At 42.7% G+C, this 121896-nt stretch overlaps 3 protein-coding genes across 3 annotated transcripts; 2 read left to right on the forward strand and 1 right to left on the reverse strand.

Moving 5' to 3' along the window:
• The first annotated feature begins 13140 nt into the window (after positions 1–13140).
• Positions 13141–29491, forward strand: RAB14 (RAB14, member RAS oncogene family). Its single transcript, XM_064170977.1, has 8 exons — positions 13141–13373; positions 21135–21193; positions 22501–22554; positions 23970–24147; positions 25243–25309; positions 26179–26266; positions 26589–26619; positions 27419–29491. The coding sequence occupies exons 2-8, from the start codon at positions 21142–21144 to the stop codon at positions 27594–27596; spliced, it is 648 nt and encodes a 215-aa protein (XP_064027047.1). The 5' UTR covers positions 13141–13373; positions 21135–21141; the 3' UTR covers positions 27597–29491.
• Positions 29492–30405: 914 nt separating this feature from the next.
• Positions 30406–69340, reverse strand: CNTRL (centriolin). The gene is given in 45 exon segments (XM_064170845.1): positions 30406–31491; positions 31749–31940; positions 32475–32537; positions 32642–32908; positions 33908–34048; positions 34304–34509; positions 34824–35049; positions 36323–36511; positions 37175–37248; positions 37503–37660; positions 38044–38261; positions 39226–39341; positions 40002–40161; positions 40918–41082; positions 41567–41693; positions 41791–41931; positions 42063–42193; positions 42564–42756; positions 42915–43123; positions 43424–43734; positions 43963–44146; positions 44623–44762; positions 45542–45686; positions 47040–47156; positions 48001–48180; positions 48460–48639; positions 49565–49745; positions 50194–50339; positions 51104–51238; positions 51321–51497; positions 52906–53126; positions 54244–54397; positions 57978–58172; positions 59328–59437; positions 59849–60074; positions 60891–61010; positions 61837–61862; positions 61865–61892; positions 62680–62873; positions 62973–63159; positions 64009–64150; positions 66168–66298; positions 66772–66905; positions 67314–67569; positions 69118–69340. Coding segments are annotated over 44 exon segments (7059 nt in total). The 5' UTR covers positions 67537–67569; positions 69118–69340; the 3' UTR covers positions 30406–31395.
• Positions 67623–103362, forward strand: C5 (complement C5). The gene is made up of 44 exons (XM_064170944.1): positions 67623–67670; positions 68949–69030; positions 69305–69564; positions 72065–72180; positions 75154–75346; positions 76025–76187; positions 76735–76805; positions 77409–77500; positions 79545–79627; positions 80634–80724; positions 81008–81113; positions 82258–82384; positions 82712–82827; positions 83027–83227; positions 83774–83977; positions 84763–84972; positions 85145–85294; positions 85951–86080; positions 86395–86460; positions 87011–87211; positions 87832–87922; positions 88351–88427; positions 89090–89229; positions 89887–90102; positions 90662–90722; positions 91666–91755; positions 92012–92224; positions 92368–92443; positions 93222–93381; positions 94258–94353; positions 94617–94788; positions 95834–96039; positions 96211–96363; positions 96711–96773; positions 97532–97613; positions 98197–98248; positions 98922–99024; positions 99737–99811; positions 99908–100013; positions 100181–100267; positions 101034–101123; positions 101648–101731; positions 102485–102623; positions 102900–103362. The coding sequence occupies exons 1-44, from the start codon at positions 67623–67625 to the stop codon at positions 103027–103029; spliced, it is 5472 nt and encodes a 1823-aa protein (XP_064027014.1). The 3' UTR covers positions 103030–103362.
• Positions 103363–121896: the final 18534 nt, after the last annotated feature.

A 121896-nucleotide genomic window follows, 5' to 3' on the forward strand; every position in this document is an offset into this window, starting at 1 on the left:
TTAGTTGTCTTAGTGTTTGAAGTGACTAATTAAAGGTTAAGAGGCTGTGAAGACAAGGACACGAACTAACACTGTAAGAAGCAGAACTAATGACATGACAGAGGCACACAAAGAGATAAGCTGCACAAAACCAAGTAACTTCATGTAAAACCTCAGTGACCTCAGAAAGCCACTGCTCAAGACATCTTCTGAGTCCTGAATTTAAAGGATTCAAAAGAGATTACAAGTGGACATAGAAAATAACAGTATATACCATTTTCTTTTCAGTTTAAATTAAAAAAAATGGTTTGGAGAATCAGACAACTACTAATTAACAGGAAAAAATGCACAACTTGTTACTGGCAAATTTGCCCATATCACAATTTTTTTGCCTTTTCACAGAATAGAGTTGTTAGCAGTCAGGCAGAGACACATTCAGAACTCAATTACTCACACGGCAGTTCCTAAGTATTGTGAAAGCAAATAAAACCCAAGAGCAGCCTGCTTTTCCTAGACAGTAGTTACTGTGCCCAAGCCTTTTTATATCTGTGTTTAACTATGTTCTGCTTTACTGCAACCAATCTGCATCTTGATTACTTCAGGTACTATTTACAAAAAAGAAAAGAAGAAAAGTTTCTGTTGGTGTCAAGATTCCAAAACAAAACTGGGAAACAACTGGTTTGTGAAGCTGCATATTTCTGTCCAACATCCTTGTTCACACACATGCTTCTCAATAGCAGGAGGCTATTGAGGGTGAAATTAAACCAGAAAGCCTGCACTTGTAAAGCAAGTTGGAAGTAGATGTAAATGCTGAGGACTGACACACGTCACAGTGCTATTTTAAGAATGGTTTGGTTCCCACTAGGACTCTGGCAAAACACCCCAACCTACAACAGAAAAGTTATTTTTATCTAAACTTAGGGTTGAGGGAAGCATTGGCTCAGTACAGACCTTTGAAAACAGCTCACTGCTGCGCTTTGTCCTAGAGGAAGGCTCTTACCTCTGCTCTTCCACAGAAGCACTTAGTGACACTGCTGACCACACTACCCACTCAGTAAGTGGCTGGAGCACTCACAAAAGTATATAGAGCATCTACAAAAGCAGCCTTGTAATGGAACATGTCAGGCAGCCAGTCTTCTAGCCAGAGCTGGCAGCAGTCCCCCTGGGTAACCTCAGAACCATGAAACTCGACTGTGGAACGTTATCTCACATCTCTGCTTTGGTGATGAAAGGAGTGAATTCACAAAACGTGTTGGATTTGTGCCTGCAAAATCAAAGTTGAAGCTAGCAGTAGTATTTTTGCTTTGTCACCCTTTGGACATTTAGAAGCTGCCAAAGTTTGATAGCTGGTTCCATTTCCCCACTGCTTTCCCCATAGCACTGGAATTTCACACAGATGGAGAAAGCCCAAACTCTGCTGAAAGCAAAAGACACTTTCCTGGGGACACTGTAGGTACTCAGTTCTCAGTAAAGAGTGTTATCTAAACACTCGGATAACCACTGTAAAATCCCTCCCTGTATTTAAACACTTAAGTTCAGCATTCACCTGTATCACCAATGAGGTGTAGGTATGATTCCCGCCCTATCTTCATGCTGAATTCATGGAGTTGGCCCTCTCACCACTCCAGCAAGCCAGTGCTACAATGGGGCCTGTCAATCGCACAGATGAACTACCACTGAGACCCAGGGTTGGTGTAAGTGCATTCTCATTATCTGCTCTGGAGGGAACGCTGGAGTTCAGCGCAGAGCCTGAAATCACACCAGCCACAGCGTGGGGCAGACAGGGGGGGTGGCTGTAACACCAGCCATAGCCACCCTGCGGAGCAGGTGTTAACCTGGGCTGACTTCTGCTTCTGCTAATGGCACAGATTAAACGTCAGTCTCTCACCACTCTGTAGCAGGGACTACAGAATAAACTACCTCATGGACAAGATGGGAGAAATCAGTTGCAATAGCCAGGGCTGGGCGCTCCTTCCTTTGCCCACACAGACGTTAGGCAGTACTCTGTAAAACAGTTGGAGAAACCTAAAGGATGAGAGATGTTTAAAGAACCCACATCCCCGTTTGACTCCCGAGTCTAAGCTGAGCCATGCCTTACCCCAGCAGGTTTTTTTTGGCCGATAAACTTGCATCATGCAGAAAGTTGGTAGTGGAAAACGGAAATTGTAATGAACAGCAAGAAAAATAAAGAGACTTGAGGGGAAATAATGCCAGTATCTTTGTTAGCCAGGTCGGATATTTTACATCCAAAAGCAAATAAGATTCAAAGCAGTTTTATTCAAAGAGGATCTACTTACTAATGAGGCCTCCTTGAAACAAGTCATCCCCATAACTTTTTTTTTAAACACTCTTCCTAGGAAACATTTTAAATACGTTTTAAGTGTCCACATTTTTTGAGTTTCTAGTCAAATAAAGATTTCAAACATCCATCCCCGGGCAAAGAATAAAACAAAACAAACAAACTCTCCCCAGAGTTTCCATCACGGAAAGGACCTGCGCTGCTCCTGTCAGCGCTCACAGGCACCCGAAGCTGGGCGGGGAGCGGCGGCAGCCCAACCCGAGCTCCTCACCGGCGACTCCTCAGCCCAACCCCGCTCCTCTGTGGTATTTCGGCCCTGCCTCCACCGACACACCGGGCGGATTAACGCACCGAGCCAAACTCTCTGAAGCACGGTCATTGTTTCCCTGAGGCACCGCAAAGTCTGTGCTGGTAGAAATCACCGAGACCGATCACGGAGCCTGGGCACAGCAAGAAACGCACCGAGCCGGGACTCAGGCGCTCGCCTCCCTCTTGCGAGAGGTCGACAGCCTCCATCCACCGCCCCTCCCGGCGACGACCCCGCAGCTTTCCCCTCAGCCCCGGCGTGCAGCAGCCCGAGAGGCCGCAGGGAGGAGACTCCCCCTCAAGCGCCCCGCTATGGCGGACAAAGCAGCCCGCACCGCCGCTGCCCCTCAGCGGACTTCCTAGGGCGCGGCCCCTAACGCCCAGCCCGACCCTACCTGGTGCTGGCGCTCGCCGGTTAGAGTCAGCTATGGAGAGCTGGCCCGGGAGGGGCAGGGCAGGGAGGGGCTGGGCCGGGCAAGCCCGGGGGCTGGCTGGGGCGTATCCCTCATCCATGCCTCACAGTCCGCCGCTAGGGGGCGCGGCTACCGGTAACGGCCTCTGGGGTCTGTACCGAGCTCAGGCGTTCGGCCCCCCGCTTTGGTGCACGCCTGTTACCGCAGTCCCTTCACAGCCTCGCCTCCTCCGCGCCCTGTTGAAGTTTGCCCAGTACCGCAGAGCCCCCGACAACTGCGGCCCCGCCGCCAGAGCCGAGCCTCAGGCTGAGGTGTCTGGAGGGCCAGGTCATTGCTTTGCTTTCTTTCACGCAGACTGCACGCAGCTCCCTTGGAGCATCACGGCAAGGCAGGGGTGACAAGGCGTGTCACCCCAAGGCCCAGATCCTGGGCGGTCACAGGCAAACCTGGAGAAGCTTAGGTGCTCCTGCACCCCAATCATCCGCCTGTGGGCTGCCGGCCCCGTGCCCGTCCTCTGCTCCCCAAGGAACAAGGCACCCTTTGAGCCTGCTGAACAAAGCAACCCTTCATCTCAGCACTGTAGGAGGCCCGGCGGCTGCACTGCCCTACAGCAAGGCCCGCGGTGCTGGAAGACCTGATTCTCGACCCAAAGCTGGGTAGCAAAGCAGGAGATGAAGGCAGAGTGCATGCTGTAAGGCATAGCTTGCCACTGCAGGAGGCTCCTGAGGAGCCAGCCATGTCTGCAGTATCTGGGTTGTGAGCACACAAGAGGTCAGTCCCTCTTTTCAGTGCCGCTGTGGGACAAGAAGCTTGCTCTGAATCCAGTTCACTCCTCTCCAGTGCTAGATGACCACAGCCTCTCCCCAAGTCATCCTTCTCCATGTTTCTTTCATATATTTGAGTGCATTACAGTATCACAGTATCACCAAGGTTGGAAGAGACCTCATAGATCATCAAGTCTAACCCTTTACCACAGAGCTCAAGGCTAGACCATGGCACCAAGTGCCACATCCAATCCTGCCTTGAACAGCTCCAGGGACGGCGACTCCACCACCTCCCCAGGCAGCCCATTCCAGTGTCCAATGACTCTCTCAGTGGAGAACTTTCTCCTCACCTCAAGCCTAAATTTCCCCTGGCGTAGCTTGAGGCTGTGTCCTCTTGTTCTGGTGCTGGCCATTAACATATGCTGAGCTTTATTCTCTTCTCTGGATAGTGCTAGCTGTTTCCTGGCTTCATCCCTGTCTCATGAATTGCATCCAAAACAGATGGATTGGGTTTTTTTTTCTGTTTAGCCAGGTTTAAAACTCGTGGTGTGGAAAATTCTGCACTAACTTGCAAATATTTCCCTATTTCTTGATATATTACCTTCAGCTGTTTTAATTTAGTTTGCTTCTGCCACATCTTCCCACCTCTTAAATCCCAGATATTGTTTAAATGATGTAATTTGTTATATGTGTTCACATGGTTGGTTTTATATAGTTTCCTGCAAATATTGCTATGTCCATACAAAAGCATATGTACAAGAAACTCATAGTACAGTCTTCTTACAGATTATAGTCATTAATCAAGCATTATTCTACAATGCAGGGTAGAATGTTATAATAAATCAGTTATGTGGGCTTTAGTTCATGTGCATGGCCTGTGACCTGCTGTGTGCAGTGGTGGCAGGGAGGACCCCAATGCTGGAGCTAGCATTGACAATTGCCCTGAAAGCCAGTGACAGCTTCCTTCCTGTCACCTATTTACAGAAGCCCACTCCAGCTAGTTGTCTAGGATTCAGTGTATGTGTATGCACAGAGATGTCTTTTTGGCACTGAGACTCTTAAAGACAATTCTTGATGCTTGCAGTAAATTACTAGGAGATTTTCTATCTTTCTTCTGAGCTCTTGATATCTCCTTCGTGAGAGTGCCCCTGGACATAGCATGTATGTGAATCTGGTGAACAAACTGTGATGACAGGTAGCAGAAGTTATAATTACTGAGTAGATAAATTCCTTAGGAGCTTAAATGGGTTAATGTAATGTTCAGTTTCCAAAGTCTGTTAGCAGCAGATGCTTTACAACAGTACACACTAAGACAAGGACTGTGTGACTCAGGTTCTCCTGTGGTTATGCTTGAAAATCTAGAAAGGAACACAATCTTTAAAAATCAGTTTGTGCTTTGTGTAACATTGTATGCACTAACACACCTGAGAGCTGGCAATGTGATTTTCAACATTACTCAGAAACAACTGGGATATCTAACTTTGTGCATTTTTAATGCAGTTTTTGCTAGATACTACAAGTGAGCAGTGGCAAATCTGAGACAAGGAGGCAGGCCACAGGCAGCTGCTGTTTTTCATTCTCTTTCTACATCATGTAATCGGAGAACTGCCTTGTGTTCTTGAGAGGAGCACTGTACCGAGACAGTGGCACCCTGGTGTGGGTTTTTACAAAACCAGTTTCTATGCCATCAACAATGCCTGCAGTCGCTGCTGGAATGGCATGGAAATGTAACAATGACATGCTTAATGATAAAAAGGGTGATATTGCTCCTTTGTCACTGCTGTAACTGAAGAAGATCTCTGTTATCCTTTTGCTTTATGAGGATACTATTATCCACAATGTTTTAGGAGGGCTAGAAACTATCTTGCCATTTTGATTCTATGATCTGGGAGAACTGTGCTTACCCGGGGCAATAGTAACCCTTTCATTAAATCGGGAGCAGATGCTACAAAGTGGTTACACAGTCACATGAATTCTGTTTTCATATCTTCAACTATCTGCTTGATGTTCTGCAGCATGTTCATATCAAGCAAAGGTGCTATTTAGAGCTACAAAGGGACAGACTCCTCATTAGAGCTAACAACTGTGGGATGTTCTGCTCTTTCAAAACTTGTTTTCATTTCAAATGTAAATGTTTACTTGTGCTCTTAGTTAAAAGAGACATACTGCATAATGTGAATTGCACTGATAACATGATTGTTACCTAGGTAAACCAAAACTTCTTTAAGTGCCAGTAAAATATGATTATGTAAAGATATTTAACCTAGAAATGCAGCTACAGATGTGTTGCTGACCATATTAAAAAGTGAACTTGGCATGCTGAAAGTTGAGAGTTGCTTTTCAGGCAGAAATCTCTCTCACTGCAGCGAAAGTGGGATGTGCAGTTACATCTGTATCTGAAGTGGAATCAAGACAGTATACTGATGTCTGGGAGAGCCTCAGGATTCACTGAGAAGGGTGGAAACTTTGATGCAAGCTGCTGTGCTGTACCAGCCTTATGTTCTGCACTTGTAAAGTACTGTTGCAGAATTGTCCCTCAGCAAGAAAACCCCTTAAAACTGTGCACAAATACCCAAAGGTACTTGTTGTTAGCTTTAGTCATTGCATTGCTCATGAGAAGCTTTGCCTGTATCTAATCTTGATTTGTGCAAGACGATTGACTCACACATCCTTTCACCACTTTGAAGATGTGGTCTATGGGTATGTCATCATGCAACTTGCATTTCTTAGAACAGCTGATGCTGGTGTTTTGCACAGTTCTACTGCTGTACTCTTTTTTTCTGCTGCTAAGATACAAGCTACTTGCAAAGCAGCACATAAAAGCTTGAACACATCGTTGAGGGTTAAGCTAAAGGAGATATGAAGCAGACATCAGAGTTGAAATGTGGTCTCAAAATAAGTCAAATAAAGCCAGTGCAGCTCAGCTCTGTCTTTAGTCTAGATAAGAGGAGTCCTGCTGAACTCTGACCTCACCATCTGAAGTCACTGCTGTGTGTACTTGAAAACTAGTGCCACAAGGCTAGCAGGCAAAGGAATGTGCTCCCATTTTGTACTTCCAATCCTGGCCTTCGATGAAATCTAACATGAACAGAGAGAATCCAACTGATCTACATCTACTTACACCAGAACTACACAGATTTAATAGCAATAAATTTAATCTGAAGCTTGGAGATTCTGTAAATGCCAATGAGAACTTGATTTTGAGGCTCCCTATTTTACAAGAAATTAAGGAACTAACAACAATAGAGAAGGAACTGAAAGAAAAAAAAAACCACAACTCACCACAGGAACATTTCTACAGACACCACAGAACTGAAGTGGTAAGTTATGAAAGAAGAACCTATCAACTTAAAATTAAAATACAAATAAAGATCAATTAAGCATTTCAGACCAATCCACTGTTACAGACTACACTCACAGAAGTGTATTTTAACACAGTTCCTGAAAAAAAATCCCCCGTTTCTTCTTTCTGTATTTGCATACATGAACTTGAACAAAGCCAGAATAAGAAGCTGTTCTTCAAGAGAAGAAGAAAACCAGACAAACCAAGCCTGAACAATCATGCCTTAGTTACCTTTTTACTGACTGTTGGCAATTGGACAGTTTAAATTCTGTCAGTCTGGTCATTGTTGCTGCTGGGTTCCTTATGTTTTCCTAACTATTGCAAATTACTGCTTCTATACTGATTGTTTCTGCATTTTTGTTGCTGTCACCTCTTAATATTTGCAGATGCTGAGTGTGAAAATTCCTGGGTTGCAACAGAAGGACAAATGCTCACTAGTTAAATGGAGCCTTGCTGTTACATCCCATGTGCACTCCAAGTCATGAAGGACCTGAGTACATTAACCACCTCATAGAGGCATTAAGGGATCTTTGTCATGAAGTTTCCTAGGTTTCTTGTGTGAATCTTACAGGTGTTTGTGCCATTGTTCTTAATATTTGTTGCTGTTTTCCTTGTGAAAATCTGTTTTTATAAGGAAGCTAAAAACTGGCTGAGATACAATGATTGGTTTGGGACCACAGTCCCACCACAGTGGGCATGCAGCCATGGTTTGAACAAGGAGTTAGGAGAAAGGAAGCCTGGCTGCTGTTCCTGTCTTTTTGGCATATTTGTGTCCTAGCACAAGGCCCTCAAGCACACTGTTCTTTAGCTTTTGTACTTGTGGCATGGGGATTAGGATGCTTTCCTTCATAGGAATGTTGTGAGGATTAGGTTTTGTTTTGTAAGCACTTATACAGAGTTGGGAGTAGTATAATAGCAAAACCTGTTACTGGCAACATTACTAATTAGAGTGTAATTGGTAGTTTCAATACATTTTTTTTTCTCAAAGGTAGAAAATTTTGAAAATATAAGAGGCAATATTGTGTTTTCAGAGACAGCCTGAAAGAATGCTAGGAAATGAACCTACTGTAGCATTAAAATAATGTAGTGTTGACAGTTCTTACCAGTAGGGGTACAAAATGCAAGAGACTCTGGAAAAAAAGAAATTGGCTGTTTCCACTATTTGAAAGCAAGTCATTGCAGGTGGCCCACAGAGTGCTTCTTCTAGGAACAGCTACAAAGCAGATAGCACAGACCCTTTCTGCTCTTGTCTACATTTTGCCTGTATCTGGGGCTAAACTACAGCAGTTGCTCTATCATGCAGTGACCCCTATCCAGCTGAGAAGGGAGAATGGGAAAAGGAATGGAAACCAAGAGTTAAAACAAAAAAAAAGTATTCAGTGAAGCAACCAAAATAATCCCAATATAAAGTTATATTTAGCCCAGCAAAGGTACAACAGTCACACTGAACAGGAAGATGGGCATCAGGAACAGAAGGAAAAGGAACAAAATCAGGACAAGCCCAAGCCAGAACAGAAACCCAACCAAATTTCCCCTTTTTTACTGAGGGTGATGTTCATGGTCTGGGTCACACCTGTAACCAATTCAGGTCAGCTGCTCTGGCTGACTCCAAACTGCCAATGGCCTGCAGCCCACGGCTGGCCTGGGATTCTGTCCCAGTGAAACCAAACTTAGAATATGCTTTGTTCTTTTTTCATTATCCTTTGGTCCTTGGGCTAAGCAGTGTTAAAAATGAGTGAGTCCTAAAGAAAGGTGACTCTTTTCCTCCAGCGTCAGAAACCTGTGTGCTAAGCAGGCTGTGCAATATGTCTCTGGTCTGTGTTTCCTGAGGTCAGGACTCTAGGGAGCTGTATATTGCCCCTGGTGACTTTGGGGGTAGCAGGATTATGCTGAGGTCACTGAGAGCCAACCTTGGTGAGGACTGAATTGACTGAGTCAGGACCTAACCTTCACAGTGTGGAGGTATCTCTACCCCAGAGGAGTGATTAAAGTGAGGCTTCTTACTGCTGTCCTCAGTAAAAACAAAGTGTTTTGGATAAAACATGGCAGTATCTTTCCGCCCCATTCAATCCCACATTCTTTACAAATGCTGCCATGTAATTTAATCATTATTGAATACCTATTTTACAAGGTTGCATTCTAAAACAAGGAAGTAGATATTATGGATCATCCTCTGTAATTTATCTAAGAACAGAATCCTTAAACCTTCTAGCAACTGTATTAACTTTGAGTCTTTACTTCTGCTGGGGTCTGTGGTAAAAAAACATAAATCCAAGAGCAATGCTTGTGTGACCAGAACATTTGGATGTCTTTTTCTTGACAGAGACTTCAGAAAGAGACATGTAGAAAAAGCATTTCAAGAGCAGGCTGTATTGACCCAGCAGAAATCCACAAAGCAGGGTGGGACGACAGGCAGTGTTCCATCTCCAGCAATTTGGTATTGTTACCAATTTAGTGGGTTTTAATTACTGTTGTTAGGTTCTGTCCAGATGTTCAGAATGAATAGGCTGAAGTCAGCCTTTTCTCAATAACTGGTGTTGAAAAACTGCTGCAAGCTTTCAAGCACTGACTGGAATAAAAGACTCAAAGAAGAAATCTAGATACAAGTACTCAGTCTTCTGTCTTGTTCACATCTTTTGTGTACTTTAAACTTTATGGGACTATTTGATAAAAGCATACAAAATGATTCAAGCCTACAACCTTTAAAGCAATTCTGTGTTGTCTTTCACCTCATCTGACAAATGAAGGCAGTTTTATATAAAATATGTTTGGGAGTTTCAGATTAAAAAGACTGATCTTATTCATAGTTAGGCAATGGCTTATAATTTTCTTTGTTGCAGACAAAAAATAACAGTAATCATATTCCTAACCTGCTTTTTATTTCTATTCAGAATTAAAATGTGTTTTTCACAACCCAGACTTCAGATTAAAGTGATTTTGAGAATTGTTGAGTAATCCCAAAGATGACTCTGTGGTCACCGGAGGGGAGAAGTGCTGGCCTGTTAGTGTCACTGAAGAGGTGCCCCATGTTCTGCTTCTGCTTTAGAGAATGGTGAAGGGTTCACTAAACCCTGCAGGAAAGCCAGCCAGAGTGTGTGTACTGCAGTGTGTGTGCCTGTAAAGGGACATAACTGCTTGGAAAGTTCCTTGGAAAGGAAGATCAGACTCAAATTGTCTCCTTACACCCTCAGCAGGCTGGGCAGGCTGTTGTGCTTTCCACAGCATCACAGATCATCAATCATAGAATGCTTTAGATTGGAAGGGACCTTTAAAGGCCATCTAGTCCAACTTCCCTGTAGTCACCAGGAACATCTTCAACTAGAGCAGGTTGCTTAGCGCCCCAAACAACCTGACCTGGCATGGTTCCAGGGATGAGGCATCTACCATATCTCTGGGCAGCCTATGTAAAGGTCTCACCACCCTTACTGTACAAAATCTCTTCCTTGTAGCTAGTTTAAATCTCATTCTTTTTAGCTTAAAACCATCACCTCTTGTCCTGCTAAAAGGATTGTCTCTATTTTTCTGATGGGCCCCCTCTAAGTATTGACACAGTGCAGACAACAGTGATGATTGCTGTCACAAATTTCATCTTGTAAAAACAGGAAAGCTGACACCATTTGACTAATCCTTCCAAGCTGAACCAGAAATAGAAAAGTAGTCAATATCTCTTTGAATGACATTTTAACAATTTTAAAGCCTGATAAGCAAATACTGAAATGTTTGTGTTAATAAAAAAATATCTGGGGAATACAAAGGACTTAAAGGAACTGTATTAAAAAAAAAAATCATAAACCAAACTGTAACTGGGTCAAAATAGTCAGATCATTTTCCATTTAATGACTCCCTCTTGTGGAAATCATTCTTAGTGACTTGTTTTGACCTATTTTCCTACTAAAAGTCACTCCATATAAGGTATTGCTAAACCTTGGAAATGATTCTGCTGCACAGTGCTGTGTAAAAGTTAAGGTCCTGACAGTGACTGACAGTAGTTGCACAATTGCAGTAAATTACTATGAGATTTTCTATCATTCTCCTGAGCTCTTGATTTTTAGTATTCAGAGATTGATTTATTTATTACGTAGATGAAAAAAGCCTACCCTAATTGTCTTCTGTGTTTTCCACCCTCTGTAAGAGGCACGTGGAGTGTGGCATTCATGGTAAGGCTTGAGTAATGATTAGGGGGTGAGTGAGTCACTGCAGAAAGCAGAGGATTCCCTCTACATTGCTACACTAAGAAGACAGAATTAGTAATGCCATAGTAATGGAGATGGAAAACGCCTATTCTGGAAAGGTATTTTCATAAGGATGTTAATCCCAGGGGTATGCTGCCTTAGGGAAAGCACAATTTGAACCTCAGGCACTGATATACAATGGAATCTGATGCTTTCTATAATGTGTTGGACTGAAATAAAATCCTTATTGTCCTCCAGTAGTCTGCTAGGAACAGAAATCACAGTATTTAGAATCAATGTCTAATACATATTTGAGCAGGAAAAAAACATTAGCTTCTTTCAAACACATTTAAGCCCTCATCGTCTCTCAATTCTAAAATAAGTGGAAACCCTCGACTTGCTTTAATTGAAGCTTTTGTGTCACTAGAGCTGACAAAGCATCCTGCTCCCTCTCAAAAGCATAAATCATCCTCTGAAAGCACGCTGGGTAGCTGCCCTCTAGCAGATCTTGTGGTAATTTCTCCTCAGATAGGATGTAACTACCTTTAACTGAGCTGTAGGCCCTAAAGCTTTCTAGAACTACAATCCCAAAGGGGGTTCAATTAAACACAATATAAAACTGGACATCTGAATATTAACCTGGAACACAGGAGTCTTGATTTTGGGCATTTAGACTCATTAACTCTTTCTATGACTTCTGTGTTCATGTAAGGCAAGTTTGTGTGTTGAGCTGAGAATTTAGGTAAGCTCATTGAATTAAGACTCCTTCATAATGTTACTTTTATTACATTTGCTTTCATCTCCTGAGCCGCTGATTATTTTTAGTCCCATGAGCTGTGAGACTTGTGCATCATTTGGCACTTTTAGGTGTTTTGTACTGCCTGCCACAGGTGTTTAAAAAGCCTATTAAACAAAAACCCACAAAGGTAAAATTACCAAACCAGTTAGAGCATTCATGGGATGTTGTAAAAGATACCAGCTGTAGTAGTATTATTAATTCTACTGTAAAGGGAAACTGAGCTCTCTGCAGCTTCTTACAACTTCTGCGTATCACAGAATCAAGGAATCACAGAATGGTTTGGGTCAGAAGGGACCGCAAAGGTCATCTAGTTCCCATATTGGCTTATGCTGGAGCAGAAATGTCCTGTGTGCCTGTACCTTACCATGTCATTCCTGTCTGTGTCTTCTCCAGGACAAACCACCTGGCGTCAGTGATGGGAAGGATTTCGTCGTTCTACAGGTACTGGTTTTACTGGGATTCGGAGGCAGAACAGGAAACATGGACGCAACCCTTCTCCGCAGCGCATGCAGTAAATTGGGAGTCTTTTCTTTTTATACAGTATTAATGTTCATGGCTCTAGAGATTATGTAAAGCCGAAATTGGAAGAGGATTGTGACAGCTGGGAGGGAGCTGCAGCGGTGACCCCCAGGACGGGAACACCGTGGGCCGAGGAGCACAATTTTCTGGCGGGCTGAAGCTCCCGGGGGCTACTTTGCTTTCCTTCCCCCGAGAAGCTGGGAAAGCCGGAGCTCTGCGCAGCGCTCACACCCTCACCCGCTCCGCGCTCCGCCTCACGGCCAGCCGCAGCACCTCCGCCGCCACTCGGTGCCGCCCTAAGGCCGAGCGGAGTCGCCGCCTGAGGGGGCACGCGCACTGCCCCGCCCGCCGCTGCTCTGCCCCTCCCCTCGGCGCGCGCCCAGGCAGCCGGGGGCGAGCGCGGCCGGCTCGTGCCCTGCCCCGCCCCGCCCAACCGGGCCCCTCCCCGCCGCGCGCTGGCAGGAGGCGTGTCGGCTGCGGCGCGCGGCCCCCGCGATTGGCTCCGACGCGGCCTCTCGCGCCCACCTTTGTGCAGCGCCGGCGCCCGTCGAGAGTGGGAGGGGAAACCCCGTGCGAGGAGTGCCGCCATCTTGGATAAGGGGGGGTGATGGGGGCGCAGTGGAGTCAGCGGAGCCGAGCCTGAGGGAGCCCCGGAGAGAGGCGGAGACCCGGCCCGGCCGTTGCCCAGCCTGAAGCAGAGCGCTGATAGTGCCCACACTGGGAGACCGGGCTGCCACCGACAGAGCCACGCTGCACAGCCGCCCGCTCCCCGAGCTCAGGTACGGAGGAGCCGGGGAGGGGCACTCCTCCGCCCGATCGGGCCTAGAGCACTAGGCCCCGTGGGGTTGCCCGGCTATGGGCGAGACCCACTGAGACGGGCATGTTGCCTTCTCGCTGGGGGAGGGGGCAGCCGTGCAGGCTCCTTACTGCCACCCGGCTTGGTAGACAACACTTCCTTCTGCTGCTGCCTGCAGCCGAGGCCTAGTTGGGGTCGCGCTGGCCGGCAGTGTGCTGCTGCCTATCTCCGAGAGTAACGTAGACAGGTCCCCAGCCTCGGCAGGGCTAGCCGCCCTCGCTTTCGGCAGCGAGTAGACCGGGGAGTGGACCGCTCGTCTCTCTGGGGCCGAGGGGGGTGAGGCTGACTGGGCAGGAGCTAGGCCGCTGCTGCACTGTTTGTCGCCACCGCCTCTCATTCCTCCTCTGCACTGCACACTCCCTGTGCAACACGCCACCACCGAGCGCTCCTGCCCATGCGGTGTATGGATGTATGCCCCCACACACACAGAGTGTTTACAGCGTGTATATATAATGCTGTGTATGTGACTGATATACAGTGTTATCTGCTCTTCTAATGCTAATGTTGGCCTGTACTGTCACTAACTTTGAGAGAAAAAAACTTTAAGGAGGGTTGAGGGGAGTGCCATTTCCTATTCGAGAAAACAACGAAAGTTTTCTAGTCTTGTTCTCCGTTTTCTTTTGTCAGTGATTGCTGGGGCTGAACAAGAGGAGTTCTTTTCTTTCACCTAGTTGTGTATTGCCTGTTGACAACACTTCTAAGGTTTCTGTATCGTCTGTGGTTAACTTCGTCTTGATTTAAAACTGTATCAAAATATACTTGCAGTAAAGCTCGTACGAGAAGTCTGCCTGCATTGGGATCTCTGGTAATTGGGGTAACCTCTGTTGCTCTGGAGGTTACTTGATATGAGTTTTGCTTTCTAGGCCCCTGAAACAGAGTGGATTTATGTTATATGGCATGTTTTCACAGAGGTAACAGTACCTCTTTGTGAGCAGGATTTACTCTGGTTGTCTAGATCCTGAATAATTTCAGCCCCTAAGTCAGAAGTTGTAATTTTTCTAGTAGCCAGATGTTTTCTTATGGAATGCTTTGGGTTTGGCATTGATTCCTACCGTAGTTTGGATTGAGGTTCTCCTGCACTTGAGCATTACTCAAGAACGGGAAGAAAATCCCAATGCTGGAGGATTTATGAAGCTATGTGATATTTAGTTATTATGGATTAAAAATGAATTTGCTAGCTTCTTGTAGGGATTTAAAAATGGCATAGATCTGAGTGGAATGAAGAAGCTCCCATTTTCCTTTTCAGTCTTATGAATAATCATAGAAGTTGTTGTGAAGGACAGAACTTTGACAACAAACCTGTTATACAGGAGGTACTAGGTTTTAAAATGTAAATAGATCATTTAAAATTACTTTGTTACTCCTCTGCAGCTAATGGAACCTGCTTATGATTGGTTCTCATTTCACAGTATCCTTCTGAAACGAAGGAGACAGGCCTTAACTTTGTTCTAAAATGCGTTTGTAACTTGTGTTGCTCCAGACAGTTACATGTTCTGGTTTGTTAGACTGACAAGAAAACTTGTCTGGTTTCTGTATATACTGCCTCTAAACTTATCAGAGTTCTATGGAGCTTGGTTTTCCTGCTACAAATACAGATTTATGCTACAGATTACATTGTTATAGAAAGAGGAGAATAGGATAAATGAGGATCTACAAACAGATGAAGAACTGTGGCTGAGAGAATGGATGTAGGAGAAAATGCTCTTACTGGTAAGGACAGGTATGGGATGTTTAATTTAGCTATGGTGCTGGGGTGTGGTTAGCTAAGAAATGAGGTGTGCATGTATCAACGCAGGAAGTTTAGGGAACAAAATGAAGGAACTTAATGGAGCAGGATGGGAAACTGTTCAAAGGATAACCAACACAACATGTGTGTGACTGGATAACTGCTGAGAAAAATTAAGCAGCTGGAGGTACTATGATGCCTTGACTTAAAGCTGTCGTATGGGAAGAGAAGTGAAGGCCTGTGAAGTCTTTAGAAATTCATACTAGGCCTCAGACTGAGTTAGGGTATTTTACATGACTAAAGAACATAGCAAATGCATTTCTGCAGGAACAGCTTGAAGTGGGGCTCTGCAGAGCTGAAGGTTGTTAGTCTGAGCTCACTAGCATGCAGACCTTCTGTGCTTCTGGAGAAAGAGTAACTGATCAGGGAAATAATAAGGAAATGCAAAATGATCTTCAGCAGCAGATTATAAGAAGCCTGCTGGGTTGCTGTCTGATCAAAGATCAGCCAAATTTACTGGCTTGTGCTAATCGGATGCTTTAATGAAATCCACATGGGGAAGGCTAGAGAGGATGACTCTGGAAGAGCTGAAGAATGAGTAAGGAACTGGCCAGCAACAAGTAATGCTGTTAGATGTGAAAATATTGGGCTGCTGGCAGGCTGCTAATGAGACTCCTCTGGGATCAGTCTCAGAAGAGTCCTTTATAAAGACAAGCCTGAAAAATAAACAAACTAATAGATCAGGGAACCAGTGGAGCAATCATCTTAAAGAGGGCCAAGCTCTCAACAGGTTTAGTAAGACATAAATGTCTTTGGTGTGTCAAAGTTGTAGAAATTTAATTGTAATTGACCTTGCATTTTGCTTGGATAGCAGACTTATGGGCGTATTAATTGATTACAAAACCATTGCTTCCTTCCAGTATAATGTGATTTTTTTACAGAAGACCACAACTGGAGTAGTTGCAAACTGTTTCTAGCAGACTTCTAAAGTAAGGTACCAGTTAAACTGGGTTTTGTATGCTTGACAGAAGTCTTCATTGGGATAGAGTACAATTATGAGTGGAAACAATTCTACCTCTTCACAGTTCTTCCTCCTTTGCTTGTCTCTTCTCAGTGTTCACTGTTGAACAACATCTCAGGTAATATGCAGGGAAATGAAGGAAGATAGTGCCCTGGGAAAGAGGGTAGATACCTGGTCATTTTGTGTAGATATTTAGAAGCTGTTACAGAGAATAGTTATTGGTTGCTTACAGTTCCTCATGTGTGTAGCTGTTGTCCTCCAAATGAAAAAACAGCTCTTTAAGAGTTGTTTCAGTTTGTAAAAGGAATGATGTGGTAGCAGTATCTCACTTCAACTGTGAGATCCGTTCCTGTTGCATATCCTTGAGGAATGACTGAAATAACACTTGGATGGCTAGGTGAAATACAAAATGCCTCTTGCTTCAGACTAATCAGTGGTCCTCTGGCTGCAAAGTGGTATCATTTTAAGGGAAGCCTGTAATAATTAGACAGTCCTAAGTTGGAAGCCGATAGCTGTTTTCAGAGGTGCCATCTCTGTGTACGCTGGCCAGCTGATGGTATTAACCACATGCAGTATCTAATACAAGCTCTGGTCTCTTCCGATAACATCCCTGCTTCTGGCTGAGCATACAGCTCTGAAATTTCTCCCATGTAAATGATATCTAGTGAAGAGTTAAAATTGACCCTGTCCTTGAGCTGAGCTAGAATGAGCTGCATGGCTCTCAGGAAAGTCAGTATGAATTTGATATTTACATTTATGTTATTCTGATAAAGAACATTATAGCAATGTGCTTCAAACAACCTTATCTCAGTTTGTACAGATGTGTGCTGACACTTGAAATATGGCTTCAGTGAGATGTCAAAATACCTGAGGAGGAAATGTGGAGAGACTAGAATCTCAGTAAGATAATCTTTAACTTTGTCTAAATAAATAGCAAAAGCATCTAAGGGAGGACTTGATACATGGAAAATGGATTGTGATGATGCTGTTCACTGTTACATTTCTAGTTCTAACTGTAATACAGAAACATACAAGGCTTTGAAACTAGCAGAAATCTGTATAGTGAAGTGTGATCCTCTGGCTAGTTGCCATTCTGAAGAAATGCTCTGAACTCCAGGGAAGTGTTGCCTCTGAACAGTGATCTGAAACTTGCTCTAAGCTGGCAGATGAACCTGGAAGAAAAGTGGCAGGTAGACCAAACATCCAGACTAAACTGTTTTTACTTTCTGTTAACAGTACATTCATGGTTGGTTAACTTCGATGTCATACTGTATAACAGCAGCAGTGGATGAGGTTAAGTTGTGCACACTCCAGTGCACCTTTTCCAGTCCTGTAGTTCTTAGTCCGCAGCTCTCCCAGAGAGGAAAACTGTAGCCCCCTATATTGGGATTGTTAGGAGTCACCTGTCTGAAGCAGACTGTGGAGACAGAACTCCAGTTTCTACAGATGGCTGATGCTGCCAACACACATTAACTCCTTGCGTTAACATGTGGCTAATATTTTTGTGCTTACACTATTCTTGTCTAGACTTCCTTCTTTCATCTGCAGTAAATGCTGAGGTTGTGAGTTCTCTAAGGCTCAGTTCTCACAGTGGCTTCCTATGTTAGTTGGTTGCATTTATGTTTCCCCATCAGCACAGAATCCTCCTGGAATATCAGTTTTATTCCAGAATCTGAGTACAGATTGAATTCCTGCTAATCCTTATTGGAATTTGAGTGTTTAAAAGTTTGGTTGGTTGGTTTTGAAAGAAGTTACCAATTCTCCAGAAAAGATTCCTGACCTTTGGTAGTAATTCAGAGTATTTCAGAATCCTTCCTGTAATGTAACCCTTGGAATAAGTGCAATACCCAAGCATTGCTTTATTTTCCAGTTTAACTCCAGAAACTCTGCTTAAACTTAATATCTGTGTTTCTGCAAGCTTTCAGTAAGATGTCTGTCAGACACAGTCACTTCTCCAGCAGCCTTCAGACTTGAGAGAAGGTCTAGACTGATCGTACCAGTGAATTTCTCTGCTGCTATTGCTATTAATAATCTGTTTCTTTAAGCTGTGGAGAGCGCGTGCTGGGTCTGGCTGTGCACAGCGGGGTGTGGGGTATCTCTCACCTCTTTTAGGGGCCTAATGTCACTGTAAGATTGATGGTGAAGTCTAAGCAGAGACACATGGGTCAGTCTTCTCTTCCTGCCTTTTTAAACTTGGTTGCCAAGCACAGAATTTGTTTGATTTGCTTTTTGTTGTTTGGTTCGTCGTTTGTTTTTAACTCTTGCTTTGAAGTGGGAACTGATTATGATGCATATGTAGCAAAGCTGAGACAGTTTCCTATTTTGTATTGAAATAGCCTAGTCAGACTTAAAGACTGTGATGAACATTGACATGTCTTATCAAGCAAAATCAGCCTGTCAGATAGAGATGTGTATTTAGCAGTAGAGATTCTAGTTAAAGAGACTCGCTTCACATTCAGTTTGTGATACAGCCTGCACTGAGTTCCCATTCTTCAAAAAAAAAATCTTCCTCACCTCCCAGTGATGCTGCTTAGGCACTTGGGTAGCCAGAGTGTTACCCTCACTTGTTAAGCAGCATTGCAAAGGCATGCATTCAGAAACGTGAAATGAGTGCTTGGCCAACTGGTATTATGAAGGAAGAGAGGGTCACAGCTCTCTGCAGGACAAGTTTCACAGGCACCACACCAATGGTTCCCTGCCTTGTGTGTGTTGCCGAATGATTCCTGAAACAGTGTCTCCATGCTGCTCCGTGCATTTTTCGCACTAGCTGCATGGGTTCTCTCAGTGGCTCAGCCTGCCTTTATCATGGCTGTGTTTCCTACAGAAAACAATCTGGTTCATGCTATCCTCATGAAGTACTTGCATATATAAATTCATCTTTCAAAGCTTACCTTTTTTTTTTCCTGTACTTCCACTTCCATACCTCATAATCCTTCAGTTTAACATTGTCTGCTAGCAAACCGAGCTGAGCTGTGACCACAGTCCGCCTGGCTTCAATTAAAGAGCAAGCAGCAAGATAAGTCTCCTGTAAGAACAAGTGCATTGGATCGGAAGATGCTCAGTTTGAGTCTTGCTATTGGGATGTGCTGCAAAATAGGAAGAACATAATGTGTGAAGATGTATTTGGAACATTTGGAGTATTAGATGTTTCCACAGTGACACTTTAATTTTGAACCCTGTATGGAGCAGGTGTTGAAAATAATCAGTGCACATATTCAAGCTCATACTAAAACTCTGGAATCTTCCACCTCCAGGAAATAAGGCAGTGAAGCTGCTGGCTGGCTTGTAAAGGGCAGTGCATTTTCAGTCATGGATGTGAATTCTTGCCCTGTACAACAAGAAGCGTCTGTCAACTGAGCAGTTACTGACAGAGACTGGAGAGGACAGAGGTGGTGTGGCATGGCTGTGTGAGATTTCCCTCGACTACAACAGAAAACAGTTTACTTGATTGACCTGACTGCTCTTGGCACTTGCCATGAAATTCTCCTGCCAACACAAGCAGAAATTACTATTCAAAATGGTCTTTTGTTTACTGTCTTGGATTAAAGTTGATTTAATTGAGTAGTCTATGTGTGTGTGTATATATAAGACTTAGTGTAGATGCTTTGTGTGCTGCTTGAGATAGAAGGGCTTGAGAGTTTCCATATCCTGAGCCAAGCACGAAGGCAAGGCAAGGTGCAGCTCAGTGACTGGCACACAGTAAACCCTTCTTAACTGCCTGTTGGAGTTGTTCCCCTTCCAAGGTCTAGATAAGAGCGTTTCCTTTAAACCTCTGCTGTGTACTGTGAATGAGATTTGTTGTCAGTCACTTTCTTATGACTGCAGTTCACTACTCTGGATTAATTGTGGTTGAGGAAACAGTACTTAGTTGTTGAAAAAGTTACAGGCCTGTAAGCTCTCCTGTATTTTTATCTTTACTGTAGTGGCTCTGTCATGTGGATGACACATGACTGATTGGAAAAATCTTTCTAGACTAAAGCAGTGTTCTTTCTACAGAGTACCATGTTTTTCTCATGGCTGGCTGCCATGCAGGAGCAAGGAAGGAAATGGTGAATTCCTAGTAGAAATTCTCCACTTGCATAACTGATCACACTGTATCTTTAACAGAAAACCTGGGAAAAAGCAGATGCTTTGCATCATTTCTATTAACTGGCAGTCTGGCCTGTATAGGCCTGTAATCCTGGTTACCTGTGTATTGGTTGGTAAGTCAGCTATTGCTGCTTGCAGGTTTACACAACTGAAGCCACTTCTAGTTCTTCCTCCTTAGAAAGCATAGGAAGACTTTGGAATAGTGGAAGTAGTCACCCCAATTTAATTTTGACTGTCACTTAGAGAAACTGCTAAGTCTTGCTGTAATGCCACTGTGCTGACAAAGCCACAGAGATGTTAACTAACTTCCTGAACATCTGATTTGTGGCATGGAGCAGTCCAGGCTCCAGTTAAGGCTACCACAGCATTCTTTTAAGTAATTCTTAGCAGTTTGATGCAAGCTGTGCTGTTTCCTTTGTTCCTGTTGCAAATCTCAAAGTGTGAGGTAATAGTTTGGAATTGCTGGTTTTGTTAAACCTCTGTGGACTTTTCTTTTGGAGCTTGATTTTGTATTTTGGCTACTCGGTGAGCCCTCTGCACAGGGCAAGAAGCTGCTGGAGCTTTTCAACAACTTGAAATCTTTTTGGATGAAAGTGAATGAGTATTGGTACTACATTGAGCATGTTTCTGCTCAGATGCCACACTAGCAGGGCTCAGGGCAAGCGGTGTGGGAGTTTTGCTGAGTGTCTCTGGCACTAATTTGGTGAATGGGGAAGTGCAGAATCCTGAACTGTGAATGAGTTGGAGGGGCAGGAAGGGAATTCTGTTTGCTTATATGAACTAAATTGGATAAATTGGGTTGATTCTGAGCAAGCAGCAGTTCTGATGTGTTCTATTTTTTGTTTTAGTGCCACAATGGCAACTGCACCTTACAACTATTCCTACATCTTTAAGTACATCATTATTGGTAAGTACTGCTAGGCACCTCCCTTTATGTCACCGTGTGTGTGCATGACAGCCTGCCTACAGAGCCTTGGACCGGGCTGGTATTGACTTTTGCTGCATGCTTCTTGTGGTAGTGATGCTTCCAGTAGTTACTTCTCCATCCTCAGTCCCTCACAGATCACCACACTTGCTCCAAAGTGTTTACAGCTGACAGTATAAAGGTGAATGTGTTTGTACGTTACATAATTGGAGCTGTGTGATTGGTGGCCAGTGAACTGGGAGTGGGGACAAGAGCAAGGGTCTTTATTGCTGAGTTACTGTTAATAATAACTATTCTTCTTAATATACATACTTCAGTATTCTTGAACAGCTGTGCTGCTAGGACCAAAGTACTTAGCCTTCTGCACAGCACTAGGAAAAGGCAATCTGAGCACATGTGCATGGGGTCCCTTTCTACTGAAAGTTTCTAGTTTAAAAAATGCTTAATCTGTTGGAAATTGAGGAGAACTTTAATGGAGGTCAACACAAATGGGATGTTGTGTTGCTTTACGTTTGCTGTAGCACTTTTCATTGCTGGTCTCAAAGGTTTTATGAATCTGTTGGAGATAGAAGTGCTAATTGGATTCTGTTGCTTTAGACAGGCTTACAGCCCTTGCCAGGCAACATTTCTGTGTTTAAATGTTGATTTTAGCTGCAGCTTCTTTTGGCTGTTTAGAGTCAGAGATTGATAGCATTTATTATTATCCTGGTCTTGCTGTGAATCGTTTAATTCTTAATGATTTTGTGCAGGTGTAAGTGATCTGCAGTCTTACTGCAATGGTTTGTAAGTCAGGCTGCTGTGAGGTCCTCAGCCTGTGGATAAGTTAGTTCTTAAAGGTCTTGCTATTTCTCACTGCTGCATTGTGTAAGTGAATCAGTGGAAGTGAAGCAACTCCTTCGTATGTTCTGGATGCTTGTCAGTGTTTTTGTGTCCTTACCAGTAATTGCAAGTAAGACAGGAGCATGGCAAACACTCACCATGTGTTTTACATTTCAGTTTCTTACAGGTCTACTTCTGATAACCTTGTGAAACACAGTTGTAAAGTCAGTACTACAGATTAAGTTCTCCTTTGAGTGTTCTGCTCCACCCTTGATTGCAGCCCTGTACCTGTTACCAAAACTGTAGTGTAGTAGTTGATAAATATAAGGACTGTAGGTGCAGAACACTGCCCAAGAGATCTGAGAAAGGAATGGCTGCCTGTGTCTGTGCTGTCGATTATGTGAAGTGAAGAAAATATGCTTGTTGTGACAGTGGTGTGGTGTCAGCTTTAACTATTCTTTCTGTAACAGGGGACATGGGTGTAGGAAAGTCCTGTTTGCTTCATCAATTTACAGAAAAGAAGTGTAAGTATTTCGGTTCACAATACTTATTCTAACTGGTGTGCTTCATCCCTCTTTCCTGCCTTTTTGCTTCTCTCATGCATGAGCTTTGTGTGGTGTCTGTCTTAATCTGTGTTGGGTTGGGATTGTACTTGGTCAGATTTTTTATTCCTCTTGATGTAGTTTGTGGCATAAGTACAACTTCACTCAATCCTTCCTGTGAGAAGTGGGAAGACTGTCTGTCTTTACAGCTGTTCAGGGCATTTTGATGTAGACCAGAACGAAATATCTTGTCTGAAATTCATGTTTTCAATTTTGATGTATCTTGGACATGAGCAGTTGGAGTTTTCAGTGCTGTCAGGGACTTTAAAAAGATAGAAGGGATTAATTTCTCTTTGTTTATAGACTTAATTAGCACTATCATTCTCTAGCTGCTGTGACTCATGACACTTGGTCTGCCCACTGTAATGGTGTTAAGGCTTACTGCACTCTCTCAACTGTGGCTTTTTTTCATATATAGCTACCATGACTAATTAAGAATTACCTTCAGTTGTTCTTAATGATCTGTGTGGCATTGGAGTTTGTAGCAGCTCTTGACTCTATTGCTCCCCACTGGATGGCTAAGCCTGTAGGTATTTATTTATTAGCACCAAGTTAGCCTTCATTATGTGCTACCAGCGATCTGGCAGTAAGAGGACAGGAGCTACAGTATAAAATATTTCTATTTTCTAGTAGAACTAGGGTTTTAACTGTGGTTTTTAACTTACAATCCTGTATCAGCCAGTTGTTTAATGCTGATTTACACACAGTCCTGTCTTGATGAGGATGTGTCTTGTTCTTATTCTATCAGCATTAAGCCAAAGCAGCACAGTGATCAAACTAACCTGCCTAAGATCGCAGCCACAAGACTGTCACTATAGGTAGCTTGAATAGCTACTTGTGCTTTCTGTATTTTCTTGGTCTTAAAGATGAGTTTAGTAAGATGAGCTTATAACTAGAAATATGCTTTTTGAGGGGGTTGATTTGCTGTGTTGATAGCTACTTCTGAAATTGGTCTTGTCCTGTGAACAGTCACACTGTTATCTATGTTGTTTCTGAGAGGGTACTTGTTTCTGAAGCTCCATTGTAGACTTCTATCTGTATCTTGGAATTTCCCTTTTCCTACTGCACTGGAAGACTTGGTAGCTTCTGATCTATATGGCCAAATAGCATCAGTGTACGTGCCTCACAGAGCAAGGAGTTTTATAACTGTTCTTAACAGCAGTTCAGGAAAGACCTCATTTCTAGTGAAGTGATGCATCTTGGGTGCTGTAGCTGCAGAAATGCTTTCTTAAGAGTCTGAATATCTAGGAAAGATAACTGAAAACTTTTAGCAGTGTTTTAGCAGGGAGACTTTGTACTCGAAAGATCTGACCTGTGCTTTCATTTTTCATGAACAGTTATGGCAGACTGTCCCCACACAATTGGTGTTGAATTTGGCACAAGAATAATTGAAGTTAGTGGCCAAAAAATTAAACTACAGATTTGGGATACAGCAGGACAAGAGAGATTCAGGGCTGTCACAAGAAGCTATTACAGAGGAGCAGCAGGAGCTCTCATGGTCTATGACATTACCAGGTAAGGTGCTGCTTGTATCTTCACTTTGCAGGTGCTTGACAAGCTCTTTGGGTACCACAGCCTTCTGTGTGTTGTCATCTCTGTCCTTTTGAGTTGGAGGACTCTGGATGGGTTTGTGTCCTTTTGAGTGAAGATTCTTTTTAGATAAATACTTTTAAGTATTTAAAGAGCTGAAAATGCAACACAGGAAATTATATGAGCTGATTCTCTTGGAAAATGTCACTGCTGACAGGCCTGAGGCTCTTGCTGTCTCAGGCTTTGACTGCCTGTGGTGAAGCCACTTAAAGAACTTGTTCTTAGAATCTGCTCTTCAGCACACAAATTTATCTCGTCCTGGGAGACAATGGATATTGGTGCTTACCTGGCAGGAATATTCTTGGAGCAGGAACAGGACAGAATAGTACCTCTGTTGCAGTGGGGTATGTCAGTATGTTAATACTATAGATGAGAGAGAACACTGGGGAAGTCTGGCCTCTGGACCTCTTTACAGGCTAGTCCTCTAAGAAAACAAGGCTTTGTAGAAGCTGTCCTGTCTTCCCTTCAGAGGTGAAAATTGGAGATGCTGCTGAAAACTGATCAGATAATGCCACACAAAATACTTCTGCTCCCATGTGTCTTGCTTCTTCCTTTGGGGTTATTCTTGATACTCTTCAAGGATCTTTTGGTGTTGGGGTTTTATCATAGTTTGGTTGTGTTTTTTTTCCCCTGCATATATGGGTGTGTTTCCTCTTTGCTTGAATCTTGAGTAAAACATCTTACACACTGTTAACTGAAGTGCTGCTCTGCTCTACAGTGTTGTGTAAGTGTACTTGACAGGAAATCCTTCATTTTGTTCTCTACAAAACAGATAAATATTCTTGTGAAGACAGTAAAACCAGCACCTCCTGATGTACAAAGTGTTTGTCTGTCCATCTAGGGTTGTAAAGGTGGCTTATTTGGATCAAGATCTCAACAAGCTGCTGCTGCTTTGTCAGGAGGTTGGGGAAGCGCAGGGGTGACAGGTGCTGGTGTGTTTAAGGGATGCTGACTGTGCTGGTGGCACTTGGGTACTTTAAAAACTGCTGCAGCTAAAACTGCTCACTTGGTTCTTTGCAGAAGAAGTACATATAACCACTTAAGCAGCTGGCTGACAGATGCAAGGAACCTCACCAATCCAAATACTGTAAGTTGGACTTTATTTAGCTTGAGAGCCAGATTGCTTATCTCTAAGAGGTGGAAGGCTCTAGCCAAAGTATCTGCAGTGGTAGCAGTTTTCTCTTAATGAAGATACCTGTCTTTTCTCCACTGCTTAGCTCAGAGTGATAACTCAATGTCCCTATTTTGCAGTGTGGCAGTGACTCTCTTCCCTTACTGCAGCTGGAGCAGGGGTGTGGGCTCCTGTGCAGGAGAGCAGTGGCTTTCTCTGAAACTCTGGTCACACACTCACCCTTCAGGGGCTGATTTGCAGCAGTTGGAGACAAAATTGTGGCTGAGCCTGGACAAACCTTATTATCTTTTGATACTGCTTCTTGTATTGTGGTAGTAATGAGGTGAATGCTGTCTCAGATGAGATTGGAATATAAATACGATCTTCAGCCAGATCTGACCAGATCTCCAGAGGGCTGGGGGATAAAGTTCTTCTGTGTCTCTTGACCATACCATAAAACTGTCCTTCAATTTCTTTCTCAGTGCCCCTAAAATCCTTTAATACCAAATTACGGGACAGCTCTGTTGTGATGAAAGAGAACTCTTAAATATTCTGCCTGGGTTAAGAGATGATTAAAGAAGTGGTTCAGAGTGCACTTCTTATGATTAAAGAGCAGGACCACTGCTTTTTAGCACCTCATCTCATGAGAACAGCCTAAAGCCCTTGAAGGAGCAGCTGGGGATGCAGTCCCTGACTGAGAGGGGTACTGCTAGAGCTGAGTGCTCTGAAGAGCCATGGCTTTTACAGTTAATTTTTTCTGCATGCCTTCTTTTGGGAGTTTTGTCTTATAATGAGGAAAATCTAATAAACTTTTTTCCAGACTGACTTTCTCTCTCCTGAACTAGGTGATAATCCTTATAGGAAATAAAGCAGATCTGGAAGCACAGAGGGATGTTACATATGAAGAAGCCAAACAATTTGCTGAAGAAAATGGTGTGTTAATGTTTCTCTTGAGCTGTTTGTTACCTTTCCTACAAGCTAGTGGTGTTAAAGTGTGCCCTTGGCATTGGTAGCTGCAAGCTAACACTTCAGTACATGTAATTATATTACTCTGACTTCTGTTCTGCTTCAGTGTGGCTTAACCCTATCTGTGTTTAGGTCTAGAACTTAGCCTGTGTTGATGTCTTAATTTTGTTAGTACTAACCAGTATTTTTTGACTGTGTCTTGCATGTAGTCTGAAGGTTGTAATGTAACTAACTGGAGGCCGTTAGAAGTATATTTTGCACTGACTCTTAAACCTCTATTTCTGAACAGGTTTATTGTTCCTTGAAGCAAGTGCAAAAACGTAAGTTACTTTTATCTAGAGTAACTATTAGGATATGCTTGAGAGGTATGTTGGTTATGACTAAGGAGAGTGTTGGGGTGTAGTAGGGTTTTACAAGTGCCAAATTCCTCACATATTTACAGTATCTGTAGCAGTTTCTAGCATGTCAGTGACAGCTTTGACTTAAAGGTAGCTTGGAAATTAGACCTCTTGCTACATTTCAGAGGAAGACTTGATGAATTCAAATGAGCTGTTTTGGTTTTTGAAGAAATTGAACATAGAATGTGGGTAAGAGTGGTTCTGAATTCCTTTGGACATTTGGGGTTGTGAGCAAGTTCTGCAGTCAACAGCCAGTTCCTTTGGTCACTGAGGGGAACCAATGTGCTGTATTTGTGGTTGGCTGGGGAGCTTGGTAGAACACAAGGGTTCAGACCTCCAGTGACACCAGTAGATGTGGTTCCAACTGGCACCTGATGTAATGGAAGCTTTTAGCAGAAAGGTTTTGGTTAACAGTGGCTCTGTCAAAACTTCTCTGCATGTAGCTCAACACCTCAGCTGATTCCTGCTGCTTGGTGTTTTGGCACCTATTTCTTGCTCCTGGCTAGTGCTGCTAGATTTAATGGCTGGGGAGTGAATTGCCCTGTCGAAGGTTGTCCCAGGGTCAGCCTGTCAGACTCGGTCAGTACTGGTAAGCTTGTCCTGCATATAAAGACAGGGTAGTGACTGCTGCTGCTTGGTGACCTGTCACACCCAGTGAGGGTGTACTGCCTGCACTGCTTTGAGGTGTAGCCCCAGTTAACTCCTGCTGCTCTCTTCATAGTGGAGAGAACGTTGAGGATGCCTTCCTGGAGGCTGCCAAGAAAATCTACCAGAACATCCAAGATGGAAGCCTGGATCTGAATGCTGCAGAGTCTGGTGTACAGCACAAACCGTCAGCTCCGCAGGGGGGGCGGCTAACCAGTGAACCCCAGCCCCAGAGAGAAGGCTGTGGCTGCTAGTGACCTCTGTTCCATGGCTTCATTTCTGACCTTTCACCTCTGTCTGAGGGGAGTGGTGCTTTTGACCCCTTCCCTGTCTTCTGTACATCTTACTGGGTTTAATTAAAACTCTCAGACAAGTTTAACACAGTACTAAACTGCTAAACAACTTTAGATGTAATCAGGTTATCAAAGGCAAGTAGAGTAATAAAACCTCTCCTGCATGGTAAATCTAGAAGTTTATTTTTTTCCTCCTTGATTGTCCTTGTGATAGTGTCACCCATGCATAATTTAAACTGAGCACTGATGCTGGACTCCTGATTTTACACTTTTGCAGGGCTTTGTCTTGTACGGTTTAATTTTATGGTTCTTTGGCCTTTCTTCCCCCACCTCCTAACTGTTTAGAGCTGTCCATAGTAAAGGCTAAGTTTTTGCTGTGAAATGAATTCTGATGGTAGCAAGGGGCTCTGTAACAATGTGCTTTTGTTGGAAGAACTCCCTGTGGTGTGTGTCTCGGGGGGTCGGGGTGGGCTGGCGCGGGAGCGTTGGACTCGCACAGGGAAGCGATCCGTTCATTCTTGTGCTCATGGCTTTCCATCCTTTTTTTGGCCACTTCTATCCTTTCCATTTGTTAACAGAACGTAAATATGTATAAAATTTGAAGGAACTGAGCTAACAGTTAAATACATCCTGTGTATATGATTTTAATGAAGAAATGATTACTGGCATTAGGACAGTATATAAGAAAATACCAGTTTGTACAGTCTGACCTATCCGTGACCACGCTGCCCCCCCCTTGTAGTACAGCAATCGGTGTGGCTGCAGATCACTAACATAGGCTTAAACTGCTCGATGTCAACAGTGGACATTGTGCTGGGGGAGCTCTAATCCCAACACAGAAATTAACACTAGTGGAGTCTGTCCTTCATCTCTGCACTGTGGTGTTTCCACGCCGTTCTCTTCACCCTTCCTGTGCAATCAGCAGTGTGCTCTAACCTGCTTCTCTTCGGTGGGCCTCTCGCGTTACTGGGCTTCAGCACCTGCCTTGCACTGTGTCCAAAGGCTGGTTCTCTTGCACATCTTCTGCTTTTGTACCTTTAACTTTCTGAATGGTCAGAGGCTGAACTGGACAGTCCAACAAGGCCTGTGCTCTCTAGGGATTTTTAACTGCTCTTGTATTTTTTTATAGCAGTTCCCTGTGAGGGTTTGAGGCTTGAGCTTTTTCATCAAGCTTTTGAGTGTGTCCCACAGGGGCTGACACAGCCTGCAGTGCTTGTAGGAAGGGGAGGTTCTGAGCGGTGACTGCACACGTAGGGGTTGCTGGGGTGTAAGGCTCTGTAAGCAGGGCTGATGTATCATATGGAGCTTCACTTGGAAGATGGCAGGGGATGAGTGCTTAACCACCATGAAATGTCTGACTGCAGTGCTTGAAATACAAAGTGGTCTCAAAATCCCTCTCTAGACACTAAAACTACAATGTTCAGACATGTAAGTAAGCAGTGGTACCAGAGTATTGTACAGTCAATGTTAAATACAAGCCAAAAACTGGAATGTGCAGACAATAGGATTTGGGTAACTTGTGCACTGTCCCTCTGTTTTGTCTGGTTAGTCCTTTTTTAAACTAATATTCTTAAGTAGATGGGTATGTCCAAGATCTACAGCTAATGAATGCATCCAGCTTAAACCCAGGTTGCACCACAAAGGGGTTTGCCCAGGGACCACAACCTGCTGCTGATGTGAAGTCAATGTTCTAATGACTACAGCTTGTTGAGGTGCAATACCTGTACTCCAGAGTAAGTTACAGTAGGTCTTCTGTTTCTGTCACAGAAAGGATTTGTTTGGACTGCTGTACTCATTTGATGTAACAATGCTATTAATCTAAATATTTGTAAATAAAGTACCTGTATCTAGATAAACTCTGCTGCTCTGAGTCATTTGCTCAGGCCCTCTGCTTACCGTGGGACTTCTGCTGGAGCCTTGTGCCATGGAGCTCTTTATCAGGGACTTGCTGCTGGATTCCACTCACCACAGCAGCTGACCTGTGGAAGCTGCCAGGCAGGTGCTGCTGCTGCCTGCAGTCAGGACTCTGGGAAAGGAGTATGAGCACTGTTGGAGGTTGTGCAAGGATTCCTTGTAATGGTGGCATTGGTGGTTTAACTTTTACATAGATCTTAAGTGTTTTTAAAGCTACACTGGCTGCTCACAAGGGATCTTCCAGGCTCTTCTAGAGCCCTAGACTTGGGCTGTAGGTGAAACAAGCCAGGGCTGGGCAGGGTGGTTTGTTCCTGGTGAAATGTGGTGTGGTTGTTGACAGCTGCTGCACAGCAAAGGTTTGTATTGATAATGTGGCTGAGAGAGGCTTTGAAATGGTTCTCAATCTTGCCTTGCTCAAGGGAAGACATGCCACATTTACTGCTGGAAGAGATGTTCCTTAGGACAGGCCTGTTCTCCATGGTTGTGTGTTGCTCTTCCAGGTAAGGAGGCCATAGGTCCTGTTCTCATGCCTTGTTCTTCTGCCTCAAAGCTCTACAAAGTGTTTTTTTTCCACTACTTTGAAGCAAGCTGCTTGTGACTTTGTGCAGAAACATTAACCATGGCCCCATGCTTCAGGAAAGGGATGCAGCCATGCCCTCAGTGAGAGACAGGCAGCAGGGAGCTTGCAGCCAGTACATTGTTTTTGTGTAGTACTGGCTAAGCAGTGATAGCAGACAGGTTTTACTTCCCCCCCCCGCCTAGGATCCAGAGGAGTCAGTTTACTGCTGCTACTTAGAGCCAGAAGCAACTTGACAGCACAGGATAACATCCTTGACAGCAACTTTACCACAGCAACAAAACCAACCAACGTTTATTTTTGAGTATTTCCTGAAAGTAAGTGTATTGCAAACACTCATGCACTTGACAACAGGTAACTGGAGGGACAGCTGTCCCTGTGAACAAGTTTCCTTGGAGGTGGAAACTAACAAAATCCTGCACTTAAATAGGTTTCTGACACATTGAAATTCACATTTTAAAATACTTTTAAACCCCAACTTGTATAAATCAAGCTCAGTTTCTCAGTCGTACCAAACTTCACAGTACAGAGCAGGCCCTGCAGCCACCACTGTGCTTCAGTGGCAAGCACCTTGGTTGAAAGGGCTGCAGAGGAGTGAGGTAGACATCTCAAAGGTGGTGACTGATGGCACAGGAAAGAAGCCATGCAAAGAGGGAAGGTCTTGGGGAATGGCCTCTTCAGCTGCTGTGCAGCACAGGCACCACTTCCAGCTGTGAGGAGACTGTGCCTGTCCCAACAGCCCAACTCCAAGAGCAGCTGTATCTCTTCTTGAAGCTTTGCTTGTCCATAGCAACTCCTGCAGTCATTTTTAATTGAAATCATTACAGAAGAGGTAAAGTACTAGGCTGGTATGGCAACTGAAATCTAGAGGCTGGGCTATACCTGTACTAGAATCAGAAGCATAACAAAGATGCTTAGGGAGATCCTGCTCTGGCAGGGGGGTTGGACTTCGATCTTTTGAGGTCCCTTTTACCCCTACCATTCTGTGACTCTGAAGGATGGCAGCAGCTTAGCACTTGAACAACACAGCACTAACTTCAGTGCCGTGTGAGACTCCACAGCAGCTCTCACCAGCAATCAAACATCGTAAGAGCAAAAAACAGCATCAAGTGCCAGGACACCAACCACGGGAATGTGCTCACTGGGAACTGACAGCACATCTGAGAACCCACACCTGCCCTGGGCTGCCACCACCTACAAACCTCAGCCTTCAGGATGCTCCTGCCTCAAAGTGCCAGCTGGACTGATGTCACATTCCCCCTCTGGGCTTCACTGAGAAATTCCTTCGGAGCAGGGACGCGTCGGTGACACCACTGGGATGCCAGCCTGCCTGCTGGGAACGTGGGTGAGGCTGGGCAGAGCGGCCTAGGGAAAGCAGGAACAGTGAGTCTGGGTGACAAAGTTGTGTCTTCAAGCAGCAGAGACTCTTGACAAACAAAAATGCATTTTAAAGAAAGGACCAAATAACCCTTTGAGGAGCACTTACCCCTTTCAAACAGGTGAGGCAGGGCCAGGGTAACTCAGTGACACTAAGTGGCAGCCCCTGCCCTGCCTCCACCACGGTGAGCTGCAAGTGATTGAAACCACCAACTCCACAACTCCCGGACAGTGCAGAGTATTACCTGAGGGTGTGCTAGATTCAGAGCCTCGTGGAGAGACCCGAGGCTGGAGCCCAGCGGATCTGAAGAAGTGCTGCTGATGAGGTGATGGAGTGCATCCACCTGTCGCTGCAGGCTGTGCAGGGTGCCCTCTGTTTGCTGCTTCCCTCGGATTAACACCTCCACCTGCTTGGACATGCACTGCCGGAGCCGAGCCTGGAGAGATCATTGTTTAATGACGCTCAGCCAGGGCAATGTAAGGCTGTTTAGAAAGTGTGATGAACTTGAAATGGGAGATGTGAAGTCTCAAACCACAAGCATATGGCAATGGAATTCTTATTTTAAAGTACTTCTCCTCCCAAGTTAGAAACAAGCTCCACTGCTATAGCCTTGGCCATGAACTGCTTGAAGAGACAGCAGGAGCCCTGTTCTGAGTCTGGCCAGCACCTCTGCTTTGAGTGATCACTGGTGCTCCTGAGCTGCCATCCTCGGGCTGCTAATACACCACAGAATGATGTAAACAAGGGAATCTTGGAATGCTCAAAAATCCACTTAGCTGTTAATTAATTCACTCATCTTGAGAGCATGCAGGTGCTGGGCTTTCTCTTACTGCTCCTACCCTGGTGCTAGGCATTAAGCACAGAGGGGACAGGCCAGAATTGGAGGAGGATTGTCCCACCCCAGGTTGCTTGGGTGATGTCTAAAGGGCCTCAGGGGGCATAGGGGTGTGACTGGGACAAGATGTGCCACCTTCAGTCGGTCTTCGTGATGCTGCAGTTTTTCTCTGAGAGCTTCTCCACGCCACTGCTCATCCTTCGGGAACAGAAGCACATTCAGTGTTGAGTGTTAGAGCTGCAGGCCCCAGCACCGCGCGCTCGGCCAGAGCATGAGCAGCAGCTGCTTTTTAAGGTTCTTACCATTAACAAGACTTTAGAAAACCTCAGCTTTTCTTCCAAGGAGAGGAGTCTTCTGTCAGCAAACAGACCAGTTGCCTCCAAGTCAGCTTCACACTGCAGACTGCCCTGTACTTCAGAAGATGCTTCCAGGTCGTCTAATGGTTCTGGAGAAGATGGGCTTGAAGAGTTAAACTCCATCCTGATTTCATCTTCAACCTCCAGTTTAAGCAATGCTGCTGCATTCTCCATTTCCCTTTGTCTACTTCCCAGGTCTTGCTGAGCTTTCATCTGCACCAGAGAACAGTCAAAAGTTACCAATGTACCAGGCAGGGTTTCCTGCACAACTGCCCAGGGCTTGCTTCTGAAGTGTTTGCATTTTGAGTACTGCAATCAGAAATCACAGCAGCTCTGAACAGAGCAGCTGTAGCACTGCCTTTACCTTTGCCTCTGTAGCCACTCAGGTGGTAAGAAGTTACTGAAGGGACCTTGCAGTTTTTGAGTTGCTAACAACATTCTTCTCTGAAATGCCCTGTTTTTAAAGGACTTAGAAACAGTTTATGAAGGGTTTATTACAGGACTTGAAGGTGGACCAGGTGGAGTCACCCCTTACAGTGACTATCAAAAGGAGAAAATGCTAGCCCAGGCTGGCACTAACACGTTGGTGAGTGCCCACTCGATGCTGGCAACACTTAGTGATCTGCATGAACTGTGACTCTGGTTACGCCAAGTTCCCATTACCAGACTTAGTAAACAGAGCCCTAAGTTCATGACTGAGTCAGTGCCTGGATCGAGCTGCTCTCAGATGTTGTGCTGCACTGGCTATGTATCTTGGGAGCACCAAAATCCAGTTACTCTTAACCAGCAGCCACCACCCTCAGCCCACCTCCACAGGGCAGTCTCCTCATCAGGCATCATTTCACTAGGCAAGAGGGACTGATCTATTTGCACTGGATTCAACAGTGTCTGGACTCCCCACCACAGGATGGGAAGGTAACAGTGTCCTTCAAGAGCTGAAGGATGAAATACTGCTGTAGAACCTGGCACCCTGCACTGAGAACTCCACATGTGACTGCCTGGCTAGAGCTGGTTTGTTCATTTTTAACTGGGATTACAGAGCTGCCTGATCCTGCTGATTGCTGGCAGAGCTCAACTTCTCCCAGGCTTGGCAGAACCACACAGTCTTTTTCAGTAGGTCTGTTTCTAACTGATACAGTAAGAAGAGATTCCAAATCAATACAACATCAATGCTTCCCCTCAGCCTGCCTGTGCTTAGCTACTGGGTGATACCTGGGTTTGGAGGTCCATGTAGTCTTGCTGGGCCTGGCCAAGGTCCTTCGTAAGGCACTCAGCTCGTTCCTGGTGTGTGCGCGCTGCACGCTCAGCAGCTGCTATTTCACTCTGCAAACAGGCATTTTCCTGCTTTTGCTCCTAGGAAATACAGAGAGATTCCCTTTCACTGTGAGCATCCACTGCAGGAAAGCCCACATAAGTTTCTTCAAGTCAAAAGGCACTGCAGAGGAGTAACTAGGGGTGTTCTGCTGCACCATCTAGAAATACCAGAGTTGGGTCGCCTCAAGTTCTGCCTAGCCATGAAGTTACACAGTATTTTGTTCCTCCTTTTGCCATTTTGCTGTTTAAAAATAACCCAAATCCCCAAACACTCTCCCCTCAGCCAGGACTTACCTGCAGTTTTCTCTCAAGCTGCATCTTTTGCATTTTCATTGCTTCTTTAAGACTCAGGATTTGTTTCTCTGCTCTCTTCCTCTCTGCTGCTATCTGCCCTTGGAGATGGTTTAGGTCAGACTTGGAGATTTCCAGTTCTTTTTGAAGAGTCTGTACTTCTCTGTTTTTCTGTTGTAATTGTAGTTCTTTTTCTGAGAGCTGATGTTCTGCAATTAACATTTTTAAAACACCCTTGATTAACAGAGACATTTCAGTATTTCATACTTCATACACAGTAAGCATTTTTCAGACACATGAATCTGCCAAGCAGTGGTTTGTAAAACCACTGACAAAAGGTGAGAGCAGACAACATCACTGGGCTTTAGAATCTCAGTTCTTGGAGAAAAACAGTTTAAGGTTGGCTAGGAGTCAATCCACATCCTCCTGCCTTCAAAACCAAGTGAGATGAGTACAACTGTTTGTGGTTTCTTTAGATTAGGACCCACAGATGGCAACAACTGATTTGTGCAATGAATCTTACTGCTTTTCCTGATGACTTCTTCAAGTGCTGCACAGTGGGACGACTCCTTTTCCAGCTTCCTGAGGTTTTCTTCTGCCAGCTTTACTTTTGTTAGCACCTGTTCCAGTTTTGTTTGTTGGTCTGTTAGTTCCTTTTCCAACAGCATTCTCTGGTCTTTCACTTCTGCAGTATATTCTTCCAGTTTTTTTCCTTCGTGCTCCAAATGTTGCTTGAGGCGATGAAGAATCTGCCAAAACCCCAGAACAAAACCAAAACAAAACCACCACTTCAAGCCTGAACTAGAAACAACTCCCTGAGAACAAACAGCAGCACCAAAAGACATTGCAGAAGTTGTGTAGCCTGGAGAAAAGGAGGCTGAGAGGAAACCCTAATCTCTACAATTCCCTGAAAGAAGGTTAGACCAAAGTGGGGGTTGGTTTCTTCTCCCCAGTAATGAGCCATGGGAAGATGAGAGGAAGTGGCCTCAAGTTGCAGCAAGGAAGGTTGAGGTTGGCCATTAGAATAAACTTCTTCACTGAAAAGGTTCTCAAGCAATGAAACAGGCTCCCCAGGGAGGTGGCTGAAGTCTCCATTCCTGGAGGTGTTTGAAAGATGCAGAGGTGTGGTGCTGAGAGACATGTTTTAGCACCAGCCTTGACAGAGTTAGAGAATGGTTGGACTCGTTATTGAAGGTCTTTTCCAAGCAAAATGATTCCACAGACTGCAAAGCACTGCAGTCTAATATTCCCTGCTGACAACAAATGTTTACCAGTTTTCCTTGCCTCTCATTTTCAGTATAGCTCCCTCAGTGCTCCTTTTGGTTAACACTTTGTTGAAAAACTCCTCAGCCACCAGATGTTAATTTCACTACAGGAATATATGATTAAGCCCTATTTGTCAAACAGCTGATGGGCTTGGCACAGAAATACAGCAGGACACAAGCTAGCTGCCAACAGTGATCCACTCAAAATCAAAAGGAAACTTCAGGATAAAGCCCTGGATGTTTTTATGCTTAGTTTTGGAATTAGAGAGTTAAATTTTGATTCATTTCAGAGTAAATCCACCCTATCATTTCAGGTACTCTGCAGAGGTTGCTCCTTCTCCCAAGAGGCAGCATGGGAACAGAAGCTCTCTGAACTAAGTCCAGCTCCTGTATCTTGGCAGCTGACAGAACAGAATTCTAGAGAATAATCTGCTCACCCACACCAACTACAGCAGCAGCTGGGGCAGGACTCCACACAGTGCCAGCCTCTGCACCAGCCCTTCCTGCACTTAGGGCTCAGTGCTGATTCTTTGCTATCAGTTCAGAGATGACCCTGTCCTTCGTTCTGACCCCCCCCTGCCTTTTTGCTAAGATAACTCAGTGCTGGAGCTTTTTGTTTACTGCTCTTCCTCTGAAAACAAGGCTTTGTGTTTTTTAAAGCACTGCTGTATTATCTGTAAACTTGTTCCCAAACCCTTTTGGCCTGAATTATTTCTGGAGGTCAGGAGAAAGCAAGGGAAGTCAGCAAGGCTCTTACCGCCTCTTGCCTGGCTCGTTCTGCTTCTTTCTCTTCGATCTCCCCCTGGAGCTGCTGCAAGTGGTTCTCCCTCTTCTTCTGCCTCTCTTGGCAATCCTTACGTTTCCTTAAATACTCCCGGATCTCTTCTTTCAGGGTGGCCTGCTCTCTCAGCAGCTCAGCCTGCTGCCGTGTATTAGCTTTCAAATCCTGCAATATAAAATATAGAATCAGCAGCTGGTGAGAGTCAGAACAGGCCTGGGAAAGAACCTCACTGAGCACCCTTAAGCACACTGAAGATTATCTCCCATTAAACCAGCCAGGGAGTTAACACACTAAGAACCACCAGATAAAAAGCCAGAAAACCCCAACAGCCCTGAGTGATTTTGCCTCTGCCTGGGTTGCCTTCAAGAAAGAAATTCAGAGAATCACAGAATCAACTCATGCAAGTAAATACACAGAAAAAACCCAATCACCTAAAAGCCACCAAACTGAACAACCCAAAAAACAAAACAAAACCTACAAAAAGCCACCCACTCCATCTTGGCATTAACAACCCAACTGGAAGTCATCACAGCAGCCACTTAAACAGAAGGCCCAGAACAGGAATCTCATTTGCTTACTGAGTACCAGCTGGTGTCCAAACCACTCCAGACTCAACAAGAAAATAAACCAGCGACTATATATCAGATCTGCAAGGGTCTGGTTCTGAGCTAGTGCCTAGGTAAAACCAGGTGATGGAAAGTGGACTAGTGTGCTAAATGACAACCCTTGTTCCTGTGCTACAAACTACCCACTCTGTGGATATATTTACACTTGTAGATGAGAATACAACATGTATTTGTGACACAGACACCATTCACCAAAACTAACCTGTTCTGCTAGGTGAAGCTGCTGCCTGGAGTCATTTAACTCTCCTTTCAGTGTGTCCAGTTCTTCCTTTTTCACTAGAAAAAGATTTGGTGACAAAGATTTTCACTCAGCAATCTGAAATAGCCACACAAATGTTCCCTCTTTTCATCAATGAAGAACAAACAGCAGAAAACCAGTTTCTAAAATTGCCATCTTTTGGACACGTTGAATACTTTCTGCCTGCAGATATTTCATGCTATTGAGATGTTTACTGTCATACAGTACAGTTACATTGTGTCTTTTAACACAATTGCTCTTAAAACATATTACAGTTTAAGCCCATCTTTACCTTGAAGGTCCTTCTGTACAACAACAATGTCTCCATGCAGTGATTTTTTCTGTTTTCTCAGTAGATCTACCTCCTGCTGTAGGCTTTTGACATCCAGTTCCACTTTTTCTACAGTGGACAACATAGTCCTGCTGCTCTCTTCAGTAGCAGTTAAATCTCTGTAAATGTGAAAATGGTCTTGGTTTATTAAGTACTTGGTGAGGACTCAGCTGCATTTCAGTACAAGTTCAGTCAGCTCAAGGGGCCACTACCCAGCAGTCCCAAGAGCAGGACAGTTGTCCTGTTCCATGACTTAACATTTTGCTTTGCATACCATTTCTCACTGTACTGCCACAACAGAACAAATGCTGCTGCATTTATCAGCTTCACTGCTGACTATTTTCTGTAAGTCTCCTTAAAATAAAACCTCTGCAGGATACAGGAAGCAGCACATTCTGTGTAATTGGGCACCTCCAAGTCACAGCTACATTTTAGTCATTGATTAAGACATTCAAGGCACTTCCCAGCACTTCTGATCTTCGCAGAAAGGATACTCCCCCACCTTCTGGTTTGTGACAACTTCTTTTCCAAACTCTGACAGTCTTCCTCAAGCTTTTCCTTCTCTTTATTCAAGGACTCAATGTTGTTTTGCAGAGTGCGCATCTGAGAAGCCAGATGTTCGTTTTCCTGACGGTCCTTCTCCAGTCGTTGTTCCTGCCAATCTACTTCCCCTTGCTGACACTGAAATAATCTCTGAATATCCTCCAGTTTTAACTTCTCCTACAAAAGAAGCCATTGCAAACAACAATTTACATGGTCAAGCAGCAGAACAAGTTAGGAACATCTTCAGCTGCAGCAGTCTGAGAACCTTTCACTCCCAGAGATCATGTGCAGGACAGAGCAGCCCTGCAATTGCTGCATGATGAGAGGCAGAACTGCTCACAGTGGATCTAGATGAGTATGAGCAGAAGGACTGGAAGAAGGGCTGCATCATAGTTTAACCACCATTTCCTACTCCTAATATGTAAGAGCAGAATGTCCTTTCACTGCAGGGATTTGCTGAGAATGACACTAAGGGCTGAGAGGTGCTCAGGTGATGTAGGAAGGTGACCACTTTAAGCATACTACTAGAAAGGTACCAAGTGTACCAACTGGCCTCTCTTCTCCCTGTCCTTCACAGGAAGGGTACAAAGAAAAGAGGTAAAGACTTTTCAGAGTAAGCTGCAGGTACTATCTGTTTCTGTTTGCTCATGAATGCTCTCAGAAAGCAGGTGTTAGGTCTTCTGGAAGTGCACAGCTGAGCAATGGAGGCTCCTCCTGGACTGTGACCCAGTGAGACTGCCAGAGGGATACTGCTGATGTCTGCCACCAGCAGGCAGAAAGTTCAATGCCTGTCTGCATTGGTCAGAACAGACTAGCTGTGCTAAAACGGTAGAGACTGCCCAGCTGAGTTATCAAACTGTCTGCCACACTCTTTGAGGACACAGAATCCAGATAAAAACACTCTGGAAGCTGACACAGAGGAAACAGCATTCAGTGTTCTACAGCTATTGTTCTCCCTCATATGCACCAAACCCCCACTATTTCAAAGGGCCTAAGCAGACTTAAGACTTCTCCATGATAAGAAGGCATCAGACTAGAAAGGGATTGATTTCAAGTGCAGGGACTCTGTTAGCCAGGTCTGTGATCACAGAATAAGCAGATCTCTTCTGCCAGTCATAGTAGCTACAGAAGAAGCACTTACTTCTAGAACTGCACGCTGAGTCTTTTCCAGCTCATTGACCTTCTGGTCATGTTGTAGTTTCAAACTTTCAAGTTCATTATTTTCAAGCTCCAGCATTTCCAGAACATGTTTTAGTTCTAGTAAGGTGAAAGCAATAAAAGGTTGTTAGAAACACATCAGACATAGTCCCTTTGCAAAGAAAGGCACTAAGGAAAAAGTGAGAGCTGCTATACTGATAGCATCCCTGGGAAAAACCTCCACCTTCTCAGCTGCTGCTCTGCCAGCAAATTCCATGGCCCTAGGTCTGCTTCTTCCACTCCCCATGGAATAAGTCAGGACAGAGTCTCTGGCTGATGGGCAATGAAAGAAAATATTGCAGAAGGTACAAAGGCTGCAAACTGCTGCTGCTTGTACCTCCCACAATCTGCCATGACACAGCTCCTTGGAGGGAGCTTCCACTTCCACGTACATACTGATGTTGAGTTCTTCTGTGAATGCATCATAATTAGCTCATGTCTCCTGACCACCCAGCGCTCCAATATGAGCTGATAAGTCCCGACAACAGCTTTGTTCACGTTTCTCTCTGGCATGTAAAGCACCCATCCCAAACACAAAGCAGCACCAAGTGCTGCCTCAACTTCAGCTCTGCATCACCCACCAGGACACAGGGGACGCCTCTGCAGCTGTTCACAGGACTGTACAAAAGTGAGCAGCAGACTGCAGCAATGCACAGCTAAGAGCTCAGAGCACTTCTTTCCAAACTGCCCAGAATCTTGACTACAAAGTCAGGGCCATACCCATCTTATGCTTGGCAATTTGCCCAAGTATTCCTTGAAGATGTTCTTCCTCTTTTCCAATATCCTTTTTGATGAACAAGAGCTGTGCTCTTTTCTCCTTCACCTGGACATCCAGTTCTTTCCTTTCAACATTAAGCTCTTCCAGAAGTAGCTTTATTTCCTGTGGAAACATATCAGTGTTTTAAGGAATGCCATTATTTGTCAGGTTAAAGTTTTCCTTTAAATAGATGTATGTATTTATAAAAAATATATAAATACATGAAGTCTGTCAGGAGCTAGTGTTCAGTTTGATTCCACTGTTTGCAGTTATACTTAATGGTGCAAAGAGAAAATACCTAATATTTAGGTTAACCTTTTGCTCATTTACAGTTCAGAACAGTAATTCTGCAAAGATTTTGAGCTCCAAATCTGACCATAACACTGCCGTTCAAGTGACTAACAAGCCTTAAAACAGAGAAGCAGATAAAATTCACTCCCCAAAATATAATTAACCTTGACCCTTTGTTTTTGTTTCAGAAAGGAAGTACAGGATCCCTTCTACGGAAACAGGGATGGAGACAGGCGACTTATGCCAGCTTTGTTGTGCTTTATACACACTCAGACTGGTTTGCCTCAGCTGCTGCTTGCCTCAGCAACTCTAAGTCATGCAGAGACTTTGCTTTAACATGATTTAGTTCTCAAGGGACCTGGGACTAGGGAGTTCTACGTATTTGTGCATCTGGACCAAGCTCTAAGTCACCCACAACCATAGCTTGCTGCTTCTATTTTTCCAGTGAGCTTTGGCAGGTTATAGAAAGCAAAACTGATTTTGTGAAGACTTTATGGGACACTTCCCCCTCCCTCCCATAACTCTATTCTTATGCTGTTCCTCAGAGAACAATCTGAATGAGTTGAAAAACTCATTTGGAAACATTACTCTTATTTGGCGCAGTTTTTCATTTGCTTCAGTCTCTCCATCTTGAAGGGCTTCTTTAAGGTCACCTTTCTTCTGAGAAATGCAGTCCTGAAGGACATGGAGCTCTTCTTTTCTTTGGTTTAACTGCTGGTCCAGAAACAGGAGCTCTTGCTGCTGAGCAGTAATCTGCAATGGAGAAGAAGTTGAAGGGAAGCAGCACCTGAAGGCTTCTCTTCCTGCAGCTACACAGGTGCACAAGAACAAACGCAGTCAGCGCCATCCCTGCCAGAGGCTGATCTGAATCACCCTATGGAAGGATCCCACCAGAGCAATGAGCTTCATTTCTTTCTCCAGAATAAAGGCAACACTAAAGACTGAGTTCTGGCCTGGGCAGTGCAGTCCTGTACCTCAGGGACTCGCTTCTTTTTCTGAAATGCAGCAAGGGCTGTCACAGGGAACTCTGCAGTAACATTTAGTGTGCACAGACACCAGCAAGATGGGGATCATATGAGGAGACAAAACAGGGACAACTCAAATGGGCAATGTTACAATAAATGCAAGAATTAAATTCTTTAGATAGGGCAGTTCAAAAACTTAAGGTTCTTCTCAGCTTTCAGTTACCCCAAACCCAACAAAATTGGTAGTGCAGAAGAAACAAGATAAGCCTTACCTGATCTTTCAACCTTTCCAGTTCAGTTTTCTTGCCCTGAAGAAGGCTTTCTGCTTCTTTGAGGATTTGCAGGTGATGTTCCTCATTACTTTCTGCAACCTGAACATCTCCTTGAAGCTTATGAAGACTGACAGGAAGGACAAAAACACAGAAACAAGGCAGTAGCCTACTGGAGGAAAACATCTTTATTTTATCTAAGATAGTTTATGGTAAATTAAGCTCACCTTTCCCTCAGCATTTCTATCTTCTGGTTTAACAACTGGAACTCAGAGTCTTTTGCAGCCACCATTTTGCTCATTTCCTTCAAAACACCTTCTTGTTCCTTCTTATGCTGTTGTAAATCCCTGGTATCAGCCTGTAATAACCTAAAGAAGCATTCACGGCTTTTGAGATTAACATTTTAACTGCTGTCCCTCTCCAAAAGCAGGATTGAGAGATGTGGAAGAATCTTGTTCTTCTCCTCATGCCCCTCTGATACAAAGCCACAAGAGTGTACCTTAACTGCTGGTCTGCCTTCACCAGTCTAACAGCCACATCCTGAGCCCTCCACTCCAGCTCCTTTGCCTCGGTTTCAGCACAGGACAAACGCTCTTTGGCATGGTTGTACTTCTGAACAGTGTCCTTAGTCTAGAGCAAGAAATGAAGACTTGTGATGAAATACATTCCCACCATATGCTTCCCACATCCAGGTTAACTGTTTAAAGACCACTTCCTCCTGGCTTGAGTATGCCACCTGAACTGTCTACCTCTCTATATACCAAGAACCAGAACCTTTCCTCCTCTCTTGCTCAGAGCTTAAAAGCTTCCTTCTCCTTAGCAACAACTGAAGCATTTTCTTCTGGTACAGGCTATCCCATGACTTCTTTTTACAGAGAAGCTGTAAAGAGCCTTCAGTAATCCAAGTGAAATTAAACTGCTTAGACAAACCAAATTCCTCTGCTTAAACAATCTTAACACATGTAAATCCTTCTGCACTTAAGACTTAGGCTTTACTTACTTTCCCCCTTGTGCTCTCAAGTTCCACTTCAGCTTCAGAAAGCAGCCTGTCTGCCTCTCTAAGCTCTGCTCGTCGTTTCAGCAGAGTCTTCTCTAGACATTCAATTTCATCTGCAATATCTTCACGATGCCTAAGAGACTTTTCTAAGTGCATTTCTGCAATCAGGTCATCAGTATACCCTTCAATGAAGTCCCTAAAAGGTCAGGAAGAAAGGCACGGAATGAAAATACAAAATGCCAGAGGCACAGAGCCTCCTGAAGTCCTGGTCTGTTTACATTGGTTGTAAACAAGTCAAAATTGGCTTTTATTGTGGAAAAGTTTCCTTCCCATGCAGCCCAGGGCAACCCTCACCTGCGTTTGGTACGTTTCTGAGCTGCCTGCTGTAGCTCTGCTACTTCCCGTTCCAGCTCCTCTCTTTCCTGCAGAAGGTCTTCCACATTTTGATGCAATTTTTCCACCTCTTTCCTGCATTTACGCTCAGCTGCCTCTGACCACCTCTCTTTGTGTTTCTGAGACTTTAAATAACACACAGTGTCTTCCAGCCTCGTGACTTCACTCTCCTGCAGACAGGAAACAGAGCAACCAAGTCAAGACCTATTTTCTATTGCAGTGCTCCTGAGACACAGGAGCAGCTACAGACAACAGAGAGCAGCACAGAGGTGCAGCACTCTCAGCACACTCAGATCCACAACCTCCCCAGCAGGGACTCCTTAATTTCTTGGTTGTTTTTTTTTAAACTAGACTAATCTGCTCTGTAAAAATGAGAGGTTTTGCATTTTTTCTTGAAATTAAATGTTGCTGCTCTCCTTGTAAGTCAGCTGCCTCTGATTACACCTACAGCTTACAGCTCTGTCTCTTACCAAATCGTGATGCTCAGGCACATTGCAGTGAAGCACTCCGACAGGAACGAGTGGGACAGTGAAGCTTGAAGGAAGAGGACCATACACAACCTGGGCCCCCAGAGGAGGTGGGCCATAGATAACAGAGCCTGGGGGAACTGAAGCTCCACTTGGTGCTGCAGGAGGAGGGCCATAAACCACAGTCCCCTCAGGTACAGGGCTACCATCTGGAAGGACTGTGTAAATAACTGTTCCAGGCGGTGGTACAAAAGGAGGCTCTTCAGGAACATGAGCTTCTTCATTTCCTTCACCATCTCCTTTTGCTCTTCTGTCTTTACAGAGGGGAAAAAAAAAGTCATTTAAAACATTTTTTTCCCAAAGTAATTTTAAATTCTATCTAACATATCAAAATGTAATAAGCACTGCTTAAGGTGATTAATGAGTTCAACAGCAATTAACTTTTGTAATAGACTTGTGCACATAGAGACCTTCCTTAGGAGCTCTAGAAAATCCATCTTCAGTAGGCTCCTAAACATTCTGAGGCTGTGAGACTGACTTACCTTTACCAGAATTTGTTCTGGGCAACCTATTTCTGACTGGTGAATAAATCCAGCAGCCTCCTTGACTGGACAAATCTTCCTTCCTGCCCTGCCTGTCCTGACCACTCCCTCTTCCTGGTGAGGATGTGCCACAGAGTAAACAAATGCCAGAATCTTTTGTGCTGCGGGAAGCAGGAGTTGAAACCTAAAGAAAAAAAAACAAAACAAAGGCAAACTGGTTGTGTAAATGTAGGAATGACAAACCCTGTAAAAATGTTTGTTGTAGACATTTCTAAAGCACTGTTCCTTTTCAAGAACAGGCTGCACACACTCTGCTTTCTCTTCCTTCTGAGTGTGATACTACTACTTCTAGAAGAGTTTGAAGTATTGTTCAGACAAATGCTGGTTTGCAGGAACTGTTTGTCTGTAATGTCCTCTTTTAACCTTTCCCTAAATGAATTTACAGTACTGCCCTTGGAATAATTGTCTCCAAATATGACATTCACCAGATTACTACACAGCAACAGGCTTTATCAGGGAACATTTGTCTGCTGTTGTTTCAGGACGTCTCTTAACATGCCATCTGATATAGTTCCTTATGTTTCTCCCAGACCCAACAAGTGTAGAACAGATTTTCCCATATCAAATGGCTTTCCACACAGCAGCAGTTGTACTTCTAACCTGTGATGATGGCATATAACACCAGTATCCCCTCCTTTTCAGTGGATCTGCTATACTGCTGATGTAATCACTCTGGTTTGAAAGCATGTTTTTGAGCGCAGCAATCTCATCCTGCAAGTTGTCTATTTCACCTCTGTTACCTGTAAATTGATCATAGTTTATAGATATATAAGGCAAATAGTTAAGTCATAAATACTGCATTCAGCTTTTCCCCCTCACTGTGATCCTCTTAATCTGAAAGGGTATTAAAAACCTGAATTGCTGGAGGAAGCAAACTAAAGGTTATTCTGTCTCTATGCAGTGATACACATTGGCCCTTGCTTGTCGTTTTAAGACTTCAGAAATACAAAACCCAAGCTCACATACAGGTAACTGATCTCATTTTTCCTTACCATACAGCTCTCTGACCATGCCTTAGAGCAGTGTAAAGCTGAAGGCACAGCACTGTCAGTGTTTTCTAAAGAGCTGGGAAAAGTGTTATCAGCAAAAACTGAAGAAAATTAACATACTGCCAGCCTGACTTTCAAAAGGAGGAAAGATTTAAGTCAGTTTCCAAAGGTCACCAGGCAGGGCAAGAGGCAACGCTAGAACTCTGAAGTGTTAGTCCTACTGCTGGTCCTTAACCACCCATTTCCTTCAGTCTTCTTGTGTGAAGAGGAAAAAACCCACCCATACACTTCACAGACCTGCAATTTGGCTCTTGGCTTCATACACAGAGAATTCACTGAAGTTCAGAGATGTAAAGAGTGGACATGTCTGTATAGGAACCATACAGGAAACACTCCCCAACAGTTTATTCCTGGAATAAACTTACAGAGCTCTGAGAAGCTTCTCAGATGAAAGAGCAAGAACTACAGAGAAGTTCAGTGTTCTGGAATCATGCTTATCTGCATGCCATGTGGAGAAAATGAGAGATTACCTGTCCCAATGTTATCCAACAACCACCTTAAACGGTCAAGTTCTGCTTTTTGTTGCTCCACGGCTTCACTTAATTTATCAATTTCAAACTTCTGAGAGCTTGATGCTACATTCTTCTCACTAGCTTTCTCCATTTCATGCTGAAACTAAACCAGGATTTTCATCAATACAAAGTGCTACAGTTTATGTTAAAACTCTGTCAAACATGCCCACCCATTCCTACAAAACACACTCAGTGTACCGCTGCTGCAATAGAACTTCCTTCACATCACTGAGGTTTGCAGACATTGCCATGTAAAGGCATTTCAATTAGCAAGGGAGTTTTACTTAAACATCAGCTACCTGGCTGTCAATAGCTCCATGGCCAAGTGGAGGCCAGTGACAAGCAGAGTCCCTCAGGGATCAGTCCTGGGACCAGTCTTGGTCAACATCTTTGTCAGTGCCATGGACAGAGGCATTGAGTGCACCCTCAGCAAGTCTGCTGACCACACCAAGCTGTGTGGTGCAGCAGGCAGGCTGGAGGGCAGGGATCCATCCAGAGGGACCTGGACAGGCTGCAGAGGTGGGCACAAGCCAACCTCATGAGGCTCAACAAGACCAAGTGCAAGGTCCTGCATCTTGGTTGAGGCAATCCCAAGCACAAATACAGGCTGGGCAGTGACTGGCTGGAGAGCAGCCCTGAGGAGAGAGACTTGAGGGTGTTGGTGGATGAGAAGCTCAACATGAGCCAGCAGTGTGCAATTGCAGCCCAGAAAGCCAACCAGATCCTGGGTGATTCTCCTCCTCTACTCTGTTCTGCTGAGACCCTACCTGGACTACTGCATCCAGTTCTGGAGCGCCCATTACAAGAGGGATGTGGAGATGCTGAAGCATGTCCAGAGCAGGGCCAGGAGGATGCTCAGAGGGCTGCAGCACCTCTGCTATGAGGACAGACTGAAAAAGTTGGGGCTGTGCAGCCTACAGAAGAGGAGGCTCCCAGGTGACCTTCTTGTGGCCTTCCAGTATCTGAAGGGGGCCTAAGAAAAAACTGGGGAGGGACTTTTTAGGCTACCAGGGAGTGACAGGACTGGGGGGAATGGAGCAAAGCTGGAGGTGAGGAGGAAGTTGTTGAGCACGAAAATGGTGAGAGCCTGAAATGGGTTGCCCAGGGAGGCGTTTGAGATCCCATCCCTGGAGGTGTTTAAGGTCAGGCTGGATGAGGCTGTGGGCAGCCTAATCTAGGGTAGGGTGTCCCTGCCCATGGCAGGGGGGTTGGAACTGGCTGATCCCTGTGGTCCCTTCCAACCCTGACTGATTCTATGCTTCTACTTGAGCCAGTGAGGCTTCCATGTTCTCTGGCAGATGTCAGAGGATGGAAGAACTCTGTCACTTGGAAAAACTTGAAGAAAAAGAACAGGTGTGATGCCTCTGAACAGGGCCTTTCAGAAATTCATTAAATCAATATCTGAAGCATTTAATACCCCTTGCACAATTACAAAGCAAACACCACTGCAACCTACTTGTTCCTCCTTCTCTTTGAGGAGTTGTTGTAACAATTCAATTTCTGCTTCTGCTCTGGCAAGATCCCGAGCTGCACGAGCTGCCTTAGCACAGAACTCTTCAGCTTCCTCCATCTCCTGAAATGGAATTCTTCATTTCAGCTTCAGTTTGCAAGAGTATTTCCCGAGCTTGCAGATGTCTCATGCAGCTTTGTGAAAAGCTGACTAACAAGAAGCATCAATACCTGTCTGTTCTGGAATTGCAGAAACTGGCAACATTCATGTAAAGTGATCTTTTCCCTTTAACTTTACAGGATTTCTACAGAGATGTTACTATGGAGTCCATACTTAAAGAAACACGAGGTGGAAGAACAAACTTTCACAGCCCCTTAACAGCCCCCTGTAACAAGGTATTACCTTCAGTTAACAGGTTAAACTTATCCCTCTCTCACCTGACACAGTAAGCACACCTGTCCATACCCACACTTAACTCAGGCATCATCTACTGCATTTCAGATGATGTTGTCTAAAGCAGGAGCTCCTGTGCAGCAGGACAACTCAGAATAGTGAGGGGCCTGGAACACAAGCCCAATGAGGAGAGGCTGAGAGAGCTCATGGCAGAATTCACTGCATCCTGGCCTGGCTCAGGAACAGTGTGGCCAGCAGGACAAGGGAGGTTAGTTGTGCCAGGGGAGGTCTAGGCTGGATATTAGGAAGTTCTTGCCAGAGAGTGATTGGCATTGGAATGGGCTGCCCAGGGAGGTGGTGAAGTCACCATCCCTGGAGGTGTTCAAGAAAAGACTGGCTGGGGCACTTAGTGCCATCGTCTAGTTGATTGGACAGGGCTGGGTGATAGGTTGGACTGGATGATCTTGGAGGTCTCTTCCAACCTGGTTGATTCTATGAATAAAGCTTTGAAGCCAAATTTGGCACTCGAAACCACCACTTATACACAAGCAATTAATTATCCATCTTCATTTACCTCAGCTCGCTCCTGATTGATTTTGTGAATAGTCCCATGCAGAGCCTGTAGCTGATTTTTAGCATTGGAGAGCTCTGTGGCTGCCAGTTTATCTGAAGTGATGACTGCTTTCTTTAACTCCTTCAGCTCTTTATCTAGGCTGACAAACTGCATCTGTGCCCTGGCATCTTCTATTTTTTTCTGGAATCAGGAAAAGAGGTTTTTAAGTGAAAAGCATGGTGGAAGCCAGGCTTTCTGACACTTAGCCCCCCACTCTGTATCCAGTGCATAGAAGTAACAGGAAAAAAAACTAAAGTGAGCACAACCAATAAAATCTAGGTGAAAGAAAGATGTTGTATTTAACCTTTGTGCTCCTTTCTGTACTTGAGCTATGTCAGAAAGCAAAAGAATTATTAAGTTTTTGAATCTTCTTGTCACAAGCACGCAGAGTGCACAAGGTTTGCCCTTACTCATTCCCACCTTCTTTGCTAAATCTTTCAGTTGAGCAAGAATAGTCTCCTTCTCTTCATCTGCCTCCTGGAGCTGCTGATCAGCAAGGCCCTGAATTTCTTCCATGCTCTTTATTTTTTCACGTAGATGTTGGATTTCATTCTCTAACTGATGGACCTTGTTCTTATTTTGCCTGTTTTCAGCTTTCACCTAAAAAGTGAAGTTAGTTAGAAGCAGTAGCCAGAAATATGTGGAGGCTTTTTCCAACTAAAAGCCACCTATTTATGTGATGTAAGAAACAACTACCTGGGAAGTGTAGTTAGCAGCATAATTTGGATCAAAAGAGAGAGGAAATTCTTTGCCACTGTAAGAACCACATTTCAAGTGCCCAAGTGATTTTGGTAGTAGAGCAGGTTACTGGCTCTATTTTTCTACCTATAATTTAACTCTTTTTTGCATCTGAGACATAAAATTGAGTCTAAATTCTAAATTTACCAAATAATCAGGCAAAAATCATAAGGGCTAATACTGAAGAAAATAAATTCAGACCCATTGTTAGATGAACACCAGAAGGTGATTCTGTCCCTGTTGTCATACAGCTAAAATTAGAGGTTGCTTATGGAACTTTTAGCACATGTTAAACCCTTCTCCTTCAAACCACTTTTTTTAAACAAGCTTTATATAATAAAAAGCAACAGGAGGTTGCAAAGGATCATGTGTCCTGTCCAGCATCCAACTGAACACTAAAAGGAAGGTAAGAATAGCTGGTGTATTTTACTACTTGAACCACAATATCACAGTACACTGTGTGGAAGTGGTCAGTTATTTATCTTCCCTCCTCAGAAGCTTTTGCCTGTTTCTTTAGAATGAAAGTTACTACACATAACATCCATTTGTGTACTCTAGCAACCTCTTGTTCCTGTTCTAATCACAAGTAGCAGCACCCTGCTCTGATGTGTGCTGTCACTGTGGTTTTGACAAGCAAATGTACTGAATTTGTCTACCTCCAGTAAAATTATTCTCTTCTGAAAGATGGACAGCAACAAAGATACATCAGTAGTGAAACATCCTTCAGCTGCAAGCTACATTTTTGAGACTAAGCTGAAATTGTCTTACTCTTGCTTTTGATACATGCCTGTCTGTATTTCTCCTGTACTGCTTCCAGTTTTTCCTGCTGGGATGCCATTTCCTCCTGCATCTGCCTCTGTCTAGCCCATGCCTTCTCTTTTTCCATCTGAGCATCAGCAAGGATGTCATTGCATTCCTTCTGCAGATTTGCAAGGCTTTTCCCTAAAACATCAGCTGAATTCCAACATCTGAAAGAGAAACAGTACAGGTGCCAAGACAGAAAACCACTGAGTTTACATTAAGAGATCCCATATTGAAATTAGGAAGCCTAAGAAAACAGTGCAAGTTTAAAACAGCCAATGTAAATCAACTCTGAATGCACCACACAGAACTGCCTCCACCCTGGCTCTACATGTTCCATTCTCTCTTGATTACCATTCTGTATTGCTCGGGACAGACAGCAGGGGAAAAGTGGCAGTGAAACACGAGGGCACTATGCATTTCTCTCAGCACTAGACTTACTAAGCTCAGCACTAGACTTATTGATGCTCTTAACAAGCACAGGGTGCTTAAGGTCATGCTTGAACAGCCCCAAATTGCACTCAGGAGGATGCAGCACATGTACCTTATTGCTCTCATTTGCTAATCACTTGCACATGCTCAAGTTGAACACTGTCATACTTTTATTTTACTCACTTAATCTCTCCAACTCCTGTCTGAAGCTTTTGTTTGAGTTCATTTATACGAGCTAAGGCTTCCTCAGGATGAATTAAGTTACCAACTGCATGGTTCAGCTGATTTTGAAGCTCTTTAAGCTGCTGCTTTAAGAGATTGTTATCTCCCTGAAAAAAAACAACACCACCATAAAAAACACAGACAAAAAACCAAACAACATTCACACAATCATTGGCAAACATGTACAAACAACAGAAGCCAGAATTTTTTTGTATCTAGATCAGCTGGGGGAGTTGTTGTTGTTGTTTCTGTTTTGTAAATAGACTCCAGACAGTTTTTTTCAGCGTGGCCTGAACCATTATCATCAACAAAATAAGTACAACCCAAACAATTTCTGCCTTTCAGTTGAAAGGTTATTTAAATGCCAGTTAAAAAATGAGCTTATCCTTTCCTTAAACTACCTACACAGTTCATGAAATACCAGTGACTGCCAGAATCACAGCTCTGCTGCCTTTTGTACTTGGATGCCATTATTGTTTGGTGACAAGTAAGATTCCTCAGGATCACAGCTTTGAACAGAAAGAGTAAATTCTGCCTTAGGCATTGGGTTAGTTTCTAATTCTGCATACAAATAGTATGGATATACTGGATGAAGCTTGTGGGAACCAAGATACAACAATTTAGCAATCCCTGGGCAATGTATCTGAACAGCTCTGAAGTTATTTCAGAGGTCAATCTAAATGTCTAAGAGACAGAAATAAAAAGACTATGGTGTAGGGTGTCTGTACAAGAAAATTAAAGTGAGGTAAAGCCATCAATACTAATAAACTTCACACAAGATCAATACAGAATCCTTTCATACTTTCCCTTTGAGGGAGCAGAGAAACACACTGCATATCAGGCAACATTTCAAAGACAACAAATGCTTCACCTGCAATTGCTTGAACTGAGACAGGAGCTTAGAATTTTGTTGTTCCTTCTCTTCTGCCAGTTGAGCTTTGGTCAGAGCATTCTCTAGTGCTTGCCTTTCTTTTTCAAGTTCAGCTTGCAGGGCTGACAGTTCCATCTACAAACAGAAAACCTTATTACTGTCACGCCTTGTGCTGGAGTAGATTATCTCTTGGACAGCACAAGAGCTCTGTTCTCACCTGGCTAAGCTGTTTCAGTCTTTCCAGTTCTTCTTTGTGCTGATTGGCTTCAGTGTCCCTGTCTCTTAGCTGGGCTTCCAGTTCAGTCTCATGGGCACTGATATCCCTTTGTGCATCCCTAAGCGATTCATTTGTCTCTCGCTGCTCCTGGAGTGCCTCTTCCAGCATTGAAATTTCCTGGAATTTTATATTCACTTTAGAAGTAAGTACACAAGGGAGATAGGATTTCTTTACAGTACATGGCCTCAGAGTGACAGCAAATAGATCAAAACAGAGACGCTAACTCTACTCACTGACCATTCAAACCTAACCTAGGCAGCACTGCTGCATTCAGAGATGAGGTCAATGACACTGCTGTGACATTCTGTACACAAATCTACACTCGGGTTAGAAAAATGTAACTTAAAGTGACAGACATTTGTTACTGGTATTAAGGTTGACATAAAACTTAGCAGAATTTATCAGCTCTCCAATAACTTGGTGATAGAACAGATGCAAACTCATAACGTGCACATCCTTACCATCAGTTTTCACTGATGCAATTCACTGCAGCAGCTGCAAATCCATTTTTAGCAACATTTGAAAGGTAAAAATCTGCATTTCTGAGACATCTTCCACAAACTGCACATCTACTGCATATCTCATCTCTTGCAACTGGCTTTAAAGGCCAAATTCTGCTCTTAAAGTGTGTGGGAAATTCTGACTGAATTACAGCAAAGAAAAATATTCATAGAATCACAGAATCAACCAGGTTGGAAGAGACCTCCAAGCTCATCAAATCCAACCTATTACTCAGTCCTGTCTAATCAACTAGACCATGGCATTATTAAGTGCCTCATCCAGGCTTTTCTTCAACACCTCCAGGGACAGTGACTCCACCACCTCCCTGGGCAGCCCATTCCAATGCCACTCTCTCTGCCAACAACTTCCTCCTAACATCCAGCCTAGACCTCCCCTGGCACAACTTGAGACTGTGTCCCCTTGTTGTGTTGCTGGGTGCCTGGCAGAAGAGGCCAACCCCACCTGGCTACAGCCTCCCTTCAGGTAGTTGTAGACAGCAATGAGGTCTGCCCAGAGCCTCCTCTTCTCCAGGCTAAACAAACCCAGCTCCCTCAGCCTCTCCTCACAGGGCCCAGTATCTCAACATCTCTCTTGAATTAGAATCATAGAACGGTCTAGGTTGGAAGGGACCTCAAGGATCATCCAGCTCCAACCGCCCAACATAGGCAGGGACACCTCCCACTAGAGCAGGTTGCTCAGGGCCTCATCCAGCCTGGCCGTGAACACCTCCAGGGAGAAAGCACCCACAACCTCCCTGGGCAACCTGTGCCAGTGTCTCACCACCCTCACTGTAAGGAACTTCCTCCTAACATCCAGTCTAAATCTCCCCTCTTTGAGTTTAAACCCACAGTATTCAAGGTGTGGCCTGACCAGTGTTGAGTACAAGGGAAGAATACTCTGAAGTTATGTCAAAAATAAATATTCAAGAACTGTGCTTTGCCATTCCCAGTTTGGTTATTTACTTCTTGTAAGGTTTGTTCTTAAGTATCTGAATTTGGGAAGAGACTCAGGTATTAAGCCTTACTTTTCGCATGTTTTCTGCATCCATGGCAACTATTTCCAGGTTGTTCCTCTCTTCCTCTAGATCTGCCAATCTCTGCAGCAAAGATTCTTTATCCTTCTGCAACTCCTTACATTCATCATTGGCCCGTTTTGCCTGACACTTCATGCTCTCCAGGTACTCCTGTAATCCCGTGATAATGCTTTCTAAATCTCTTTTCAGTGCTTCATTTGATGCTATCTGACCTGTAGAAATGCAAAATGAATTTGAGATTGTTAAGAACCACACTTCTTTACCAAACAAACAAAACTGCCTTTTTCATCTTATCTAAGCTGTTCACCTAGTGAAATATGTAGTAACAAGGAGTCATTAGAACTCAACCAGAAAATGCCTGTGCTCTGTTTTAAGGGTAGGAATCACAGAATCAGCTAGGTTGGAAGAGAGCTCCAAGATCATTCAGTCCAACCTATCATCCAGCCCTAGCCAATCAACTACACCATGGCATCAAGTGCCTCATCCAGTCCTCTCTTGAACACCTCCAGGGACAGCGACTCCACCACCTCCCTGGGCAGCTCTTTCCAATGCCAATCACTCTCTCTGTCAACAACTTCCTCCTAACATCCAGCCTAGACCTCCCCAGCACAGCTTGAGACTGTGTCCCCTTGTTCTGTTGCTGGTTCCCTGGCAGAAGAGACCAACCCCACCTGGCTACAGCCTCCCTTCAGGTAGTTGTAGACAGCAATGAAGTCTGCCCTGAGCCTCCTCTTCTCCAGGCTAAACAACCCCAGCTCTGTTAGCCTCTTCTCATAGGGCTGAGTTCCAGGCCTCTCACCAGCTTTGTCACCCTAATACAGGAGTTCCTAAATTAGTTTATTAACCTGCCTTAATTAAAAAGATCCTACAGCTCTTCATGCATTCCTGCACACTGACCAACATAACATTTTCTACCTTTACACTTTACATCAATTTTGTTCCAGTTTTTTATTTTCATATGCTCTTCTGAGATAGTTACTCTCACATAGCCTAAGTGGACAGTAAAAGCATAAATAAATGTATTGACTAAGTCAATTTCCAAAGCTTCCCCCCAGGCTTATGGAAAAACAAACAGACAAGCAAACAATCCACATCTCTGTAAACTACAATCCTTAGCCACATAAAAGTGAGGTGAACATTAAAAAAAAAATGAAATAATACTTGAAAAAAATTCCCCAAACTCTCTTTTTAGATCCATTAAGAAAGAGTCTGAATCTTTCCCTGCACATTCTGCCTTTCACTTACACAAAGATAAACAAATCTGAACCCCAATTCAATTGTCATGTTACCCTAGACAAAAAGTGCTGCAAGAGAAAAAGAAACATTTACCATCAGTGAGCTGTTGCTCCAAGTCCTTAATTTCCTCAGTTTCCTTTGCAATCCTCGAGAGCATTTCATCCAGGCGACTCTCCAGCTGCCTGTAATGTTTGTTCATGACATCAATCTGCTGTTCTTTACTTGCTTTTTGTGCTTTCATGTGAGCCTGTAAATTAACAGTTGGAAAGGTGAAGCGGAACAAGGTCAACAGAGATTTAAGTCAAGTCAGTATTTTAGATCAGTTCTGCAATGTCTTATACCAGCAGTAAAGTCACAAGTGCTGTGTGTGTGTTGTGGTGCTTGGTTCCTTTGGGGGCTTGGTTATTTTTCCTCATTGCTGTCCCACAAACAATCTCAGATAGACAAGCACCCTGCATGACTAACAGCACTGTGTGCAGTCTTCCCCTTGCCCAGGCATGATGAATAAAGCCTGCATTTATAAACTATTACTCAGGGCTACTACCTTAATTCCTGGCTTCACTTTTTGTTCTATTTTCTCTTTCAGTCAAGAACAAACATGAATTACTTCAGAAGCTTTAATCCTGTCACCCTGCATTGCCTTCACAGCAGATGATGCTTTAGAACATGTCAGGTCACCACCTGAAGGAAAACTCTGAGCAGCCAGCAAGTCAGGCCAACTTTATAGCCAAGATTTACTTAAGAGATTTCTTTTGCTTTTTTAACATTCCTGGGAAATGCATTGTGCCCACAGCTCACACAGACTCTGGTCAGGACTTGAAGCATTTAGTATGAATCAGGGTGATTGTTTCAGCTGCATACAAACGGTGCTTATCATCACCACAATACAACGCTGTTCCCCACCCCTATTAAACCAACCACGAACAACTCAAGCGGCAGAAAACTTGGGAAAATAGAGAACTACAGTCACAACGTAACTCTACAAACAGAACTACACTGACGATAAATTACAGCCATCATTTTACAAAGAGAAATATAGTTACTGCCACGGCAAACAGTAACAACACAGCAACAAGAGTTGCTGCTCACTGTTTGATCAGCGCTTTTGTTCTTGCTACTCCAGAAAAAAAACAGAGGCAGCAGCAGAAATTTTAAATGCAGTATCTGAGAAAAATCACTTCTCGAGTTGCTTCTGTAAGAGAAGTTAACAGCCGAAGCCAGAATTGAGCGCACTTGGGATGTAGTGCACCGGAAGTCACTTGTAGCGTTCCCATTAGCACCCAGCTCAGCTGGTCACCTCCTTACACACAAACGCCCAGCTGGCTTCCGAAAGCGACACTTCACCCAGCAGCAGCCGAGCAGAAGCGCTGCTGCGGGGTCGTTCAGCGGCAGCTGCCGACTGTCACGGAGCTCCGTTTAAAAGCCTCAACACTTACAGCTTTGCCTTTGTCTCTTCTTCCTCCGAGCGCACTTGCGAGGCGCCCCAGCCCGGCTCTAGCGTTCATTTCCCTACAGAACCGCTGTCCTCAGCACACAAAGCAACAAGTAGCGTGTCCCATCCTCGCCCCACCGCCTCTGCCCCCGCAGCCCCGCTGCAGCGGAGGGACCGGGGCTGCCCTGCCGGGCCGCTCGTTCCCGTTGCCGGTTGCCGTTCGGCGGGCGGTTGGCCCCGGCACCGCTTCCTGTGTTGTGATTTGAAGCGAGGGCGGCCCGCGGGAAGGGCCGGGCTGGGCCCCTGCGAGGGGCCGGCCAGCAGCTTTGGGCGCCTGCCCGGAACGCACACAGCCCTTCTCGAACTCAACGGCTGAGAAAATTAACAAATAAGAATATAAAAAAGCACTTTTAAAAAGCGTTTGAGGGCTTCGGACCCTGGGGATGTGCCCCGGGCTGAGCGCTGGGCCCGAACCTGCTCAGCATCTCTACCGATGATCTGGACCGGGGCACTGAGTTCAGCGTCAGAAAGTTTGCAGATGACACCAAGCTCGGCGCAGGTGTGGATCTGCTGGAGGGTAGGAGAGCCCTGCAGAGGGACCTGGCCAGGCTGGATGGGTGGGCAGAGGTCGATGGGATGAGATTTAACAAGGCCAAGTCCAGGGCCACACTTTGGCCACAACAACCCCAAGCAACACCTCTGGGGTCAGAGTGGCTGGAGAGCAACCAGGCAGACAGGGACCTGGGGGTGCTGGTAGAGAGTAGCTGAAGGTGAGCCAGCAGTGCCCAGGTGGGCAGGAGAGTCAATGCACCCTGGCCTGGCTCAGGAACAGTGTGGCCAGCAGGACGAGGGGCCTGGAGCACAGCCCTGTGAGGAGAGGCTGAAGGAGCTGGGGGTGTGCAGCCTGCAGAAGAGGAGGCTCAAGGCAGACCTCATTGCTGTCTACAACTACCTGAAGGGAGGATGTAGCCAGGTGGGGTTGGTCTCTTCTGCCAGGCAACCAGCAACAGAACAAGGGGACACAGTCTCAAGTTGTGCCAGGGGAGGTCTAGGCTGGATGTTAGGAGGAAGCTCTTCCCAGAGAGAGTGATTGCATTGGAATGGGCTGCCCAGGGAGGTGGTGGAGTCATCATTCCTGGAGATGCTTAACACAAGACTGGATGGGGTACTTAGCACCATGGTCTAGTTAATTTGATAGGGCTGGATGCTAGGTTGGAGTCGATGATCTTGGAGGTCTCTTCCAACCTGTCTGATTCTATGATTCAGCTGAAAACCAGGAGGCAGGCATGGAAAGTCATTATTTGCATACACAGAAGTTGCACCAGGGGAGGATTAAATTGGATATTAGAGAACTTCTTCCCTGGAAAGGATCTCAAACACTGGAACAGGCTTCCCTGGGGAGGTGGTTGAATCCCCATGCCTGGAGGCATTTAAAAGATGCAGAGATGTGGTGCTGAGGGACATGGTTTAGCATCAGACCTGGCAGAGTTACAGAACAGTTGAACTTGATCTTACAGGACTTTTCCAACCAAAACAATCCTGTGATTCTGTAATTTCTAATTTCAATAGATGTTTGCTGTGGCCAAACACAGTTAACTCAGAAATCAAGTATTGCTTCCCTGAAGATTGAAAAAAGCAGACCATCACACTAGAGCTGCTCTTGGTGCACCCAGCTTTGCCCCAACCCATGACAGTGCAACCTCTGAGACCTTCCTGAATGAACCTATCAGCAATGACAGAACTGTATGTGCCAGCACAAGTCCCCACCAAATAGGTGCTATGAATCTTCTCAGAACTAGAACTGTTTATTGAAAACCAATTCCAAGTTTAGGATGATGGACTACAGTGTCCATCAAAGCTCCTGCTGCCTGCAGTTCACAGGCTGAAATATGAATACAAGCTGTCACCACTTCAGCCAAGTCAGCTTTACCTGCTCCTCTGGACACCTTTTCTAGGCCCACTTTTTGCAAACTCTTGTGCCAGTGCAAGAGCTCTCTGACAAAGAAGCACTTCAGCTATAGTCCTGCAGCAGTTACACAACTTTACAGATCTTTAAGACCAGATTTTACAGAAAGAGGCAGTCAGGATCCTTCACACAGACATTATGCCCAAGGCTCTGCACTGTGTGTTTTGGGAAAGCATACAGATCTAGTTCTTAATGTGCTGTACAGCTGCATTGACAATGACTTGCCCAAGTGTTTTACCAGAGTTACTTAGTTTGGGGCATTTTGCTTTTCTAAGTTGTGAGGAGTTGCATGTTCAATAGCGGCTAAAGGCTTGATAAATGGCAAAAGAATGTGATTGATGAAACAGGTACAACTGAATAGTAAAGAGATAAAATATCCTTGACCTCACTTCTCCATACATGAAAAAAATAAGATTTCAATTTACTTACATGTCTTGGATCCTCAGGATTTAGAGAAGCAAGGGAACTCTGCAACTCTTCAAGCTCTTTTTGTTTTTTCCCTATTTCTCTTTTCTGTTTCTCCATTTGTTTTTCCAGTTCTAAAGCTTCCTTGCGTAGCTGATGCAGGATTTGTATCTTTCCACTCAGTTGCTCTTCAAGCCATTCCTTGTTGGCCTGTGACATCTAGGGGACAGCATTAGGAGGTTGGTAAGACATCTGAACTGGAAATACACTGCTAATCTAGAATAGTTTCATATGTTAAATCAGCCTAACAGGTTGCCTAAAAATTAGCTATTCCTTCTTTTCAATCTTCTTTATTTTCTGAAGATAATAAAAACTCACAGGATTTGCTAAAAAAAGGGAAAACAGACAAAACATTCCTGAGATTAGTCTAGCATTCCAAGAAACACCTTTATTTTGACCATACCCTAAAGCATCCTTGTTTCCAAACACTACATCAAAAGTCTCTTCTATAATTCCTTCTCTCACTCTCAGAAAGACAATCTTCAAGGTCTTCCTTTCATCCTCTCTCTCAGTTATGACTTTTTAAGTTAAAATATGGAAGATCCAGGTCATTAATTTTAAAACAAGTTTAAAGACTAAAACTAGCAGTAATTTCTGACAGTTGTTAACAAAATGGAAGACAGTTTTAGTTGAAATGCTTATAATGTCTAATTCTTGCTGCCAGCTTTGTAAGCTATAGTGCTTGGTATTATCTGCACGAGTACATCCACAGTTAGGAGTCCTTTCTGAAAGGCTTTTCAGATCACAGAATGTCAGGGGCTAGAAGGGACCTCAAAAGATCATCTAGTCCAATCCAGGTCAGATAAATCAGAATATATCTTACAAGGTCTTTTCTGACCTAAAAGATTCTATTATGTGAGGTTCAAGTAAAACTTCCTTTCTCATGAACACACTACATAATATGTCACCAGTGCTGCTTATGATGCTGCACCATTCCTCTGTTACTTTCTGCTCTGTTGCACAAGCCTTTAAGGAGCTATATAGTTATGGCTCTTGGAACTTAGATACATCCAAATTCCAGTCCAAGTCTCCTGCTGAGTAATGCAGTGACCCCTAACTGTCCACTTGCTGCCTATTTATGTCCTTCCAAAGCATTTTGGGGACAGTTAACAGCTATCACCACATGGGACATGTTGAGATGCAATCAATTGCACTAAACTCTGACAGCTTATTTATAAACAGGCTATCTAAAGCCTGCAAGACTTTTCTGATGCATGACAAATGGATTTAAATATGCAAAAAAAAAGAATGAGAGAAAACTCAGTTATATTTTCTACATCCATGCTGCTTTCATGTAGCAACTTCTTTGCATACTTTTTTCTGAGCCAGAGCATCCTCCACTTCTTGCAGTTCCCTTGTTACATTCAAAAGTTGTTGTTCTGCATTTCCTATTGCACTCTGCAGTTCTTCTAATCTTCTTTGTGCTGCAGACAAAAAACAACACCCAAACCCACCCCCCCCAACACATTAGAATGTTCTGTAGGACACTGATATCCATGTTTTATGTTAATGCATTGATAATTAAAGCTAAAAGATGATTGTTGCTCAAAAACTGCCTACATTTTTTAATGAGTCTTATACAGTTAATCGAGTGTGAAACCCTCTCAGCATTCTTTGAAATAACATTTAGACCTTTCATCCTGAATAATCTTAAAACAGCAAAAAATTGTTTTGACCCAAAATGCATCAAGCAGCATTCAGAAATGACAGAACTTAAAAGCCTTTGACCCACCATTGCTATTTTTATGTCAAACATGTCAAGCATTTAATCCATGATATAAACCACAGTGATATACTTATTTTAAATTTCATTTGGTTGAAATTAAGATTTTTACCTGTCTTGATCTTTTTTTCTTTACCTTCTAGTAGCTCATCTACAGTTTGGTGCTGCACCTTCAGTGGGGGTTTCCTAGCAAAGTCATCTTCACCCAGTGGCATTTTTCCCATCTCCACCTGCTGAGCTTTGCTAGCAATGTAGCCTTCTCTTATGAACATATTCCTTTTATACCTGGCCTTACCAATGTATGGGCTTTCACCAGGGACACTGTCAAGCTCAACATCCTGAAAGGCACAAAGAAATGTGTCTTTGTATCCACCTCAGAAGTATGCTTGCATTCAACTCATACACTGAACTCCCTTCACAAGCATATAAAGTAACATCAATGTGATATGAGGATGATGAGAAGAAAACAGACTACATTTCACTTGTTTGGATTTGAGTCTTCTTGTTGGTGAAAACCAAACCAACCCACTTGGGGTATGGTTGATCAGCTTGTTGCAAATGGGTATTTAACTGAAGGAATTTTTCTTCTAATTGTAGGCTTAAGAATAACAGAAATTATATTTAGGCCATTGCATTGTTGCACTCAAACATAACTTTAAAACCCTGTATAGGGTTTTAAAGGGGGACTCTGCATTTCTTGTGCAGAGTCCTTTCCTTCAGGCACCTTTGCCATTTTTTGCAGGTATGACAGTTTAGCTCTACTAGGAGGAAAAAAAAAAACAGAAAAAGGACAGAAATTCTAATACCTTTTAACTCAAGACTGTTCTGGTTTGTGGAATTTCTTCACGTGAAAGGGCCTCCAAAATTAAGCTAAAGGGCTGAGTTAATAGTAAGAATGAAGTGTTTGCTTACTGACTCTACCTAGCTAAAACGTGTGGTACTAACATCCAGGTGAAGGGTCACTCAAATTCAATTTAGCTCAAGTCTGTTAACTTTTAAAAGTGTTTACATTTTGTAACTAATAACTCTTTATAAAGCTGTATCTAGCAGAGAATTAAAGCCAAACAAACAAACAGACTATTATGTTTTCTATTTTTCAAGTTCAAAAGCAAGAAGAACAGCAAAGAAAAGATCCACTATTTAAGAATTATTACCTCTGATGGAAAGTAACTTATGGGCTCAAACTTTGCATCAATCTTATAAAATGCCAGCTCCTGTTCCAACTCATACTGCTTCTGACAAGCCCGGGTCAGCTCCACTGTCTTCTGCTTTAGCTAATAAACCAGCAAACAACAGTAAGCTGCATTCACTCAAGTGTCATCACTATCACACACATTTCAATTTAGCAGAGAGCAGGGCAAAAACATTCACTTTGAAACAAAGCTCACATCAGAACAAGTTAAGATAGTGCATTTTGAATCAAAAATATCACAAAGTGCAACTTTATTACCAGATACAATAGGACAGCTAAGAGTAGACAAGAATTAACATAACACAAATGATCACATGAAAGGCCTTTAAAGTTTATACACATCAAAGGTTTGAAAAGAAAGTTTATCACTAACAGGATAAAACAATACTTGGGGTACAATCTTTTAGCAAAATATATGCCAAATAATTTACTGCTACTAAGGAGCAGTGAGAACTACTAACCCTCACTGTCTGGAGAAGAAACAAAATATGCCAATTATAAAGTGCAAGAGAGCTCATTGCTTTTTATTTAGCTTAACCCTGGTGCTAATTTGGTTTTCAGGTTGTTTTTGTAAGCAAAGGTCCATCATGTGATTTCTTTTTACATCAACTTTTCACAATGAATACCTGAGGGAGAACATGCAGCAAAACTCCAACAGACAGTGGAAAGCAGGACTAACGGAGGGAAAGAAATAGAACAGACAGGAATAAAGGAAAGGCTTAAAAGAAAGATTTTTAAGTCTGATTGATGTCATGCAAAAAGTTGTTTCAGAGAAAAGAAAAACACAAACAAGAAAAGCTACAGTCAATATAATGTCTCACTGGAACACATGCTCCTACTTCAGTAGACATGCAAATAAATCCTAGAAATAAAAACAACCATGCAACCCAGGAGCACCAGAGGGCTACCTTTAGTGAGGAAAAGGGCGCTGTGGAAAGGGAACTGTGACAAACCAACACACCAGCTAAAGGAAGAAAGAAGCAAGCAAAGTTTGTCATCCAAAGGATAAAAGTGGGTTAAGTGGCAAAATATATGCTGCTAAATCTCACTATACTGAAAACTGTATTTGAGAATTAGGCTGCTGGTTACTGTGTGTGCTCACAGAAGGAGAGACAGCTAAAGAAGTATCAGCTACAGAGATTTGGAAGGATAAAGTTTGAGAGGATGAGTTTAACAAGGAAGATAAAAGCCAATATATTAAGCTCCCACCAGGTCATTCACAACCAAGCACTCTCAAGTCAGTAGGACTCTTCTTGCTTCTTATAGCTACCAATGAAAGACACTTTGTCAAACCAAAGACGATGTGAAAGAAGTACAAGTCAGCTAATGGACTTTACCCAAAATAATAATTACTGACACACAGCTTGTATGCATGTTTGCATCATTCCATTTTAAAGTGCTGCTGCAATAAGGGAAAAGTCCAAACAACACAGGAGATTCAGTACATCAGCAATTTAACAGCCAGAGGATAGTTAACTTTTTATCAACAAATTTTTGAACAAGCAAACAAATTTACTAGAGACAAACAAGTAAGTTACTATTAACTACAAGTTACAAGTCTGATCCTGACTACTGTCTCAGTATACTTACTTTTGCCACAAAGAGAATACTGAAGAAGGAATAATGCTTTACAAGTTGAAATGCTTAAGCTTTGTCTCTCTTAATTTTAAAGGTAAATCTCCACCTCCTGCACTCTTACACTAACAACAAAACTGTACCAGACGTTTACTCAGTGTAAGCAACTATCTTACCAATTCGGTTTTGGTGTCCAGGTACCTTTGAAGGTCTTCATAGCTTTGTTTCTGTTGCAAAGACTTTTCTTTTAACGATCTGTTGACCTCATCTTGATGGTGAAGTTGCTCGAGAACTTTGGACTGGTTAAGTTTAAGGTCCTCCATCTCCTTTGCTGCATTTTCCAACTCTCTTTCTAATTTTTCTATCTCTTCTGAGAAACAAAAGTAAGAGAAACATTCAAACAGAAAAGTCTTTCTATCTAAACTTTCATTTGGCATAATTTGCTATAATTCTAACAAATCACTGTTACCTAAATTAAACCTCTCTTGAGCTTCCTTCCTGTCATGGGTTGTCACTGGCTGGCCATCCAAGTTTTCCAGTGCTCGCAGGTGGAATACGGTGTACAGGCGGTAGTGAGGTAGACTTACAACTGGATTATCAGCAAGGAACAGAGAAGTCAGATCTTGTAGAGGCTTTAGTTTTGCTATATCATGGAGCTAAATCAAAGAGAAATGGAACAATGATTAGATATCCTTTCAAGAACAACTAACCTCTCATTATTGAATTTCTAACTGTACATCTGTTAGGTCTACCTCAAAGGATCTATTTTAGTGTTTCTGTTAAAGTGTGACCTCTGAAGCCTACCAGAAGACAGAGTGCTAGGACTAAAGTAACTTCCCAAAAATTAGATTCTTTCTCCTTTGAAAAAACACCAGTGCAAAGAGGGAAACTTTAATCAAGCTTGACCTTGAAAACATCAAGATAACAAGACCTCCGGATATGCATAACCTTCCATCTCCCAGACTTAGAAGAAAGGGGAGTTTTAATCATGAGGAGTACTCAGACCTAGTAATCTCTCCTCCAGAGAACCATGACTTCTTCAAGAGGTGTATTAAATGATCTCATTTCATAGACACCCTTGTGTAGTTGCAAAGCATGGAAAAAAACTTTGGCAACAGAAGTAAATCTAGTCATGTCCTAATCACAAAATACAAGCAAATAGATTATTTGCAGCTCTCCAACACCATATCATTAGCTTATGAGAAGGGAAACCACCAATAATGTGCACAAGTCTTCACATTTTCAGCAAGTTTTTCTAAAGTCTCCAAATCCTTGTCCTTGCCCTTTCCTGAACAACAGAGTCCAGGTTTATGCTTTCAACACCTGCCACAAAACAAAGAGTCTCTGATTGACAACTTTATTAGGCTCACAAGAGCTGTATTTCATGACAGACTTTGTGGAAAGACATTCAGCAATTACTCAGAGTAAGGCAATCAATGTAAATATTGCAGTTCACCTCATGAAAGGATTCTGAGCAATTATTGTTCCTAGCTAAAATCACTTACTGAGGACAGTTTATTCCCTTTCAAATTGAGGACACGCAGGGATCTTAGTTTCTTCCCAACCCACACAGGAATGTGCTCAATCTCATTCCCTGCAAGATTCAGCTTTTGTAGATTCTGCATATGTTCAATACCTTCAATTTTACTGAAAAGAAAAAGAAAATAGAACTTCTCATCGACCATGGCAAATGAGTAACTGAGCCATTACAGATAAACTATAGCAAGATATTTCACCAAGTAACTATTTTTTCCCTAATCTCTTGGCTGATAGTTCTGCACTGCAAGAGATTCAACTCCCATTAAGTCACACCAGCTTAGTTCCAAGTACTACATTAAGACAAGATAAAAGGATTCATAGCAAGATTTTCTTGCTCACTATAGTAAGACCTTTGGTATATTTTCATTTTAGTATTATTTTAGTGTGTGGTAATTCCATTTTAATACTTAAAATTTCTCCTCCTTCTCCAGATAATGTTATGGGATGCAGATGAATCAAAATAAAGATATTTAAGGGTTGAGGAATTTTTCTCCCACTTAAAGGAACAATCAATTGTAAACTGACAGCATACAGGACAACTTTTTTTGGTGTTTTTATTAAAGCTAAATAGAATTATAGAATAGAATCATAAAATCAGTCTGGGTTGGAAGGGACCACAAGGATCTGCCCAGGGAGGTGGTGGAGGCACCATCCCTGGAGGTGTTCAGGAGAAGACTGGATGAGGCACTTAGTGCCATGATCTAGTTGACTGGATAGGGCTGGGGGATAGGTTGGACTGGATGATCTTGGAGGTCTCTTCCAACCTGGTTGATTCTATGAGCAGACAGTTCCAACCCCCCTGCCATGGGCAGGCACACCTTACCCTAGATTAAGCTGGCCAGAGCCTGATCCAGCCTGGCCTTAAACACCTCCACGGATGAGGCCTCAACCACCTCCCTGAGCAACCCATTTCAGGCTCTCACTAGTCTCATAGTGAAGAGCTTCCTCCTCATGTCCAATCTGAACCTACCCACCTCCAGCTTTCCTCCACAAATAGCTAACAAGGGAAACACTTAGATTTTAGTTTTAGGTCAGTTGGGCATCTATCTAAATACATAAATATCACAACAAAGTACAGTAGACTCTGCTGTTGTGACCATACTGTTTTGTGAGTAGAAACCAAGTGCACACTTCTAAAATCTAAAAATATACAGCAGTAGCTAAGAGCTACTCTGATCCTTCCAGTTCCTGTGAAGAGAGAGGAAGTGGTGTGAATGCAATGTATAGAAAGGTTGGGGTCTTGCTTACTTCCTGTTGTTAACTTCTCTATTGCAAAGTCAGTCTCATGGAAAGATCACTGTTCAGTAACAGAAAAAAAAAGAAACAGAATTTTGCTGTAGCCTGAACTGTTTTTCCTCAACACTTTTATACTGCTCAGCCAAGATACCAGGCCCTCAAAACAATTTAAGTGAGTTTATGGCCTGCCTGATCAAGCCCAATTGCCTCTACTAAAAGAAAACTACTGTAATAATAAGCAGTAAAAGTTTAATTAGTTTTTTTAATGCATTTAATTTGGGTTATTGTACATGCTTTATTATGGCACCTGGAAACTTGCACTTCTGGCTTGGTTTCCTAGGAAAACAAGTTTAACTGTAGCCATGGTATGCTAACAGCTCCTCCCAGAATTATTTGTCCTTCTATGGCCTAAGAGCTTACATTTTAGAAGAAAATCCCACCAAAATGGAGAACAGAAGGCTTTGAGGAAACCTTATAGTAGCCTTCCAGCATCTGAAAGGGGCCTACAGGAAGGCTGGCGAGGGACTATTTACAAGATCTTGTAACGACAGGACAAAGGGTAATGGGTTTAAACTGGAAGAGGGGAGATTCAAACTAGATGTTAGGAAAGGGTGGGTGAGGGTGGTGAGACACTAAAACAGGTTGTTCAGGGAGGTAGTGGATGCTCCCTCTCTGGAGGTGTTCAAGGCCAGGTTGGATGGGGTCTTGAATGACCTGTTCTAGTGGGAGGTGTCCCTTCCAACCCAGACCATTCTATGAAATCTCTTAGTCTTGATATGTAACTGATGGGAAATTCCCCTTAACTGCTCACATATGTGAGAGAACTCACTCAAGAGAATGTCAGCCTCAGTGTATCTGGGCTTCCCAAACCATCAGTGTTTCTGCTCACCTGATCTTGTTGCAAGACAAATTGAGCTCACGCAGCTTCATCAGTTTATCCAACTTCTCAATCTTCTCTATCTGATTGTTACTGAGATTTAGTGTCTCTAGTTTGGAGCACTTTTCCAAATTTTCTACATACTAAAGAACAGAAAATGAAACCTTTAGCATTGTAGCATTTTTAATTTCTTGTAAGAGAAAGGCAGATTTTTATTCTTAACAATGACCTATTCATTGAAAAATACATTTTTAATCAGTTTCACTATTGCAGTCACTCTGCTTTAAGTACAGTCTACTATAACATTGGAAGAAGAAAACTAGATTTTAAATTCAGAGTGGACCAGTCTCATCTACACAATGAAAGAAACTAGCACAACCCAAATGCCACAAATGGTGGTCTAAACTTCATTCTAACTGATCTAAATCTTTCTCTTTTGCACAAGTCTCCACTGAGAGGTTTGTTTTGTTGGGGCATTTTTTTGACAGAAGCTACTTGTAGAGCAAATATAATTAAAATATAGCTATTTATATACACTTAAAATTAGACCTTTACTAAAAAATTAAATAAAAATTAAATTTTAACTTTAATTATCATTTTCAGTAACTTTTTTTACCTTAAATTTCTTGTCTGCAGTCTTTGGAGAAGAAAGATTCAGTGAGCTTATACATGTCAAATTTTCCTGTTTAGACAGACCTTTTATAAGGGGTTCAGTAATGTACTTGACTCCTGGACTACCACAATTTTCATCTGAAATGAAACAGAGAAACTACTTTCAGCAGTAAAAAAATGGTGACTTCTACATTCATCTTCTGCTTCACATTGAATACTTGCAAAACATTTAAACTTATTCCCCCCCCCAGGGGATGAGAAGACACAGCAGCACACCAGAAGCATTTACAGGAAGTGACACTTGAGAGTAAGAAAAAGCAACAGTACACATCTCCCATTACCTACCTTCCCTCACCAAAGAACCTAAGGAGGCAAAGCTCATTATTCTCCACAGACTTCATTACTATTGTTTCCACATTTGAGCACCAAGAGATCAAAGCATGTTTTTCAGGATTCTTGCCAACAGATTGAACACAGAGTTCACAGAACAGTGCCTTTTTATGCTTTCAGCATGTGCTTCTATACCAGCAGCTATTTATACAATACCTTTATGAAACTCTGACTCAAAAGCAGCTTCTGAATTCTCTGTTGTAATGTCAAGTTGTTGGTGCCTCTGCTCCATGCTTTTAGAAGCAGATGGGGACGTCAGTTGACTAAAGGGAGATGGTGATCTAGTACTTGAACTGACAGGAGACATTGCACTGGGTGTCCGAGAGGCTGACCTCTGTGGTTTTCTACATAATGCTTTTCTCATGGAGCCTTTCTTCATTGCCAAAAATACAGAATATCATATGACCAATACCTGGAAGAAAAGAATTAAACATCAGTTTGTACATAAGTCTAAAGCTCAACAGCATGCACACCAACAAAGGTGCTACAGCAGCGTGTGGTCTCAGTATCCACGTGAGTAAGGGCACAATTCATCACTTCGAATGATACAGTTGGAGACACCACAGAGGTGAGACCTGTAAAATCATCCTTTTAACACAAGAGAATATTTCCAACAAGAATATAGTGTAACAAAATCACATCTAGGTCAACCTTGCAGTGGGGGACAGCTTCCAGACATTTGGAGAAATAGTACATGTATTTACTTACACCATTCTCCAGCACACTAGGAACTGGCTAAAGTGCTTTCTGGTGTGCAGCTCATCTTGGTTAACTGTCCTACGATTTGTGGTTCACACCAAGTCTGTTAGGTCTGGAGATACTCTCGGCTCAGACTAACACAGCTGGCAGAGGACAGGAGAGGACTTGGATCTCGATTATTTCTACCAAAGCTAGAAATCACCCATTTTGCTTTAGAAGAGTAAATGCAAGCAAAAAAGAAACAAAACGAGGAAGCAGGGATTAAAAAAATAATGGAAATCTTCTAGCACTGGCACTGCTTCAGTGCTTTCTCCACTCAAGTTGCTCCATGACTGCCTGGGAAATTCCACAGAATGTCAACAGAAGCTTCCTCCAGTGACGAATTTATTTCCCTAGGGGTGAGGTGTAGAACGTCATGTGGATGCGTTCTGCATGCCAAAGCCCTCGTCCTAACATCTTCAAACGACAGGTTTTCACTAAACCCTCACTCCAGTAAACAAAAAGCACGTTTTAATACAGAAACACAGGCTTTTAAATGAGCTTTACGCCTGTGTCTTAAAATGAGAAGATTCTCTTGATTAAAATGGTTTTGTTTTGGTTTTGTTCCCTCACGAATCTTCAAAAACAAGGCACAAAGGAAGGAGAAACTCTCTTCTACACAGCTCTGGGAGGCACCATTCATTAAGAGCTAGGAGAATGAGACTAAAAGAAGCAGGGGAGGGAGCAAGATGATGCAAAGCTAGTGAAACGCTACTCCCAGAAGCTTCTTCGTGCTCTAAGGAAAGCAGACAGGCATTGCGATGCTGCTTCTTGCGAACGGACAGCACTTTCCCCATGAGGAACACGGCAGAGCGCTCACGTTGGAACAGGAGGGGAAGTGGGGAGCGTTGAGCAGACCTGGCCGGGGAGGTGTGCCCTGGGTGTACGCCGCGTCCCGGCGGGGAGCAGCTGTGCCCTCGCTGCTGCCCGTCCCCTCCCGACTCCCCCGACTAACGGCTCTGCACCCGCCGCGGTCGCTACACCGGCGGGCGCCACAGCCGAGCCACCGGTGACTGTCGCCCTCCTTCACCGTAACTGGCCCGCACCTGACAGGATGACGATCGCCTACTGAGCCCCCGGCGGAGTTCCCTTGAGCAGCACCGGGCTGCGGGCAGCACCGTGCCCTCAGCCCGCGGTGAGACCCCGGGGAGCAGCGACGCTCGCCGCAGGGTAACCCAGTTCCCGCCGAAGACGGTTCCCCTCAAGCCACCGATTTGATTACCTGCGTTGACATGGTAACGCCGCTTCACGCTTCCTACCGGAGCAGTGGCGGGCAGGGCAGCCTCCGGACGACCTAGAGTAAAGGCACCAGCACCTAACGCACTTCTCTTCCTCCCCTCTTCCTTCCTTCGCCGAGCAATCGCCTTCTCTACTAGCCGCCAGGCCCAACGTGCTGCGGCTCCTTTAAGAGCCCCGCGGGGGCAGCCGAACCGCCGCCATTTTGTCTGGCTGTCGGCTGGTGACGGTGAATGAGCCGGGGGAGGGCGGGAGGGAGGGAGGGACAGGCCCTTCCCAGCGCCGCTTTCCCGCCCGTCCGGAGCTCAGCAGCGCATGCGCTGCCTCCTCGCGGTCCGCGCTGCGCTGCTTCGGCGCCGGGCGGTGCTTGCGGGGCTGCGCGGCGGCGTGTGCGCGGGTGTTATTGAAGAGCTTTGTTTCAAACAAAGCCCGAGTAACTGTGTAAATAGCAGAGTCTGCTCTGCTGATGGTTTCGAGCAGATTTGGTTTAGTTTGCCGCTTGGTTGGTTGGTGGGGTTTTTTGGTTGGCTTTCCGTTTGGATGCTTGCTTTGGTTTTGGTTTTTCTGTCTGTCTGTCTTTAGCCTGGAGGAGAGGAGGTTCTGGGGGACCTTCTCGCTGCCTACAGCTAACTGAAAGAGGTTGTGTCCAGGTGGAGGTTGGTCTCATAGGTAACCAGTGACAGATCAAGGGTCACAGTCTCAAGCTGTATCAGGGGAGGTTAAGGCTGGATGTTAGGAAGAAATTCTTTGCAGAAAGAGTGGTTGGTATTGGGATAGGCTGCCCAGGCAGGTGGTGGAGTCCCCATCCCTGGAAGTGTTTAAAAAGAGACTGGATGTGCCACTTGGTACCATGCATTTAGGCTGAGGGAGCTGAGGCACTGCAGCCTGGAGAAGAAGAGGCTCAGGGCAGACCTCACTGCTGTCTACAACTACCTCAAGGGAGGCTGTAGCCAGGTGGGGTTGGTCTCTTCTCCCAGGCAACCAGCAACAGAACAAGGGGACACAGCCTCAAGTTGTGCCTAAGGAGGTCTAGGCTGGATGTTAAAGGGAAGTTCTTCTCAGAGAAAGTGATTGGCATTGGAATGGGCTGCCCAGGGAGGTGGTGGAGTCACCATCCCTGGAGGTGTTGAAGAAAAGCCTGGATGAGGCACTCAGTGCCATGGTCTGGTTGATTGGCCAGGGCTGGGTGCTAGGTTGGACTGGATGATCTTGGAGGTCTCTTCCAACCTGCTTGATTCTATGATTTGATTGATTAGATAATGTTAGGTGATAGGTTGGACTTGATGATCTCAAAGGTCTTTTCCAACCAGATTGGTTCTGTGTTTCAGCTATCTGTATGTCTGGTAGTATGTTGGCGTACTATTGTATGTAGATGGATTTAATTCAAGCACACTGTAGCACTGGAATTAAACACATTCAATCATAAGCTCCTTGCAGTGTGCCTGAACTTGGACCATTTTCACAGAGTTGTCTCTTGTAATGGTTTTGTGCTGTGTTAATTTGGAATCTATGCTTAGGTGTGAAATCTAAAGTTCGAAAAATGACAGAATCACAAACTATTAGGGTTTGGAAGGGAGCTTGAAGATCATCCACTGCAAAGCCCTGTCAGAGCCTAGAGTAAGTCACACAGAAATGCATCCAGGCAGGTTTTGAATGCCTCCAGAGAAGGAGACTCCACAACTTCTGTGGGCAGCCTGCTCCAGGGCTCTGTCACCCTCTCAGTGAAAATCACAGTATCACAAGGGTTGGAAGAGACCTCATAGGTCATCAAGTCCAACCCTTTACCACAGAGCTCAAGGCTAGACCATGGCACCAAGTGCCACGTCCAGTCTTGCCTTGAACAGCTCCAGGGATGGCGACTCCACCACCTCCCCGGGCAGCCCATTCCAGTGTCCAATGACTCTCTCAGGGAAGAACTTTCTCCTCACCTCCAGCCTAAATCTCCCCTGGCACAGCCTGAGGCTGTGTCCTCTCATTCTGGCACTGGCCACCTGAGAGAAGAGAGCAACCTCCTCCTGGCCACAACCACCCTTCAGGTAGTTGTAGACAGCAATAAGGTCACCCCTGAGCCTCCTCTTCTTTAGGCTAAACAATCCCAGCTCCCTCAGCCTCTCCTCGTAGGGCTGTGCTCAAGGCCTCTCACCAGCCTCGTCGCCTTTCTCTGGACACACTCAAGCATCTCAATGTCCCTCCTAAACTGGGGGGCCCAGAGCTGAACACAGTACTCAAGGTGTGGTCTAACCAGTGCAGAGTACAGGGGTAGAATGACCTCCCTGCTCCTGCTGTTTTCCTTATGTTCATATGGAACCTCCTATGCTCCAGCTTGCACCCGTTGCCACTTGTTCTGTCTTTGCCTGGCTCCATCCTCCTGACTCTGGCCCTTCACACGTTTATAAACATTAATGAGGTCACTCTTCAGTCTTCTCCAAGCAAAAGAGCCTGAACCATCAGAAAGCTTGCTGACAGTGCCGCTATTGCCTCACCCAGATCACTGATGAGTATGTTGGATTCTGACCCCTGTGGCACCCCACTAGATACAGGCCTCCAACTTGACAGTCCCATTGACCACAACTCTCTGGCTTCTTTCCTTTATCCAGTTCTCATCCACCTCTCTGCTCAATCATCCAGACCGCACTTCCTCAGTTTAGCCGTGAGGAGGCTGTGGTGTCAAATGCTTTGCTGAGATCAGGATCTCTAGGCTATATCTGACAATGAGTGCAGGGCAGGGACAGAATTAGATTGTAAAGATGTTTCAGGATATTGTTAGATTTCTGAAGTGTTTTCCAATGATCTTCATTGTTTGCTCCTTGTTTACATACCACTCACGTAAAATTAATGTAGGATGGTTTGGGGTATTTAGTCATAGACATTGGGGCATTATTTTTAATAATATTAAGCACTTTGACCAAGCTGATCTCTTTTTTTATGACCAGCTGACCTGCCTGGTGGATGTGGGGAAGGCTGTGGATGTCATCTACCTGGGCTTCAGCAAGGCCTTTGATGCTGTCTGCCATAGGAAGCTCCTGGCCAAGCTGGCAGCCCTTGGCTTGTACATGGGCACTCTGTGCTGGGTTTAAACTGGCTGGAGGGCCAGGCCCAGAGAGCAGTGGTGAATGGAGCCACATCCAGTTGGCTGCTGTCACTAGTGGTGTGCCTCAGGGATCAGTGCTGGGCCTAGTCCTGTTTAATATCTTCATTGATGATCTGGAGGAGGGGATTGAGTCCACCATGAGTGAGTTTGCAGATGACACCAAGTTGGGAGCATGTGTCAATGTGTTAGAGGGTAGGAGAGCCCTGCAGAGAGACCTAGACAGGCTGGATAGCTGGGCAGAGTCCAGTGCCATGGGTTTTAACAAGTCCAAGTGCCATGTTCTGCACTTTGGCCACAACAACCCCTAGCAGCACTACAGGCTGGAAACAGAGTGGCTGGAGAGCAGCCAGGCAGAAAGGGACCTGGGGGTGCTAGTAGCTGACTGAACATGAGACAGCAGTACCCAGGTGGCTAGGAGAGCAAATGGCATCTTGGAATGGTGTCCCCAGCAGAACCAGGGAGATGATTCTGCCCCTGTACTCTGCACTGGCCAGGCCACACCTTGAGTATTGTGTCCAGTTCTGGGCTCCTCAATTTAAGAAAGATGTTGAGGTGCTGGAACATGTCCAGAGAAGGGCACCCAGGCTGGTGAGGGGCCTGGAGCACAGCCCTGTGAGGAGAAGCTGGGGGTGTGCAGCCTGGAGAAGAGGAGGCTTAGGAGAGACCTCATTGCTGTCTAGAACTACCTGAAGGGAGGCTGTAGTCAGGTGGGGTTGGGTTCTTCTCCCAGGCACCCAGTGACAGAACAAGAGATCACAGTCTCAAACTGCGCCAGAGCAGGTTTAGTCTGGATGTTAGGAAGAAGTTCTTCACAGCAAGAGTGATTGGCATTGGAATGGGCTGCCTGGGGAGGCAGTGGAGTCCCCATCCCTGGAAGTGTTTAAAAGGAGGCTGGATGAGGCACTTCGTGCCATGGTTTAGTTAATTAAAAGGGCGAGGTGATAGGTTGGACTCGATGATCTTGGAGATCTTTTCCAATCTGGTTAATTCTGTGATTCTTTATTTCATAAGGTTTTGTTCCATATATTGTTGCTTCCCCCATAGTTTATAACATCTGTCGAGAAACCCCAGTTGGCCTTCTTGTAATTTTGTATTGATCAGAAATAGTTTGTAAAATGTCTTTCCCGTAAAGGTAAGCTGTGATGTTTGCTTAAACTTCAGAAGTCTTTCACAACTTCAGTTTGACTTTACATAACCTTATGCCTTGAGGTCTTATGCTTATCAAGCATGCAAAAGTTCTGTCACCAGTATTTTGTAGGTTTATTTGCAAATGCTCTTCAAAAATAGTACATGTTTTAGATGCAGTCCATCCTAATATTTTCATACTGCAGTTTTGCTTGTAATGGAAGTACTCAGTTGTCATCATCAAGAGTATAAAAGGCTAAAAGTTTTCAAGTGAAGAGTTAGGTCAAAGCAAAAAAGAAAATAATGGTAACACTTGGTCTAAACAGATTAGTGATTACACTGACATAATTCAAATGCATCTCTTCCTTCAGATGCAAACTTTAAATCACTTTGATTTAAATAAAAGATATTTCCTGAACAGCAAACTGCTGCTTTGTTTCTTGGGGTTCTTTGGTTGCTGTGAAAGTATTTTTGTGTCTGTGTGTAGCTATCAGAGAGGAGGGCTGAGACAGGATTGCTCTGGATATATTAAAAACCTGAAATCTCAAGTTAAAAGAAGTCTTAAGTTGAGCTGTCTCAGCTTCCTTGGGAGGGGGCAGCAGGTTTTTGGTAAAACATTATCTCCAGTTAATTATTAACTGTGAAATGTGCTGGTGGTATTTCTGTTCACCTACAGCAGAAGCCGAATGCAGTTTAATGCAGGCTCACTAGCATCTATGCTTTGCTCTTTGTTGCCATAGACACTATGGCTGGTTTCATATATCTTTTTGTTTTGCTATTTTCTGGAACAGCTTTTAGCCAGGAGAAAACGTAAGTAAACCAAATATAGAATTTGCTGGAACTGTTATCTAATTGTTGTCCTGCTGTTTTAGGTAAATAGATACAGAATTTAGGTAGAGGCAATGCAAAAGGCACTGGCCAAAGTGATGTGTTTCACAAGCAAAGGTCTCACTAGTGTCTGTGGGACTGATGCATCTGGAGCTACTGGATTTGCTGCCAAAGAAGCAGTAGAATCATCTCCTTGTTTGCCACAAATATGCAGAAAAAGTTAAATGAAGCTGATGCTCATTAGCTTTTTATGCAGTGCCTGAGGGCAGATACTTTGCTAGAGGTGTGATGAAAGCTCTTACTTAAATGTCTGTTTTACAATTGTACTTAGTGGTGTGGTTTTGATTCTTGTGCCTTCTGGCAATGGTACCTAGAAAGCAGCCAAAATAAGTGCTTTTGGCATCTCAGAAAAAGGAGATGCTGCACATATATCAAATGGCTTGTTGCATTTATACTTCATGTGTACTCTGTGGTCAGGTACTAAACCTTGGCTGGTCCTTTGCAGCATGATGCATACTTCAGTTTATAAAGTTCTGAAGAAATTAGAGTAATTCTGCAACTATGTGTTCCCATTTTCCTTTACCTTAAATTCCCTCGTTAATTTCATTAAGGATTCTACTGGTAGAAAAAAACATTTAAGTGTATTATTAGGAAGATTCAGGGTTTCACTTGGCAAAAGGGATAAAAGGGTTAGTTATTTCCATGCAAATAGCCTGGTTTAGTAGAGATGCTTCTGTGTGTCTGCAAAATCAAATCACAGACATTATGTGGTGTGTAACTTGATAAGATTACATTACAGACTTTGTAATAACTACTGTGACTGAAGTTCTCCTGGTTTTAGCTGTTGGCCTAGAATAACTTAACCTAATTATCTTGTTTGCTTTAACAGTGTGTACATAAGTGAACTACAAACAGTAGTAAAAAGTCCAAAGGAAATATAATTAGTTTACTTTGATATTGTTTTATATTCCATAACAGATATGTCCTTACAGCACCGAAGATCCTCCGAGTTGGGGCAGCTGAGAAAGTTGTAGTTCAAGCTTTTGGTTATGAGGAGGAATTTCCAGTCAAAGTTTCCCTAAAAAGCTTTCCAGATAAGCTTACTCTTTATTCTTCTGGACGTATTTCTTTAAATCCAGCCAACAAATTCCAAGATGCTGTATCTTTAAGAGTAAGGAATTCAGACTTCCCTTGCAGTGTTTTTATTGTCACATTTAGTTTTAAGTGTCGAAGTAGATTATGGAGAGTTTTCAGCTGTTTAAATTGGGAAGGGCTCCAATTTCTGTTTGCCACCTGTAGCTTATTTCCTTGTGGTTTGTCTGAAATTAAAATTACATTAGAGAAAATGAGTGTAAAGGAATGGCACTAAAGTTAAACGTGTCTATCTTGTAACCTTGTAGCTGGGCCTTCCCAATTCAGTGTAATCTGTGAATCTATCAGTTTGTCATCTGTGATATAAGAAAGAACAAACCCTTATCATAGAATCAACCAGGTTGGAAGACACCTCCAAGCTCATCCAGTCCAACCTATCCCCCAGCCCTATCCAGTTAACTAGACCATGGAACTAAGTGCCTCATCCAGTCTTTTCTTGAACACCTTCAGGGATGGTAAATCCATCACCTCCCTGGGCAGCCCATTCCAATGGCAAACCACTCTCTCTGTGAAGAACTTCCTCCTAATATCAAGCCTACACCTCCCCCTGTGGGCATTGATGTTTTTATTTAATGATAATTAAAAGCAGGATAGTAATTACTCTTCAGATATTCTTCTCAACAAAATACACTGTAGAGAAAAAAAAATTAAAGTTAATATTTTTTTTAATGTTTGTTTTATCCCCACCCCTCCCCAGCTTCGACCAACAGATTTACCACAAAGACAGAATTCAGACAACTTTGTGTATTTGGAAGCTGTTTCTCCACATTTTACAAGACAGAAAGAAATTCCTATTTCCTATGAGAATGGGTTTCTCTTTATTCATACAGACAAACCAGTTTATACTCCTGATCAGTCAGGTAAAGAATGCTTCTTTCTCTTGCCTGTTATTTAATTTTTAAAGTGTTTTTTGACAAAGAATGAGGATTTAAATGTCCTTTAAGCTCTTGGTTATGCTGTGTTGCTGTGGGCTGCTATTTATTTTCTGAATCAGCAGAATAAGATTTTGAACTTATTCATGATAATACTGCAGGAATTCATCACTTCTCCCAAGCAGTTACTTCTCAGTCCCTGTCCCCTACACCCTGAGTAATCTGTGGCACAAAGAGTGAATGATTTTCCTGGGAATATATGAAAGCTGTTTGTGAAGAAATGATGACTGAATCACTGCTTTCAAGTAGACTGAGCTCTTTCTTCTGCAAAAGTGATATGCTGGGATTGTGATGGTGAAAAATTACATGGCACTGAGATGATTCAGTGGGAGAGAGTGGTAGTGCAGGTGACTCTGCCTAAACAACAGGTCAATACTAAATTATAAAGTTATTTAGTATAAAAGGTTGTTTTTGTGAGAATTTTAAGATCCCTCCAGTGGTATGACTTTGAGATTTATTGTCACAATCCTTACAGTGAAAGTCAGAGTTTACTCTCTGAATGATGAACTGAAGCCAGCATATCAAGAAATTGTCCTCACCTTTGTGGTAAGTTGTAATTGAATTTAATCTTAATATTCTGTAGATTACAAAACCAATAAATATAGTTAGGTGGTAACTCAGTGATGTAATCAATAGGTAATAAAACTGCTAGCTGTTTTTGCAGGTAGCCAGACATCCTTTAAAAGGTCTAAAAGTAACTTTGCATAGTTGAAGTTTTCAAGTCCTAGATCTGAAGTTGTTACAGAAGGGGAGGGGGGGATAGAAAAAAAAAATATCTGTAATATCTTTGGAAAGGATTTTTGAAGGATTTTAAACCATGTATTCTTTTCATACTGTTGCTTGCTTCATCTAAGATAGAAAAATGATCATATCTACTATACTCTAATTTTTAGCCATTAATAGTCTTCTTATTACAGCAGCTTTATAGCAATTTTAAGTGTTGTGTAGTAACAACTTTTAATTCTTGGAACCACAGTAAAAAGTTTTGTCAGAATTTCAGTCTGAGCTGTTTCTACAAATGTTTGTGGTTTTGTGTTGTGAAATAGGCAAAACTCTTAGAATAAACGAAAATGAAATCCACAAAATAAAGATTTTCCCTTTGTTGAGAATGATCTACAACTGCTGCTTCTTTCCTGTTATCATTTAAAGGATCCTCAAGGAGTAAAAGTGGATATTACAGAAGAAAAAGATTACACTGGAATAGTTTCTTTTCCTGATTTCAAGATTCCTCCTAATCCTAAGTAGGTTTATTTAGTGTTTTTTTAAGAATTATTAACATACTACTGCCTTGTCAAACACTTTCAGGGCTTCTTTTACTTGATATACAGAGTATACATGACTTGAAACTTGGAGATTTCTAACATTTCACATGGGGGCTGATCATGATATAAATAAGGAACTTATGACCAAGTGTTGTCCTTCTCAGTTGCCTTCCCAAGTAACATTTGTCTCCTGAAGTCAAGTGGGAAGCTTGCACTCACATAGGTGGCATGTTCTCACTTGAAATGAGACAAAGTGAGGAGATGTAGTGAGTGAAAATACTGATGATAAAACTGAAATTAAAAACCCATTAGTGGTAGGTTTATCACACTCAATTAAAAATGAAAGTGTAACAAAAGCTTTCTACTATAAAGATAGAATCAGTGTCAAAGATGTATTGATTTCAGGGATGGGAAACTTCTGTGTTTCATATGTCCAGATCAATCACCAGTATTTTTCCATTATTATTACAAACAGTGCAATTATTTTTATTCCATACAAAATCAATATTTCGTCAGTTCTCCTTTTAGTCTTGAGAGGGTGCTGAAGATTCACCGAGTTGGCAGAAGGATGCTAGCAGGTGCTTGGGGAAAAAAGGGGGTTTGCCTGATTTACTTTGTATTAGGAAATAAGCATCAGTTCATTTTTTTTCTGAAGGAAGATTAATGATGTCTCCTTCTTGAAACTAAGTATGTGTTAACTGTAGACTTGCAGATTTTTTATCACTGTGCTATATGGCTAAGTGATTGTAGGAACTGTGTTTCTGTAGGATATTAGGTAAACTGCAGTTGTGCCTCAGTGCTCTAGCCAGAGAGAGAACTGTGAGAAATATCTCTGAGCCAGTTCCTTGACTGATACACATTACAAAGACATTTTTCAGTGTAGATGCCCGTGCCCATTCTCTGTCTACGCAAGAAATTAGCCTGTTCCAGAGTCTCACCACCCTTGTACTGAAGAACTTCCTGAGATCCAGTCTAAACCTATTCTTCCTCAGATTAAAACCATTCCCCCTTGCCCTATTGCTATATACTCTCCTGAAAAGTCCCTCTCCAGTTATTCTGTAGGACCCCTTCAGGCATTTGAAGCAGCTAGCTATAAGGACCCCCAGAGTCTTCTCTAGGCTGAAAAACCTCAGCTCCCTCAGCCTGTCCTCATAGCAGAAGTTTTCCAGCTCTTGGATCATCTTTGTGGCCCTCCTCTGGACTTGCTTCACAAACTCTGTGTCCTTCTTATGCTGGGGATACCAGAACTGGATGCACTATTCAAGGTGGGGCCTTACAAAAGCAGAGAAAAAAGGCAGAATCACCTCTCTTGCCCTGCTGGCCAAACTCCTCTTGATGCAGCCTGGGGTAAATAGGATCAATGTGTTGAGTTCACTTTTATTTAAGCAAATAATTTATAATAGGCCATTACTGTGTTTTTATTACTGGGGGAAAAGACTTATTTAACTTCCACTAAGCAAAATTTGGTACAAAACTGACAGAAATTAAATGGATCTAATATGTACATGAAAGCAAATGGGATTGGGTTTCTTGGCATGGCAAGATAGGAAGTGGACACATTAGGTATGCTCTGCACAAAGAGTTTCTGTGGGTTTAAGCAAAGCAATTTGAAATGAAGGAAATACCTTCTGAGTGCTTCTAGTGGCAAAGCAAAAATCATCCAAATGAGGGTAAATCAGGTCGGTGCTGCATGCTGGTCCTGCTCGCAGCACTAAAGCAGACTTGTAGCCACAAACAGGCATTTGTCTAACCTCAGGAGTGGTAACTGGCAGGTGAAAGGAGCAAGCAAATAATGTCTTAATGCCCCTGGTTAGAGTTGAAGCCTTTAGAATGTGTTTCTGTCTGTAAATAAAAAAAAAATCTGATAATAGTCATAAAGTAGGCATTGAACATGTGCAAAAACTTGGTGCAGAATTTTTCTCCCTAATGATTAATCTGAAATCTTGTTAAGCAGTAGTAAGGTCATCTTCAGCCTTAATTTTCATCTTACAAAGAAAAAAGTTTGTTCACTGATGTTTTGTAGGTATGGAATTTGGAAGATTGAAGCCAAGTACAAGAAGAATTTCGTAACTTCAGCTGTTGCAGAATTTGAAGTTAAGGAATATGGTAAGGTGTGCCCATACTGCAAACCTTCATTTTGAGATGTTTTTCAGTTAAATTGTCTTGGAGACATCTCTGCAACACAGGATGTTAGGAGTTGGAAGGGACCCAAAGAGATCGAGTCCAGCCCCCTGCCAGAGCAGAACCATACAGTCTAGCTCAGGTCACACAGGAATGTATCCAGACAGACTTTGAAAGTCTCCAGAGGAGACTCCAGAACTTCCCTGGGGAGCCTGTTCCAGTGCTCTGTCATCCTTACAATAATGAAATTCCCCCTTGTGTTGAGGGGGAAGCTCCTGTGCTGCAGCTTGCATTCATTGCTCCTTGTCCTATCACAGGGAGCAAGTCCTATCACAGAGAGCACAGAGGAAGCAAGTGCAGAAATGCTTGAGGTAACATTGGCTTGCTTCTACACAGCAGTGGGATGCAGTGTGATGGCAAGTGCCAATCTTACAGAATCATAGAATGGCTTAGGGAAGGGACCTTAGAGATCATCTACTCCAAGCTCCCTGCAGTGGGCAGGGACATCTCTCCACTAGACTTGGCTGCTTCAGTGCCAAGCTGGCACTGAACACTCCAGGGAGAAGGCATCCACAATCTCCCTGGGCAACTATTTCAGAGTCTCACGACCCTCATAATGAAGAACTTCTTCCTGAAATCAAGTCTACTCTCCCTCAGCTTCAAAACATTCTCCTTGTTCTCTTGCTAGGCACCCTTATGTTAGTGCAAGCAGTCAGTGACTGCAGCCTAAGCCTCCACACAGAGCTGTCCTTTAGCACGCTGAGTCATTCTGAGGTAGCTGAGCTAATGTAAATGTGGAGCCACTGCAACTGTGAATAAGGCTTTGCAACTCATGCTTCACTGTGAACAGGATGACAGGCTGTAGGACTGTAATTCAACTGACTCAAAGCTGACATGGTTCTTTGATGATTGTGCAGAGATATTTTTTGAGTGTCTGTAACTTACTGTCTCAAACCACCTCTGAGTGGCTTTTTTTCTGCTCCGTTTTCAGCAATGCCAAGCTTTTCCATTGCCATAGAGCCAGAAAGCAACTTCATTAGTTCTGATAAATTTGAGGACTTCAGGATTGTTGTGAAAGCTAGGTAAGGAGATTTGGGATTGCATTCTAAACTTCTTTTCTCTTCTTCTTTTACCTGAAGGTTTAGTCTCCCATGCCAAGAAATGTTCTCTTTTCTTCCTCAGCAAGCCCTGTTAGCGCAATCCTCTGCTGCATACAATTATTTTTCAACAGAGATGTTTAAAGCTGCACAGATGTTTGCATTTGTTTTCTATCTCTTGCTTAGGAAATTATTCTCCTGCAAAACCAAGTGCTTTGTTGCAGCCATTAAAGTAATCTTAAAAGCATTTGTATTATATTGTTCTCAGATACTTTTATAATAAAAACCTTGCAAGCGCTGATGTTTTCCTTCGGTTCGGAATAATTGACAGAAATGAAAAAAGAATGATGCCTTCTGCAATGATTGTAACCAGGGTAAGTGGGAGCATGCCTAATTTGTGCAGATTTCATATGCTTACTTCAGGATCAACCCAACTGCACAGGAGTTTTTACCCATTAAAATTAATGAGAATGAGTCCCAACTCCTAGCTTGTATCAACAGCTCTTCAGCGTCAGCTTTTCCTTCGTAATACTGTCACTGGGGTGATAAAAATGCACTTTCAAATGAGACTCAGAGGCAGCATCTGAGACAAAATGTCATTTCAGCCCAATTCAACTACTCACTTGAGCAAACTCTGGGGTTGAAATTTCTCTGAAATAACCTTTATGATATCTATTACAGAAGAAAGAAAAGAAATTAAATGGAGACAAACAGATCCGAATTATATTATCACAGTATCAACAAGGTTGGAAGAGACCTCATAGATCATCAAGGCTAGACCATGGCACCAAGTGCCACGTCCAATCTTGCCTTGAACAGCCCTAGGGATGGCGACTCCACCACCTCCCTGGGCAGCCCATTCCAGTGTCCAATGACTCTCTCAGTGAGGAACTTTCTCCTCACCTCGAGCCTAAATTTCCCCTGATGTAGCTTGAGGCTGTGTCTTCTCTTCTGGTGCTGGCCACCTGAGAGAAGAAAGCAACCTCCCCCTGGCCACAACCACCCCTCAGGTAGTTGTAGACAACAATAAGGTCACCCCTGAGCCTTCTCCTCTCCAGGCTAAACAATCCCAGCTCCCCCAGCCTCTTCTCGTAGGGCCTGTGCTCAAAGCCTCTCACCAGCCTCGTTGCCCTTCTCTGGACACGCTCAAGCATCATACATATTGATGTATTATGGGGAGTGTTTGCTTCTCAAATCATCTCTCCGTCATTTCCTCTGCCCTTTTTGATTTAGTCATTGAAGAATGATAAAAGACATTTTCATTTAGTTAAAGTATCTCTGTGTTACTCCTACCTCATGTTGGGCCTGCATCCAGACTTTGCAATATATTCTATTTCTTGATTAATTACCAATAATTTTAGGGAATAAACAATTATTCTTCATTAAAAGAACTCCACTTTTTATTTCCTCTGAAAGTAGACAACAGAAACATGCTGCAGTCAGAATTTGCAAATAGAGTATCTATTTATTATTTCTAAATTACTGACTATAAAATAATGATTTCTGTTTCATTTCCAGATTGAAAATGGAGTGGCTGAGATCAATTTTAATAGTAAGAAAGCAGCGAGTTCTATAGGCATTACAAGTCTAGAAGAATTGGATGGGTCATATTTATATATTGGGGCATCAGTGATGGAGTCTAAAGGTAAGTTGCTTTTTAATTGATTTAATTTTTAACATATCTGCAAATGTCAGCAGAGCTAGAAAGCAAAATTACATGGATAATTTTCCTAGTATTAAACTTTCCTTAGCATTCAGAAGTCTTTCTTCCTGAAATCTATAAGGAAGAACAACCTGTCTGTCACTGTAAGAATGTTTAGTGATTAAGCTTTTATCTTTTGGCTGTTTATTTTCATACCATTTTGCACTTTTAATGCAAGGACTTCACTAGAACAGCCAGATTGTGCTGTCCTTTGAAGGCAAGTGAGGAAAACACAAGATTGAGGATGTGATTGTTAAAATGTTTTGTTAGGTGGCCTCAGTGGTGAAGCAGAACTTGCTGAAGTCATATTTGCTGTATCTCCATACAAACTGTTCTTGATTGCTACTCCTCTTTTTGTGAAGCCTGGACTGCCATTCTTCATTAAGGTTAGTTAGCAGCAGCTGCAGTGGTGCACATTACAACATAAAACCCAGAATACAGATTCCTTATTCTTTTTTTTCCCCACTGATTTGTTACCTTTTCTTTCTTTTAAACTTGCTATTTTAGAAGCTTAACAGCTTGATAATTTTCTCCTTGAAAAATGTCACCTTTCTTTGGAGATGTGTTATCTGCTCTGATTAACAGGTGCAGGTGAAAGATACAGTAGATCACTTTGTTGGAAATATCCCTGTCACTATCACTGCAAAATCAATTAATGAGCAATTGGAAGAGACTGAAGTGATAGCAGAGGACTCAGAATCTGGGAGAAGGAGGACAAGCATAAATGATGGAACTGCTTTGTTTGTTGCTAATATCCCATCTGATAGCAAAGTATTGGAGTTTCAAGTGAGTGAAATGGTTCAATTAGTTTATTTCTTTAAGGGTTAAATTCTGTGCTTTTGTGAATGTACAACACTAATAGAAAGATTTTTACACTAAGAAGTTAAAGAGTTCATCGAGTTAGAGTTATGAATATGCATGTGCTGTAATGAAACATTGTTGCTCTATTGAATTCTTCATTAGATGGTTCTGAAACAGTATCCTCATTTGTCACATTTACTTCATAAGAATTGATAAACAAAAAAATCTAAATTAATTGTGGGAAAAAATCTCCCAGACTGCTTCCTTCACTATGTAAGCAAGCATCTCATTAACCTTTGTTTCTCTGTTGAGGTATTTGATACTTAACTGCCATTTTATATTTAACTTGGTATTTATTGATCTTTTTATTGAAGAAAACACAGAAGACCTGAGTTGACTTCTATTAACCTTTGTTAATAATATATTGCAGAATGATTTTAATATTGCCATGGTTTGTTGTCTTATGTGTAGTTCTGATGGGTTTTATTTCCTGCTTTCCTTAAAAAAATGTGAGACATGTTGTCTTTTCAGGTAAAAACTGCAGATCCACACCTTTCAGATGAAAACCAAGCAAGTAAAACCTTTGAAGCAAAGTCTTACTCATCAACAACTCAGAGTTATTTGTATATTGACTGGGCTTCAAACCACAGAACACTACAAGTAGGGGATTCAATAAATATGAATGTGTATCCCCGCAGTGTGTATATTAATAACATACATCACTACAGCTATTTGGTAAGTAGCAGAAGTTTCCACAGCAAACACTGGATTTTTACTTACTATGTGGTCATAGAAGAAAAACCTCAACAATCAAGAACTAACCTCAGTATGGAATGCAGCTGCTCAGACCACTGCTCCTTCCGTAAACAATCTGCCAGTCTTACAGTCAGAAATTGTTACCAGTCTTGTGTTTAGATATTAAGTCGCTGTTGTCTCAAATTGTCATCTGACCAAGGCTGGGATTGAGAACAAATATTCTAGTCTCGAGCTATTTCATCAGGAAGAGAAAAACTTGCAGCACTTCTTTTCAGTGGGTGAGGGATGAGTTTATAAATACGTGAAGGGCAGTATTGGGAGGGTTGGGAGGACAAAGCCAGGTTCTTCTCAGTGATGTCCAAGGATAGGACAAGGGGCAGTGGGTGCAAGCTGGAGCAGAGCAGCATGAACATTAGGAAAATCTTTTTGACTGTAAGGATGACAGAGCCCTGGAGCAGGCTGCCCAGAGAGGTTGTGGAATCTCCTTCTCTGGAGACACTCAAAACCTGCCTGGATGCATTCATGCCTGACCTACTCTAGGTGATCCTGCGCCAGCAGGGTGGTTGGACTGGATGATCTTTCAACGTCTCTTCCAACCTCTAACACTCTATGAGAGAGCTACCATCCTTTGAACTAGAGCCAGTGGTCCCAAATGCATTTTTGTCTGTTTTGGTTTATATTAAAATGCAAATAATTATTACACATGAGAAACAGTTTAAATATAATGTTTGACTTCTGTATTCTCCATCATTTTTCTCTTATAGATCATATCAAAAGGGAAGATAGTCACCTTTGGAACTCAGAAAAGAACTGCTAGTTTGGATTATGAACATCTAAGTTTTAAGATAACCCAAGAAATGGTCCCTTCAGCACGACTTATTGTTTACTACATAGTCACAGGAGAACAAACTGCCGAGTTAGTAGCTGATTCAATGTGGCTGAATGTGGAACAGAAATGTGGGAATAATCTTAACGTGAGTAGTGAAACAAGCACTAAAATTTGTGGGTGTGCATTTGTTAGATGGTCAGATTTTAATTGGAATTTACACAAATTCTTCAATGTTTCCTTGCCATGTCTGCCTTCAGAGGGATTTATTTTGGAGCAATGTGCTTTTAAAGTTACCAATACTTGTTTTCAATTTATAGATGGAGCTGCAATCAAGCACAGAGATACTGAGTCCAGCAGAAGTTGTATCACTTAATATGAAAACACAGAGCAATTCCTCTGTTGCTTTGTCAGCTATTGACAAGGCAATATATGGAGTCACCAGAAGAGCAAAGAGAGCACTGAAAAAAGTTAAGTAGTAGCCACCAAATTAAAACAAGCTGCAGAACAAGCAGGAATCCAGAGTAAAAAATTGCTGGTTTAAATCTAACAGGTTAAAGTTATAAAAAGAATTAATTTACAATGTGTTGATTTTCAGTAAAAGTAATTTGTGGTTTTAAAGACAGACCTGAGCTGTCTCATCAGAACCCTTCAGATGTGGCTGAAAATAGGTTGCAGCATTAGATCAGAGACACAGAGACTGCATTCTCCTTCCTAGCTCTTCCTATAGTCTTTCCAGGCTATATTTTGAAGATACATTGGTAGAATGGTATATGCTGCTGAATTTAGCTCAAATACTGCTAAATGATACCATTAAGCAAGGATATCTTCCTGTCTCAAGTAGCCTATCTGTGAGTCTAACTCATCCATCCCATGGTCATCCACCAAAAGAGTGGTCAGGCATTGGAACAGGCTGCCCAGAGTGGTGGCAAAGTCACCATCCTTGAAGGTGCTCAAGAAGTGTGTGGACGTGGCACTTTCAGCGCATGGTTTAATGGCCGTGGTGCTCTTGGGTGGACAGCTGGACTTGATGATCTTGGAGATCTTTTCCAAGCAAAACAACTCTGTGACTCTATGATACATTTCATGTTTTAGTCATCTGCTGATGCTTTTCCTCTCCCTTCAGTTAATACTAGATTTGGAAAAGAGTGACCTTGGATGTGGTGCTGGAGGAGGAAAGAACAACGTTGATGTATTCAGAAAGACTGGGCTTACATTTTTAACGAATGCAAACGCTGATGATTCACAAGAAAAAGGTATATTCCTTTGTTTGAAGCAGGAAATTGTGGATTTCCTTTTCTGAAACACTCTGTTGTCACTCTAACTTACTCTGTTGGCACTTGAATTAATAGAGAATGCATATACTAATGATTATTGAGGGGGGAGACCATAATGCCTTATGGATCAGTTACTGCAACTGGAATGAAAAGGCTTTTCTGTAATTAAAATAGCAAATGGGGAAAAAGTCTCTCGAATTTGGAATGTGGTTTTGTGGAATTATTTTCAAGTGGGTTGTGTTACTACAACACAGATTAAGTCTCTTGTACTTAGCTGTTTGTTTATTGAACAGATGAAGCTTGCTCTGAAGTTTTAAGACCGAAACGGTCTGACCTCAAGGATCGGATAGACAAAAAAGGTAACAAGAAATCTTTTGAAGTATATGATGAACAAAAATCACATCTATTAGAAATCCAGAATCTGAGTGTTTGCCTACTACTTTTAATTATTGTTATCAATTTAATGTAGTGGAGAGAGAAAATGACAATATGGAAGATGGCTTTTGAGAGGGCCCCATTTATAAAGCCTCTTAGCCACATGCTGAATTTGAAGCCAGCAAGATTTAAGTACACATTAAAATCGTTTAGGATCTTTTCTTTTTCTGAAGAGACATAGCCCAAAAACCTCATAGTTCTGTATGGAAGCCTTTGCCAGGGATCAAGCCTGGCAGAACCTTTGACTATACAATCTTAAACTGCAATACAACTCATCCTGTTAATATTTTTGTTTCAGAACAGTATTGGTTAAATGTGTGTCACTAGCTTTGGACAAGTTTATGTTCATCCTCAAATCTGTCCCTTCACTGAAATTCAGGACATGTTAAAAATATACTCAGTATAACATGTTGGGATGCACCTGGAAATAAAAAGTTCATCTGATGGAAAGGAATCATTTTGTTATTGTTCCAGTATCTGAATACAAACACCCAAATATCCAAAAGTGCTGCAAGCATGGAGTTAAAGCATATCCAATCTCTGAGACTTGCAGTACCAGAGCTAAGCGAATTAGCAGCAGTCCAACGTGCATTGCTGTGTTCAAAGAATGCTGTGAATTTGCAAACAAGATGAGAGAAGAAGAACCCAATAAGCTTCTGATACTGGCAAGAATGCGTAAGTATGAGAACTTCAACTCTCCCGTTGACATGGGGTGAAACACAGCAGACATGGGTAAATCTAGAGGTGGTTGCTTTGTTAATCTATTAACCCCTTCCCATTACTTGTCAGGCTTATTCCAGAAAAAAAAATCTACCAGTCTCCAAAGACCTTGGTTGTGTAGCCATGGAGAGGGGAAGGAGAGCAGTTCTTTGTGTCAAGAGCTGTACTCTGTCTTTAGGAAAAGCAGAGCTGCAACAAGGGAGCACTGTTGCCTGTGAGAGCAATGCCAAACTTGAATACTAAATTTGAACTCTTTGCCTAGGGCCAAACTAGCCAATGAGTGACATCTCAGGAAAGATCAATGGGACTGTGATATTTTTTGTCTTCCCATTCACACCCTATAACTGCTTGTTAATAAATTAATCTATCTGGCATGTTCACATGTAAATAGATGGGGTGAGATTAACACAAGTGTTTGCTTGGGGGTGTTGAGATACAAGAAAAACATTATCCGGACTAATGAGGCAACTAAGCATCATACAGTATCACAGGATAAAAAGATAATGGTGGAAGGCTGTTGGCAGGTGGTTTGGTGTTTTCTTTGTTTTTTTTCTCTTTACTTACTTTATGTTCAGATTCTCAGCATTTTTTGGAGCTGGATCAGGCAGAAGTGCGGAGCTACTTCCCTGAGAGCTGGCTCTGGGAAGTTCACCAGGTTTCTTCAAGGTACTGTTTTTTCTCAGATCAGTTACCAACATTTGACTTAGTCGTTTGTTCTACAGAAAATAAACACTAAACTTGAGGTGAGCTGACTAGCCTTACTTGTACCCAAGATGTGTGCTAAAATGCAAGTTTGGACAAACTCTTCCTGCCCTGTTTACCTCCATGCAGGATATGCTGTCTGGTGTCCAGATCGATGAGTTACTTCTCCTTTCACATTCAGTCTTGCTAAGCAGCAGTTTTAGTAAAAGTCAGCTAAATCAAAGTTTATTCAAACAAAGTTCCAGTAGTCCTGTTTTCTAAGTATGCTTTTGCATCTTGTAGCTAAATCTCTCCTAGATACAGGGGCTGCTCTGGGCATATGCTGTCTTTGTGTTGATTAGCTTTGGTGTTAACAGATGGCTATTCATAATGTGTAAGTGTTCTAAACACAGGTCAAAGACTCTGTCTGTCACTTTGCCTGATTCACTGACTACCTGGGAAGTACAAGGTGTTGGCATTTCTGATAAAGGTAAGTACTGCAGCCTAATTAGGTTGACGCTCTGGAGTAAGGGAGCTTTTCCATTTGGATTTTGAAGAATTCCTCATTGCAGTTGTCAGTGTTCTAAAATGTTCAATTTTTGGTTGACAAACAAGAGAAGAAAGCACCAGAAATGCATTTTAGGAGAATGAAATTACTTCGGTTCTTGTTATGAATGCAGGTGGCTTGGAAAACAAAGCCTGACTTGTGTTTAATAGCAACCTGTGAGAATGACCAAGGCCATAAGAACAAATAATGAGTGACTTCTCCCTCTCATAGCTTTACAGTGTCCAGCTATCAATAGCTCAGGAACATCAGCAGAGGAAGAAGCACATTTTCCAATAGATATGGTAGTGCAAAATATATGGTAGTCCAAACATCAGATTTATTTCTTCCCATGAGAAGAAAGAGAAGCAGTCCAAAGGATTAGTATGTCAGCAAGTATATGTGAAGACTGGGAGACAGCAAATTGGAACTTGACAGATACTCAAGCAAGAGCCTGGGCACTTCTAAAAAAGCTTGGACAATTTCAGAGTACATACTGAAAAACGCAAAGTCTGCAGTAAAGGTTATAAGATTGTGAAGACCTCTTCAGGCTTGTTTGTCAGCAGGGTGGATTAAACAGCTTGCTTTTGTCTTCTTTGTTTTCTCAGGTATCTGTGTTGCTGCACCATTGGAAATACAAGTTGTAAAAGATATCTTCCTGAGTGTTTCTGTTCCGTATTCTCTGGTGCGAGGAGAACAAATTGAGTTAAAAGGATCAGTTTATAACCATAGAAGTTCTGCAATTAAGGTAATTTGTGGTCTGATTGAGTTCTACAGAAAGGTTAACAAACTGAAAAAGCATTTCCCCTGTGAGTATCCAGTATAAACAGATCCTGGGATCATATTTCTCCAGTCCTTCCATTAGTGTTTTGTCCTTTATGTAACTATGTAACAATGAAATCCAATCAGTAATTATTTAATTCCCTGCCATTCCACTGATTACAATATTGTCATGCTCTTGCCCTTCAACTTTGCCTCATGAAACTCAAGCCACCGTTTTTTCTACCTCAGTTGTTTAGACACTGTCAGAAAGTGCTGAGATTAATTTTTGAATGACCTGTTCCAGAGCTCACAGGTTATATTGTGCAGGGATTTACTATAAAAGGAAATACATGAAACAAAAGTGCAGAATTAGTACTGAAAAATATTCAAGTAAATTAAGCAAAGGTATCTCCATGAAGCAGGGGAGTGTGGGGAGCCTAGCATAGTGGTTCCCTGGTGCTGCTACTGATTATTTCTTAATGGTCTTAAGTGAAAATAATAATAATTAAAAGATAGTAACAGTTGCACATTTTAAACAGAACAGCAGAATTACAGCTGAGTGCAGGAATTCAGTGGCTTTAAGATTTCTCTGGTGTTGTACCTATCCTGGAGGCAAAACATTTCACATCTTTCAACATTTCAGTTCTGTGTTACAGTAGCCACTGGAAATGGAATCTGTTCCTTTGGAAATGCTGCAATGACTGGATCGAGGAGTTGCCATCTTAAGACTCTAGGTGCTGGTTCTTCAGCAGCAGTAACATTCAGGATACTTCCTTTGGAGTTAGGTCTTCACACTATCAACTTCACACTGCAGACAACCAAAGGCAGTGAAATTGTAGTTAAAACTTTACGTGTAATGGTAAGAAGAACAATCAAAATGTTTGTTGTGGGTTTGAATTTCATGTTGATGCAATCTCAAATGAAAAAGATAGTTAATATACAAATGTTACTTAGTTTGAACACTATCAGAATGAAAAAATATCACATGATGTCACTGAATTCACTGAGCTGTATGCAGAGGAAAAATGCTCATCTGAATATTTCACTACACACACTTTTAAACCTCGATTATAACAATTGCACTAAAGACTTTACACAGAGAGAGAGAGAGTAATAACTTAGGGAGTAATGAGAATCCTGTTATTTGATTCAGATTTTTCAACTGCTTAAGCAAGACACTTTCCTGTATAGTTTATACTTACAGGTTTTATTTACATCTTTTGTTACATTTGCTCAAGCTTTTGAGAGATGGAATGTTAGATTAAATATATGTGGAACGGATATAGAGCAGCTAAGGAAATCTACTGAGAAGGGTGTTGAAGGCAAAAATACTATAGCTTAAACTGTCATTTCAGCTAATATATTTAATTAAACAGAAGTGTTTTCATTTTCTACTTCTTTCCCCATCATGATATCAGCCAGAAGGTGTTAAGAACGAACTTAATGCAGGCTTCACTTTGGATCCACAGGGTGTTTATGGTAAGAGAACTGATTATGTGTCTTTGTTTTTTCATGTTCTTAATTCATGATCAAGGAGTCTGTGATGTGAAAAAATTGACATTTCTCCTTCCTGAAATACTATTCCTATTGTCCTTTCATTCACTAAGAAATCCATCTCTAAATAGTGTCCAAAATTACTTGGATTCATTTCTTAAAGAAACCTTTCTTTGTGTCTTTTACTATGAGACAGCTTTTCTCAGTGTGCTTGAAAACCAGTTAGCAGGTACTTAACGGAAACAGAGTATGTTCTCGTTTACAGAATCGCAGAATGTTAGGGGTTAGAAGAGACTTTCAGTGATCATCCAGTCCAACCCCCCTGCCAGAGCAGGATCACTTAGAGTACATCAAACATGAACGCATCCAGGCAGTTTTTTGAATGTCTCCAGTGAAGGAGACTCCACAACCTCTCTGGGCAGCCTGCTCCAGGACTCTGTCACCCTCACAGTGAAAATGTTTTCCTTATGTTCACATGGAATCTTCTCTGCTCCAGCTGGTACCTGTGCCCCCTTGTCCTTGGACATCACTCAGAAGAACCTGGCTCTGTTCTCCCAACATGTCTTTATAAACAATAATGCATTCACCTCTCAGTCTCCTTTTCTGCAAGCTAAAGAGACTCAGCTCCCTCAGCCTTTCCTCACAAGGGAGACATTTAACCAGATCTCAATCTGGAACCACAAAGTTTAGGTCCAGATCAGATATTTTTCTTAACAAAAAAGGCAAAAGAAAGATGGAAGTGTTTGTGTGTCTCTTTTTTCCAAAAGTCAGTGTTGTTTGCATGCATATTTCTAATTTTTGAGCTAACACAGGTATTTTTATTGGTGATTTCTCAGATAGTTATCAGATAGTTAGATCTGGCAACTACATCTGACTCATGCATTGATTTAGGTGGTGTGATATGATGTATACACATTTTCAATTACAGGTTTACTCAAGAGACGACAGGAATTCCGATACAAAATCCCACTGAATCTGGTCCCTAAAACAAAACTTGACAGAAGTGTCAGTGTCAAAGGTAAACTGAACTGAAACTTTTAGTCTGTTGAATATGTACTTCCTCCATGTTATGTTCTTTTCTTCCTATTTCCTATTACTTTCTTTAAATTTATCTGGATTTATTCTTAGCTTCTCCTTCACATGAGAAGAGGCTTTGCAAATCACCTTTCAGTGTGGCATTTTGAATGCTTTACCTAGAATGAATCGAGAAATGCCACTTAAATTCTGCCCATGGATTCACTTTTATCATCTCATTTTGGGTTTTATTTCCACAGGATATCTTATGGGTGAAGTGATTGCTGCAACCCTCAATCCTGAGAGTCTTGCTATTCTTACTAACATGCCAAAGGGCAGTGGAGAGGTAGAGCTTATGAGTATTGCCCCTGTATTTTATGTGTTTCACTACCTGGAAAAGTCAGAAAGCTGGCATATACTTGGTTCTGAAACCTTCACTTCAAGGACACAAATGAGGCGGAAGATGAAAGCAGGTAGAAAAACTTACCTTCTTCTTTTGCTTCAGAGCTGTAGAGGTGCATAAACATTGCTGAATGAGAAAGATAATCTGAGTGAGCAAATGCAATTTTAATATAAATCTCTTTGTAATTTATTTTCTGCCTAATCTATCCCTTAGGAATTGTGAGCATCTTGTCCTTCAGAAATGCTGACTTCTCATACAGCATGTGGAAGAATGGAGAAGCCAGTACCTGGTGAGTTCAGGAGAGCTTTTGATTAGATTGGATTCATTTGCTGTCATAACTGTTTTTTAAAGGTTGATACTTTCTAATAAACATGGGAGGCGAGCTTGATAGTAGATTTAAATGGTGCTTATACATTTGAAGAGTATCCTTTGCTTGCATGCTTTCACTTGCTAAATCTTTTGTTTATGTCCATAGTTCACACCAGTACAACCAAGCTGGGTCACTGGTCAGGGACTGACACAGCTAAGATGATCTGTAGAATTTTTCTCAGTTCACTTTGGGCTTGGAATTTTGCAGGACTGCATAGAGCTTGGGTCCTTGCAGAAGTCATAAGCTCAAGCAAAGTTTGAACCCCAAGTTTGAAGAAGGAAGGCAAAGTGCAGGGACATAAGCAAGGACAAAATAGAAATACCTCTTATTCACACCAGTACACCACTGAAAGGCTAAGTGCTGTTTATGGGAAACTCTGCCACTGTCTTGCCTTTCAGAATGGCAAATGCTGTTGGCTTACAGAGGCTTCAAAGGCATATTCCTTAAGTTCTGTGCATGTGAAAAATGAATCCTTTGGGCATGTAATGAGTTCATTACCTGAAAGATGGAAATGGATACTTGTTGAAAATTGAGTAATTAATTCCCATAACTTAATTTTAAAGTTAATCTGCATTATTTCTTTCAACTGTGAGAGCATGTAGCACACCTAAATCATAAAGAGTGCATACTTGTGTCTAACCTCTAGCAATGTACGATTAGCTGATAATCACAACAAGTATTGTTCTTTCCTTGGCAGGTTGACAGCTTTTGCTTTAAGGATTTTTGGACAAGTTAATCAATATGTAAATCTGGATCAAATTTCTATTTGTAATTCACTTCTCTGGTTGATTGAGAACTGCCAAATGCCAGATGGGTCATTCAGTGAATTTTCAGGTTATCACCCAGTGAAACTACAGGTATGAAAACCAAATGTTTTCTGTGTGTATGCAATGAAAGCTGAAGATAATGTGGTTAAGGAATGCAAGGAATTTCAGGCTGCATTTCACCATTCAGTGCAGTTTTGCAGGATTTGCCTTTGTCTAAATGCATTTCAGAAATAGCACACTATTGCAAACCTTTCTGTAGCTGATTGGACACCTCTTAATAGTTAAAAAAAACATTCAACACAAGAAGGACATGAAGAGCCCTGAAAATGATCAGAGGGCTGGAGCACTTCTCCTGTGAGGACAGGCTGAGGGAGCTGACCTGGTTCAGCTTGGAGAAGGGAAGACTCTAGGGAGATATAGTAGCAGCCTTTCCATACCTGAAGGAGTCCACAAGAGGGCTATAGGGGGACTGTTTACAAAGGCCTGCAGTGATAGGGTGAGGGGCAATGGTTTGAAATTAGAGAAGAGTAGATTTAAGTTGGACATTAGGAGGATGTTCTTTACCGTAAGGGTGATGGAACACTGGAACAGGTTGCCCAGGGAGGTAGTTGAGGCCCCATTCTTGGAGATATTAAGGTCAGGCTCAACAGGGCTCTGAGCAACCTGATCTAGCGGAGGATGTCCCTGCTCACTGCAGGGGACTTGGACCAGATGACCTTTGAAGGTCACCTCCAACCCAAACCATTCTCTGATTTTACAATATAAGAGTTCTGGCTTGCCAAAAACTTTATATATTTACATCTTGTTTTCAAATATTACCATCAAAAGAGACACTAGATCTCCAAGTTGAACCAAACTGGTATTTCTTACAGGAATTCTTGTTTCCTCAACTACACTGTAGAAAGTTTCACTTATTTAAATTAACTGTTGTTTCTGTGTAATTATATTTACATCTTTCTTTTGTAGGGTACACTACCCAAAGAAGCTAAAGAAAACAGATTGTATCTCACAGCATTTTCTCTTATTGGTATTGTGAAGTCATTTGAAATATGTCCTACTCAGGTAAATGATACTTGTATGTTAGCCAACAGCCATGTTCTGATTCTAGCTTCTCCCATGTTCATTTGCTCAAAGAAACCAAGAGGCTTTTCCTTTTTGATTTATTTGTTTTGTGAATATTTGTCTTTCCAAATCAGTAAAAGAAGAATGCAGTTCTGGATCTCTATTATCAGAGACAGAGTAGAAGATATCACATGCAATTACGCTGTCTGGTAGATGTGTTTCTTTAAACATAAATGTAAGCTGTGGCCTGTTCATCTTTTCAGAAAATCAGTGATGCTAAAAATAAAGCAGGAGACTATCTGATGGAGAACACAAGGTCTGCTCAAAGCCCCTTCACAATGGCAATCACTGCCTATGCTTTAGCTCTTCTGAACGTGAACAGCCAGGCTGCACAATCGACCTTCTCTGCACTGAAGAAGGAAGAATATGTCTTAGGTATTTTAAATTCCCTCAGAGTAGTTTGCTGGTTTTCAATATTTTAAAATTCTCTGGTGTGTGACACTACCTGAAGAGTCAATTTCAGTGGTGCTTGCTTTGCCATAAGCAAAATTTTAATCTCCATGGCCTAGTGCTTTTGCTAGACTGAGTCTAGCAAAACAGAGCAGTTTCATTCACAGGATGCAAGTCAGCTGGAATTCTGTCATTCCCCACTGGACCACATTTCTTCTATTGATAGGCTTCTCTCTTCACAGAGATGTCCACAGTGGATTGTTTTAGTCTGCCTACTCACCCTTAGGACAAGAGGTAGTGAGCACAAATTGGAACACAGGAGGTTCCACCTAAACATAAGGAAAACTACCTTTCCTTTGAGGGTGCTGGGGCCCAGAGTAGGCTGCCCGAGGAGGTTGTAGAGTCTCCTCCTCTGGAGATTCCAAATCTGCCTGGACATTGTGACCCCGGGTAACCTGCTGTGGATGACCCTACTTTAGCAGGGCAGTTGGGCTAGGTGATCTCCAGGGGTCCCTTCCTTACGAAGTGTCTACTCTCTTAGAGTGGCATTTTTCACAATCTCTTCCACTGACTTCACTTCTATTGTGTTTGGTTTTCTTCTTAATGTCTCGCTGGTTGATGGAGAGACTTGTAGTCTCTTGTGAATGCTGTTCTTTTTTAGTCAGTTTTGTCACAGGTAAGGGACTCAACCATTCTCTGCCAAGTAAAGATTCCTCCTGGAATAGAAAAGCTTTGTCCTGCCTCTTTAAAGTGACTTTGAAACAAAATAAACACCTGTGTTCTGTTTGGCCACTCCATCACTATTCAGGACCAGCAATATTTGGATATGCATCATCTGCTTTGCATCATATCTCTTTATCATCGGGTTCTAGAGTTAAGGTCAGAGTTACTAGTGCAGGTATAACTTCATCTTCTGTTAAATGCAAAGTGAGTTCCTCCTTTTCTCTTTGACCTGAGTAGGCAACACTTCACCTTCTGTAGTCTAGAGAGAGCTGTTGCTGTGTGTCAGTCTGAAACCCTTCTTCTGCAGGTGACCCTCCTGTTTATCGCTTCTGGAAAAACACTTTCAAAGCACAAGACCAACACTCTCCCGGCTCTGCTACTGCACAGATGATTGAAACTACAGCATATGCCCTGCTTACTGCTCTGCTGAGAGGAGACAAAGACTATGCTAATCCAATCATGACCTGGTTATCAAAAGAACAAAGACATGGAGGAGGGTTTTATTCAACTCAGGTGAGTTGACTCCTATGAAGTGCACTCCTGAGTCACTGCTAAACTGTTTAGCTAGTAGCAGTTATCATTATTTATAGTCATGTTTAAGTGGCAGGAAATAAACTGCTTTGTAATACATTTTCAATTCTGCTGAATTCTTGGAATTAATCCTTTATAACTGATTTCTGGCAGGACACAATTAATGCCCTTGAGGCCTTGACTGAATATTCCCTTCTTGTCAAACGGCTGCATTTGGACATGATTGTTAAGGTAGCATACAAAAACCACGGAGACCTTGAAGTATTTAAACTGACAAAAGACCGTTTCGTGGGAAGAACCATACCAGTGAGTGAACAGTATTGCTTTAGGGAAGCAAAAGCAGAATTCTTAGCAACATATTAAGGAGCTGAACCTTGAAATTGCTGCTGAAGTTGCTTTTTCTTTTAATAAACTGCTGGTAATTTGGTGTAGTGAAAGGACTTTGCTTATCTGCTGAATTTTAAAGCATTTGGATCTTCATTTAAATTTAGCATCTCTGCTTGTTCCTCTGAGGCTTTTTTGTAGAATCTGTTTGTATCTTCAGGCCTTAATATGAATTTAAAATGTAGAAAAGCAACATTGTCTGACTTGAATTATTGCTGATAGAGCTTTGTTATTAAACTAGAACTTCTTGTTTAACATCAACCTTTCAGGTACCTTTGGAGGATGACATCTATGTGAGCACTGGAAGCAGCACTGGCATAGCTACAGTAAATGTAAGCATGCAACCAATCTTTCTAAGTGGAATCTGATTTGTTGCTAACAATGATGAAAAGAAGGTGAAATTTCTCATAAGCTCTTCAATTTGTTGTCCTTTACCTTTTAGACTGAAGCAATAGATGTTGTTATGGTGATACTTTAGGTTAGTTTCAAGCTATTGTATGACTTATGGCTAATGAGAGAGAGGCTGTGGAGTTTTCTCCTTTTCATCAGAGGTTTTCTGTTCCATAAACATAGATAGATGATCAGCTTAGTTTTAATTCTCACCAGTTGTTGCAGTCTCTGGCCAAACCCAGACCCAAATGAGTCACCAGCTTTGAGAAACTGCTCAGTTCTCTGTGATTCTGGTGTTTACTCTGAATTTATTAAGCAATATCACTGAAAAAAAAATGTTTTCTTGCCATAATGAAAGGAATACTTTTTGTGTGCCTAAATATTGTAAGTACAATAGAAATGTTTTAAAGTTTTTCTTCTGCTTTTTCATAGCCTCTTCTAGCATCACCTTAACATCTGAAATGTACAGATTCTTGTGGACTGGCATTTATATTAATAAAGTATCAGGAGCTGGTTTTAGTTTTGTAAATAAACCCAGCAAGAGTGGATTCCCCATTTCTGTGCTGATCATTTATTTACCTTGTGCCCATCAGAACTACTCCTGCTGTGCAGACTTGGTTTTACTGCTGTTCTGTTATGAGTTTTCCCAGTTCTGTGCCAGTTTTGAGGATTGTTTACTGCTTCTCTTGTACCTGTGTAGGTGAGGACAGTATATAACACAATTGGTACTTCTGAAGAGACATGCCACTTTGATTTGAAGATTCTTCCCAAGACAGATGATGGTAAAGTATTAACATAGTTTCAGATATTGCTGTTCAAGACAGTGCAAGGGAGGCAGGATAAAAAAGCTTTACTTAACAAACTGGTTTTTATTAAGAGTGAATCTCTGATAAATTCTGCCATTTTATAAATCAAAACTGGAAAAGAAATTGCCAGAAGCCTCTTTATGACTTCTTAAAACTATTGCCTTTTTTTGTTAATAGAATTAATTTCAATGCATTTTTGTTAGGTGCTTTTTTACCTATTTTTGGAAGAGTTTTTGCAGTGAGGAATACAAACTGATAGCTGAAGAAAGAAATGTGATGGGGGATGGAAGAGGCTTCAGTGAGTTCTAGTCGAGTTATAACAGGGTATATAGCCATATTCTGAGCTTTCTCCATGGCATAGTTTTCACAAGTACACAATAAGCTAAAGCTTTAAAACTGTGTTATTTCACTTGAATTATGGGAAGAAGTATAATGTTACTTCTTTGTGGATAGACAGTGAGTTCCTATAAAAATAACCACAAAGAGTTACAAAAATGCCTTCTGTCAATTTGGGAAGAGTTAGAAAATTACTTACTTTGACTCTACTTGATATGAAAAGGTTACAGAAGAGAAGAAGGGGAACCACTTGGGCGCTTAGAGGCCTGTGCGAAGTAAGTACAGCAGGTGGGGTTTTGGGTTGGTTGATTGGTTGGGTTTTTGGTTTGCTTCCCCAAGTGATGGAGCCAGTGTTTTGCATTTAAAGGTTTAGTTTAACTAAATGCACTCCCTAACTGATCTGAATTTTCTAACATTGAGTGCTGCTCCTGGCAAAGGTGGAATTCCCAGCTGACATGGTAAGGAATTGGAGCAGCACAAAGCAAATACAGGTCATGAAATTATATCTTAGATTGTTCCAAAGGCTTTCTGCTCAGTGGGGCTTGCTTTGGTATTGTTTTAATATTACATTAACTGACATATTTATATTACATTTATTTGCTTTTTTGAACAATTGCAATAAATGTTAATTGTTAATAAATGCACCTTTCTGTTTCTTCACCTTCATGGATGGCTGTAAAGAGAATCAGAGCCAAAGATCAGGTGGAAGTTTTGCTTTAGTTATATATGAGTTCTCCTGGAACAGAAGTATTAAGAAAAGCTTCTTTATGCCTGACATTGATATAAATCTGAAATGATTCATCTGGTCTGTTCTGCTTCATTATGGGTTTACTGTGATCTAACTGCCAAGAGCATTTTCCTAACATTTTTTCTAGCTCTACATTTGAAGAGTTATTTGAAATGTCAATCATGTCAATAATAACCAATATTATTTGAAATGTATTTTAGGTACAGGCCCAGTGCCAGGGAGCCACAGTCAGGGTCTGCTCATGCCGTGATGGACATAGGTTTGGTCAGTGGATTGGAAGCAAATACAGAAGACTTATCTACTGTATGTTATAGAGAACTTTCTGTCTTTTACTGAAGTTGGTTTTTGACAGCACTATAATATTTACTGTTCCTCATCTTTTTCTGTTAGAGTAGTAGTGCAGATTTGTATTGTTATACCCTTGTTGCTTTTAAACACTTCTAATACTAGTGAAAATAATCTACTTAAGTATAGATCATGGATTTTTGATAGTCAGTAGTAGGACATCTAGTTAAAGTCTGACATCTGGACTCACCTGTTAGTGGAAAGACAGGAGTGGGTAGAGAGTGGTGGTCACTTGTGTTAGGGTAGCATGGATCAGCCTCTGGAGATGCTTTATCTGCCCACTGTGAAGGGAACACTCTTAGTGTGCACATCTAACTGCAAATTGGCTAAGGTTTGTCAGCTGAATCTTGCTTTCATCCAAGCTCCTGTTGACAGGCACGTGAGGTTTAAAGACAGAGCTATGCTTACAGTATTTAAATAGGCTACTATACATGAACTCATGTATTCTTTTAAGAATATTAGCTCTTTATTCCCTTCATGTAGTGAGTAAAAGGATATGTTTCCTTAACAATTGAAAAAACAAGTGAGAATGTAAGCACTATAAAGAGACAACCCTAAAATAAGATTTTATATCTCAGAATAGTTAAAGCTACTGATTAGAAAACCCTCAAGACCATCCTAAAATGTTTAACATGCATAAAATATTTTTCTCTGTTTTCCCTCCCTACAGCTTGCAAGTGGAATTGATCATTTGATAGCAGATTATGAGATAAAAGACGGACATGTTATCCTGCAGATAGACTCTGTATGTCACCCTTTCCATAATTTTAAACACTACTTGAACTCTTTGGAATGATTTTGTTAACTTTAGAGCTCCTTAATTCCTGTGTCTGTCAAATAGGTGCCAGTTGATTCTTTTCTCTGTGTTGGGTTCCGAGTAAGTGAGCATTTCAGGGTTGGAATGCTAAATCCTGCCACGTTCACTGTATATGAATATCATGCCCCAGGTATGTATTCCAGATTTGATTCCTCTCTAAAGACTACCATTTTCCTTCAATGGCTTTTTAATCCTTATTGTGTTAAGCTCAAACTTTAGACTCACAGTATTTCAGTGCTGACTTCTTCGACTTTGATTTTCTGTATGTATTTATTCTTCCTTTTTTGGGTCTTGTAGATAAAAAGTGCACTATGTTTTATAACCCCTATGGAAATGAAAAACTTGTGAGATTGTGTGAAGGAGATGAATGCAAATGCATGGAAGGTAAGCTGTTTTTTAAGATGTTTTTTTCCCATTTCACTTGGTGGGAAAATGCAGTGGAGTGCTTTGGGCAGAACTACACACAACATAAGTTAAAATATCCTCTTAAGAACACAGCTGTTATGTTCTCCAACTTTTGCACTTAAAATAAATGTTGGCAGGATGATCAAGGCTACCTGCCTGGATTAAGGTGACTGAGGGTGTTATTTTCTATTTTAAATATTTGTGGTTGCCCCATCCAATCCCATAATTAATTTCTGTTACAGCACCTATGAGGGCAGGCTTTCAAGAACTGGAGCATCTCTGCTATAAGGATAGGCTGAGGGAGCTGGGGTTGTTCAGCCTAGAGATAAGAGTCCAGGGGGATCTTAGAGCTGCTTTCCAATACCTGAAGGGAGAGGGACTTTTTGTGAGAGCGTCTAGCAACAGGACAAGGGGGAATGGTTTTAAGCTGAGGGACAGTAGGTTTAGATGGGACCTAAGGAAGAAGGTCTTCAGTATGAGGATTGCGAGACTATGGAATAGGCTGCCCAGAAAGGTTGTGGATGCCTCCTCCTTCAAGGCCAGGTTGGATGAGGCCTTGAGCAGTCGAGTCTAGCTGAGGAAGTGTCCCTGCCCACCGCTGGGAGGTTGGAGTAGATGATGTCTGAGGTTCCTTCCAAGCTAAGCCATTGTATGATTCAATCCTCAGTAGGGAGAGATTCATGGTGTTTTTGTTTGTAGGTGTGTGATGACACTTACCACTGTTTTCCCCCCTTTTTCAATGCAGCTGAATGTAGTGAAGTGCAAGAGAGACTCGATCGCTCGCTAACGGCTGAGAGCAGGAAAAGAGCTGCCTGCCAGAGCGATATTGCGTATGGTAACATTACAGTTCTCATTACCTATTTCATATGCTCTGAGTGAAGTGTTCACTTGTTTAGTACTGCTGTAAAACATTTTGTTTCAATTAGATCTTTACTGATTAAAATTTAGTAAGCTTAACATTTGTGAGCAGTAGATGAAGGAGACATATGGGAGCAGAGCAAGTGCTGCCCTACCCTTTGCTGAATAAAAATCACATAACCCAGGTTAGTGCATCAGTGAGCCTGATCTGGTGAGTGCTGATACTGAGCACTCTGATTTTCTTGCTTGGTCTAATGTGATCATGTGGATTTGGGGTCACATGAAATTGTGAAGCATCAGATGAGGGCACAGATAGAGCTTCCATGAGATGAGAGCATGGGCAGAACTTGTTAATGTTTCTTAGCCTTACAGTGATGATAGCCATCATCTTCCCAGAAATTAGGATTGTAAAGAGACATTATATTCTCTATCTGTGAGACGTTTAGTGTGTATTGCAGAAAAAAAGGAAGAACCAAAAGGCTGTTTTGTGTTGTTCTGCAGCTTATAAAGTGAACATCTTATCACGCAGCGAAGAAGGCTATTTTGTCAAGTATTCTGCAACTCTTCTGGACCTGTATAAAAGAGGTGGGTGTTCTGTTATTAACCCACTTAATTTATACAGAGTAAAAGCTCTCTGGTTGAGACACTGAATCAATTGATAAAAATCAGCAGTCAAAACTAGTCAGTTCATGAGACCTGAAAATCCTAGTTGCAAACAGAGCCTTTGAGAAATCTTTTGAGCCCTGAGCAGGTTAGTCTTTGCTGTCTATAGATCGCTTTTCTATATCATAGGTGCTGTTAAACCTAAACTGTCATCAGGTAAATCTAGTCATCAGGTAAATACAGTCCATAATCAAATAATACAGTTGTGAGCTGCTGTTCAAATGTCTTATTAATTCCACAGAATGTTCTCCCTTACTGGATATGCAGTGAGTGAGGTGAGGCAGTGTGCAAGGAGATACCATGCCTCAACTTTCCTCAGATTTTTGTGGGTTGGGCATGTTTCTGCTTGTAGGAGAAAGGACTTTAGAATGTTTTTGGGCACTTGCTATTTTACCTTTGGGAGAGGTAACTGCTCATAGGTACTGCAGAACTGAAGCAGATATTCACTCATTTTCCATTCCTTATAATTACAGTCATACACAATGACTTTATATGCACAAGGTTGATTTATTAAAAAGCTTTTACAACAAACATGTTTTATGCTGTCACCTACCTAGTGGCAAATAGACCTTTTGGTTGTGCTGGTTGGAAACCACATTTTGGCAGTTTCTGTCTTATATATGAGTTACTGAAATTCTCTTTGTGACATTGTGCCATCCTGACATTCTCCTTCAGGGCAAGCTTTTGCTAAAAAAAACGATGAAATAACCTTTGTTAAAAAGCAGACCTGTACAGATGTGGAAATGAGCCCAGGAGAGCAGTATTTGATCATGGGAAAAGAAGCCTTAAAGATAAGCATTGGCTACAGTTTCAAGTAAGTAAAATTTACCCTCAGACTGTGCAGAGATGTAATGTTCAAGTGTGTTGTGAAGTGCTTGTATGTACTAATTCTTCTGTAATACAGAATTAGTTTATTTTTTTAAGTATTAATTCAACCAACAGCTACATACTGAGCTCTCAGATGTGTACCTCTAAAACAGGATTCAGAACACAAAGCAAGCAATTTCATAGTGTAATTTATTTTTTCCTCTTTCACATTTTCCTCTTCAAAAGTTAGCCACAAATGATAATTTTTCTGTTGTGCTCTTAGATTTCAGTACCCTTTGGATTCCAGCACTTGGATTGAGTGGTGGCCTTCACATACAGCATGTCCATCTTGTCAGGAGTTTTTAAGGACAATGGAAGATTTTACTGAAGATCTCTTCTTCAATGGCTGCTGATTTACCTTTTTGAATTAAAACCCACAATCCTTTCCTGAACTGAATATTCTTGAAGGGTTCATCTTGAAAAATGATCTTTGCTTGTATTTCATAGCCACCTTCTTGTAACATAGTAATGTTCAACGTGTGCACACTTTTTGAGCATGGAGGAGAGAATAAACCACAGAATACTGCAAAGACATTTGGAGTCAGAGGAAGTGGATCAACTACAAAACCAAACACCGAACGGACTGTCTTGTGCCAGGGTAACATTTAGAAGCATTGAGATCTGATGGCTATTAAAAACATAACCCTTCCTTCATTTAAAGAAAAATAAAATTGTTTGTCAAATAATTTTGTCATAACTTTGGTTTCCCAGAAAATGATAAAAAAAAAGAAGAACCTATCTAACATTGATGACAAACCTTTTGGCTCCACACAGGCGTTTGTGAAGTGGCAGCAGCACCTTCAGAGGATTAGTGGAGTTTTCTAAGGAATGCTCTGAGGAAAGCCAACAGAATGATTTGGAGGTGCAGTGTCAGCAAGGTTGATGAGACCAAATGCCTTGTTCTGAAGTGCTGCACAGAGAGGCTGCAAAAGCAAATCTACTTCTCATAAAATCCCTGATCTTTGACAAGTAATGAAGTCACACAGTAACTGCACTCATCTCAAATGTAGGAAGATCTAATGGAGTGTTTTAAGAATATTATTGCTGAATCTGTTAGGTGTATTCAAACAAGTGAGGCAGTCTGCTACCTTGTCTTCCTTATCTTAGAGAGAAGAGTGCTAAGTGGTTTGCTTTAAATACCATCTTCAAATCAGGCCTGTTATGATTTAAAAGAATTAATGTGCTCCTGCTTTATAAAAGGTGTTTTTATATGAATACTGATCTGCAGAGTACAGTACCTAGTTTGTGATTTGCATCTTTACAAAGGTGGAGATGCCTGGGATGTATTTCTCTGCAAGAAAATGTTTTTCCTTGATTTTTGCATTTCCAAAGTAGGAATCATACTCTCTGGCAGCTGACTCAGATTCAATAATACGAGAAAAATCCTCTTACACCAATGTAAATGTTGTTAGTGGAAGGTTAAAAGGCATCAGTGCTAAACCAAGTATTAAAAAGAGAATTATCATTCTGCTGCAGTGTGAAACCAAACATGTGATGCAGGGGAATCCCACTCTGACAGAGCTTAAACCTGGCATTTCCCCTTGCTGCTGGTGTGCCCAGAAAGTCAGTCTCTAACCAGCTGGGTAAGTCCTCTTTCCAGACATTACTTTTTGTTATATGAGATATTTCAACCAATTCTGAATACTTTTTGTTCTTGCATTTGGTGTTTGTGCTGATAGATGGTGTTGGCATAGACATCCATCTACATGGAGTAAACAGACTGCTTTGAAACTAGTAGTGTGTCTCTCACTGCTTGTATTTTAGGAGGGCTATGTTCTGGATATTAACTCTGCAGTCTTGATGAAAATTGTTTGAACGGTTGTGATAGGAGGGGCATGAGAGTGGTCTCGAGAAGGGCTTGGGGGTGTCAGTTGATGAAAAGCTCAGCATGAGCTGGCAATGGTTGCTGGCAGCCCAGGACACAGCCGTGTGCTGGGCTGCATCAAAAGCAGTGTGAGCAGCAGGACAGGGAGGGGATTCTGCCTTTCTGATCTACTCTGCTGAGACCTCACCTGGTGCACTGCATCCATTTCTGGTGCTGCCAGTATAAGAGCAACATGGAACTGTTGGAGCATTTCCAGAGATGGGCCACAAAGATGATTAGAGGGCTGGAGCTCCTCCCCTATGGGGACATGCTGAGAGAGTTGGGGCTGTTCAGCCTGGAGAAAAGAAGGTTCTGCAGAGACCCTAGAACAACCTTCCAGTACCTGAATGGGACCTACAAGAAAGCCAGGGAAGGACTTTTTACAAGGGCTTGTAGTGATAGAGTGAGTCAACAGCTTTAAGTTTGAGGAGGGCAGATTTAGACTGGATATTAAGATGAAATTGTTTACAAAGAGGGTGGTGAGACACTGGAACAGGTTGCTCAGGGAGGTCATGAATGCCCTCTCCCTGGAAATGTTCAAGGCCAGGTTGGATGAGGCCTTGAGCAACCTGGACTAGTGCAGAAATGACTCCACTTTTTATTTAAGCAGGAGCATGTCTTATTGCATCCAACAGATTATACAGAGCTCTTGAAACACTTCCAGTTTTCTGCTGTAGTAAAAACAGCAGAGGGAGCACAAGAACATAATGTTCATACAGCTCCTATAAATATTAATACTTCATTCCCTCCTCAAGCAAACAATAACAAAAGAACCAAACCTCAAACAACAACAACCCAACAAACTTGTGAAAGACATTTTTCAGTACATTCACTTTTTGTAAAACATCAGCTTTTGAAAATGCTGCACTTATTTCTTGGTGGAGAGAAGAAACCATGGACTCTCCTGTGTCATGCCACCATACCCATGTCTGCTGGCAACAGGATTTTTTCTTCATATCACTCAAATTACTTGCCAAAGACATTTGCCTGCAGGGCAGTATCCACTCCACAATCTCTGAGCTTCTCAGCTACATTGAGATTTACCAGCGTAGGGATCACAGTCAGGGCTGTGTGATGAAGTATGGGCAGACGATGCAAAAGCTTTTCTGATCAGTTCAGAGTCCAGAGTGTAAGAGCAGCTGTAAGCAGAGATACAGCCAAAAGGTCAGGGTACAGTACTCATTTTAAGAACCCCTGTGTTGCCCTGTTTCTGCCCATGGAGAAATGTGATATTTAAGAACTCATACACTTTGGAGCTGCTTCCTGCCTTTTGCAGAGAGAGTATTATCTAAATGCAGCTTAAAAGCACAGAAATAAGGAAACTCAGTCTAACAAAGTCCTTTCCTTGAATTCAGCTGGGCAATTTCTGGCATGTGCAGCATTTTACCTGGTAGTGTGCAGGGAATGACACATACGCTACAAGTTAAAACATGTCCTAAGGAACAGAAGATGTTTTCATGCTAGAATTTCCTGGAATTTGTGATTTTAGCATAGACCCTTGATGTTTCAGCAGATTAGGTTACTCAGGTTGCTTAATTTTTACATGGTCTGAAGTTACTTAGGTTACTTAATGTTATGTGGTCAGCAGGCTTCCAGAGCTTCTTACCGCTGTGTACCTTGTGCTGACAATGACATTGGCAGCTTCTCCAAATTGTTAGCCTTGCAGTAAAAGACACTGATCTGGAAGCACAAGTAGAGAAGCTTAACATGATTCCAATTGTTTTCTAATCTTGAATGTCCTTACATTTAATTGTCAGGAAATCATAGAATCAGAGTCATAGAATCAGTCAGGGTTGGAAGGGACCACAAGGATCATCTAGTTCTAACTTCCCTGCCATGGGCAGGGACACCTTACCCTAGATCAGGCTGGCCAGAGCCCCATCCAGCCTGGCCTTAAACACTTCCAGGCATGGGGCCTCAACTGCCTCCCTGGGCAACCCATTCCAGGCTCTCACCACTCTCATGCTCAACAACTTCCTCCTCACATCCAGGCTGAATCTCCCCACCTCCAGCTTTTCTCCATAGCATGTATGAAGAAATCCTGCAATGCTCAAACGTATTGGTAGCAAAATACATGTGGTAGCAGCCCAGGAGAGCAATGTGTAAACCTGTATGAAAAGGGTCTGAGGAACAGAAATTAGGGAGATGAAAAGCAATGAACCAAAGTCTAGAAACACGGAAGTGCAACCTGTTTCTACCCTCCCAAGGGGTAAGCATAGCAGTCTTTGGCTTGCAGTGCTCTCTTCTCACCCTTTTATATTGAAATTTCTGCTGCTGTAAAGCTGTAGCACTGGAGGAGGATTTACCAGAACAACATTTTTGAGGCAGCTCCCCTGAGGTTCTGTTTATAGGGCAACATATGGAACGAAGCCTATTAGAGAACACCAATCATTGCTTTTTCTATTTTTTCCCATCTTTCTTCTTAATTTTATTCATATCTTCACAATTCAAATTTGGGGATGAACCAGTTGTTGTTTTTCCAGCCTTCTCATTGCTTTGGTTAGCTAAGTTCTTACTGCAGGCCTTACATTTTTGATCTGCACTTAAATGTGCTACTAGTACACAGGATATTTTAATGTATGCCCAGTGCTAAGTCTCTCTCTTTTTCTCTTTTTCCTTCAGGATTATCTTCATGTCTTCAGTTAGGCTAAGAGTACAACAGCAAAAATGATGGCTTTACACTGAGGTTTGCAGCGTCTCTTCACACCAGAACATTCTGCAGCTCTTCTGTGTTTGGAAGATCTGGTGTCAAGCACCAGTGCATTAGCCATGAGCAGCTCACATGCTTCTAAGGAACCCACAGACAAACCCACAAACACTGCTTCTTCCATATGCCTCTGTCCCCTGTGCAAAACGTTTCTGCAGAATCCAGCACAGGTTGCATGTGGACACAGCTACTGTATGCCTTGTGTCACCTGGTTGTTGAGGTAATTCTGTCACACAAAATGGCATTAAATGTGCTCAGTACTCATCAGCCACTGCGAGCAAAACGGTGCTGTGCCTAGCTGGAGTGTTTGGTTATGTAAAACTCACTGTTGAAGGGGCTCTAAGATGATGGCCAGTGGCTGTTCTGCATTGCAGTGGCCACCTTATGCTCAGTCCTGAAGGAAGAGCTGCAGGGCAGATAGTTGTGGAAAGAGTCTTGAATGGATAATCTCTGCCTGCTGGGATAAAAAATCTGCAGCCACTTCATATGCTCTCTGTGAAAGAAACTGGTTTATCCCCTAGGTTTGCTTTTCTGCTGAACTCCTGTGCTTCCATTTCTCACCCTTACTGATGCTGAGGCTGTTCAGTCTGGAGAAAGAGGAGGCTCTGAGGTGACCTGATTGTGGCCTTCCAGGATCTGAAGGGGGCCTACAAAAAAGGCTGGGAAGGGACTTTTTAGGCTCTCAGAGAGTGACAGGACTGGGGGGAATGGAGCCAAGCTGGAGGTGGGGAGATTCAGCATGGACGTGAGGAGGAAGTTGTTCAGCATGAGAGTGGTGAGAGCCTGGAATGGGTTGCCCAGGGAAGTGGTTGAGGCCCCATCGCTGGAGGTGTTTAAGGCCAGGCTGGATGAGGCTATGTCCAGCCTGATCTAGGGTCCTTGTGGTCCCTTCCAACCCTGACTGATTCTATTTTTATGTTCTAATTTCTTGTTTTATAGTAAGTTCCCAAACAAGAGGTGTGCCACTCACTGCTTGTACTTTAAGGTAGCAGATTGAATGAATATCTGCTGTAACTTAGGTAGATTCACAACAAACCTTTCTTTGGCATTTGATGACTGAACGTGATGGTTGAAAAGCTTGCCTTGCCTCTAGGAATGCAGCAGATAAAGAGCCAAATTTCCCTCTCAGATCCTGGCACAAATCAGCTTCATTCCCAGTAAAACTGAGAAGAGTTTGATACAAAGAACAGTTACACACATTTTTATTTGTATTGAATGCTTGCCCAAAAGCAGCACATCCAAGAACTTCAAAATTACTCTTTCCCCCTCTCTCTTAGGAATATCCTTGATCCAGAGTGTTTAATATGTGGGAAGAAGATAGTCACAGATGAGGCAATTTTTCATTTTGGCTTTGTGAGTATTTCTTTTTTTTTTAATCCTTCAAACTTTTCTAAGAAGCATAAGAAAATTTTGCATCCAATAATAACTGGATACAAACTCAAAGTGCACAGAGCAGTGCACTTCATTGCTTAATGAGATTGTCTAGGCAGTCCACCCATAAATATTCCCACTTCTGAGCTATTCAGTGTTGTGGGGGTAAACATGTATTAAGAGACCTAATTATCTCTCAGGAGTGATGATGCCTCTCTTCTGCCCCTGTACTTAGTACTGGTTAGGCCACACCTTGAGTACTGTGTCCAGTTCTGGGCCCCTCAATTCAAGAGAGATATTGAGATACTGGAATGTGTCCAGAGAAGGGTGACAAAGCTGGTGAGAGGCCTGGAGTACAGCCCTGTGAGGAGAGGCTGAGGGAGCTGGGGGTGTGCAGCCTGCAGAAGAGGAGGCTCAGGGCAGAGCACATTGCTGTCTACAACTACCTGAAGGGAGGCTGTAGTCAGGTGGGGTTGGGCTCTTCTCCCAGGCAACCAGCAACAGAACAAGGGGACAGAGTCTCAAGTTGTGCCAGGGGAGGTCTAGGTTGGATGTTTCTTGCCAGAGAGATTGATTGGCATTGGAATGGGCTGCCCAGGGAGGTGGTGGAGTCACCATCCCTAGAGGTGTTCAAGAAAAGACTGGATGAGGCACTTAGTGGTCTAGTTGATTGGTTAAGGCTGGGTCTAGGTTGGACTGGATGATCTTGGAGGTCTCTTCCAATTCTATGATTCTCTCCTAAACTCCTGGTTCCTACACCCGTTTATAAACACAGGGACACAGACCCTCCTAAGGTAGAACCTGAAGACTTCTTTAGAGCACAATTATGTCATTAGGTGAAAAAGATCACATTCTATCCAGATGTCATAGCCATGGCCTCAGTCCTAAAAGATGCTAAAATAATTCCCATTCCTATTGCTTGGAGTAGCTAAAATGAAGAGCTTTAACTTAGCCTTAAACACTAATCTACCTTTGCTCTGGCTTGTGGTTACAAGTGTTTAGGGCATTTGTGTCAATCTGTTCAACAATTCTGTATTCATACTATGTGCTAGATAAAACCAGATGGAACCAAGAGCAAGGAGATTGAAGAAATGACAGCTGAGGGTATGAACAGGAGTCTTCTTCATTCAGCTCAATCAGATCTATATAAGGTAAGCCATCTGGAAGGTCAAGGTATGAAGTAATATACAAGAAAAATGCTGCACTTAGTGTTAAATTGGCAGCCATTAATTTAAAAAGGGCTTTAAATTTTATTTGTTGTATCTCTGTACCTATCCAAAGTTATCTATTCAATGCATTGCTGATACTTCAAATATCTGGATCCTCTTTGTGTACATTTTTACAGCTATTTATCTATATGGAGGTGTGTAGGAAGATTTATCTTCCTCATGTGCCATGGCAGGTTTTTCACATGGAAACCACTTGGGGAAAGGTATATCTATGTCTTCATCTGCTTCTCACATGTAAATTATGCTGGCAGACATCTATCAGACCTAGTCAGTAAGAGAAGAGAAGATGGAAATGACATGGGGTGAGAGGCCTGGAGCACAGCCCTGTGAGGAGAGGCTGAGGGAGCTGGGGGTGTGCAGCCTGCAGAAGAGGAGGCTCAGGGCAGAGCTCATTGCTGTCTACAACTACATGAAGGGAGGCTGTAGCCAGGTGGGGTTTGGCTCTTCTGCCAGGCAACCAGCAACAGAACAAGGGGATACAGTCTCAAGTCGTGCTGAGGGGAGGTCTAGGCTGGATATTAGGAGGAAGTTGTTGGCAGAGAGAGTGATTAACATTGGAATGGGCTGCCCAGGGAGGTGGTGGAGTCACCATCCCTGGAGGTGTTGAAGAAAAGCCTGGCTGGGGCACTTAGTGCCATGGTCTGGTTGATGGGACAGGGCTGGGTGCTAGGTTGGACTGAATGATCTTGGATGTGTCTTCCAACCTGGTTGATTCTAGGATTCTATCATTTTAGAATCTGCTGTCATGCTAACCTTAGTGACTTGTAGTCAGAGAGTGCTGAGATGCTAAACAAGTCACAGGATTAATCCCAGCAAATGTGGAGTAACTCTTGGAGTATTCACTGCTTGGATGACTCATCTGTATTATGAAATGGAAATTATTTCAAAACACATTCTGTACTTCCATGCTTAGTGAGGATTCTGGACTTCAGAAAGGTCCTTTTATATCTGAATGGTACAGAGTGTTTTTATATCTGAATGGTACACAGTGTTTTTCTACTCCTGGCTGTTTATATACATGGTGTACAACCCTCCAAATATCCCAGGCTTTGAATCACTGCCTAATAGCTTTAGTGGTTCAGAAAAACATGCATTCAAGTGTTGCACTTTTGTAGTCTACCCAAAGGCCAGCCAGCCTCTGGAGGCAGGATTGCTGCTTGCTCCCCATATTCAGAAAGCTGTGTATTTCAGCCCAAATTCATTGTCTCAGCCCCCAGAATAGAGGACTGGCATCATTTGTCAGCTCTGGCAAGATGCCAAGGGACGTGTGTAAAGAGGATTTTCTTTGTCATCTATTGACATAATAACACTTCATAGTCAGCCTTGCTGCCAGAGATGAACTTCAGTGCTGCTTTTAGTGCTATGCACAGATAACCTCTGAAAGCAGAACCCACTGAAGCCTGTTAAAAGAGTTTGGTCATTATACTTTTATGTCTCTTAAAATATTTCCCAGCTCAGCCTTTGAAGAAGAAAATTCACCAGATGCCATTCGAATGTGATTCTCCCTGAATACTTCTGGCAGATATGTAAGACCTGCACTGGTCAAACTTGTGAGATGATAACAATTCTGAGGGTTAATTCCATGTAAGCCTTTTAGTTCTTTTTTCAAAAATACACATTTCTGTGCTTTTCTATTTGCATTTGACAGGTTTTTTTGGTAGCAAAGTGTCACAAAACATACTAATTTCTCTCTTCATTGTGACTAGAAATTAATCTAATTGATCCAAGCTAGTAAGTGACTTGAATAGACCAAATTCCTCCCTATTATGCATAGTGACACATGAAACTGGCACTCTTTTGGGCTGCCCATGAAAGCCTCTGCTCTGCCTCTAACTGCTGTGACTAATTTAGGAAGAGAGCCAAATGGTGCCATTCTTGGGCCATTGTTTTACCAGCAGTGCAGAAATTATTTGGGGTCTGTAATCTTTCAGGCTATGCCACAAGATCTAAGTGGCCTTATCCACATAAATGCTCTGTCAAAAACGGTTTTGAATTAGGAACACCCTAACATATTAGAAGAGGAGTGCTAAATAACTCCCTGTAGCAGGATTTGCTTTTGCATACTTCACCACTTTTAAGTGACCATCATAATTCTTTCTTAGCTGACCTGACAACAGGTGAAAGGGGAAATTGCTTACCTGAGCTGGTAGCCTGCAAGACCAAATTACCACATCATTTTTGTCTTGTGATGGCACACTCACAACTTGAAATAATCTGAAAGAGGAGAAATATTCACTTCATCACACTGAGCTGTGACATCAAAATAATTTTCTATCTTTGCATAGCAATAAAAATGTTTGATATAGGCACAGCCTCTCTTCTGAGTCGGCAGGTGGGATCCTGCATTCATAGAATCAAAGAATGACTCAGATTGGAAGGAACCTCAGAGATCATCTACTCCAACCTCCCCACTGTGGGCAGGGACACACCTCCCAACTACACTTGGCTGCTCAAGGCCTCATACAACCTGGCCTTGAACACCCCTAGGGAGGAGGCAACTCTTGGTAGACTGTTCCAGAGTCTCACCATCCTCATACTAAAGAACCTCTTCCTTAGATCCAGTCTAAACTTACTCTCCCTCAGCTTAAAACCTTTACCCCCTGTGTTGTTGCTAGAAAAGTTCCTCTCTACCCTTCCTGTAGGATCCTTTCAGGTATTGGAATGCAGCTCTAAGATCCCCCTGAAGTCAGGAACAGTGTGGCCAGTAGGACAAGGGAGGTTATTCTCCCCTGGTACTCAGCACTGGTCAGGCCACACCTTGAGTACTGTGTCCAGTTCTGGGCCCCTCAATTCAAGAGAGATATTGAGACACTGGAATGTGTCCAGAGAAGGGTGACAAAGCTAGTGAGAGGCCTGGAGCATAGCCCTGTGAGGAGAGGCTGAGGGAGCTGGGGGTGTGCAGCCTGCAGAAGAGGAGGCTCAGGGCAGAGCTCATTGCTATCTACAACTACCTGAAGGGAGGCTGTAGCCAGGTGGGGTTGGTCTCTTCTGCCAGGCAACCAGCAACAGAACAAGGGGATACAGTCTCAAGTTGTGCCAGGGGAGGTCTAGGCTGGATGTTAGGAGGAAGTTGTTGGCAGAGAGAGTGATTGGCATTGGAATGGGCTGCCCAGGGAGGTGGTGGAGTCACCATCCCTGGAGGTGTTGAAGAAAAGCCTGGATGAGGCACTTAGTGCCATGGTCTGGTTGGTTGTCTAGGGCTGGGTGCTAGGTTGCACTGAATGAGCTTGGAGGTCTTTTCCAACCTGGTTGATTGTCTGATTCTCTTCTCTAGTCTGAACATGCCCATCTCCCTCAGCCTATCCTCATAGCAGAGGTGTTGCAGCACCAGGTAGAGCAATGCCCAGTCCTGGCATTGAGGCCTTTGTAAGATTCCTTTCTAGTTCCAGATAGCTTTAAAAAAAAAATAATCTCACAGCCCCTTTTTACAGACAAGAGAGCTGTGGAATCTCCTGACAGGGGACAGTACATCCATTTATAGCAGGGGTGTGGCAGAGATGAAGGAAACCAGACTAAGGGAATGAATATTTTCTTTTGAGTGAATATTAGCTTGTAATTAAAACAAAAATTTAAAAATCACTCTCCCTGAGAGCTGCCAATTTGCTGTTCATCCATCATGAGCTGTCTCACTTGACCTTACCTACAGAGGCTTATTTTCAGTCTATGTAAATGTTAATGTTTATGCATGTCTCCTAGCAAAATGTGTTCTTAATCTCCTGCTGAATTCTTACATCAGAACACACTCAAATTTGGCATGACCATCAGATATTTTCCAGTTAAAAAAAAAACACCTTATAGGGTTGACTCTGTGATTCTATGACTTACATATGCTTTCAATTTTGGAGATATTTAATAATGTTTTCACCTCTAATTAAAAGAAATAGCTGGGTTTGGCTCGATCATTCTCCTGGGAACTAAGAGTTTGGTTTTGCCAATCACTGGGTCATTACAAAATTCCATTCCTTGGGTTAAATTTTGCTTTTCAGGTTCTGAACCAACTTGAAGTTTGGGTACATGTTTAAGCAGCAACTGATTACAACCATTACAAGAAGGATGTGGAGATGATGGAGTGTGTCCAGGGAAGGGCCATGAGGATGCTCAGAGGGCTGCAGCACCTCTGCTATGAGCACAGACTGAAAGAGTTGGGGCTGTGCAGCCTGGAAAAGAGAAGGCTCCAAGGTGACCTTCTTGTGGCCTTCAAGTATGTCAAGGGGGCCTCCAAAAAAGCTGGGGAGGGACTTTTTAGGCTATCAGGGAGTGACAGGACTGGGGGGAATGGAGCAAAGCTGGAGGTGGGGAGATTCAGACTGGACGTGAGGAGGAAGTTGTTGAGCATGAGAGTGGTGAGAGCCTGGAATGGGTTGCCCAGGGAGGTGGTTGAGGCCCCATCCCTGGAGGTGTTTGAGGCCAGGCTGGATGAGGTTCTGTCCAGCCTGATCTAGGGTAGGGTGTCCCTGCCCATGGCAGGGGAGTTGGAACTAGATGATCCTTGTGGTCCCTTCCAACCCTGACTGATTCTATGACTCTGATTCTATGATTTCCTGACAATTAAATGCAAGGACCTTCAAGATTAGAAAACAGTAGCAAAGAAAATTTGAGTAAAGATTGCTACCTTTAACTCTTTCTTCTCTGCCCCAGGAAATACTTGTTACACACAGGTGGATATTTAGAAAACAGGTTTATTTACCCACATTCAAAGCTAGAAGTCACAAAATGCAGAGCATTCCAAAGGTACCATGCTTCAGACTGTATTTATTTGCTACTGGACAACTGAAATGACAATCTCTTTGGTAAAGCAAACAAAAAGGTTTGATTTGCTGCACTTTGAATCAACTGAGATATTAACCCACCAACATTGGGGTTTACAGTGGAAAATCAATTTCCCCTTAATGACAGCAGCCCCACTGGCGCCACTTAAAAGTCCTCCAAAAGAAACAGAGAGAGGTTCAGAGTCTGAATTTAGCACGCTGCAGGCTGGATCCAAGGAGCCCTGTCGTGGACTTGCATTGTCTAATTTGGCTTTACAAGAGTAACCTCAACAGCACATTCTTTCCACTGGTTATTATGTGTTCTCTGCACTTTATACTGGGAGGGACACAGAGCACATCCTCAGCTAATGCAGATCAGTGCTGTTGCAGTTGTTTTGGAGGAGCAGTGCTTTTTCTACTTGATACCCAGCTCTGTAGACACAGCATTGCTTTAATGGAATCACAACAAGGAAATATGGAAATTCCTTTCCAAAGAGAAAAATCTCTTCTAAATCTCACACATCCTTCACTTCTCACTGTGCTGGTTCATACCTGCTGGAACCCGACAGACAGTATGCACACCAGTGGTGCTGACAGACTGAGCACAAAGTGCAGCTGTAGCTGAAGACTCACCCTTACTACGTGGCTGCTTTGTCTGTCCCTGCCAGGGTCTGATCAGCCACTTTCCCTTCATTATTCATAAAAAGCAATCTGCCATAAGAACCTCATTTGCACTGCCCAAATCCTAATTTTTTCCATAAAAGCTTACTTCTGTGAGATCCCAGAGAATATTTATCCCCAAGCTCAGACAGCTAGGTAGAAATAGGTATTAATTTCCACCATTAATGTAATTCCAAACGTTTGGAGTAGCCAGTCTATGCCATATTTAATAAGAAAGGTGATTTGTTTCTAGCCCCAGTTAATTAAGGCATGTTAGAGTGGGATGCATTGGGGTAACTAATGTTTGCAGTTGCTTTTGGTGCAAGGAGACTGATCCAGAGAGTTCTAAAATGGAGCTGGAAGTCAGGAGGTCTGATTTGGTCCTGATTTTCACTAAACTTAAACCATGTTCAGCAGTGGTCTGGGGGGAACTTCTCATGGGCAATGCTCACAGCATTAATCCCCAGACTTCAGTGTTTGCTGTTAGAGAAGAGCTTTTGAAGCTGCCAATAAACAGCATTACCTTAGGATCTAGAGCAGTGTGCAAGGAGAAGAGGAGGCTTAGGGGAGACCTTATCACAGTATCACCAAGGTTGGAAGAGACCTCATAGATCATCAAGTCCAACCCTTTACCACAGAGCTCAAGACTATCTGGAAGGAAGTTGTAGCCAGGTGGGGGTTGGTCTCTTCTCCCAGGCAATCAGTGACAGAACAAGAGGACACAGTCTCAAGCTGGTCCAGAGCAGGTTTAGGTTGGGTGTTAGTAAGTTCTTCACAGAGTGATTGGCATTGGAATGGGCTGCCCGCAGAGGTGGTGGAGTCACCATCCCTGGAGGTGTTTAAAAGGAGACTGGATGAGGCACTTAGTGCTATGGTTTAGTAACTAGAGAGTATTAGGTAATAGGTTGCACTTGACAATGCTGAAGATCTTTTCCAACCTGCCTAATTCTGTGGCTCCTGTAAAGGCCTGTTCTACTCACAAGAGAAGTCTGGAGATACTTTTATGGCAAGGATTTCCTGGGATTAATCCCTTTGTACTTAGTGAATAAAAAGGCAGTACATTGTTTTTATTGCACCAAGTACCTGCACATAGTCAGAAATGCATCTGCAAGCCAAAACTTCAAACTCCATGAAACTTGCCCAGCTTGTGGTTATGCACAATTACTCAACCCAGGCTAATGGAGGGGATCTTGTGTCCCTGGTGTCATTTGTGGCTTTCTATCAAAGCTAAAAGAACTTCACCATTTCACAGTTTCCATATGACACTGAAGAAGCCTGGCAGGATCAGCTAAGCTGCTTTGGTCAGGAATCTAAAACCAAGGTAGGATCAAACACTTCCCATGGAAACATGAGGGGTCAAATTATTCTATGGTGTAATTTAAGAGGTTTCTATGGATTTATACCAGCAACTGGGGGAGCATATCTAAACCTACATGAATTCAAATCAAATTCTTAGAAATCCATGCTCCTGTGAAGCCCCAGTCTATGTCCACTGGCTCATGTCCATGGTGGTCCTGCCTTGTTTCCATGCCCTAAAGAGCTCCAGGGTGAATCCTGAGCAGAGAGCAGGCCTCTCTGCCTGCCAGTACCTGGGCTTTGAAGCAAAATATTCATGAAAAGAAAAGGTTTCAGATGTGATTTTTAGATAACCAGATTAAAAAATGCTGAATTTCTTTCCTGCACTTATCTTGCCACATAACATCTTTATATATATTTAGCTTGTGAAAACCTGCCACAACTCTGAACTGTTGCACTATGAAGCCAATCTGTGTTTCCATTTCTTCCAGGATGACCCACTGTTACTGAACCTGAGCAGATGGGAGCATTCCTTTCCTAAGCACTTGGTGCCACATTCACTTGCTTTGGGGTTTCAGCATGCAATTTGTGATGCAGATGTTCCACGCGGAGCTGCAAGGTTTGTTTTCTTGGCTGAATTCCAGGGACGCTGCTGGGAACTTGTATGTGATGTTCTTTTGGAGTCCCATCACTGGCCAAGCTGCCAAGACACTTGGCCTCATGAGAGGGCTCTTTCTATTCAACAATTTAAGCACTAAGTCTTCTTGCCTCTTCAAAATATAGACTTGTCTTTCTCTGTGCCTGCTTTCTCCTCCTTCCAACTTCACTTCTTCATTCAGGCTTCTCCTATGTTTAAAACAAATTTTCATTTCTCCTTCAGATTCCTCCTCAAAGACACCCTGCTTTGTGAGCACTCAGGGATTTTCTTTCTGTGGCAATGTTTTGATGGGGACTTTGGTTTTCTTTACAAAGTCATTTTCCTCCTGTAAAACCTTGGATAACGCTTGGAGCTTCTGTCTACCCTGGGCTTGTTGCCCATAAAACACACAGGTACAAACAGAACCATAGAGTCTGTGAGGGTTGGAAGGGACCACAAGGATCATCTAGTTCCAACTCCCCTGCCATGGGCAGGGACACCCTACCCTAGATCAGCCTGGCCACAGCCTCATCCAGTCTGGCCTTAAACGCCTCCAGCCATGGGGCCTCAACCACCTCCCTGGGCAACCCATTCCAGCCTCTCGCCACTCTCATGCTGAACAACTTCCTCCTCACCTCCAGTCTGAATCTCCCCACCTCCAGCTTTGCTTCATTGCCCCTAGTCCTGTCACTCCCTGATAGCCTAAAAAGTCCCTCCCCAGCATTTTTGGAGGCCCCCTTTAGATACTGGAAGGCCACAAAAAGGTTACCTTGGAGCCTCCTTTTCTCCAGAGTGAACAGCCCCAACTCTTTCAGTCTGTGCTCACAGCAGAGCTGCTGCAGCCTCTGAGCATCCTCATGGCCCTTCTCTGGTCACGCTCCAGCATCTCCACATCCCTCTTGTAATAGGGGCTCCAGAACTGAATGTGCTGCTCCAGGTGGGGTCTCACCTGAGTGGAGTAGAGGGGGAGAATGACCTCCCTGGCCCTGCTGGCTACACTTCTGATGCAGCCCAGGCTCTGGTTGGCTTTCTGGGCTGCAAGTGCACACTGCTGGCTCAGTTGAGCTTCTCATCCACCGACACCCTCAAGTCCCTCTCCTCAGGGCTGCTCTCCAGCCACTCACTGCCCAGCCTGTATTTGTTAGTGGTGGTGTGGAAATTGTTCAGGTTTATGAACCATGCTGAAAACCACCATGGGAAAGATAAGCCAAAAGCTCTTAGTCACTCTACGACAGCAAAGTGAATGATGGTTGTAGTGGAAGAGAGATGTGAGTTAGTGCAGAATGTCTCTTTCTGCTTCTAAAAAACAGCTGAACATCTCATGTATTACTTTTTTTTTAGCTATTATCAGCAAAATGAGTAACTTCTGAAAGGGTTAGTGCAGACTTAGCCCAGCCTTCACTCTCCCCTCAGTTCTTGTCCTTAATAAGAATTCATTAAGACAGCATTAAAGAAAACTGTTGTTTCCTTTTTCTGTTTCCACTAATTAGTCCTGCTCAGGTATCCTGAGTTTTCTGATCATTGTATAGGTTTCTGCAGCAGGCTGTGCAAGTGACCTGAACTATTGATAGAACAGCCATATTTTGCCAGCTGGTTTATAGTTGAAAGATGTTGAAGCTGAACTTGTTTTTTCATGTTACATCCAGAGCTTTGGACGAGTGTTTTGGCAGGCTTCCTGGTGGGCACAGCTCCCGTTCCCAGAGTTCTCTCCAAAGCATTAAGAATGGAAATAAGCAGCTAAGAATTTTCCAGTTTAGCTCAGGCTCTGTGTACGTTAAGAGAAACAGAAGCATAACCACAAGTACCAGCATAAGCCCCTAATGTAGACAGGCTGCCAGAGAGAGCAGGATTTAATCTGGTGGAGCTGTCATAAACTGCTCATGTTGACTTCACATGTCTACACCCTGTGTTTGTCCTGTTACGGAGACACAGTTACTGAAGCAGGTACACCACCAAGAAGCTTTCTAATGCAAAGAAGATCTGCTTAGTATTGCCTATAGGAAACAGAATCACAAAGAGACCTCTGGAGATCAGCTAGTCCAACCTCCCTGCTAAAAAGCAGCTTCACCTAGATCAGGTTGCATAGGGACTCATCCAGGTGGTTTCTGAGTATGTCCAGAGAAGAAGACTCTACAACCTCTCTGGGCAAGCCCATCAAGGTCACTGTGACAGAGAGAAACATGCTCATTTTCTCTAACCTCCTCAGGGTGATTCCTTGGCTTGTGCTGTGGAAATGGCTTCAGTGAGTGACAGAAACAAGATGAATGTCATACAGTGTCTGTTTTTCTGACAAATGCTGAAGAGGTGCTCCAGAACATCTCTTATCTGGGGAGAAAGAAATCCAAATCCCTAGGAAGCTGAGGATAATACTACATTATGGAGAATATGATCTGGAAAAAATCTTGAGCCTGAGAGGGGATGAAGACAAAAAAATTGATTCCTGATGTCTCTTTGAGGATTACAGTCCAGCTCTTGTGGAAGTTAGTGGGAAACTTTCCATCTCCTGTAATATGAGTGGGGCTGGGTCTTTAAATATCACCATAACAGAGCAGAGCTACAACTGGTAGTAGGGGCAGGCAGCAATAAAAAAAACTTTGTTAAAGGTTTTATTGTAGCCAAGAGATTGAATTGTGGCACAGCTGCCAAGTTTGGTCAGGATAACAATATATCAAATGTCATGATTCTTCATGTTGGTGTTTAATCTCGAAGATGAACTGCTGACATTTCGCAGCTACTCTATTTCGTGGCTAGCTGGAGTGAAGAAAAAAGAACTGATGGTACTAGCATAGAAGTTAAAGAACTATTTAATATCAGAGCAGGAATCTTGACTTGGAGCACTCTGCCTCAGTTCCTAGAAGCACTGCATCTCCTGGGGACTGGATCTTTTTTACTGACAAGTTTTCCTCTGTGTTTTACCAATTCTTCAGGGTTTCCTAGAATGTGTGCACATTTTCCAGGCAGTTTATACTCACTGAAAAATTGTGTTTTCACAGAATGAGACATCCCTATCTCAAGCCTCTCTCTGAAATGAGATTCTCAGCCCTGGAAATGCTATTTGCACTTTTGACTACAGTCTTTAAAACACTTAACATCTGACCTTAAATTCCATTTTCAAATGTACCAAGAAATCTGTTTCATTAAAAATCTCAAGACCTTGGATCATTTTAATAAGGTAATGCCCATATGAAATATGTTCCCTTCTAAGCTCTTTTTTTTCCCCCTTGGATGCAGAACTGCTCATTCACCTTAAATAGTGGCACAGTGCTCTGCAATGCTAAGCACTGATGGAATGGCTCTACAACAAAAGCTGAGCTTCAAAATTTGATCTCTTGCTGAGCCACATCCTGTTTTCGGTTAACTGATCTCATATGGGGGAAATTTAGCAGAGGAAATATCTCTAGTTTGGAAAGTACCAAAAACTTATCTCTAGTTTCTTTCTGTAATTCAGCACCTTTTATGACAGAGGTGTATCACTTTCGAGAGGTCTTGGAGCAAGGAGGAGCCAAGCTAACAGCACAGAAAGGAGGCATCTAGACCCCTTCATCCCGAAACAGAAACTGACCCCCTGGGGTATCAAGCAGTCCTTCTGCAATTATTAACTTACACCTCTTTGTGTTCTGAAAGCTTAAAAAAGCCACATCCAGAAATATCTTTTAAAATCTTTCCAGAAACTAACTCACATCCTGCCTGTGCCAGATGAACTTGCCATGAATTGTAACAACCCTGAACCAAAGCAAATGTTTCAGGCCATGATAAAGACTGCATCCCACCTTCCCCATAGATTTTAAGCTTCATTTAATACACAGCCCTGATGACTCTGCACTTAGAGCATCCACAACTCTGCTTACAGAAGTGGAGAGAAGGAAGTAGGAATGCAAAGACATTACATGTGATTCTGCAAGTCTGAGTAGGGAAAATCTTCTCACTCATGTAGGTGGATGCTAACATTTAAACTGGAAGCCTTAAAAATAACTCTAATAAGACTGACATCCTTTTCCTCTTCCACAATTTCATCACCAAATCTTTTGCATGTCCTGGCTCTTAAAAAAAGATTATACTTTTGGGTGCCATGGCTGTGTGTGATCAGATAATGGCACACCCACATTGCTAAATGAGTAATTTCTCGTGCTGTGACAGCATTACTGCTCTGCACATGATGCTTTTCATCTGCTGAGATCCAAGTGTTTTACAAAAGGAAGCAAATGTTATTGCCTATTCACAGGGGAGGGTTGGGTGCAGTTTATTAGGCCACTGGTTTATCCAACCACACTCAGCCATGTGTGGCACTCAGCCAGCCACAGACCCTGAAACTGACTCTGCCGGTGGCTCCTCCAGGCTTACGTTTACCTCTTCCTATAACAATAACTTCCTTTGCAGCATCATTTTCAAACAGTTAAAGCCTTTAAAAAAAATTAAAACCTGTTGCAGAATCACAGAATGATGGAGGTCAGAAGGCATCTCTGGAGATTGAGTCCAACCCTCCTGCCAACGTAGGGTCACCTAGAGAAAGTCGCACAGGAACACATCCAGGAAGGTTTTGAATGTCTCCAGAGATAGAGACTCCATAACCTCTCTGGGCAGCTTGTTCCAGTGCTCCATCACCCCTATATTAAGGAATTTCCTCCTCATGTTTAGATGAAACTTCTTATGGTCAACTTTGTGCCTCTTACCCCTTGTCCTTGTCCTGTCACTGGGCACTGCTTTAAAA

Source organism: Pogoniulus pusillus, chromosome 35, assembly GCF_015220805.1.
Source record: "Pogoniulus pusillus isolate bPogPus1 chromosome 35, bPogPus1.pri, whole genome shotgun sequence".
Taxonomy (NCBI): domain Eukaryota; kingdom Metazoa; phylum Chordata; class Aves; order Piciformes; family Lybiidae; genus Pogoniulus; species Pogoniulus pusillus.

Excerpts from the sequence above, each read along its gene's own strand:
- C5 (XM_064170944.1), top strand. The coding sequence starts at position 67,623 with ATGCACACCAACAAAGGTGCTACAGCAGCGTGTGGTCTCAGTATCCAC. Across the intron at positions 94,789-95,833 it reads GAAGGAAGAATATGTCTTAG|GTGACCCTCCTGTTTATCGC; the intron begins GTATTTTAAATT and ends CTTCTTCTGCAG. Across the intron at positions 98,249-98,921 it reads CGCTTAGAGGCCTGTGCGAA|GTACAGGCCCAGTGCCAGGG; the intron begins GTAAGTACAGCA and ends AATGTATTTTAG.
- RAB14 (XM_064170977.1), top strand. The coding sequence starts at position 21,142 with ATGGCAACTGCACCTTACAACTATTCCTACATCTTTAAGTACATCATT. Across the intron at positions 22,555-23,969 it reads TCAATTTACAGAAAAGAAGT|TTATGGCAGACTGTCCCCAC; the intron begins GTAAGTATTTCG and ends TTTCATGAACAG. Across the intron at positions 24,148-25,242 it reads ATGGTCTATGACATTACCAG|AAGAAGTACATATAACCACT; the intron begins GTAAGGTGCTGC and ends GGTTCTTTGCAG.